This window comes from Muscardinus avellanarius (genome assembly GCF_963383645.1).
Source record: "Muscardinus avellanarius genome assembly, chromosome: 1".
Lineage (NCBI taxonomy): Eukaryota > Metazoa > Chordata > Mammalia > Rodentia > Gliridae > Muscardinus > Muscardinus avellanarius.
In genome coordinates this window covers 83035683-83167768 of record NC_137786.1, presented here as the reverse complement: position 1 = coordinate 83167768, position 132086 = coordinate 83035683, and the positions used below count along the sequence as shown (strand labels likewise).

Here is a 132086-nt window from a genome sequence, read left to right as displayed (position 1 = left end):
TCTACAATGGAGATACTTCATCCTGTTTCTCTTAGACTGTGAGCCTATATTTCACACCTCACTCCAGATACTACAGCATCTTGGGATAAAAATAATATCACACTGGTCATAAGAATGTCATTCTTTGTCTCTGTCTCTCACCTCTTGCATAATTTCACACTCTATATACAATTTCTCTCCTTGCTAAAATACCACAAGGGAATATTTAAGAAATGATCACTGACTAATTTTTGTACCACATGGCATCTACTATTGTACTCTTTCTTCTCTTGTGCTTTTGTGCTGTGTCTGCATTCGCTGTGACTCCTAAGATCAAAAAAATTTATGGTCTCACCTAAGATGGTAATGATACCAGTGGGTCCAGAGGCATGACTGCTCCAGTGCCAGGGACTTAAGACCATGAAAGTAAGAGGCCTGCAGCCCAGCACATGCCTGTAATTTCTGTACTTGGGAGGCTGAGACAGGAGGATCCCAAATTTAAGACTAGTCTCAGGTACTTTGTGATACCTTGTCTCAAAATAACAGTTAAAAATAAATTAAAAGGGTGATGAGGTTTAGTGGTAAGGCCCTTTATGGACTACATAATGGTAATGAGGTTTAGTGTTAGAATGGGTTGAGTACCCAGTATCATGCACAGAAAGAATAGAAGAAAGGAAGGGAGAAAAGGAGGGAAGGAGGGAGGGAAGGAGGGAGGGAGGGAGGGAGGGAGGGAGGGAGGGAGGGAGGGAGGAAGGAAGGAAGGAAGGAAGGAAGGAAGGAAGGAAGGAAGGAAGGAAGAGGGATGGCTTCTGCATCTTCTCAGCTCAGAGTAAGGGCCAGCCTCCTGCTTCTTGGGCTTTCTGGACCCTTTTCTGCTCGTGTAGTACTACCAGAGCTGTTCTCTTATACTCAGTCTGCAAAACTGGACTGACTTGAGCTCTGACTGCCTTAGAAGAAATCCAGGGAAATAGCACCTCTGTTTTTGTTTTGTTTTGTTGGGCATTTTTTGATTGTTTTTATTTTGCAGGCAGTACCCTAGGGATTGAACCCAGGGACATTCTACCTCTGAGTCATATCCCTAGTCTGGCCTTGAACCTGTAAGCCTCCTGTCTCAGCTTCTCAAGTCCTGAGATTACATGTGTGTGAGAGTATACCCAGCAGCTATTCTGTTTTGTACACAACTTTTTGAAGTCTTTCTCTCAGATAGAGGCATGCATCCACAAGGGCTAAATGCCTCTCTCTTCACCACTGATCTGCTAAATACATACATATATATATATATATATATATATATATATATATATATATATATTTTTTTTTTTTTCATTTATTTTGCAGATCTGCCAACTTTAGATCGAAGCTCTGTACCTAACCTGTCTTTTCTATTTAAAAAGACCCATTTAGATGGGCGTGGTGGCGCACAGTTGTCATCCCCCTGCTTGGGAGGCTGAGATAGGAGGATCGCGCAGGTTCAAAGCCAGCCTCAGCTACTTAGTGAGGAACTCAGCAATTTAGTGAGACCCTGTTTCCAAATAAAATATAAAAAATAGGTCTGAGAGTGTAGCCTGGAGGTATAAGGCCTCTGGGTTCTATCCCCAGTACCACACACACACACACACACACACCCCATTTACCCTCCTGTGTCTCCAGATTGAGACAGTCCTGGGACAAGCTGGGTGGAGGCTCATGGCAGGATACATACATTGAGCTTGGTCGTCCAGCTCCTCACAAGAAAAGTCGGAGCTTCTTTTGTGCCTTTTTTCTACTCAGTTACACTGGACAAATGGCTAATAAATCATTATTTTTAAACGGAAGCTGGTGGTATAAGGATATATAGTGTTTATATACTAAAAGGGAAAAAGTGACTCTTAAGAATACTAAGCCTTTAATTCTACCACTACAGTGAAGCTGGCTCTGCAAGCCTAGCCCAGAGCCTTCTAGCAGGATGTGGTCGGCCCTCCATAAATATGTGAAGAGTGGGAAGCCAGTAGAAAGCCCTTCTTTGAAACAAATAAACCTTACCTGTGGAGGGTGCAGGCCCCAGGGCATCATAGAAAGCCAGGATCTCAAAGGAATGGCTGTGAAGACTTTCAGTGCACAGAAAATTGAATCTTAAAGATAATGATGTTCTCTTCCCCATTAGGATCCTTTACAAAGTAACAAGACACAGTATGAGACCTACTAGGACTAGAGGAGAGAAAGCCTGCCCCTCCCTCCGGCCTATTGATAGTGCCAGGGATGTTCATTTCTAAGGACCGTGGCAGCCACTGTTGCCTGGAGAGAGAAGACACTGGTCTCAGAGAAGTCACACGGCTTGGTCCCCAGATTCATTTAGGCCTCTGCTCCAAGATTGTCCTTCCCTAGACACTCCTTATAACAAGAGGTCCCTCCCTGCTCTTCCTCTCTTACCTTTTTTCATGTTCTTCAAAGGAATTACTTCCCACTTAGCATCATTTTATTTAATGTTTTTATCTTTCACAACATAGTGTTAGGGCCACAAGAGCAGAAACTGTGTGTGTGTGTGTGTGTGTGTGTGTGTGTGTGTGTGTGTGTGTGTGTTGGTACTGAGGATTGAACTCAGGAGCATTCTGCCTCCACACTATACTCTTAGCCTTTTATTATTATTTATTTTATTTTATTTTATTTTTTGCGGGTATGGGGATGGAACCCAGGGGCATTCAACTTCCAAGCTACACCCCCTGCCCCATTTTTTTTATTCTTTATTTTGAAACAGGGTCTCACTGAGTTGCAGAGGGCCTCACTAAGTAGCTGAGGCTGTCCGCGAACCTCAATCCCCCGGTCTCAGCCTCCCGAATGCTGGGATTACAAGTGTGTGCCACCACACCCGGCTATTGTATTTTATTTTTTATTATTATTTATTTTATTTTATTTTATTTTTGGTGGTACTGGGGATGGAACCCAGAGGCTTTCTACCTCCGGGCTATACTCCCAGGCCTATTTTATATATTTTTTTGGAAACAGGGTCTCACTAAGTTGCTGAGAGCCTCACTAAGTAGCTGAGGCTGACTTTGAGCCTGCGCAATCCTCCTGTCTCAGCCTCCCAAGCGCGGGGATTACAAGCACGCGCCACCAAGCCCAGCTTGTATTTTATTTTTAAACTGGGTCTTGCTATGCTCTGAGAGTCTCACTAGGTTGCTGAAACTGGTATCGAACATGTGATTCTCCTACTGTCTCAGCCTCCCATATACTGGGTTTACAAGCATATACCACCATGCCTATCTACATTCTTTTAATATCAAGACTCTGAAGTTCTAATTGGACCCGTGTACCACAAAAAGAATACCCTAAATCATTATTAAGTCCTCTTGTGGAACTTTCCTTGTGAGCATATCTTTTTCTCTCGGGAGAAATTACAGAAATTGAGTCAAAATATAGCAACAGCTCCACATTCCTGACAAAATTCAGAGACAGATCTTGCCATGTCCAACATAATAACGATACGTTTAGGAGGTATGGCCCTGGGCCTGAATATGGCGCATAATTGACTGGGAATACAGGTCAGTTAGGATGGGGCAAGGCTAACAAGAATGTCAGTGCCATTGTAGGGTAACTCACATAAACCTCACTGGCCAGTGAGACTTTTGCTGCCATTTTAAGTGGGTACATGATGTGAATCCTTGCAGTGTTTGGTCACAGGCCTTCAGGTGATGTTGTCTGCCACTTTTTATTTCTTGTCAGTCTAGTTAGAAATAATTGTGTGGTCTAGCCGGGCGTGGTGGCGCACACTTGTAATCCCAGCATTCAGGAGGCTGAGACCTGAGGATCGCAGTTCAAAGGACTATGTATCAGAGAAGAGCCTGGAGATTGCTTGACCTGAGACTATAAAGAAACAGAAGTATCCTTGCTTTCAAGAAATGAGAACAAGAAGGAAAACCACCAAATGGACAGAAATCTCAATTCCAACCATACCTGTTAGAGGCATGCTTTACAGAACAGTCTTCTTAGAAGCTCAGAATCTGCTGCCCCGTCATGTTTTTCAATAATAAACACACCGGCGTGTCAAGAGAGGAGCCCAGTATGCCTGGTGTGTAAATGAATTTTCCTACGTTGGGGTGACTGGGCAAGTCTCCTGAGATTTCATTCACAAACACGGCCTAGAAAATGACTGACACAGAACAGTTGCTGTTCCTCCAGGCTAAAATGTGGACTAGTTCCAAAGGAAAAGAAAGGCTTTCTCACACCCACCTTTCAAAATAAAGTAACTGAATAGCTTTAAAAATAACAGCAACAAACAATATATCACCAAAAACCAGGTATCAACTGAAACAATAAACTTCTTCAGTCTCTCAGTGGGTGGGAGTCAAAACCAACTGTCAGATTCACATATCTGCTTCTTTTCCATTTTAATTCAGTTGTCCCTTTGCGCCAGTATTGGTATGGTCTCAGTTGCTCTGGGTAGCAGAAAAAAGCCAGAGAAAGTGACTGCCGTAGATCGATTTCAGTCTAAGGAAACACCAGGGACCATCGCCTCTTCTCCTAACCTCACTGTCTCTCCCTCAGTCTACGCTGAGGCCCCATTGCTCTCTCGCAGAAAGAGGTCCACAAAACAAAGTATGGGATAGAATGTATTCCACCTGAATGAAAAGCATTAGCCCCTTGAAAAATCGCTCTGAGGGAGGGAAAAGGAGCAAGTGTCTAGTGGGACGAAGGGAAGGATGATGGTTACTGGAGAATGCTGCTCCACTTTAAAAGCTTTCCCAATTAGATTATTTAATGAGTTGAAAGCAAAGAAGGAACATAGGTTAGAAAATGCGTTTGCTTGCCTTCAGTCGGGAGCAATTAGAGCAAATTAGCTAAGTTTCTCAAGGCTATTATGTTTCATGGGTTCCACTTCAAAATTCATTCTGGAAATCTAACAGAATAAAAACTTCACGCTAGATTTTGTCCTTGGAGAAAGGTGCCTGAGATAGAGGAAGGTGGGGGGAGTTAGAGAAAGTGCAGGTTTAAGGTTCTTTGAAGTTTGGTGGCCTGGGAGTATAGGAAAAGGACTGAACAATGAGAAACAAAGATTCTGATTCCAAGTAAGGTCCCCGTGGAAAGAGTTCACCCTCGCGTATATTTAATGCGCCTTTAGAGAAAATTAACTGTCTTATCATGATAAATAAGAACAACAATGATCTAATGTACCTCATAGTTTACAGATTTAACAAGGGGGAAACTTGGAAGAAGCTATGAATAAAAATGAAAAACACATTCTTCCATTTCTTCTTTTTCTTTTTCTTAAAGGTGGTCTTTCCCTGGCCAACATGTAATTGTAAGTGAAACTCCATCATTTCCGCCCTGCCTTCCTGACCCCAACCTACTTCATTATGGTCACCACCACGCCAGTCATCTGTCGTCTTTTGCTAACTAGCACAATTTAGTAGGTGTTTGGTATTCCTAAAGGTAGTGTTTTTCATTAAAAAAGACACATTCAAGCTAGTTCTCCATACTCAGTTAAAGCCACGGCTTGGTAATGAATCTATTATTTAAATTAATAAACGGTCCTGGGACATTGTTTTAAAGCATCAATCCTATTTTGGAATTCAAGGGACTCACTGGCTGGCCTGTTTTTCTCAAGAAAAAAATGTGTTGCTCACTTTTCAACATAGTTATTTGCATTTCTTTTTTCTGTGTCCTCAATTCACTTAACTAAAAAAATAGCAAGGGATGTAAAAATGAAATGGTAAAATAAATAACATATTAGGGGATTTTCTTTTCTTTGTCTTTTTGTTGTTGTTGTTGTTTCTGGAACTCAGCAAAATCCAGGTCTGATTAGTTCAACATTTGAGGTAAAGAGACACTGTGTGTAATGTCAGCAAAGCTACATCAGCCAAAGAACCTGGGACATTGCTGAAGGGAAGGTTTGTCAGACAAATGTGTCTCAAAGACACTTCAGTACTTGGAGGCACCTCCCCCTCATCCTGTTTGCATTCCTCAGAGTCAGATTTCAGCTAAGGGGATGGAAATTAAATAAAGGTGCATTGGAGAACACATAATTAATCCTTAAATCATAGGGTCTCAAATTCGTAAAATTGCATCAAAGTTTAGCTAGAAGTCTTAAATAAATGCCTCTGGGGCAATCTCTCCAAGTTTTCTCCTAAAAATTTAGTGTTAGTGTTAGCATACACAAGGAATTATTACTTGATAATGTTCTTTTGTGCCATGCAAAGAGTTTTCCTTAACAGTCTTTCCACCTGTGGAATAAAACAATTCACAGAAACATGTTCGCTCAGACCTTTTCCCGTGTGAAGTTTGCTTCAAGTTCTTTCTCAGGGCATCCAGCCCTTCTCTCAGTTGTCTCTTGCAGTCATTCCCATTGGCAAGCAAATCACTGAACAGCACTATGTCGATCTCAGAGCATCCTCTGGTGTCTGTCCCCTTTATGTAAGAGCCACCCTGTGAAGAAGAAGGATGCCATGTGGGGAAAACCTAAACTAATCTTAAGGCAAGTGTGGATTTCAAGTTGCGACATTGTTAGACTAAACTAGCATTGGAGTCTAGATTTAAAAATGGGCTAGTTATATGTATGTGTGTGTGTGTGTATATATATATATATATATATATATATATATATATATATATATATGAGGATAGGAGAAGGAAAATGTAATAATATTTCATTGAGATCTGAGGCTCCGTAGAAAAGAAAATATTTGCAAAATACAGCAAATATTTTGCCCCAGTGACAGTCAGAGAGCTGAAGATCTGAGAGCTACTTGCCTGTTGCTGCCTCCACAACACCCTACCTCACCTGAGAGCTAGAAGTCAAGGGGCTGCCTCTGATCTGTGGGCTCTGGTGTAAATTCAAGGACTGGAAGTTATTTCCAGAATTGTTGGCTCCCAAGTCTTCCTCCATCTGCTACATCTGGACCCTCTAAAATGAGTGCCTCCTACCCACTGCTTTCTATTGACTCAACACACTTCTGGAACCAAATCTTGCACTTGTACAACTAACTACGCAGAAGGAACCTGAGTTCTGTTCAACATCATGGTGGCAAAGAAATATGGGAGATGTAGTTCTTAGGTTCCTAAACCTGAGAGCTCTTAATATGCTAATGTGTACTGTGATACTGCAGATGGAAACACAGGCTCCAACTCCTAACTAATTAATCATCAAGAGGCCCCTGCTTTCAGTGAGCATCTGGAAGGACAAGAACTAGAACTTTGGCCTCCAGTTTCCAGCTCTGTACCCCACACATTCCCTCTGTAGAAGACTATGTTGTTTCATAGTCAGGATTTTACCATATTAATCCTACTAGAATTTTTTTTGAAGATTTAAAGAAGTTTCTTAGAAAGATAGAAATACAGAAAATAGAAATACAGCCCCATGCCAAAATGGCATGGGGGGGGTGACTCGAAATGAATACACCCATCCTACTAGAATTTAATCATATTTATAAGTAGTATTCAATGTTGAGTTACATTGAGAGATAATTATTAGACAGGCATGGTAGCACACCTCTCTAATCCCAGTACTTGGGAGATTGAGACAGGATTTGATGTTCCAGGACCACTTCAGCAATGTAGTTAAGACCCTCAGCAACCTAGTGAGACACTGTATCAAATAAAAATATAAAAAGGGCAGAGGATATAGTTTGGAAATAGAATGCCTTTGGGTTCAACACACACACACACACACACACACACACACACACACACACACACACAGAATTATTGCTTTAAAAAATGTGGTACTAGAGCTTGAACCCAGGGCATTTTGCCTCCAAGCTCTACCCCAGCCCTTATTTATTTATTTCTTTATTTTAATTTGAAATAGGGTCTCACTAAGTTATTGAGGATCTGGCTAAATTGTTGAGGCTGGCCTCAAACCTGCAATCTTCTTGTCCACCCTCCCAAGTACTGGGATTACAGGCATGTGTCACCTTGCCTGGCTTAATTATTGCTTTTAAAAGCAATATTGCTTTACTTAAGTAAAGTTACGGTTCAAAAATAACTTTATGACTATTGTGTGAACACTTTTAAATGAAAGAATGATAAAATTATCATAACAAAATGCCTCCAAAAATATATCTTAATTTTTCTGTTAGATTAAATATAATACAATGATAACATTAAAAATAACAACAACATTAATACTAAAAGTAATAATAATGGCGGGCTCGAAGTGTAGTTCAGTGGGAGCTTGTGCCAAGCAGGCACAAGGCCCTGAGTTCTAACCTTACCACCAACAATAACAGTAATTAGAGCAGTAAGAGGGAAACCACTCCCTGTGTAGAAGCCATTTCTGCTCAAGGAAATTCTCATTGAGTGACCATGCACACAACCGTTCTGGACACAGGAAACCATCCTTAGGCTGACAGGGAGCATCATTTCAGCACAGTGCCTAATGACTTCCACAGGCAGGTTGCTCCAGCATGAAGCAGGGCTCTGGGGGAAAGGTCACCTCTTGTGTCTCAAGTTCCCTGCAATGCCCCTCTACAAATGTGGTCAAGTGCGAGCCAAGTGCTTGGCCCTGCCAGTGCAAAGGAACTTTTGTCTCTTGGGTAAAAACTGCCAACCTTAATGGGTTCCAGCTGTCGCACGGTTGAGTGGCTGCTCAGCCAGCCTGCGGCCTGCCCTGGCATTTCAAAGGGCTCCTGCCAGCCCTGCATCACCCCATGCAAAGGTGAAGCTGCCTGTGGCTCTGCCCATTTGATGTGCATTACCTCCAGGGGAAAGGCAATGGCTTCCTTCTGACTGTGCGCCTGGCCTGAGAGTGGAGCTCAAGTTACCTGGATCACTCGGGAGGTCGGTATGGGAAAGCAGCCCTGGATCAGCTTGATTAAGGTGTCGATTTCAGCACCACAGGCAGCGCGCAGAGGGCCTAAAGCAGGGTGAATTGTTTCTTCTGCAAATCTCCGTAGCTCTTGGGGACTTTTACATTCCAAAATACCATGAGGTGAAAATCCTGTGGACATTTGGGCTGCACAGAGTATTTGTTATACAGAAATCACGTCAGCATTTGCTGTGCAGAAATAAATGTGTATGTGGACAGGGGAGACAAGGCAAGTGTCTGGTTCTGTGCACAAATGACATTTAGTTCATCATCAGGATTGTCTTGTGAAAACAGGGAGTCGGTCGCTCCTGGCTGGCGGAGCGCTCCTTCAACGGCTCCTGCCGGCCTTAGTTGACATCTTAACCCCACATCTCCCTTAGAGAAAAGGCTGCATTTCTTAGAAAACTGAGACATTCAGATATTTTTATGTTCCAAACAAAAATTTTTGCTCTGGTTTAATAAATCATTTTAAGCTTCTATTTGAAAAACAAGTATGTTAACAAAATTCCATAAGATTATTCTAGGCTTCCAAATTAAGCCACCTAGTCTATGGGTTTCAAACTGTCAGCCCAAATGCCTTATCTATCTATAGAAGTTTACATTTGACCTGCACAGTGCTTTCATAAAGGAACAACTGAGTCAACATCGAGAGAGAGAGAGAGAGAGAGAGAGAGAGAGAGAGAGAGAGAGAGCATTTTATGTATTTATTTACTTTTGTGATGGGACAGAAAGGTATTTGTTTTATTTGAACCCAGAAGTGGGGGCTCTAATTCTGAGCTATACTTCCAGCCCTTTTTATTTTGAAACAGAATCTCACTAAATTACCAAGTCTGGCCTCAAACCTGCAATTCTCTGGTCTCATCCTCCCAAGTACTGGGATCACAGGACTGTGCAATGGGTTTAGCTGAAATTTTTGTTTTGATCAAGAATGTCTGATAAGACTGCCTTGACCTTTCACAGGAAGATAGTTAATTCTTGACTTGATACTGCCTGTCAGATGGGGGTGGCTCTCCAGAAACCAAAATTCTCCCATGTCCTATGATGCCCAGGCCGGAGTGGAGCAGTTTCTGGTATTTGTCCAGGCTATTGGCCTGTTTTTATTTATTTATTTTTTGGTACTATAAATTTACTACTCCTGTCTCAGGGACCTGTTTTGCCTAAACCAAATTCATATAAACATACCAGGGTAAAGGAGTTTGGTACACAGAAGTTGGTAATGAGTGGATGGGAATTAGGTTTAAAAAAGTAGAATTCTAAGCTGGGCATGGTGGTGTACACCTACAATCCCAGTTTTTGGGAGGCTGGGACAGGAGGATCACAAGTTTAAGGAAAGCCTCAGTGACCTAATGAGACTCTGTTTTGAAACAAAAAATAAAAAGGGGTGAAGTTGTAGCTAGGAAGGAGAATGCCCCTGGGTTCAATCCCTAGTATCAAAAAGAAAAAAGAATAGTAGAACTCTTATTAAGTGATTACATGGATAAATCACACCCCAACTCTTTATAACCAAATTTTTGAAATAAAGGTTACAAGGGATAAAATGTACAATATAATATAAGCAGAGGAATCTGGGAAACACTAAACTAAGTGCTTCTTTTTGTACATAATAGTTTTTAAACGTGCTTTCCCCCAAAGGTCTGATTTTAAAATAGCAATGAATAAATGTGATAATGTAATTCATAAAATTATTTTTCCGGATTGGCACAGTGGTGCACACCTGTAATCCCAGTACTTCAGATGTTGAGACAGGAGGATAGCAGGTTCAATAATTTAGCAAGACCCTCAGCAGCTTAGTGAGATCTTGTTTTGTTTCAAAAAAACAAATAAATAAAAATGTCTGGCAGTAGAGCTTGGAGGTAGATTGCCCCTGAGTTCAACCCTCAGTACAAAAAAAAAAAAAAAAAAAAATTCTTCCCAGTTAAGTATATTTATGTCTGTTTATAAGTAGTTACCTTAGGTTAATAATTCCTTTATCAAAAGGATTGTCTGTAAAGGCAAAAACCTCAGGCACTTGGCAAAAATATTTAAGCCAGCAACCTCTCAGTTATGTGGGGTTGCTGCATAGCCCTCCTCAATAAGGCTGCATAATCCCTTCTTTAAGCCAGGCAGTTGACTCCCAACTGAAGCTATTTATGTCAACATTCTGAGAAGTGGCTTAATTTCCATATACATATTATTCAAAAGATAAATTACATATATATATATATATATCTTCCAAAATCTCAGGCAGCCTAACAATTAATAACTAATTATTTACATCAAGCGCACTACTTCCCAGTTTTTACAGGTTTTGGTCTCAGCACTTGGGGTCAGCCTCAATCTTATTTGTTTTCTCTGTCTCTGCCTTCTCTTGGTTTCTTTGATACAGATGCCTCTTCCTCTTATAGCCTATTATGGTTTGGATCTGAAATGTCCCCCATAGGGCATGTGTGAAAGGTTGGTAGCCAGCCTGTGGCACTATTGGGAGGTAGCAGGACTGAGGAGGCGGGGCCTGGTGGGAGAAAGTTGGGTTGTTGGGGGTGTGCCCTGGAAGGGGCTCCTGGGACTCTTCCCTTCTGTGACTTTCACTTCCCAGCTGGCATGAGGTGAACACTGTCCTTTGCAAGAGCTTCTGCCAAGATGTCTTGCCATAGGCCCCAAACAACAAGGCTGAGAGATTATGGCCTAAAACTATAAGCCAAAATAAACGTTTCCTACTTTGTTTTTATATATATGTATTTTTTTTTCAGAACTGGAGGTTGAACAAAGGGGCATTCTACCTCCAAGCTACACCCCCAGCACTATTTTTTATTCTTTATTTTTGAAATGGTCTCACTAAATTGCAGATGGCCTCACTAAGTTGCTGAGGCTGGCTGTGAACCTGTGATCCTCCTGCCTCAGCCTCCAAGTACTGGGATTATAAGGGTGTGCCATCATGCCTGACATTATCTTAGGTATTTTTGTCACAGTGACTAGCACACACAGCCATAGCAGCTATGTTGGCCTACTCTCAGTTCTGAGACAATCGGTCTTAAACACCTGGTGATGGTTAGAATTCTCCTCCATAGCCAGGCGTGGTGACACACGCTTGTAATCCCTGCGCTTGGGAGGCTGAGACAGGAGGATTGAGCAGGTTCAAAGCCAGCTTCGATGGCTTAAGAGACCCTATTTCCAAATAAAATAGAAAATAGGTCTGGGAGTGTAGCCTGGAGGTAGAAGGGTTCCATCCCCAGTACCACCAAAATAAATAAATAAATAAATAAATAAATAAATAAATAAAGAATTCTCCTCCAACCCCAGCTGGTCCTTTTATGAAAACCCAAACGTAACATCTCCTTTTTTGCCCAACAACACATGAAGGCCTGCCTGCCTATATGTTCTCCTTATCTCGTACTGCCCAGTTTGGCTGGGTCATGGTTTAGTGTCTGCATGTTTGTTTCTGCCATGACATCTGCCTCTAAATTCTCCCCAAACCAAATTCATTTGTCTTGTTCAATACTTTTTCTTGGAATTGGGGTTCTACATGCTTCTTCCTCCAGCATTTGAGTTTATGACATGAATAACTGAGTCTCCTGATATGAATAGCCACATGCCTGACTTCTATATGGATTCCTAACCATCTGTCCCATTTCTGACTGAATGCTCCTAGGAAGCTTTTATGTTTCCTTTGAACAATGTATTGGCCTCCCAGCTTCCTCCTAAACATGATCATGGTGGTGAACACCTATAATCCCAGTACTTTGGAGGCTGACGCAGGAGGTCACATGTTCAAGGTCAGCCTCAGCAATTTATGGAAGCCCTTAGTAACTTAGTGAGACCCTTTTTCAAAATTAAAAATTAAAAAAGGTCTTGGGTATATCTTGTGTGTAGATCCTCCCTTCCTCCCTGGGTTCAATCTCCATCCACCTAACACACACTCACACACACACACACACACACACACACACACACACACAGTGTGGTTCTTCAGGATTTTCTTCCACCTTCTACTCCAAGTCTCAAGCTATATCCTGGTTCCATCCTCTTCTATTCTTTTTGTTTCCTGTTCCTGGAAACAGCCCGTGATGCTTCACACTGAGGGGAAATCAAAATATGGCCTTTATGGTGTAAGAACAACTATGAAAAAAAAATGCTAAGCATTCATTTTACCTCTTTTACTGGCTGTGAAGTGATGTTCTTGTATTTCATGGTTCTCCCGACTAAGGACTGTTCCAAAGCGCCGAGAACACATCCTACAAGTTTTTGATATTTTTGTATCCATGTGCATTATATTCCTTTCTTCTAAATTTTCCCAGTTTAGCTTTTGCATTTCCATGGTTAACCTGTCATGCACAGACTGAGCAAAAATAGGAATTATAAAAGCTATTTAAAAGATTTTCTGATCTTCATTTGGCTTCCAGCTAAACGTTCCCATGAGCACAGGAAATGTGCTTCATCCTCAAACATAGTGAGGCCCAGTAGGTCTTCTAAATTACATAGAAAACTGCTGTAGATCAATAAAGAAATGAACCACAAGAACCACAGTGTGTGTGTGTGTGTGTGTGTGTGTGTGTGTGTGTGTGTGTATTCACAAGAACAAAGTACTGGTCTTTTCTGACACTTATTTTTTATGTGATCTTGGGCAATTTTTCTTTACTTAACTGGGTCTTTGTACCCTCCTGTAAAATAGGGAGGAGGATAGAGAGCAGTACATTAAGCCATCTCTAGGGTCATTTTGCATGTAAAAAATTATAGAGTTATGAGAATCATATCACTAAAGAAAGCACTTTGGGATAGCAATTGCAATCATAGAGCTGAGCTTGGTGGTGCATGCCTAGCTATAATCCCAATACTTGGGAAGCTCAGATAGGAGGATCATAGGTTCAAGGCCAGCTTCAGCAACTTAGTGAAGCCCTCAGCAAGTTAGTGAAATCCTGCTTTAAAATTAAAAATAAAATATGGCCAGGGGTGTAGCTGAAGGTAGAATTCCCCTGGGTTCAATTCCCAGTACCACAAAGCAAACAAACAAAACAAACAAATAATTGCCATAGTAGCATCTGCCTAGACACAACACAGATGTGCAGGCATCCTACTAAGTGTCCTTCACAATATCCCTATGAGATGGGTCCTTTATGGTAGAGAAGAAGACAAGCAGCTTTACCTTTGACACACTGCCACCTGTCCTATAGCCAAGAGTTTTTATTTAATTTTTTATTTTCTTAATAGATCTCCATTAAGAGAATTAAAAACCCATATCAGCAAACAGAAAGTATGAGTGTTTTAGAAAAAGTGGGAAAACATTACCCCACATTTCACCAGCTGTACCTTGCTGTGATCTCGGAGCGCCTCCCTTGGGACCTTTTGGTCACCTTCGTCACAGTGAACTTTTCTAAGATGTTTCAGCCGAATGTGACACTTCAGAGCCCGTGGGCTGACAAAGTTGATCCCACAGCACTCACAGTTATAGGATTTCAGAGCCCACATCCTTTCCAGACAAGGAGTCCCAAATCTAACTCCAGTTAGGTTCTGGTGATGAGAAAATCTATTGCATCAGTCCTGCAAAGAAAATTAACCCACAGTTAATTAAAATAAAGATAATATTTCAGTAACATTTTCTAAGAAAGTGATTCCTTACTAAAATCAACTACAATATCATAAAATATCCATTTATAATGCAGGTATATTCATATTATCAAAACTGGTATAACTCTATAAAAGCAAAATTGTATGTGTCGGCATGCATGTGCATTTTTCTAAAAAGTTTCAAATGCCTTTGAAAAAGCACTGACTTAGATATCACCTCTGCTAAGGAAACTCTCTGAGAACCATTGTTTCTCCACTTCTTACCACCTTGTGAATTCCCATATTTGAGTAAATTATCCTAAGTGATCATTTCTCTGTATCTTCTGAATCAGCCTTTGGAGTTTTTTTTTTTTTTTTTTTTAAGTAAAAAAAAGAAAAAGCAGAAGTCTGTACAAAGAGACACAGTTTTAGAGAGGTGAGCCTAATCTCCAGCTGGCTTCAGCTGAACTGTTTATTTCGTTGTGGTGGTTGCCAAGTAACTTTGCCTGACATTTGTGATTACTTGTTGAAGCTTAGAACTCCTTCCTTGGAGTTAAGAATTATGGGATTTGTAGTTACCGGTTTTATAGCAAGTGATTAGGTCCAACAGATAAGCCGTGAGTAGTAATTTTGTATTTGCTTCTGAAACAAAGTGTTGCAAGTTTCAGTGGCTTAAACACACAAAACCACCATCTTACAATTCTGTGGGTCAGGAGTGTGACATGCATACAACCGGGCTAAGGCAAAGTGTCGTGCTGTGTCTCCTCCTAAAGGCTCTGGGCGAGATCTATTGCCAAGTCCAGTTTCTAGAAGGACTTGCATTCCTTGGCAGGGGCCCTCCTTCCTCCATCTTCAAACCTGGCAAAGGCAAGGAGAGTCCCATTTATGTACATCACATCTTCCCCAGTGCTTCTGTTTTCCCCTTGACTTTCCTTGTCATTAAATTGGGCCAACCAAAAAAGCCAGGGTATTCTCTCTGCCTTAAGATCGGTGGATTAATGATCTTAGTTTCATCCACACACCTAAGTTTCCTTTACCATGTCAGGTAGCAAATTCACAGGTTCCAGGGATTAGGATGTGGACATCTTTGGGGGAACCATTGTTTTGATATGACACAGCAATTCTAAACTTCAATCAGAGATAGAAATGGGGAGGCTTGGGGTGGAGCTCAGTGGCAGAGCATATGTAAAAAGTGGCTTTTCATATGTAAGGCCTTGGGTTTGAGCTCCAGAACCAAAAAGAAAAAGTTAGGATGGAAGGAAGAATGGAAGGAAGGGAAAAAAGATGAAAGAAAAGGCAAAAGGCATGGCTATCCTCACCTCTAATTCCATACATGAAGGAAGTTGAGACAGAAGGATTTGAATTTCAAGTTAAAAGCCAATCTGGGCAGGTTAGCAAGACCTCTGTTTTAAAATAAAAAGGGCTTCTGGGCGTGGTGGCGCACGCTTGTAATCCCCACGCTTGGTAGGCTGAGACAGGAGGATCACACAGGTTCGAAGCCAGCCTCGGCTACTTATTGAGGTTCTCAGCAACTCAGTGAGACCCTGTTTCCAAATAAATAGAAAATAGGTCTGGGAGTATAGCCCAGAAGTAGAAAGCCTCTGGGTTCCACCCCCAGTAACACACACACACACACACACACACACACACACACACACACACATAAAAATAAATATAAAAAATAAAATAAAGAGGTCTGATATAATTGAGTGGTAGAGAGCCTCAGAATTTTAGCCCTAGTCCAGAGAGGTGAGGGGGAAGAGAAAAAGGAAGAGAGGAAGAAAAGGAGAGAGAGGAGGAAGAAGGAGGAGAAATAATAATAACAATAACAATAGTAAATAATAATAGTAATGTAGCTCAGTACTGGGTAGAGCACATATTTAGCATGTGGGAGGCCGTGGGTTCAATCTCAGCACCAAAAAAGAAAAAGAAATAAATCCAAACCGTACCTATACAAAAAAAAAAAAAAAAGCTTTTTGCTACTTACAAACATTTATTTCTCTGCTGAGTTGGTTTTTGAATCTTTAGCTAACAAATTTAGAGCCAGAGGATTCTCTGCCCCCTACAGCATGCACTTTTAACTGAGATGTGGTACAGAGAGAGGTTCAGCTCTGTGTCCTATGACACTAAAGAGAAATGAAATCATCTTAGTGGGGTTTTGAGCATTTAAAAAACAAGTAGAAAAAAAACTAGAGAACATCGAATATAGTGAAGGTAAATAATGATTGAGAAATAATTTGTTACAGCTAAACATATGTATTATACAGTGATTTGAAAGGTTAAATGCCTTTAAAAATTTTTACTTTTTCTTTTTTTGTAACATAAGAGATTGAACCTAGAGGTGCTCCACCACTGAGCTATACCCCCAGCCTCTTATATTTTTATTTTGAGATGGGATCTCACTAAAGTAATTTGTGATCTTCCTGCCTCAGCTGAGATTACAGGCACACAGCACCACACCCAGTACAATTACACTCAATCATTTGTATGCAGATATTTACACTGGTCAACACTTTAAATATTTTTTTTAAATAGTTGATTCAAAATAACTCTAATATCTGGGCTTCTTCAGGGACAGTTTCCATAGATTGCCGCCTCCCATGTATAACTTATCATTTCTTGTTTTTTGCACATTTCAGTTTTCTGGTTGTTGTTGACAATTAGGCATTCCAATACAATAATGTGTCACTCTGAAGCTCTGACCCCCACATACACACACACACATTTAGGTTTGTTTCTGTTGCTTCTATTGCTTGTTGTAGTGGTTTTTCTGAACTAATTCTCTAAAGTCTGTATCTTTGTCTTATGTGGCCATGAAGCCTTTACTTGGTTAGCTTAAAGATCAGAGGTTTCCTTAACCACCTAGAAACTCTGCATCTCCCAGTCTTAGCCACGGGGCTCTCTGTGCTTGTCAGACACACCCTTGGTGCCGCCACATATTGACAGCTGTACCTTGGTCTTTACTTTGTGCCTTTACAGAACCTTGGCACATCACATGTGAGGGTTTGTTGTTTTCTCAGGTCCTTTCTGAGCATTTGCATAACTATGAACCTGCACATGATCTCTAGATTCCAAGGGATACACTGAAGTTTTTTTTTTTAAATAAAGCTATTTGGACATTTCATTTCTTACCTTTTCCTTTGAGTCTTTTTAGTTACTTTACTATTTATTCCATTGTCTCAAGCAGCCATGATATTAAAACATTCAACAAATACTCTCTTCTCTCTGGAGATTTTAACACATAGTGAACTCAAGTTCTAATAAAGAAAGACCTGTTGAGTGGGATCTCCCAAAGAACCACAAGACTGGCCATAAAATAACAGTTCTTTGGAGATGAGTGAGGCCCATTCTGCTCCCTCAAGCTATTACTCCTCCCCTCTCCTTAACCCCTCTCTTGGTACTGGGGATTGGACCCAGGGGCATTTCACCTCTGACCTCTACCTTCAGCTCAATTTTATTTTTTATTTTGAAGCAGGGTCTCACTAAATTGTAAAGGAACTCACTAAGTTCCTGAGGCAAGCAGTGAACCTGCGATTCTCTTGTTTCAGCCTCCTAAATACTGGGATGACAAGTGTGCACCACCAGGCCAGACTCAAGCCATTATTTCTAAAGCTGCTACTGAGATTGGTAGCGGAGGGCGAGTCTTGGGTAAGTTAAAATGCCATAAAGCTCACCGTTTCTTCTGAAATCCCACCATTTTTCTTAACTAAACACTTCCTGAGTTCCTGCAAGCCTTTGGTTAATTTTCAGATATTCAAAAAAGTTGATTCCTCTGGTTTTTGCCAGATCTTTCTTGCCTTTTTATGGAGTGGTGAATTTCAGAGGTCCTTACCCTACCATTTTTACAGACATCACTCTTTAATTACATTTTGAACACCTTCTATAGTAAATCTGGAAGATCGTAATTTTTCTTTGTTCATTTGTTAAGGTCTTTCCTTTTATTATTTTTTATTTTGTGTGGTACTGGGGATGGAACCCAGGAGCATTCTATCTCTGAGCTACATCTCAGCTCTAATTTTTATTCTTTATTTTGAAACAGGGTCTCACTGAGTTGCAAAGGGCCTCACTGAGTAGCTGAGGCTGTCTGCAAATCACAATCCTCCGGTATCAGCCTCCCAAATGCTGGGATTACAAGTGTGTGCCACCACATTCGGCTGAGGTCTTTCCTTTCAAATGGTGCAAGCAGTGCATGCTAACTATAAAAAGTACAACGAAAAAAGTTAAAAAGTTAAAGAAAAAAGTATAAATCCCTTTATTTCTTTGCCTCCTCTATAGGATGCCTCTACGTTCCCTTCATCCTATCACACCTGACACATTATTATATAGATTAGAAGCAGCAAGTTTGGTACCTTGATTCCCCCCCTCCCCCCCGAACTAGGGATGAAACCTAGGGACATTCTACCTCCAAGCTACACCCCTGCCCTATTTTTTATTTTTTATTTTGAAACAGGGTCTCACTGAGTTGCAAGGGACCTCACTAAGTAGCTGAGGCTCTCTGAGAACTGTGATCCTCCTATATCAGCCTCCCAGAGGCTGGGAGTACGAGCATGTGCCACCGCACCCAGCTTTGGTACCTTGCTTTTTTCAAATGGATTCTACTAGTGCTTGCACAGCTAAGTTTTTCCTGGCAGATAGATGAACTAGATTATAACTAACACATTTATGAAAAGATTTCTATTAAACCAAATGGCCAGAAAAGAAGTTCAGTATAAGGCCTACTGAGCAAAATAACATGACCAAAAAAAAAGTTTTTTCTAAGTCAGAAGTGAATTTTACTGCTCACAATTCCAGAAGCAAGGGTAGGCCTGCCATTTAGTTTTTTGTTTCTTAGAATGTGCCCTGGCAGCCAGGCATGGTGGCGCACGCTTGTAATCCCAGCATTCAGGAGGCTGAGACTGGATGATCGCGGTTTTTGGACAGCCTCAGCTACTTAGTGAGGCCCTTTGCAACTCAGTGAGACCCTGTTTCAAAAGTAAAAAAAAAAAAAAAAAAAAAAAGAAAGAAAGGAAGGGCGGGGTGTAGCTCGGAGGTCAAATGCCTCTGGGTTCCATCCCCAGACCCGCAAAAAAAAAAGTATGTACCCTGGCCATGTCAGCAATCCTACTATTGAGTAAAGAAGATCTTTACTTAGGGGTCTGCACTGGTTAAGGAAGGGGCCACATCACATTAAATAATTCTACATGGCTCAGTACTTGGGAGCCTGAGACAGGAAGATCACAGGTTTGAGGCTGCCAAGAGTTAACTTAGCCAAGACCCTGTTTCAAAATTAAAAAAAAAAGCCGGGCATGGTGGCACACACTTGTAATCCTTGCACTTGGGAGGCAGAGACAGGAGGATCATGCAGGTTGGAAGCCAGCCGCTGCTGTTTAAAAAAAAAAAGGTAAAAATAGGTCTGGGAGTGTAGCCCGAAGGTAGAAGGGCTTCCAGGAACCCCAGTACCACACCCCCCCAAAAAAAAAAATTAAAAAAAAATTTTTTTTAAAGGGCTGGGAATGTAGCTCAGAGGTAGAACACCCAAGGCTTTAAATCACCAGCACTCTCCCCCTTCCACACACACTGCATGGCTACAGCTCCTAGACATCTCTTTTAAGTATCTTTTTTTCTCTCCTCATTTTAACTAGCATCTGCATAAGTCTGTCTGTCTGTCTGTCTGTCTGTCTGTCTCTCTCTCTCTCTCTGTCTCTCTCTCTGGTACTGGAGATTGAACTCAGAGACATTTTACCTCCCAACCACACCCAGCCCTCCCCTTTTGTTTATGTTTTAAGCAGGGTATTGCTAGGTTTCTGAGAGTCCTACTAAATTGCTAAGGCTGGCCTAGAACCTGTGATGCTCCTGTCTCAGCCTTCCAACTACTGGGACTACAGGTGTGATAGGTCAAGTCCCTCCCTTCTTCCACGGGACCCCGCAGCATAGACGGAAGGTGGAACCCGGAAAGCCAGAAACGGAAATTTCGGGAGACTCCAGGTGTCCTGAGACTCCAAACATCGCGAGACAGACTCCAGGCGTCGTGAGACTCCAGATGTTGCGAGAGAATCGCATTCCCACACTGTTAACCCCACCTCAAACACCCGCTTTAAATATCGGGGTACTTCTGCTCCCCCGCGACTCTCCTGACCGCATGGCTTGTTGGTCCTTTCCTCCACAGTTGGCTGGCCCGACCGAAGGCGCCAGTTGATTAAAGCAGCTTTTGATAACTAGCTGGTGTTTACCTCCTTTGCGACCCTCCAAATCCATTTCAAAGGTACAAGGTGTGTGCTATCATGTCCAACTTAATTTTTAGTCTTGAAACAAGGTCTCACTAAACTGCTGAGACTGGCTCTGAACCTGCAACCTCCTGTCTTAACCTCCCAAGTACTGGGATTACATGTGTGTTTGTGCCACCATGCCCTGCCCAGACTTTTCTCTAATTGAATTTAGGTATAAGACTCCTTGACTTACAAGTCTATCTTGAAATATCCTTCTTCTAGCCACACAGAGAAACTTGGACAAGAAAGCACTCACACAGCTCAGGTTGACGAGTCAAGCTCATTTATTTCTACTTAAAATTTAGGAAAATCCGCCGGGCATGGTGGCACACATTTGTAATCCCCGCGTGGGAGGTGGAGGCAGGAGGATTGCAGAGGTTTGAAGCCAGCCTCGCTGGCTTAAGAGACCTTTTCCAAATAAAATATAAAATGGGTCTGGGAGATGATGGAGGGGAAATCTCAGCAAAGCTTGAACGGAAGGAGAGGAGAGGAAGAAAGCTGAGGTTGTTCAATGGAGGAGCCACATACGAATATGTGTAATAGCATAAATACAACATGATTAACCTGGACACTCTCTATTGGGGGGAGGATGGAAATGGAGGGGGAAGGGCATGAAGCACAATGTAAATGTACACCACTCTCAATATGTTCCACTTATAAAAAATAAAAATTGAATAAAAAAATAGGTCTGGGAGTGTAGCCCGGAGGATTCAATCCCCAGTACCACCAAAAAAAAAAAAAAAAAAAAAAAAAAAGAAAGAAAGAAAAAGAAAAAAAAATAGGAAAACCTTAATTTATCTGGAGTAAAATTGAAACCTTTTTGCTTGTTGTCATTTGCTTGGGACACCCCTAGGAATGAATAGCTGTGTGGTTACTCAACGTGGATCCAAGGCACTTCTGGTTCCCTGTAAGCTACGCAGGACACTGAACGCAGGCGGGCAGAGGCCCCTCTAGCCTCTCACATTCAACTGCACACTCGCATGAGTGGAGAGAGAATGCTGACTTGAAAACAAGTGTCCAAGAACCTGCCCCTCTCACAGAGGCTGCAGCAATATCAGTCTCACAGCTTGAAACCTCCCGCGGTGCGACACTGCTTCTGTGTCTCATGAACTCATCCGCCCTCAGTCACCTACCACCCACCACGCAGGCAGTGTTTATAAAACTCAGGTGGCCTTCTCCCTGCCAGAGCCAGCTGCTCACATTACAGCCCGGCCTCGTGTATCCACCTAGCACAGCGCTGGGCTCGAGGTGGAGAGGCAGATCACAATGGTTGTAGGGTAAAGGATGCATGGAGAACATTTTACAAGTATGTCCTGGCTCCCCTTTTGACTCATTTGCTTTAGGGCTGCTTTCTCTCACCCCAAGTTAGGATGTACTCAGGTCCTGTAAGCCAATTTTCATGCTAGTCTGGAAAAACAGGAAGAAAAATCTGTTGCCAATCTATAGTGGTAAAGTTTCCTTTCAAGAGAACAATGTGTTTGTTTGAAGTAGTTGATAAGCTGCTTGCAATAAAGGGTGAGACTTTGAGAAGTTTGTCCAAATTATGAAAGGGGAAAAACTGATCTAAATTGTTGGGCCAGCTGGATATGGTGGCACATTTCTGTGATCCCAGTCCTTGGGAGGTTGAGACGGAAGGATAGCAGATCCAAGGCCAGTCTCAGCAACTTAGACTCTCAGCGATGTAGTAAGACCTCATTTCAAAACAAAACAACAAAATAAAAAAGGATGGAGGTGGAATGTCCCTGAAATCAATCCCCAGTACCAAAATTAAAAGTACGTAACAGGAGGATCATGGTTCGCAGACAGCCTCAGTTACCACTTAGGCCCTTTACAACTCAGTAAGACCCTGTTCCAAAATAAAGAATAAAAAATAGGGCTGGGGCGTAGCTCAGAGGAAGAATGCTCCTGGTTTCCATCCCCAGTACTGCAAAAATAAAAAAAAAATTAAAAAACAAGTCTCTTTTCTTCCTTTAGCAAACTTGGACTCAGTACTTAGCACCTCTTCAAGATTCCTTCCCACAAAATTCACTAAAGCCAAAGTATTACTGAGCAGCATGGATATTACCTATGGTAGGAAGTTAAGAGGGGAGTTACCCTGAACCACAGCAAATAGCTTCACTTACTACTTCTCTTCTCCAGAGCCTTTCTTTACTGAGCCATTTCTGGGGGATCTTTTTACCTACACACACCTTGCTGACTCCACTCCTACTCTTGAACATTCTCATGAACTTGAAATTTCTCAGCATCTACATTCAGAGGCACATGGCCAAACATATCAGGAGCTCAACAAAAGCAAAGGCCTATAGTCGCTGGGCCCACAATTTAGTTACTTTTAAATTTTTGTGTGTGTGTGTGTGTGTGTGTGTGTGTGGAACTGGGGTTCCTGGAAACCCTTCTACCTCCAGGTTATGTTCCCAGACGTATTTTTATATTTATTTGGAAACAGGGTCTCTTAAGCCAGCGAGGCTGGCTTCGAACCTACCAGATCCTCCTGTCTCCGCCTCCCAAGTGCGGGGATTACAAGCGCACGCCACCACGCCCGGCTTACTTTTAATTTTGATACTGGGGATTGATTTCAGGGACATTTTGGTTGTTGCAACAGGGAATAAGGGAAGGAAGTGGCTCCTATTGGCACTGAGGTTGTCGTTCAGTATCCTACGGTGCACAGGACAGCCACCCACAGCAAAGAATTATCAGCCCAAAATGTGAGCTTTTAATGTATGAGCTTGAGACACCTTGAGTTATACTGCAGTAAGGGCACTGAGGTATTAGTGAGACAGGAAAGCAAATTAGGAGAGACAATGTGTATAGGGGCTGGCTTCCTGCTTAAGGCTCAGAATCTGAGAAGAAATAACACTATATATATATATATACATATATATATATATTACATATAATATATACATACAATATATTAAGCTGAAGCGTCCACATAATATTTGTATTTAAATACTTTTATTTTCATTTCACAAAAAGAAAGCAACAGTATTTGCAGTTAAACATGCCTTTCAATCAGTGCTGGTCATATGCAAAACAAGTTTATCAGAAATATAAAGAAAAATAAGCCTTTTCCCTTTATAAGTGAAACAACACAATTTGCATATATAATATTATATATACACACAATTTTCAAAATCTTTCACAAAAGACAGATTATTATGATTCAAATTTAGAATTCCACCCACAAGCTTAGGCTGGAGGAATCAAAGATCTCTATAGGTGCTTAAATATAAAAATGTAATAGCTTTACAAGCTTCCAAGTAATTACTTTCCAAAGTATTTGAGAGACTATGTGTCACAGCAACACTGAACACTTGGCTTTAATCAAGACAGCTACAAGCCTAAGCTTTGTCTTAATGAAAATGCTCCAATTATGCTGTAATTCTCATTTTATGTACACATTTGCAAACGAGTGTATTATTGTACTGATGGTTTATATAGTCCAACTTCTGGAGCATTTCATTCAGCTAAGCCATGACCTTTGCTTCCTTTGAAGTATTTCAATTTAAAAACTGTTCAGAAATATCACTAATGACTACCATGACTAACTCCAAAAAGGTGCCTCTTTCTCTTTTATTTATGATCAAAGTTAAGTATGTCATGAATCAACTTTTTTCTACAACAGCAGGTATAAGTAACAGTAATGAATAGGCTAATTTTTCAACACTAGAACCTGAGAGTTTGATGTGTTAAATAATGTCTTTGCACATTTTCTAGGAGTCCTATCATTAAATGTTTCTTAAATAATAATATGGCAAATCTTCACCATGAAATAGCATTACTATAAATGTGAAAACAAAACAAAACAAATAATACTAAGATGCTGGGAGAAAGGGAGAGAAGGAGGTTTACATATGCATTTTCTTTGATGCAGACACATGTGTAGTTATAACATTTACCATGTGGCGGGTGAAGAGGCAATGTAAAATATAAGAATGTTGAATGCAAACATAGAGGCCTGGGCACATGAAATACACACACACAAAGCTAACGAGGCAGCATTGGCTTCAATATTTGAGTGCAACTGAAGATAAAACTTAACAGTGAGGGCACTGAAGACAAAAGGGGGGGAAAAAAAGAGCAGGGATGATCCAGCTCTGGAGAACTGAGGAAAAAGATAAGAGCCACACAAGAGAGTTCTGGGTAGAAAAGGGCCAACTTGCCCAGCTACATATGGGTGTTGAAACTTAAAAAGGGCCTGTCTTCCAAACTTAGATTAAGTTTTGGGCTCATGTTGTCATTCACCAGAGCAATGGCAATAACTCACAAGGGTCATTCTAAGAACTCAAACAATTTCTACCAGGCACACAGATTGTGCCACCGATGGCTATGCAACGCACGTCTGTCAAAGAATCAAAATCCCAGGCCTTGAAGAGAAGCTGCTCTTAAGGGTCTCAGATGAGCCACAGGGAGCACTATTGCTGGCTTACCAATTATTAAAAGATTAATCAGCAATGAAGTTTCCACACACTTACTGAGGCCTATCCTTTGCCTTTCTGGAATTTACAAAAGTGCAGGTCTCTTTTCTCCATCCCATTCCATTTAAATCAACACAAGAAATGCTGGATCTGATTAGCTTGCACAACTCAACCACATCCAAGTGTCCTTTCCCATCTTATTTGCTGCATGCCTGTTACCATTAGTTACACCACCACACTGCTACACCTTCCAGCCAGATGGCAGGGACTCTCAGGCTTTTACTTTGTTAGGCACATTCAGAGCCATGCAAGGGACAGGGTATTAAAGGGAAATAATGGAGGGAAAAGAAGCAAATTATGTATGTGTATATAAATGTTTATATCCTGGAAGGTATATATTCTAGAGAATAAAACAAAATAACCACAAAACATCTGTACTAGTTACTACTAAATGAGGAAATATGTGGGGAAGGATGAAATGCTGTTATGAAGTTCAGTTTTCATTAGGTCCTTTAAACAGCCATGCAAAAGACTAAATACAAAATGAAATAACAAGAAAATGAAAACTATCTATACTTATATTAAGAATATTCTTCTACCAAAAAATGAATCCGTCCAAAACCATTAACTAAGTAGATGACACACAATGATTCTACTTGCTATCGTCTACACAGGCAATATGTGAAGACGAGAGTGGGGGAGCTGTTGTACACTGGTCCTTGACTTTCACGAGGCACCTATATATCCATGCCAAGGACAAGGGACCCAATCGATAACATGAAAATATTTATATACATTTATAAAGCGCATATACCCCGTTCCTTTCCCTAAATACTACCCACCCACTCAAATAGTAATATAACCCCGTTCCTTTCCCTAAATACTACCCACCTTCTCCTAAAAAACAGAACAAAAACCCAATTTATAAAATCATTGCCCTGCAGGCAACAAGGTAAAGGGAGTACAGGAGTATTATCATACATCTGGACCTCTGTGTTTGAATGTGTATCTACAAGTCCCAGCAAAGGACTGGGCACTAAGTGAAGTAACCCAGAGAATATAGCAAATATCTATATACATTAAAAATATATATACATAGATACCCCCCGCCAAGAAAAAGAGACAAAAACCTATTCTACTATTGCCCAGCAGGCAATGAGGGACAGGGAGTGTGGGAGATTTTTCATAGAGTCAATCTCATGTTCATTAAGTACCTAAATGGTCATGTAAAGAATCAAAACAAAGCATCAAAAACACTTACACATTAAAAAAATATATATATATATAGCCTTTTTCTCTAGCAAGCTCACTCCCCATTAAAAAAACCCAAACAAAAAGCAAATAAAAAGATAAGCTCTATAGTACTCATCCATTATTGCCTGTGCATACTGGCAACAGGAAAAGATAAAGACTTGCCACACCTCTGGGCCCATGCCTTTACACACACACACACACACACACACACACACACACACACACACATTCTTTCTCTTTCTCTCTCTCTCTCTCTCTTTTTCTGGAGGTAGAACCCAGAGGCAATCTATCATTCTATCTTTGAACTACACCCCCAGCCCTTTTATTTTTTTAATTATTATTTTTTAAAAGAGTCTCACAAGGCTGCTGAAGCTATCCTTGAATCTATGATTCTCCTGTCTCAGCCTCCCAATACTAGGATTACAGGCTGGTGTCACCACGCCTAGCTTTTTCATTATATTTGATACTTCTAAGTCCAAACCAAAAAGTGCTGGGAGTGAAAAAATGAAAAGCTAGCAAACTTTCATATACATTGAAAAATATAAACCCAGAAATCCCCCACCTGTATCCAAGACAAACAAAGAAACCAACAAATAGGCAGCTAAGCAACTACTCTATTAGCCATTGCCCACACGGGCAATAAGGGAAGGGGAAAGGGGAGATTTTTTCATAGAATGAACCTCGATTTTCATTTGTACCAGGTGTCCACAGAAAGACGTAGGTACAAAATGAAGTAACATAAAAAGGAATAAAAACATTTATATACATATTTAAAATTACATACCCCACATTTTGAGGTGGGGTAGAGAAAATCACAACTATGCTACTGTACACCTATTGCCCACAAAGGCAATAAGGAAAGGGGAAAGAGGAAATTTTCATACATCCGGACCTCCACGTTTCATTAGGTACCTGTACGTCCATGCAAAGGACTTGGTACAAAATGAAATAACACATTAGAGTAACAAAAACTATGTACACTTTAAAAAGTATATATCCTGCCCTTAGTCCCCTCCCACCCTCAAAACCTAAAGAAACCCCAAACTATAAAATTATTGCCACAGAGATAAAAAGGGATAGAAAGAAGAGATCAAAACCGCAGGGTTTACCAGGAACCTGTACATCCAAGTGAAGGCCTGGCTCCCAATGAAATACTATAGCAGAGAAATAAAATCATGCACATTTGCTGAACAAGCACACACCTCAGAACCCACAGACGCTCTAAACTAATTGGCTACTCTACTAGATACTGCCCACACAGGCAGTACATGGGAACAGGAGAAGAGGAGATTTGTCATAGAATGATCCTCAGTTTTCTTCATATTATTTACCCACATAAAGGACAAGGTAAAAAATGAAGTCAAAAAAGCAGCAATAACATTTATATACATTTTTAAAAGTTTACACTCTTACCCTAAAATCACTTTCTTTTCCATACCACAAAAATCTTCAAAAAACTCTAAGTGCTCTAAAAAGGATTGCCCACACAGGCAATAAGGGAAAGGGAAAAGAGGAGATTGTTATACATCTGGAACTCCATGGTTCATTAGGTACTTTCCATTGTGGGCACCCAATGAATTAATACAATATAGTAGTAAGAACATATATGTATATATACATTAAGTACACTTTCTTACACCCATACTACTCCTGCCCCCAAAATCTCATTCCATGACTACCTAGTGGCTATTGCCCAAAGGGCCATAAGGAGTAAAGAGGAGGCAGCTGATATATATCTGGACCTATAGTTTCACTAGGTACTTTTCTATCCACAAGAAGGACATGGTATGAAATGAGTTAGTAGCACAATATGGTAGCAACTATATTTACATACATTGACTTCATACCCCACTCTTTCTCAGACCCCAAAACAAAACAAATTATTCTATTAGCTACTGCCTAGAGAGGCAATAAGGAAAAGGAAAAATAGGAGATTTGTCATACTCTGCCTCAAATTTCATTAACATATATACATCCGTGCAAAGAAATAAGTATAAAATGAAACTGATAAAGTACCATAACGTTTATATACACTTGAAAATACTGCAACCTCAGTCCCTAAACCTAGTTCAAAACAACAGCTACCATGACTCTCTTAGCTTTTATGTAGGTGATAGGAGAGAGGTAAATGGGACAAGGTCATGTTCTGGGGGAAGGATGAAGTGTAAACCAAAATAACACCAAATAGCAGCAAAAGCATCTGCACACACTTTTAAAAGAAGCTACCTCACTCTCTTCCCAACACAACCACTTTCTACCAAAGAATGAGTCCATAGCTACTGCCCACAGTGGGCAATGTGGGAAGGAGAGATTTTAGAAATATATATCCTCTCCATAACTCTCCAAAAAAAAAAAAAAAACAATTATTCTACCAAATATTGCCCATGCAGGCAATATGTGAAAGGAAGAGGAGATTTATCATACTTTCAGACATCTACTTTTGATTTGGTATTTAGTTCTCAAAATAGAAAATGAAGCACAGCCGGGCGTGTTGGCACACGCTTGTAATTCCTGCGCTTGGGAGGCTGTGACAGGAAGATCGCAAAGGTTCGAAGCCAGCCTCAGCTACTTAGTGAGGCTCTCAGCAACTTAGTGAGACCCTGTTTCCAAATAAAATATAAAATAGGTCTGGGAGCATAGCCTGGAGGTAGAAAGCTTCTGGGTTCCACTCCTAGTACCACCAGAAAAAAAGGAAAAAAAAAAAAAAAGAAAAAAGAAAAAAAAAGAGAGAATGTAGCACAAAATTAAAGAATGCAAAACCCAGCCAAAATATATACCTTATTTTTTTTAAAAATGGAGGTGGGGATGGTAAAGCTTTTTAAAAGGAGAGTTTATTCCAACAAAAACAAAAGTAAAGAAGGCAAAGGCAAGAAGAGCTACATCATTCCTATGACCCCAGTCCCCAGCCTGGCTTGTGTTATAAAGTCCAGGGCTAGTTTTGCAGCTGGCCTGGTACCTGTGGCCCTTGTTGACGGCTCACTGAGATGCACTCCCCCTGCCTTGCTGTAGCCCCATGAAATATTCAGTAACCTGACTGCAGATAAGGGTTGCATGGTGCTTTACTTTGAATCCAGTTCAATCACAGGCTACCAGTAATCTGCCAACTCAGCTCTTAATTTTGATTTTTTACTTCTCAATATACAGAAAGAATTCTGTTTGGTACCCAGTAACACCAATGCATCTCAAATTGCTCTTTATACCCAGGACTCTTTATCACAGTGAGTTTGTTCCTACAGTGGCTAAAGTCCTGTAAAATGAAAACAGATATGGCAAAGAAAATTAGAGTTCAGCAAAACCTTTAAGTTTGTGCACACTGGACAAACAACACAATTTCATTTTAAGAAACTTAAAAAAAAAACAAGATGGAGGTGGGCTTAAGCTTATGGTGGAGGCTGCCACTACGTGCAACTTAAATGTATCTACTTTATGTTAACAGAGGAAACTGGACTCCTCCAATTTCTGCTTTCATAACTTTTCAGATCCTCAAAGCATACATTTTCTTTCCACAACTCTAGGTTTACAATACTGTTTTTCCTACTAATCTGGTACGAGGTTTGCCTTTTCTGTTATGTTCAAGTTGACCCTCTCTCTGCACTGAATGAATGCTCATCACTGAGTCCTCAGTGAGGTTGGTTATCTGTGTGCTTATGTGAACAGCACCCAACGAATTCTGTGCTTCAATCTGAGCTCCCCAAAACACACACAAAATAAAATTTTGGGGAAAAAAAATCACAAAACTACTGATATACTTATTATTAGTTCTACCTCTTACTTAACTTTACATTCCTAACTTAGAGTTACTTCTACTAAGAGGTTCATATAAATGGATTAGCATAACATTAAAAAAGTATGGAATCCTGTGGGAAAAAACTGAGGTGAGGCCTTTTTTTTTGGGGGGGGGTAATGTTGAGGATGGAACCCAGGGGCATTCTGGCCTTCTACCTCTGAGCCATTCTTTTTTTTCTACCCCCAGTCCATTCTTTTTTATTCTTTATTTTGAAACAGGGTCTCACTAAGTTGCAGAGTGCCTCAACAAGTAGCTGAGACTGTCTAAGAACTCAGACCCTCCTGTTTCTGCCTCCCAAATACTGGCTTTACAAGCGTGTACCACCACGCCTGGCTTAGGTGAGGCCTTTTGAAACTACAAATAACTGAGGTGAAGAAAGGGTGTAAATAAAATCACAAATATTATGGATCCAGTATTATGGAAATGAATGGCCTTTAAGCATACAGACAGCAATGGATCATGAGTTACATCTTTTTAGCCATGTTTTGATAAGGTTTTACTTATAACAACACCCCACACAATACACACACACACACACACACACACACACACACACACTCACACAAAAGATTATTTAATACAAGATTTGCCATATTCAGAGTTAACATGTATTTTAGGAGCAACTTCAGGATGGGCAGGCAAAACTTAAAAATCTTATTGATTTTGAGAAGTAGCAAATTTAAACTTTGTATCAAAATGGAATTTAGCAATACACTATGATAAAAATCAGCAACTAAAAGATAACCCTCAAAAATGTTGCGTTTTTCCCTACTCTGAAAGTACAAAAACACACTAACTTTCCATATCAACTACATAGTCATTCAGTTACCAAAGCACAAGGGGAACAAAGACCTAAAATTATCTCCGTTTCAATCTCTATGACTTACAGGATATAATATTTTATACTCAAAACCAGAGAGATAAATGTTTAGAAAAGACTAAACAGGGCCAGACACACTAGGATTCAAGCAGGCTAATTATTAGCTTGCCAGTCTTTTAAATTTTGTTATATAAAAATATTTTCATAAAATAAAATATAATTTTGTACACAAGCTCACATATTCTAGCTTTATATCTGCTGAGTAAAAAAAGTGATCTTTCTCATTGTATAACTATGGAGTATTTTAAGTGCTCATAAAAGAGTAACTCCCCTTTTTATGTACATAGATGCTGTTTTCAAACAAAATATAAAGTTCTTAAGTTATCAGGAAGAACACTTCTCTCCTAAGAATCAAAGAAACACAACAATCTAGGTATAAGTCTGCATAGCTCAAAAGTTCAAGTACAGTATTTCTCCTTTAGGAGCAAAAATGCCATACAATTTTCGATATCTTCCCTCATCCATCCATCTATCTATCTATCTATCTATCTATCTATCTTTCTTTCTTTTTTTCTCTTTCTTTCTTCCATTTGTTTCTTTTTTAAATTTTTTTACCTTTGGCCACTCCATTGAATATTTGGCCACAGTAAAAGAAAAACTATAATTTTTTTTTCAAACAAAGAAAAGTACTATTTTTATAGTGGAAACAATACAAAGCCCACCATATTAAACATGAATTCAACTTACTCCTATGCCACATTCTCTTTGTTCCTTTAAGGTACTATGGTGAACTTCAAATGAAAATTTTTAATTTTTCAAAGGCCCTATTTCAAAATTTGCTTCTAATATGCCACCATACCATATAAAATAAAAAATTCACACATGGGTGTGATCCAGAGAGAAAGTGCCTATGATTCATGAAGTTCAAAGGAAACTAAAGCAGATTTCATTCTTAGTGATAAATGTCATGATAAAAACACCAGTGTTAACAGAATGCTTGCCACAAATACAGAAATACTTATCTATCCAGGGCGGAAACAATGATGGTACACAGGTTTGGGGATACTGACAGTCATGAATAAGATAATTATAATTAAAGCTAACTTGGTTTGAAATATTTTCCTATGGTAACACTATAACAGTGAAAAAGAAAGTGATAAATGTTTGGACAATCTAACCTTTTGGCCTAGTATTATAAGCTGTTCAATACAACAAAAAACTTAAAAATTTTGTAGCACCTGGCTATCCTGCAGGAAAAAAAATGTAATAGTTATGTTATTTAAACTTTTTTCCCCCCAGAAAATAAAAGATTACTCAAAACCCCACATTAAAGTAGATCTGCACTCCTGAGATCAGGTCCCTGCAGTTGTAGGCTCCACTGTCCTGGTCAGCATGCTTCTGAGGCTCACAGTGTACCACCCCATGAGCATCTATTAACAAATGGCCTACAAAGTTGGTGGCTCTTATGGCAGACTTGTACTTGTTTCACTGTATCAGTAACTTTCTGGATACTGAGAAACAGAACAGAATTCCAAATCTGATCCCCCCCCCCCATTTGTGTATCTTCAAAGTAAAAAAAAAAAAAAAAAATCATTATTTTTGTAGATGGTTGGCATACAGAAGGTATATAATTTTGTAATAAATAACTATATACTGCCTAGACATTTCAGAAAAGCAGATTAAAAAACACAGTTGGGCCCTGAGCTGACTAGAACTCCTAACAGTGCAAACAACCCGGCAGCAGTCTTGGCTTCCTGTGGCTTTGGCAGAAGCAGCAGAACCCAAGTTCACAAGCTGTCTGAATGGGTGAGGAAAGAGGACCAGTTGTGCATGCTACAGCCACCACGTCAGAGTTTTCAGGTTCTTCTCCATCCACTGGATATTCAGTTGAATGATTTCCAAAGCTTCCTGGACACAACGAAGCTGAAAGGTTGTCTCGGACTGATTTTCAAAGAATGCTTGGACCTGTAAGTTCCACATACAAGCATTTTAAAAGAAAGAAAGGACAGTAAATATCAAGTAACTATGATCAGTATTTAAGTAAGTATGGCTCTGCTGTTAACTTGAAGGCAGCAGAGAGAGGTACTTTAACATCCACGATATCTACATGGAGTTCTCTATCAGGTATGGTGACATCTGAAGTGACTTTAAAAATGAAGTTTCCAAGCCGGGCGTGGTGGCGCACGCTTGTAATCCCCGCGCTTGGGAGGCTGAGACAGGAGGATCACACAGGTTCGAAGCCAGCCTCAGCTACTTAGTGAGGCTCTCAGCAACTTAGTGAGACCCTGTTTCCAAATAAAATATAAAATGGGTCTGGGAGTATACCTCGGAGGTAGAAAGCCTCTGGGTTCCACCCCCAGTACTGCCAAAAAAAAAAAAAAAAAAAAAAATGAAGTTTCCGGAGCCGGGTGTGGTGGCACATGCTTGTAATCCCAGCATTTGGGAGGCTGAGACCTGGAGTATCGCGGTTCGCGGACAGCCTCAGCTACTTAGTGAGGTCCTCTGCAACTCAGTGAGACCCGGTTTCAAAATAAATAATAAAAATAGGGCAGGGGGTGTAGCTCAGAGGTAGAATGCCCCTGGGTTCCATCCCCAGACCGCCCCCCCACAAAAAAATGAAGTTTCCGTTATGTCACAAGGACACATTTTCCTAACTTAAAATAGAAAACAATTTTTTTTAAGAAATAATGAGCACAGTGTAAAGCTATGCTTGGTGCTATAAAGTCACTGTTTGAATGGATTATCTCAAAACAATTTTATTACCAATGAGATTATTTGTATTAGGGAGAACAGGAAATAGTGAAAGGGATGTTCCCTCTTGTATCTAACTCTCTAGAGGTAATCTCAATACAGAATCATTAACACTAATGTGGGAAGACAAGGAAAAGAGACAGGAATTACCATGGAGGCCCCCATCCCACTTAACCTGAGCAGCCTGAAGGAAGGTTACAGTCTCCCTACCAGCATTTACAACCAACCTCAAACAGATGAGTTTTTGTTGAAAACAGGTGAGTTGATCCAGCAACAATACTTTGGATGGTGTAGGACCCCAGATGGAACCTGGAGAAACACAAATAGGAAAGAGAAAAAAATGAGGCAACTGCTAAGACAAACTACTTCTAAGTGCAAACAAAGGAAATGTTCAGGTGCCAAAGGCAGACTGAAGCCCTCCTCAGAACTTTCTGGGAACTGCAGCTCAGGAAGTCTGATGGCCTGTGGGAAGGAAAAGCAGGCAGAAAGGGGAGGGGTTTGAGATGTACTAGGTACTGCTGTACGTCCTTGATACAATAATGCTATGAAGTAGGCTTCAGGAATTTATTACCTATCTCCATTTTACAGTTGAAGAAACTTGAGGTTATGTGAGTGCCACACAGTTTAGGGCTAAAAAATTTTAATGCAAATTTTAATGCATTTGATCTTCTCCAAGATCACATATACCCAGCAGTGTCATTCTTTCTTTAAAAGAAAGGCAGAAAGAAACCTCCATGTGCTACTTAGCTAAGAATGAGCTCTTTCAATGTCCTGGCAATGTAGAGGCAATCTCAACTTGCCTAACTCAACAGCTATTCTGAATGTCTGTGACCATGGTGGTCTAGGTGACCTGGTGTCAGGAATGGCAGACCTTGATTAGTACCTAAATGGAGCACCACTGTTAAGTAGATTATCTTTGTGAATGTAAAATTTTCTGGGTTTTTAAGATGTACAAGAAGCATTTTTCTTCTCATAACAAATCATAACTCTTGTCCATCAACAGAGCACTGGGAACTTTTTCCAAATGCAGAGCCTGGGAAAATTAAGTCATTCTCTGAGAAACTTACTTCTGTACAAGCTTGTTCCAGTTTTCTTTGACAAAATCCCATGCCAGTAAGTGTCCAGGAAAATGTCGGCCCACTGTTCTAATGATGAATGATAGCTTTTGTGTTCGGATGATGTCTCCATCAAGGCTAGTTTTCATTAACCTGAAGGGCAAAAGAGATTTAGCCTTCAAATGATCATTCACGAGGAACTGATGCCTGATCTTAAATTAGTACTTGTTTCTATAGCATTCAAGGAAAATTATATTGGGTTAGTTCATGAAAACTTGTCTTTTTTTTAAAATAAGGAAGAAATTAGTAAGATAGTATTTAGATATAGTTACAAAATAAGTGTGTGTGTGTGTGTGTGTGTGTGTGTTGGTGGTGGTGGTGGTAGGACTGGAGGGGGCTAATTCTAGCATGGAGCTATACCCCAGCCCTTTTTTCTTTTTCACTGTGAAACAAGTCTTGCAAGGTTGCTGAGAGCCTTGCTTAATTGCTGAGGCTGGTCTCAACCTATGATCCTCCCACTTCAGGCCAAAATGATAGCTTTTATATACTAAGGACATTAAAAAACAAATTCTGGTAGAATTTATTATAATTCTGGAGATTGGTTTCGGTTTTTAAGAACCTTATTTGAGCAAGCAGATATATATTATTCTTAAAGATTGGGCTGTTTGAATATTTAACAGTGAAGAAACATGTTGGAATATACTCTAGTTAGTAGTTAGCATTTATTGATACTACATACTAGGTACTGCTGTAAGTCCTGGATACAACAATGCTATGAAGTAGGCTTCAGACATTTATTACCTATCTCCATTTTATAGTTGAAGAAACTTGAGGTTATGTGAGTGCCACACAGTTTAGGGCTAAAAAAAAAAAAAGCCTGGCATTTTAACATAAGCTGTTCTTATATATTATGCTACAGTATCCACTGGTATTGAAGAAAACACACATCCCAAAAAGAATGTGTTAGCATTTTCTAGGGAGATAAACTCAAATGCCCAAGATGTGATAGATTAAATAAATTACAATGGTCATACTTTGGAATATTATGCAGACATAAATACAAATGAAGTAGATTTTATGAAGTGACTTGTCAATCTCAACAACTGATCACTCACTAAAGACAATGTTATAAAACACCAATATAGGATAATTCTATGTCTTAGTGTATAAATATATGTATATATTATATATACAGGCTGAGTGGCCTTTATAAAAATGCTTGGGATAAGACTGTTCCTGAGAATTTTTTGGATGAGGAATGCTGGACTTGTAGACTAGAACTGCTACTGTTAACGGAGAAGGGGAAATGATACTTAATCTAAAGATCACAAGAGACACCTTCACATTTAACTCCATCTTCTTAGGTATTGTTTGAATACCTTACAATGGGAGCTTATTCATGTATTACATACATATAAACTTTATCTATCTGTGTAGGTCAGAAGCTGGCCACTATTTTAAAGAAAATGCTTAATTACAGTGAATTGATGAGGAAGTGTGTTTGGACAGGTGCTGCGGTCACCTCTGTGATACCATTAGGGTTTATGTAAGCAAGAGTACACAAGCAGTGAGACCAGGTGCCTCCCCTTGCCCTTCTCCGCCTGACTTCCAACTTCCCTGGCCAGTTTTCAGAGCTCCCCTGCCTGCCGCTTCCTGCTTCTCCTGGCAGGAAGTCTCCTCACACACCAAACTCCCATCTCCAAGCCTTCAGGAGTTGGACATTAAAAAAAAGTCCAGGTATGACAAATCAATTTACATGAAGGTGGAACCTGCAACTTTTACACATTATCTTTTTCTGAAGTGTCTGCATTTCCAAGATGATGGCTTGACAGAGCAATGCCTTGGCCCAAAAGAACACAAGGGGAAGGATTCTTTTCAGTGGGAATAGGAGCAGGCTGATTCTGACATCATTCAGTCTCTTTGAGCATGGCATATTCTGCCCATCTGTCCAGGTTCAGCCCCCAGGATGAAGCCTGGCTCATGCAGGCTCCTCATCACATGGTTCAAGTCAGGTCTAGCTTAGGACTAAAAGGATAAAAAGGAGCTCTCAAAGAATAATCTCGCATTCTAGAGGCAAAGAGCTTTTATCTTGTGGTTTCTTTATAGGACATCCCCTGGGTGGCTTCATACCAGTAAAGTCTCTGTACGTCATCTGAGCTGGCAAGAGCTTCAAGTATTTTGTTCTTCTCTGCTTCAGAGTCTAAGGAGACGTACTTTCTTAAGAGGAACAACCAGCCTTTCTCTGTTTTTGCTCCAACTTTGAACACAGTGGTCATTACATCGGTAGGAAGACTATAAGAGAGATGGTTAAACATGAGAATAACAAGAAAACATTCCAAAAACAAAAGATAAGCAGCTGACTGGTGGTGGTATTTTGGTAGTCAGGGTAGGCAATAAATTGTTACAAAGTATTAATAAGACAATCTAGAGTCAAGATAAAGGCTTATTCAGTGATTGCTACCTTACTATGGGTAGGACTCTGAAGAACATCAGTTCCCACTTCAATCAATTCAATAATGGTTCACTGAGCACTCACAATCAACCAGGTGGGAAATGGAAAGAGGATGCAGGGGAGGAAAAGAGGAATGAGAATCAGTTCCTGCCCCTTGGAGACTCACAGGCCATTACAAAGAATAAAGCAGTAAATACACACATTATAACGCAGTGTGGTAGGTTCCATGGTATAAATATAACAAAAAATATGTGGGGTGGGTGTGAGGAGGGGTGAAGTCTACTTCTTTTACTAAGATCTTAGAGATGATGGTGCATGCCTGTAATTTCATTGCTTGAAAGGCTGACACAGGAGGAGGAGGAGGAGGATCAGAGTTCAAGGACAGCCTCAGCAACTTAGTGAGGAATTGTTTCAAAATAAAAAATAAGCCAGGCATGCTTGTAATCCTAGCATTTAGAAGACTGAGACAGGAAGATCATGGTTCACAGATAGCCTCAGTTACTTAGTGAGGCCCTTTGCAACTCAGTGAGATCCTGTTAAAAAAATATTAAGAATAAAAATAGGGCTAGGAGTGTAGCTTGGAGGTAGAATGCCTCTGGGTTCTATCCCTAGCACTGCAAAAAATAAATAAACAAACAAACAAATAAATAATCCCTAGCACTGCAAAAAATAAATAAACAAACAAACAAACAAATAAATAAGAGCTGGGGGTATAGCTCAGAGGTAGAATGTGCCTGGTTTCAATCTTCAGTAGTACCACCCTCTCCCCGCCAAAAAATTTCAGAACTGATAAAGACTGAAAGGTTATCCTCTATCCCAACTTTCCATCTGATAAAATTATCTCTCCATAATGCTCAGTACAGAACTTAGAGACAATCTATCATCACCAAAAATAGTGCTTGCCTAATATATGTCAGGCCCTGCTTTTAATCCTCACCACTGCAAAAAAAAAAAAAAAGTTTAAAAAATCAGAAAATAACATGTGTTGGCAAAAACATGAAAAAATTAGAATGCTTATGTACTTTTTTTTCCTTTTGTGATACTGGGTGTCAACTCAGGGGCATTCTATCTTTGAGTCATATTCCCAACCCTTTTATTTTCTAGTTTGAAACAAGATCTCATCAAGTTCCTAAGGGCCTCACTAGGTTGCTGTGGCTGATATCAAATCCGCAATCCTCCTGTCTCAGCCTCCCAAATTCTGGGATTATAAGTATGTGCCACCACGCCCAGATGCTTATGTATTTTTGGTGTGGATAGTAAATTGTATAGCCACTATGGGAATAAGATTGCAATTCTTCAAAAGTTAAAGACAGAATTTCCATAAAGAAGAACAAAATTATGTCATTTACCGGAAAATGGATAGAAGTGAGAACATTATGTTAAGTGAGATTAGTCAGTCACAAAAAGTAAGAAATCAGATGCTCTCCCTAATATGTGGAAGCTAGGGAGAAAATGAGTCATAGGAGGAACTCTATACAAAGAAGAAAAAACTATAGATGAGCAAATAAGGCACCCTAATTAAGGGAGATGGGAGGGGAGAAGAGGGAAATTCCCTAATGTACATGATGTACATTTACAAACATATCAATGTCAATTACTAAGCCAACCATGAGGAGGAGGAAGGGAGAGGGAATGGGGAGGAAATTGAGGAAAGAGTTAAATAAGTGATGTGTGCATGTATGCCTACACCATCTTGTACTCCATTAAGATGTATGACTAAAATGCACCAATAAAAAATAAAAAAAAAAATTCTCCCTCCAAAAAAATGCAGATTTCAAAAGCAAGCAAAAAAAAAAAAAAAAAAAAAAAGAAAGAAAAAAGAATAAAAGAATTGCCTATGATACAGCAATACCACTTTTAGATAAATATCCAAAAGAACAAAAAGTAGGTTCTCCAAGAGATATTTGTACACGTGTCCATGGAAGTATTATTCACAATGGCCAAAATGTAGAAGTAATTCAAAACAAAAGAAAAATGGTGTGTGTATATGTATCATCCCTATATTAAATTACAAAAATATTAATATCATATATTAACATATAGGAATATTCTTCAGCTGTAAAAAGGCAATCCCTGATACATGCTATCATGAGCACGAAACTTAAAGACATTATACTAAATGAAATAAGTCAGTCACAAAAAGATACTGTATGATTTCACTTATATTTAGCATCGTCAAACTCATAGAAACAGAAAGTAGAATACTGGTCGCCAAGGGTTGTGAGAAGGAAGAAGTGGAGAGTTATTTAATGTGCAGAGTTTCAGTTTTGCAAAAGGAACAAAACTCTGGAGATTGGTACACTACTGTGTGAATATACTTACTACTACTAAACAGGACACAGTGATTAAGATGATAAACTTTCTGTTCTCTATATTTGACCACAAATTTTAAAATCATCTTGTTTGAGAACAAAGACACACAGAGTTCATCTACATTGATATTTAGTTTCACAACATTTATGACCCAGAATAAAAAGATCCTGGTATGATGTGAGGTAAGGAAGAGGAAGGGAATCTGACTATGCAGACAGAGCCTTCACCTCTGAGTGCCATTGGATGCCACCCAGTCGTCAAAGAGCTGCATGGCCTCAGCACTGCAGTTCTCCAGGCCGTGAGTGCACGCAAACTCAAGCAAGACCGAACGGAGCTCTCGTGCAGATGGGGTGCCCTCGTCAGTCCAATTTTGTTGTTGGATTTGGTTCTGGAGCAATTTAAATACTCTGATCTAGAGAGACAAAATAGATTATGATGGAGCAATAATTAGGACAATCAGAAAATTCAGAACAATTACATCTTTTTCCCCCAACATTTACCCAATGAGGGAAATAAGGGGCACAGATATTACTAATGAAATATCAAACTGACATATTAAGCCCATGCACAGCTGAGATGAAACTATTCAAGGATAAAGCCTATACACGAGGTTGCAGTAACCATAGGAGCACTTACAGTGACATAACTCAGAAGAAAGTAATAACTGCACAGTAGGGAACTTTTATTCTGCTTTTTTTCTGCCAAGAAGTATCACTATGACTACTTCTGGAAGGAAGCTGTAACTTCCTGACCTAATGCTCTGGATTTCAAAAGTCCATGAAGCAGAGAGAGAAAAACACATTTCTTCACCGACGACTAATGTTTACATTTTTCTGAATCCAATATTAGAGGTATATTTAACATAGCAACCAGTTTGATACTCTAGAAAATTAATATAACCAAATTAGCAAGAAAATAAAGCCTGTTGAGAAGAATGGTGATAGTCTATAGTTTCCCAACTTTACAAAAAATTTCAAACCTACAGAAAATATGTACAACATATTACATATTGGCAGTTCTGACTAGCTTTAAATTTCTTTTATTCTTCAATCATTTGGGACAGTTTACAACAAGTTTACTATTATTCTCCCTCCAAAAAAATGCAGATTTAAAAAGAAAGCAAAAAAAAAAAAAAAAAAGAAAGAAAGAAAAAAGAATTGCCTATGATACAGCAATACCACTTTTAGATAAATATCCAAAAGAACAAAAAGTAGGTTCTCCAAGAGATATTTGTACAACAAGGCTGGAGGTGGAGCTCAATAGTAGTGTTTGCTTAGCATACAGGAGACCCTTGGTTTGATACTGAGAACATTAAATAAACAACAATTTTTAAAAAGAATAGTACAATAAATATCCATATGCTATTTATCTAAATTTGTCAGTTTTTTAAAACACTCATTTGCTTTTTTTCTGTATGTGTATACTACACATTCACATTTGTTTTTTCAGCTGAACTATATGAGAACAGGTTACAGATATCATGATATTTCATTTATAAATACTATATAGCATGCAACTCCCCAAGACAAGAACATCCTCATACATAACCAAAATACCTTATCACACTTAAGAAAGTTGACAACTGTTCAATAATATCATCTACTTGGGATGTCACTGTTAAATGTACATTTATTATATTCAGAAACCAAGAAACATGTTTTTTCATCTATCTACAATAAAAACATATAAGCTGTTAAACAGTGCATGGAAGTATTTGCATGCTGCAAATTTTTATGCATGGGGTAGAGTGAAGACACAGAATTTAAAAGTCAGAATATGAAATATGCACTTATGAAACCCACTAGAATTAAAATTTGTAATAAAAATGATTATGGATCTTTTTTTATTTTAGAATATCCATCTATCTATTTATCCATCTATCTAGAATATCAAAATGAAAGAAATTTACAGGTGTTCCCTATCCCTTAGATCTCAGGTAGGGGGATTTCTTCCCACAGGTATATATTAACCATCACCACTATTACGATGCCTCATCTCAAGTAATCAAGTACACAGAAATTTAGTTTGAGTTCTTCACAAAACATTGTTTTCTTTTTGAGTACCACTGCCAATACCTAAAATGATTATTTGGAGAGTCTTAAACTGATGAGACCATTTTCTCAGCAGACCTGCTCTGAATAGTAAGTCTGTGATGGTATGTCAATTTGCTTTTGTTTGCTTCAAAAGCAATGAATTAGAGAACAGAGCCCTTGTAGAATGTGTGAGTGATAAAGCTGGGATGCTCCTGCGAGGGCACCAAGTGGAAGATACTTGGCATGCTGACTGATAATGCAAGGACAGAAAAACAGGCAGGAGATCGCCTGAGACACACCTGACTGCCCTGTACGCAATGCCTCCCACAGGCCTGACCTTTGCACCATACTCTGACGGTAAACTGTCCCAAATGATTGAAGAATAAAAGAAATTTAAAGCTAGTCAGAACTGCCAAATAGGAACAAAGAAAGAATGTAAGGAAAATGTTACATGCTTGAGATCCTATGTAAAAAAACTCAGCAGAGATGCTGAGCAATGCTCACTGACAGCCAGAGGGAAAATGGCACTTTATCTACTAGATGCAAAGAAAACCTGGTGCATGATGATGTGAAGACTAGTCCTGAGCTGTTGTACTACGGGAATCACAGGTGCAAATGTGCTGGTCAGTCTGTCTCCACCAAATCATTAAGAGAAATTCTTTGTGTGTATGTGATACAGGGGCTTGAACCTAGGGGCTCTGTATCTCTGGGCTATGCCCCAGACTCTTTTACTTTATACTTTGAAACAGGGTCTTGCTAGGTTGCTGAGAGTCTGAATAAATCACCGAGGCTGTTCTTGAACTTGTGATTATCCTGCCTCAGTTTCTCAAATACTAGGATTAAAGGCATGTGCCATGGTACCCAGCTAAGAGGAATTCTTAAAAGAGTTGATTTAGCTGGGCCTGGTGGCACATGCTTGTAATCCCAGAATTTGGGAGGCAGAGACCAGAGGATCGTGATTTGCAGACAGCCTCAGCTACTTAGCAAGGCCATTTGCAAGTCAGTGAAACTCTTTTTCAAAAAATATAAAGACTAGGAGTAGCACGCCAGACCCCTGGAGAAACTGGGCCCAGTAAGACGCTGGATTCTGGGCGGGGGTCGCGCGCGGCGCACAAAAGCCAGGGCCTGGGTCGCGGGACCCTGGGCCCCGGGCCGAACTGCGCGTAGCACACCAGACCCCTGGAGAAACCAGGCCCAGTAAGACGCTGGGTTCTGGGCGGGGGTCGCGGGCTGGGCACGCCAGATGGGGCCCGGGTCGCGGGACTCTGGGCCCCAGCCAAACTGGGCGTAGCACGCCAGACCCCTGGAGAAACCGGACCCAGTAAGACGCTGGGTTCTGGGCGGGGGTCGCGGGCTGGGCACGCCAGATGGGGCCCGGGTCGCGGGACTCTGGGCCCCAGGCCGAACTGCGAGTAGCACGCCAGACCCCTGGAGAAACCAGGCCCAGTAAGACGCTGGGTTCTGGGCGGGGGTCGCGGGCTGGGCACGCCAGATGGGGCCCGGGTCGCGGGACTCTGGGCCCCAGGCCGAACTGCGAGTAGCACGCCAGACCCCTGGAGAAACCGGGCCCAGAACAGAAACAGATAAAGAAAAATATCTATCGGAGAGGAGGTAAGAAAGCCATTATGGATGCCAGGACACTGGAGATGCAGACAAAACTTATCTAAATGCACTGGAACTTATGGAAAAATTCGCCGTGAAAGAGGACTGCTATTTCTCTATATTGTTAAGAATCTCAGACATCACATATAAGGAGAGAGTTTAGCTGAGACCAAGGAGAAATGCGGTGTTGAAAGAGTTCTCCGCGCCGGGCGTGGTGGCGCACGCTTGTAATCCCCGCGCTTGGGAGGCAGAGACAGGAGGATCGCGCAGGTTCGAAACCAGCCGCGCGCGCTGGTTTAGGAGACCCTGTTTCCAAAATGAAAATGTAAAAAATAGGTCTGGGAGTGTAGCCCGGAGGTAGAAGGGCTTCCAGGAACCCCAGTACCACCAAAAAAAAAAAAAAAAAAAAAAAAAAAAAAAAGAAAGAGTTCTCCGCGATGGTGGTGGAGATTTGTATTCAGGAGAAGCAGAAACCGGATCTTACCAACTTTATTTTTTTGGAGAAATTACACCAAATGTCGAATGCTACCATCACGCATGCTTAGGAACACTGGACAACATTCAGAGTGGAAAAAGAGCCTGGGAAGGATTTGAAACGGTGGAGGCAGTGGCAATGCCAGTGGCCAATATTCGGGGGAGGCAGAGATCTGATACATTACAACTGGAACCTTTGAAATAATAACCACAGAGACAGTGATCGGAACCTGCTGAGGGGTTAGGCGGGCGCCGGGGCCAGTGGCCGACATCGGAGCTTGCTGTGAGGCAAGGCCACTACTGAGGCCTCCGTGGCCGGGATTGGAACCTACAGAGGGGTTAGACCGATGCTGGGGCCAGCGAGGCCGGCATTGGAGCGTGCCATGATGCAAGGCTTGTGCTAGGGCCTCCGAGGTCGGGTCCGGAACTTGCTGAGGGGTTAGGCCGGTGCTGGGGTCAGCGAGGCCGGCATCGGAGCCTGCCGTGAGGCAAGGCCAGTGTTGGGGCCCCCGAGGACGGGACCGGAGCCTGCTGAGGGGTTAGGCCGGTGCTGGGGCCAGCGAGGCTGGCATCAGAGCCTGCCATGAGGCAAGTCTGGTACTTGGGCCTCCGAGGCCAGGATAAGAGCCTGCCGAGGGGTTAGGCCGGTGCTGGGGCCGGTGAGGCCGGCATCGGAGCCTGCCTTGAGGCATGACCAGTGCTGGGGCCTCCGAGGCCGGGATCGGAGCCTGCCGAGGGCTTAAGCCGGTGCTGGGGCCAGTGAGGCCGGCATCGGAGCCTGCCTTGAGGCAAGGCCGGTACTGGGGCCTCCGACGCCAGGATAAGAGCCTGTCGAGGGGTTAGGCCGGTGCTGGGGCCAGCGAGGCCGGCATCAGAGCCTGCGGTGAGGCATTACCAGTGCTGGGGCCTCCAAGGCCGAGACTGGAGCCTGCCGAGGGGTTAGGCTGGTGCTGGGGCCAGTGAGGCCGGCATCGGAGCCTGCCTTGAGGCAAGGCCGGTACTGGGGCCTCGAGGCCAGGATAAGAGCCTGCCGAGGGGTTAGGCCGGTGCTGGGGCCAGCGAGGCCGGCATCGGAGCCTGCCTTGAGGCAAGGCCGGTACTGGGGCCTCCGAGGCCAGGATAAGAGCCTGCCGAGGGGTTAGGCCGGTGCTGGGGCCAGCGAGGCCGGCATCGGAGCCTGCCGTGAGGCAAGGCCGGTACTGGGGCCTCCGAGGCCAGGATAAGAGCCTGCCGAGGGGTTAGGCCGGTGCTGGGGCCAGCGAGGCCGGCATCGGAGCCTGCGGTGAGGCAAGGCCGGTACTGGGGCCTCCGAGGCCAGGATAAGAGCCTGCCGAGGGGTTAGGCCGGTGCTGGGGCCAGCAAGGCCGGCATCGGAGCCTGCCTTGAGGCATGACCAGTGCTGGGGCCTCCGAGGCCGGGATCTGAGCCTTCCGAGGGGTTAGGCCGGTGCTGGGGCCAGTGAGGCCGGCATCGGAGCCTGCCTTGAGGCAAGGCCGGTACTGGGGCCTCCGAGGCCAGGATAAGAGCCTGCCGAGGGGTTAGGCCGGTGCTGGGGCCAGTGAGGCCGGCATCGGAGCCTGCCTTGAGGCAAGGCCGGTACTGGGGCCTCCGAGGCCGGGATCGGAGCCTGCCGAGGGGTTAGGCTGGTGCTGGGGCCAGCGAGGCCGGCATCGGAGCCTGCCGTGAGGCATTACCAGTGTTGGGGCAGTGAGGCCGGCATCGGATCCTGCCTTGAGGCAAGGCCGGTACCGGGGCCTCCAAATCCGTTATCGGAGCCTGCCAAGGGGTTAGGCCGGTGCTGGGGCCAGCGAGGCCGGCATCGGAGCCTGCCTTGAGGCAAGGCCGGTACTGGGGCCTCTGAGGCCAGGATAAGAGCCTGCCGAGGGGTTAGGCCGGTGCTGGGGCCAGCGAGGCCGGCATCGGAGCCTGCCTTGAGGCATGACCAGTGCTGGGGCCTCCGAGGCCAGGATCAGAGCCTGCCGAGGGGTTAGGCTGGTGCTGGGGCCAACGAGGCCGGCATTGGAGCCTGCCATGAGGCTAGGCTGGTTTCTGGCCTCCGAGGCCGGGATTGGAATCCTGCCAAGGGGTTAGACCAGTGCAGGGGCCAATGGCCAGCATCGGAGCCTGGCGTGAGGCAAGTTCACTCCTGCGGCCTCCAAGGCTGGGACCAAAGCCAGCTTAGGGGTTAGACCGGTTCAGGGGCCAGCGAGACCAGAACTGGGGCCTCCCATGAGGCAAGGCCGCTGCTTGAGCCAGTGAGGTCTGGATCAGTCCACTGAGTAGCCAGGCCACTAATGGGACCATCAAGAGTGGGATTGGTACTTGCAACGCAGCATGCACAGAGAAATATCACAGAAAATATAAATCAGACGCTTCTCTTAATCAGCAATAACTAGGAGGAAAAGGGCAACAGGAAGAGGTTGAGCTATAGAAAGGGCCCTATAGTGAAGCAACTAATGTGACCAATCAGAGGGTATGTAATACTGGAGGATGGAGCCTCTTTAAAACGCAGGAAGTGCATAAACAAATGTATCAAAGTAAATCACCAAAGAAGTGTGGGATGGAGGGAGGGGGAGGGAATGGGATGGGGGCTGGAGGAGGGCTAATTGGATGATGTGTGCTTGTATATCTTCTCAAGTCTTGTACTCCAATGTGATTGATATATGACTACAATGCACCAATTTAAAAAATAAATAAATTAAAAAATATATAAAGACTAAAAAATAGGACTGGGGGTGTAGCTCAGAGGTAGAATGCACCTGGGTCCCATCCCTAGTACTGCAAAAAAAAAAAAAAAAGGAGTTGATTTAAATATATTTCAATTATAACATAATATTTTATTAATGATTTATACAAATGTTTTATTAATCATTAATAAAATAATGATTCTATTTTTAGAAAATTTCCATTATAAAATGATTATATAAATAATTGAAGTTATATTTTAATATTAGTTAATATGAATAAAGCATGGCAAATAAAAATGAAACCTTTTAGAAATTAAGTGAAACCTGTTTTTCTATGAATTTGAAATACATTTTTTAAAATTTAAGCTTATTAAGAAATAGAATCCAACCCTATGACTTCACAAGGTAAAAATGACAAGGATGTAGAGAGAATAAATTAATAGGCTCTATAAGCTACAAACACTGGATATGCAATAAAATCCGACAACAATAACGAAATATGACTTTAAAAATAAAACAGGCACCAAGAAAAAATTAAAAAAAATAAAACAGACAGGAAAAGATGTGGGCACTTATATTATGTATTATATTTTGATTTACTGCTTTAATTTTACTGATACACCCAGGGAGTTCTTTCCTAGGTCAAATGAGTTTCTTAAAAGTGAAATGTCAGTTTTTATTGCAGAAGGTTTATCCCACCAATGCCTCATATGTAAGAGAATGACAGATTTGTAAGTGATAAAACAAGAATATGGCTAGGAGCAGACATTATCATCAGATGTGAACAATTTAACATGATTTAAATGTGCCTCCAGATCCACCCACTACAACACCATAGCATACATCACAGGAGGCAGCCTACATAACAGAACCACCAAGAGATGTGCATGATGCTCTGGCTACGATGACATAAAAGTTAATTAGACACCAATCTGAAACACTAATACATTTGAACGTTTGATCCAAGGACTCAGAAATGGCGACCATCCCAATTCCGAAGATCAGAGTGTCAGGTTTCATAGTTTGAAAATTCTGATGCTATCAGAAAGCCCAAAGATTAGAAAAGCATTTTAAAGAGGCAAATTTTCCTGACTGATGAACTGAGAGGCAATTTGGCTTTTAGTCAACATATGAAGACCTAGAGCAGCAAAAGGATCCCTGATCATAGAAAACACACACTGATACTCTCTTTCCATCCATCCCCTGGACCTACTTAAAGTATGTTCCTAATAAACACATACCTGCCCCAAACTACAAGTTATACTGGATGAAGATGCAGTTTGAAGAAGAAATAGAAAACTATTCCAGAGGTCGAATTCTGAACTGAGTTTAACATCTAAGTTCTCAGCTTGAGATTAGTATAAAGTTTTGAGACTAAGCCCAAAACAAAGTCAATGGTGAGGTAGAGGAAGAATGGCTTCTGCCATCATGAAGCCTGACTAGCTGGACAGCTTCGGAGCAGGAGACATTAAAATGAGGTCACACTGGGTTATAGTGGGCTCTAATGGCTGGTGTTCTCTGAACAATATAGAAATTTGGGGCACATAAACACAGGGAGAAGGCCAGGCTGATATAAGCAATAGCAAAATAAAAGTTTTCAGAAGTAAACATAAGAGTATTTTGATGGAGAAAAAGATTTCTTAAAGTAAGCTACATTAAGAAATTAGAATTTAAGCCCCATGTGGTGGCTCACACATATATTCTCAATATTTGGGAGGCTGTGACAGGAGGATTGCAGGTTCACTGCCAGCCTCAGCTACTTAGTGAGGCCCTCTGTGATATCCTGTTTCAAAAATAAAAAGAATTAGCCAAGCATGGTGGCACACGCTTGTAATCCCAGCATTTGGGAGGCTGAGACAGAAGGATCGCAGTTTGCAGACAGCCTCAGCTACTTAGGCCCTTTGCAACTCAGTGAGGTCCTGTTTTTAAATAAAGAATAAAAATAGGGCTGGGGGTGTAGCTTGGAGATAGAATTCCCCTGGGTTCCATCCCCAGTACCATAAAAAATAAATAAAATTTTAAAAATTAAGAACTTATATTGAGTAAGGGTTGAGTTATGTGTGCATGTATGCCTCTGCCATCTTGTAGTCCATTAAGATGTGTGACTACATTGCACCAATAAAAAATTTAAAAAGAACATATTAATCAAAACATTGTTAAGAAAGTGAAAGAAGATATTTGCAAACATACATGATTAACATAAGATTTCCCATGTGGAACATATAAAGAATTTTAAAAAATCAGACAAAGACATATACTTTAATAGAAAAATAAGCAAAAGACTAGGGCAACTGAAAATAAAACAAAAAATAAACATAAAAGGAAAGTCATCTTCACTAGTCAGCAGAGAAATGTAAATTAAAGCCAAAATTGTATCATTTCTACACACCCTACAAATGGCTGAAAGGGAAAAGAATTTATTATAAATAGTAACCATGGCAAGAATATAGGGCATGTAGAATTTGCATACACTGCTGATGGAACTGTAACTGGTACAACAATGAAAGGTTCTTGACAGTACAGTATAAACTATGCATATATTATGACTCAGTAATTTCATTTCTAGACATCTATCCCATAAAAATGACATAGATATTCACCAAAGACACATCCAAGAATACTCATAGTAGTCCTATTTGGGACCGCTCCAAACTGCAAACAGCCCAAATGTCCATCAACTACTGACCAACTGGCTAACCAATGGCCAATCTTGTCACAAAACTATAAGAGAAAAATCTATGTTGGCTCCCAAGTTTGCCTCAAAGAGCAAGTTATCTGCATACTCCTGGAATGTACAAAAAACTGAAAAATGTGGTTACTAATATTTTGAATGTAAGAGAAATCTTGTAAATTGATGACTTCACTTTTTAGAAAACAACTAGATGTGAAAATTTCATTTTAAATCTTAAATGTATGCTCTACAAGCTTTTCAGCTGTTTTAATGTAAAATATATTTTTAAAAGGAGCAATAGTAGCAAGAAGTAAGTTTTAATTTTTCCAATGAAAAGGCATCCTGAAGAAATGACACTTCTGGAACACAAATTAAGTTAAAATATAGCAACATAAAACAAAGAGTAGGCTCTGGAGTAAAACCATCTGAGCATAGATTTCAGCTCTATAATTTGCTTAGGTTAGGGACTAGGGAAGTTATTCAGTTTCCTCATTAATATAGTGGGGGAAGGAATGTCTATTTTGGCAATGTGTGAAAATTAAACAAGGTAATCTATATTAATCACCGAGCATGGTGTGCAGAATATACTAAGCACTGAGATGCATTTATTTCAGGTGTGCTTTGTTCATTCTTTCATTCATTCGATATTTACTAAGTGTCACTATGGATTCCAGGCACTAATTTTTATTAGGCATACTAGTTAAAAACCTTGAAATAAAAAGTGATGAAAACATTATATACTAGAAGAGTATACAGAAGTCATCTTAATTAAGCATCTCAACTCATGGGTAGGGATGGGGTACCTCCTTTGGGATTAGATCAGAAACTTGTAGAAAAGGGTGCTTTTCAAGCTCCATATGGCCCATCTGCCTTGGTCCCCTTCCCTCACTGGGAATCTTACATTTAAACAGAGAAGTCACCACAGAAGATGCTCACTAGGACAATACTGGAGGCAGAGAGGTTAAATTTAAAAATTATTTAATCCAGCCGGGCGTGGTGGCGCACGCTTGTAATCCCTGTGCTTGGGAGGCAGAGACAGGAAGATTGTGCAGGTTTGAAGCCAGCCGTGCTGGCTTAAGAGATCCTGTTCCAAAAATAAGTATAAAATAGGTCTGGGAGTGTAGCCTGGAGGTAGAAGGGGTTCCAAGAACCCCAATGCCACCACCAAAATAATAATAATCCAACCCCTTCCTTTTACCTACGAGGATAACAAAACCCCCCAAATCTAAAGAGGATTAAAATGGACCCAATTTTGACAGCAGTGTCAAAAGTCTGTATTTTGATTTTCAAAAAAATCTACCTCATATTAAGCCTTTATCAACTTCTCAAGGTAAGCAATGACATTCTGATTCAAAGCAAAAACTTCAGCATAAGATGGGAAGGAAGGTGGAACTTAACATGCTGCTTTTTCAGCTCACTGCTGGCTGAAGGAACTGTGAACAGCAACATCAAAGGGAGGCAGCAGGAGGATGGGCAGAAAGGCCGACTCACCACCAGTCTGGAGGCCAGATGCATGTGTCCCAGCTTCTCAAGAAGGTTATAGATGAGGCTCGTCTGGAACAGGGCTTCAGTGATGGGTGCAGTGTAAGTCTCATTCTTAAGATAATCGATCAAGTCAAAGGCCCTCTGAAGAGGTACCTTGCCTAGGCTAAAGGGTAGAAGAACAGGAAAAGTAAATACGCTGACACACACACAGGAACTCTGTGTGCTAGAGAGAAACATCATGGCTAGATGCTGAGTCTGGAAGAACAGTGATTTAAGTGGAGAGGGGCATTCTGTGCAGTCAAGACTCAATATTATTACCTTTACATTCAGTGGCCCAAGGTTAATGATACTTTTTAAGAGAAAGATATAACAGCCCATTTTTATTCCAGAAGACATTTACAAATTGCTTCTGACTCAGTAAAAGTATCACATCTTGGGTGAGAAAAGATAAACGGTACTCATTTTTATTTATTAACTGGTCTCTAATATTTATCAGAGGAGGAAAATGCATAGAAGGAAACTGAATCAGACAAAAACAGTTGCTGCTGAATGAGAATTTGTTTGTTAAACTTATTAAGGCAAGGTCCATTATGAGTTTATAGTGAGTACATTTTAAAGTTAATCATGTTATAGAAATAACAGCAGTGATGGCCAAGATGATACAAAAGGATGCTTCATAAAAATTGAAGCATATGAGGCTGACAGCAGTCAGATGGAACCCTGAGCATTCCTCATGCTTCTAGGCTTCTTCTTTTGTTGTTGTCTTCAATCTAAACCAGTAATATGTTCTGAGGATATCTTTACAGGAGACAACTGCCATTCTTGGCTTTGGGATCCTGATGCCTGAGCTAGTTGGGGAGGCAAGCTGTAGAGAGATAAGGAGACTCCAGCCATCAGAGATGACCATCAAATCAATGGGCAGGCACTAGGCTTTACATATAAACTAACCACTGCTTAAAAAGAACTCTTGCCAAGAAACAGTGTGAAGCCTGAACTCCTACAGCAATTATTCAGCAAAATATGTATTCTGTTTATTGGTATCTAATCTTGAACTATAATATGTTATTTAACTGTTCAATATGTTTGTGGAAGATGTTTCTAAATAGATTATAAAATCCCTAAAAAGCCAAGAACAAGTCTTATATTTTCCCACTCTTCTAAAAAAATTTACCTAATAGTCATACATTTTAATGGGGTACAAGATGGTAGAGGCATACATGCACACATCACTCATTTAGCCCTTTCCCAATTACTTGCCCCTCCCTCCTCTTGTTTGGCTTACTGATCAATATGTTTATGAATGTACATCATGTACATAAGGAAATTTCCCTCTTCCCTCCTCCCATCCCCTTAGTTAGGTCACCTTATTTACTCAGATATGGTTTATCCTTCATCTACAGTTCTTTCTATGACCCCTTTTCTCCCTAGTTTCTGTATATCAGAGGAGAGCATCTGATTTCTTACTTTTTGAGACTAATCTCACTTAGCATAATGTTCTCCAGTTCCATCCATTTCCTCACCAATGATGTAATTTTGCTCTTCTTTATGGCCTAATAGTCAAGACAAACTAGCTTTCTTAAACATTTTTTCTGAATGCTTTTGATTTCAGTAATACTTGTCAACAATAACACCCCCCAAACCAAGCATACTCTACCCTGCAAGTTCAAAGATGTTGTTGATGAGGCTGGCACGGTCTTTGTCACTCAGGACGTAAGGATTTACTTTCAGTTGGGTGATCAAAGCTGTCCAGTCATCATCTGAGTAGTGTACAATGTAGTAACCAGTCATGTTTGTGTTGACTTTGATCCACTGTACCTGTTCTGTGAGATTGATGATATCTAAGAGAAAGCGGGGGTGGGGGAATGAGAGTGAGAGAAAAGACAATAGGACAAGAAAACAAACTTAACAGATGTTTTGTTTCAAAGTTTATGTGGTTTGTTTATTTATTTATTTATTTATTTATTTATTTATTTATTTATTTATTTATTTATTGCGGGTCTGGGGCTGGAACCCAGAGGCATTTGACCTAGAGGCATTTGACCTCCGAGCTATACCCCCTGCCCAAATTTTTATTCTTTATTTTGAAACAGGGTCTCACTGAGTTGCAAAGGGCCTCACTAAGTAGCTGAGGCTGTCCGCGAACCGTGATCTTCTGGTCTCAGCCTCCCTAATGTTGGGATTACAAGCGTGCACCAGCATGCCCAGCCAGCATATTGTTATATTTAATAATTTTTCTAAGAAACTATCTGCCTGCCTTTGGTGCAATTACTTTCATGTTAACCAACGTTGCCACTCATTCATTTAAGAAGTATATATTTACTGGGTACTGTTAACTCCAAGAGAGGCATGGAAAGCAAAGGTTAGATACATACATTTCGCCTTTTATGGTTACTCCTTTTAAAGTAACTGATAAGCACATTGTGATATAAGTACCATCAATGGGAAAAGAAGACATATCCATCAATGGAAGCATACAGATCAAAAGCTTCACCCCACGAGGAAGTCAGGAGAGGTTTCTTGGAGAAAATTACATCTCAGTTGTCATTCTTCTAAGTGACTTTAGAATTTGAAGGTGTTAGTCAGGTAGGAAAGGTTTAATAGGAGCCGTAAATGCTTGAAGCCCAGAGCTTTAGAAAGTGTACATGGGCCCAGCCACTGAAGTGTCTGGGAGAGAAAGGAGAGAGAGAGAAAGAGAGAAGGTGTGTGTGAAGTGAAGCCTCCAGGAAAAACAAAGTGAGAACTATGTAAAATGAGTTCCCTTTCACTTTGTCATTTGTTAAGTTAGCACAGGAAGAACAAACAAAGCCATGGAGAAAAGCCTCACAATTCACAACTAGCAAAATAAGCATTATGGAAGGCTTAATGTTCCATTAGGCACAAATAAGAAATAATTGAGTTAAAAACAACAGAAACGCAGCCGGGTGTGGTGGTGCATGTTTGTAATCCCAGCATTCGGGAGGCTGAGACCAAAGGATCGTGGTTCGTGGAGAGCCTCAGCAACTCTGTGAGCCCCCTGCAGCTTTGTAATACCCCATTTCAAGCTGTGCGTGGTGGCACACGCTTATAATCCCTGCGTTTAGGAGGCTGAGACAGGAGGATCGGACAGTTTTGAAGCCAGCCTCAGGTACTTAGTGAGACTCTCAGCAACTTAGTGAGACCCTGTTTCCAAATAAATTATAAAATAGGTCTGGGAGTATAGCCCAGAGGTAGAAAACCCTTGGTAGAAAACCCCTGGGTTCCATCCCCAGTACTACCACCAAAAAACAAACAAACAAACAAAAAAACCCAAAAAAAACCTTGTTTCAAAAAATAAAAAGACTAGCCAGGCATGGTGGCGCACGCTTGTAATCCCTGCGCTTGGGAGGTGGAGACAGGAGGATTGCACAGGTTTGAAGCCAGCCATGCTGGCTTAAGAGACCCTTTTTTCCACATAAAAAAAGTATTAAAAAATAGGTCTGGGAGTGTAGCCCATGGGAGTGTAGCCCAGGGGCAGAAGGGCTTCCAGGAACCCCAGTACCACAATAAATAAATAAATAAATAAATAAGTAAGTAAGTAAGTAAATAAATAAATAAATAAATACTAAAAAAAAATAAATAGGGCTGGGGGTATAGCTTGGAGGTACAATGCCCCTGGGTTCCATCCCCAGTACTGCAAACAACAACAAAACAATAGAAACGCACGCACGCCTGCCCTCTCTACCCCATCTTTTTTGGAACTGGAGACTGAACCCAGGGACATTCTACCCCTGAGTTGCACAGCATCTCACTAAAGTTGCTAAGGATGGCCTTGAAACTGCGATTCTCCTGTTTCAACCTCCCCAGTACTGGGATTACAGGAATGTCCTAGCATGCCCAGCTTTGTTAGAAATTTCTAAGAAAAAATTTCAACTAATATACAAATATAATGAGAGGCTGCTAAAAGATATACATTTTTTAAAATTATTAATCAGTAAATGTCCTTTAAAGCTGGCAACAAGGATGTAGATTCAACCTAATGGATGTTTCTAAGAATCTTGAGGCTTACGATTTATTATAACATAAGACTCGTGGGCTACTTTGTTCACTGCTATTTTCAAACCCTAGAACAGTGTAGCTAGCAGGCACCCAAAAAACACTGTCGAATGAGTAGATGAACAAATAGTATGTCACGGCAAGCAGTTTCATGCCACATTTTTGTGATGTAAATTTTCCCCTATTTTAAAGTAATCAATACTTTAACATTCTGGGTGTTTCTTGTCAAACTTCTTCGTATACAGGTTTTAACTGATACAATATTTCATACAGTGGATTTACATGCACTTATCTTTTTTTTTTATTCATTTAAAAACTCTACATTAGTGCCGGGTGTGGCAGTGCACACTTGTAATTCCAGTACGTGGGAGGCTGAGACAGAAGGATCACAGTTTTGCAGCTAGCCTCAGCTACTTAGTGAGGCCCTCTGCAACTTCATGAGGCTCTGTTTCAAAGTAAAGAATAAAAAATAGGGTTGGGGGTGTATCTCAGAGGTAGAATGCCCCTGGGTTCAATCCCAGTACTGCAAAAATAAACAAATAAATAATTATTAAAAAGTAGAAACTCTATACTAACTTCTGTTGTATTGCTAATACAGCAACAGATGGGAAAGACCTGCTAGATTAAATAGGTTTATTCCTTTTTCCAGTGTAGAATGCAGTTCTAAGAAATATTCATACTGGCAAGAGTAGCAAGTTAGAGCCATTTTAACAAGCCTATGACTAATGAAATTAACTTTATCATGAGCTAATCCAAAAATTATCAACACTCTCTAAGACCTTGGGAAGAAGGGGTACAGAGCTCTAAATCCACAAGCCTACAAAAAGATGCATGGAATGGTAGCTGTTCTACTAGACAGATGCAAGAAATTACGAAATATTGAGTATCTTGGCTGATAAGCAGCCTGCCATGTTGTAAACCTCACCATGTCCAGATGGCAGTGAGGAGGAGCCCAGCTGGGAGTGTATCTGAAATTACTACTGTCATCGAGTTGACAGAACATAAGCAGTGCAGCCAACAGCACAGAGAGGAGCTATCATTTAAAGAATCAACACATTGGTCTTGTTCAGGTCTTTTGAATGATCTAGAAGGAAGGATCTTAAAACCACAGGTATCAAAAATAATAGCTTTGTACACGAGGGAGGTAACTACATCCTGCAGCTCAAATGTTGAAGAGGCTGCCCTCATATGCTTTTAATTTCTCATAATCACTAACAGATTAACAGTTCAATTTTCACAGTCCATTGAGTAGCAAATAAAAAAAAGAGTGAGCAACTCCAATCTTAAATGGCAGGAACCCAGATGAAGTAATCTAATTGTGATTTTAAAAAGCCATTTGTCAATGAACTACTAAAATCAACTACTGTTTTACAAAGAAACATTAAAGCACTGAAACAAAAAATATGCTTTTACTACAAAGTTACAAAATTTTATATCCACTGTGCTCCAGAGGGCTGGCATGATACTTGCAGTTCTGCTTCACCTCCCCCTGGTTAAAAAGATGTTCCCTTCTCTAATATGCTTTCCTTTCTTCTGTATAAGGAAAAAGGCAAGAGCAGACAATGGACAAAACAAATATCTTAATTATATCCCATTTATTCTTTCTTCCCAATGGCCCTTACCTCCAATAACATATCTTAGTTTTACAAAAATATTTCTGGTACAGTGATATGCTTTCAGAAACATGAATGTTTCCAGTTAGATTTAAAATAAGTATCCCCTATAGTTAAAGAACTCAGGTTTGAGTAAGATGTGGATAAGAGAGAGAAGGAAGAGGGAGGGAGGAAGAAACTAGAGAGGGAAGCCTTGTTTTAGTGTACTCTCAACATGTAGCCTTGAAAAATGGCTCCTTTAAGCTTTTCTTATGGACAACAAATAACTGTTCAAGATCCATGAATGTGAGAAAAAGTGACAAAGTTGTTGACCCAATAATAACTCCTATATGTAACTGAATTAATGGACTTATACAGAAATCTTGGAATTAGAATATAAAAAAGCTATAGATTTAACAAATCATTACAATACACTGTAGTAAAGTCATATGACACACAGTAAGCCTGAAAACAGAACAAAAATGCCATTAAAGTAAAAATAATTCTCATTTTAGTATTAGGAACCAAAAATATTCAACTGTTCTCAGCATCAGTCATTTTTTTTAAAAGCAGAACATTTCCATGTAGACTCTCAGAACCAGAACTGGCAGAAATTCTAACAGCAGCAGGAGCAGCAGCAGCAGGAGCAGTGAAATATACAGGGCACGGGAGAAGTAAGACACGGCTTTCACCACACATTGAGGCAAGTGCTAGCTCTAAACTAGACCAACTACATCATATGGCATTTTGTACATTCCGTCTTGCTAAGACACACTCTCTCTCTCCCTCTCCCTCTCTCTCTCTTTGGTGGTACTGTGGATGGAACCCAGGGACATTCTACCTCCGGGCTATCCACTCCCAGACCCCTAAATACCTATCTACCTATCTATCTTTTTTTTGGGGGGGGGTGGTACTGGGGATGGAACCTTTCTACCTCTGGGCTACACTCCCAGACCCCCAGACCTATTTTATATTTTATTTGGAAAAAGGGTCTCTTAAGCCAGTGAGGCTGGCTTCTAACCTGCGCGATCCTCTTGTCTCTGCCTCCCAAGTGTGGAGATTACAAGCATGTTCCACCATGCCTGGCTATATTTATATTTTTATTTGGAAACTGGGTCTCACTAAACTGCTGAGAGCCTCACTAAGTAGCTGAAGCTGTCTTTGAACCTGTGTGATCCTCCTGTCTCAGCCTCCCAAGCGCAGGGATTACAAGCGTGCGCCACCACGCCCGGCTGTAGGTTCCTTTTGAATGTTCCACCACATTTGGCTGTGCTGCTGAATAAGAGACAAGTTTTTTTTTTTTTTTTTGTTTGTTTGTTTTTTACACTCCGTTACCTCTGGAGTCAGAGTGTATCCTTTCAAGGCCTGCTAAAAATGAAGTTTTATTTCACCAGACAGGACAGCATTTCCTCGCACATCCAGCTGTGCTGTATTAATCAAATAGGATGACACCACCAACAGTTCCTAGGGTTTTAAATAACAAGGCTGTTGTCACTGAAACACTCACTCCATTTCAGTCTGTGGTAAAACTGCAATAGAACTGGCACATTCCTGTATGTCAGGTGGTGTTATCAACTGCTACCACACAACAGAAGTGCAATGTACTTATAGGTATCGGATTACAAATGGTAAAGCAGTCAGTGTTTTTTTGTTTGTTTGTTTGTTTTTGTTTTTTTGTGGTCCTGGGGATAGAACCCAGGGGCCTCTACCTCTGGGATACACTCCTGACCTATCTTGGGTTTTATTTTGAAACAGGGTCTCACTAAGTTGCTGAGAGCCTCACTAAGTAGCTGAGGCAGGCTTTGAACTTGTGCGATCCTCCTGTCTCAGGATCCCAAGTACTGGGATTACATGCGTGCACCACCACACCCAGCTAACATAATCAGTTTTGAGAAGCATTCCTAATAAAAAATTCATGTAATGAAAAATACTTTAAGATTTATTGGGGATTTTGGGGGGAGGCTACTGAGGATGGAATCCAGGGGCATTCTACCTCCACACTACACCCTAACCCTATTTTTTATTCTTTATTTCGAAACAGGGTTTCACTGAGTTGCAAAGGGCCTCATTAAACATTAGCTGAGGCTGTGTGCAAACTACGATCCTCCTATCTCAGCTTCCCAAATGCTGGGATTACAAGTGTGTGCCACCAAGTCCAGCTTGAGGATGGTTTTTAATAAGACAAATGGTGAATCGAGTGTCTAACTAAGGGAAGGCTAAGTCAATTTCTGTACTACATATTTGTTAAAAAGGCAAGATATAGAAATCAAATGTACATGATTTCAACTATGTAAAAATTTATTTTAAAATAAAGAAATAACCACAACAGTAGTTATGATAGGATAAGATTTTTCTTAATTCCCCAGACTTTATGCTTGTAATCCCCGTGCTTGTGAGGTGGAGACAGGAGGATCGCACAGGTTTGAAGCCAGACGTGCTGGCTTAAGAGACCCTGTTTCCAAATAAAAATATATTTAAGCCGGGCGTAGTGGCGCAACGCTTGTAATCCCTGTGCTTGGGAGGCAGAGACAGGAGGATTGCACAGGTTCGAAGCCAGCCATGCGCACTGGCTTAGGAGACCCTGTTTCCAAATAAAAATGTAAAAATAGGTCTGGGAGTATAGCCCGGAAGTAGAAGGGCTTCCAGGAACCCCAGTACCACTATATATATATATATATATATATATATATATATATATATATATATATATATATATTATATGGGTCTGGGAGTGTAGCCCAGAGGTAGAAGGATTTCCAGGAACCCCAGTACTACCAAAAAAAAAAAATTTCTTTTTTTAACCTTTTATGGGTACATAGTACTTACACCTCATATTGAGGTATAGAGTGATAGGAATATACAGGCTACAACACTTGGTGTATTTCCTCTGGATCCACACCCTCTACCCCACCTTCCCCATAAATGTCATTGAGAGTGGCGCTGGTAATTTCATATGTCTACAGCATTGTTTAAATTGTTACCTTCTTTACACCTCTATCCCACTCCTCCCTCCCTTATACCCTCTCTATTGCTCCAAGAAGGTCTCTGATCCTCTATCTGAGGTCTCTTTTGTTTCCCAGTTTCAACCTAGCTTCCACATATGAGACAAAACATACCACTATTCACTGACACTGGCTAATCTCACTTAGCATATATTCTCAAATTCTTTTTTCCCGCAAATGATATAATCCTCCTCCTCCTCTTTCTCCTCTTCCTTCTTCACTGAGGATTGAACCCAGGGGCATTCTACCTCTGAGCTATACCCCCAGCCCATCTTTTTCTTCTTTATTTTGAAACAGGGTGTCCTTAAGTTGCAGAGGGCCTCACTAAGTAGCAGAGGTTGGTCTCAAACCTGCAATCCTGTTTTGGTCTCCCAAGTACTGGGATTATAAGCATGCACCACAACGCCTGGCAATTTTGTTCTTTTATATACCTGAGTAAAATTTCATTGTGTATATATACCACAATTTGTGATCCATTCATCTGTTGATAGACACATTGGCTGGTGTCATAAATTGGATATTGTGAATTATGCTATTATAAACAGGGGCATGCATGTACCACTGAAATCTTTTCACTTCAATTCCACTGAAAAGATGCCCAGAAAAGGTATCGCTGGGTCATATGGTGGTTCCATTCCCAATCTTCTGAGAAACCTGCACACTGATTTCCATAGTGGCTAGCCTAGCTTGCAGCCCTACCAACATTGTGTAAGAGTCCCTGTTTTCCCACATCCTCACCAGCATTTATTATTGTTTGTATTCTTGATGATTGTCATTCTAACTGGAGTTTCATGGAATCTCAGTATGATTTCCATTTACAACTCCCTAACCTGCTGATGATGTTGAACATTTTTTCATTTATTTATTGGCCATTTGTATTTCTCTTCTGAGAAATGTCTATTCAGTTCAATTGCCTACTTTTTTATTGGGTTGTTTGTTTTTTTGGGTTTTTAAGTTCTTTGTATATTCTTGATATTAGTCCTCTAGTAATAATAGTTAACATCTACATAGTACATAACACATACCAGGCATTAGTTAAGGTGCTTCACATAACTGAACTCATGTAATCCTTACTACAACCCTATAAAGTTAAGCATAATTACTATCTCGATTCCATAGTTGAGAGAATGTGGATCAGAGAGGTTACAAAGGTCACCTAAAACCATACAAGTAATCAATGGTACAGCTGAGAAGTGTTCAAGGCAGTCTGGCTCCAAAGTCAGTTCCCTTACTAATAAGCCACACTTATGTCTCAAACGGGCTTGAATATAAATCTAAATCCAAACAAGAACTTTCCCCTTTTTCATAATTTTTCTTTTTTTTTTCGTGGCACTGGAAGTTGAACCCAAGGACAGTCTATCTCCAGACAACAGTCGATCCCTGGACCTATTTTATTTTTATTTTGAAGGTTTCGCTAGATTGATGAGACTCTCACTACTTGCTGAGCTTGTCCTCGAACCTGCAATCCTCCAGTCTCAACCTCCCTGATTACAGGCTACCATGTGCCACCATGCTTAGCCCCTCTTTTAAAATTTAAAGTATCATTAATAATTTCTAAAGACTTATGTATATATAATTTTTAGGATACATAGAGCAGCTTATCATAGTGGTATTTAACAGATGGTCAGAAACTACACTTCAACTGCTTTTTATAGATTGCTTGTGGGTCAGTATATACAGTTTGAATAACTTTTATCTGAAATGGTTGGGATAAAAAGTATTTTCAATTTGGGTATTTTTCTTTTTCTCGATTATAAATTATTTTCCTAGATTTTGACTGGTTGAGCATTCCTATTCCAGAAATCGAAAACTGGAAATACTCCAAGATCTGGAATTTTCTTTTTTGCTAAGGGTTTAGCAATTTTGTTTATCTTTTGAAAGAACCACTTCTTTTGATATATATATATATATACATGAATATGTATCAAATATATATGTCATATATATATTTGGTGCACTAAAGTCTCACATCATAATGTGAATCATGTTGACAATGGCATATATTCACACAGTTCTTGGTTAGGTTTATTCCTTTGTATTTTTTTTTTTTTTTTTGTGGGAGATCCTGAGTGGAAGTATTTTCTGGGTTTTTCAGTGGATTTATGGTCGTCATATAGGAAAGTTTCTGATTTTTTAAGATTGATTTTATATCCAGACACTTTGCTGAATTTGTTGATCAGTTCTATAACCTTTTGGTTGAGTTTGTTGGGTCTTCTCAGTATCATGTCATCTACAAATAGTAATAATTTGAGTTATTCTTTTCCTATCTGTACTCCTTTGATCTCCTTTGCTTGCCTTTATTGCTGTGGCTAAAGTCTCAAGTACTATACTGAAAAGTAGGGATAATGAACAATCTTGTCTTGTTCCTGTTTTTAGGAGGAAGTCTCACAGTTTTTCCCCATTTTAGTGTGAAGTTGGCTGTGGGCCTATTGCATATTGCCTTTATGATGTTAAGGTATGTTCCTTCTATTCCAATTCTCTGCAGTGTTTTTAGTTTAATGGGTGTTAGATTTTGTCAAATGCTTTTTCATCATCTGTTGAAATGATCATGTCATTTTTGTCTTTGGTTCTGTTTATGTCATAAATTACATGGACTGATTTTCATAAATTACCACTGACAGTGTAGAAATCCAGATTAATTATCAGAAACTACTTTGAAAAACTATATTCCAACAATATTGAAAATCTGTAAGAAATGGACAACTTTCTAGATAAATTCAACCTTCTAAACTAAGTAAATATAGAAAATTTAAGCCAACCAATAGCAATCAAAGAGACTGAACCAGCAGTAAAGAGCCTACCATCAAAGAAAAGCCAGGAGCAGATAGTCTCCCAAGTGGATTTTATAGAACCTTTATAGAAGAGTTAATTCCAATACTCCTCCAACTGTTTCATATAATAGAAAGAAACAGGACTCTCCCAAATATATTCTATGAAGCCAACATCACATTAATACCAAAACAAAATAAAGACAGCTCAAGGAAAGAAAACTTACAGGCCTATATTGTTGATAAGCTTAAGACGCAAAATTGCTAAACAAAATACTAGCAACATACATTCAAAATCACATCAAGAAAATCATATGCCATGACCAAGTAGGGTTCACCCCAAGGATGCAAGTCAGATTTTAAAAATTATGTTGTTTGCAATTTTTTACCATTAAGGTATTAATTATAGTCTAACCTGATTTCTTGTCCAGTAATGATACTGACTGATATTTTGAATAATTTCTTCCATCAGTGACATAGGATATTGGAATATGCCACAGGTAGCTGTAAAAAAGAAGACATTGGAAGATTATCATTTTAACATTTTAGTTAGTTTCACATGATTTCTTGGTTTGGGGCAGGAAGATGAAAATTTTCAAGCTATTCCCAGAAAGAGACAACTGTGTTAGGTTTCAAAAGAGACAGCACAGGAGAAAAATGCCTATGTACCTTGCATCCGAAGGCTGAATTTCAGGTTTCTTATTTAAAAAGAATCTCTCTTGCTGTAAAAGAACTTTTGTTCCTTTTCTCTGGACGGTCACTAAAGGAAATCCTTTTTGCAGGGTCCAGGTTTTCATCATTTTCTTTACATCTAGTGTTTTGTTTGTGACCTGTGAAAATAAATGAATTTTCCTTAACAATAAAACTACTTTTTACAGTTTGTCTGCTCTTCTCTTTGCCTAGCATATTCTAGGATGACTACATTTAATTTTAATATAAAAAAGAAGCATTAACTTTGAGTTTAGTTTACATTTCTATACGGGTAAATGAGCAACTGTAAAAGGTAAAGTCGCCTAAGAAAGAACTGAATGATAATGGAGGTGTGAGAGGCACCATCTTGAAAAGCAGCTCCTGAGAGCACCCAAGAACTCATTCAGATGAAAATCCCTAAATCTCCTAAAATGAAAATCCCAAGAAGGTATAAGTGCTCTTTTAGGTCATGGTACTAATATTTAGAAGATACAACTAATGAAATGTATGCTAGAAGGAGAAGCACTCAATCCTGTGAATCAGCTGAGTTCAGTTTCTCTCTATTCTCCTTCCCTCTGCTTCCTAAGTGCTAGTCTTTCAAAGGCCTATGCCTGTGGGAGTGCCAGGGAGCAGCAGAGAGTTGGCTCTCATGAGTGCCTTTAGAGAATAGAAAACTTTTATTGATTCTCAGAGAACACATGAACTTATCTGCAAAATTTAGAATCAAGTGTCAGACATTCACAAATCTTTTCAGGCCTACTGCCCCTCAGACATCTGGTATCAATGATTAAGAAGCAATTTATGAACTGTCTCTTTAAAGTGAGAAAGTTAAACTTATAATTCAAATTATTTTTCCTAGATTACCATCTATTTGAATTGCAAGACACTAAGTCATCATGTAGCCAAATTCATAATATTAGGCTACTATGCAGGCTTTACCTCAGTCAACACGTGCCTATTTATATAAAGCACAAAAGATGGAGTGGTTCTTTCCCAAATTCATTATGATGTTAACCTTACACTTCTCATGAGTCTGACCTATTGTTTCTGAACCAGACGCTAGAAAGAAAAGCAGGGCCCTTTGGGGTGTCTGAAGAAATAGTGAAATGAAGAGGCCAGTGCACAATTTGATGTAGATGCTGAAACACCTGAGATAACCTTAAGGATTATGTTGCGATGGGACAACACCAGGAGGTAAAGCAGCAGCCAGTGAGGAAGGCAGAAATACATCCTAAATGCCCAGAGATGAGACAATGTATACAAATAACATGGCTTTCAATTTAAATGCCACTATATGATTATAGAAAAAAACACCCAATGATTTGAAAACATGTGTTAGTTAATAAGAACTGACCCCTCTTCTCAAAGAGAACTCAGAGAGTAGGGAAGGTATATCTTTTGGGTAAAAAGTTAGTAGCTCAGAAACACTATGATTCACAAAAGACAAGGAACAGAAAAAGAGTATATGAGAAAGAACAAAGCAGGGGTTCTCAACATAGCATCCATAAAACTTTGAAACTGTGTGCAATATTTTGCACATATGTGGTTTTTCTGGGGAACATGGCCAGAACTTTCATCAAATTTCAAATACATCTGTGATCTTTCAGAGCATGAAGAACCATCGATCTAGGTCAGAGTATAGAACTCAAATGCTTGTCAGGGTTGTACAGTCAACATACATGCATAAGGAAGGCTGGTCTCGGGACCACTTTGAAGCACTACTTCAACCTAATTACACTGTTTGTTAGAATATTTTTAGGCATAACAAAATCCAAAGAGCAAAATGACCCCAGGGCAGCAGTCAGCCTGTGACAGTCAGCCTGTGATATTTCATTTACTATAGAGAAATCTGGACTCGAAAGACAAGGGCTTCACAGGGGACAGAGTGGGTGGTGGAAAAACTAGAAAAAGAACAGAATTGGGAACAGATTTCTTAAAAAAAATTTAAATATCAAAACATAGTATCTACTAATAGACAATTTTCCTTTCCTTAACAAAACAGAAATGGAGATTAGTACAAAGTAATACTTGCAACCCAAGGTCACATATATTTTCTTCAACAAAGAACAGTACTCTCATTTCTTGACCTTAAGTACAGTACTGTATTTACTAATATTTACATACCAATCTCCATCCCCCTCTCTGAAATAACTAATCTTGGTACCATAAACTTACTTATATATATGATAAAATATTACACAGAAAAGCTGCCATAGCAAGAAGACAACACTTAAATACATTATCCAAGTCACTTACCTCATTAAAACTATCCCATAGATCATCACTTTGAATGGATGCATAGCTATGATTATGCAGGTAAAGAATAATAGCATGTTGAAATACATCTTCACTCAGGAAAGTTTTCAGCATCAACAAGAGAGATGCTCCCTATTTCCAAACGAGAAAAAATAGTGAGGAATAAGGAAGAAAATAATATGTTATAGAAATGAGAATCTAAAATCAAAATAGAATAATTCTAAACATGTACTTTGTATGCGTATTTATGTTCAATTCACAACTGCCAAACTACGTACTTTGATATATACAATCTAGTTATAGTACTGTTTGTCTTATCTAGCTATATGTGAACTATGTTTAAATTGTCTTAAAATTATTTTAAGTGACCTGATAAAGAATGAATGGAATTAGATTCTCATGTGCACTAATTCTTCCCATCTGTGTGGTTTATTAAGGGTAAACTGTTTCAGTGTTAATGTTGAAACACTCAGTATTCATAAATACATTTTAATAGAAAAACATGCTCAATTTTCCACAGCATCCCCACCCTAACCCAAAGCTTGAAGTGCCAGATGCATTTGTGAGTACTGATGTCTCAGACCTGGGGAGAGAGGAGACCTCTCCAGTCTCTCTGCTCGATGCTGCTTTACTTCCTGGTTTTAGCATGCCATCCCACTGAAGTAACCAGAAACTCCCTTCTTCCTATAATCACTTTAAATATATATTTAATTCCTCTGGACTGCATGATAGTTGAGGGAAAAGTTGAAAACCTCAACTAAGTAAATAAAACAGTGCCCACACTTCAATGCCCGATAGTAGGCACTAATGTAGTTTTCCACTACTGATAAAAATGTAGCAATGGTAAGTCCTCAAGATTATCAGTAAAAAGCCAGGTGTGGTGGTGCATGCTTATAATCCCAGTGGTTGGGAGGCTGAAACAAGAGGATCACACAGGTTCAAAGCCAGCCTCGGCTACTCAGTGAGGCTCTCAGCAACATACTGAGACCCTGTTTCCAAATAAAATATAAAACAGGTCTGGGAGTGTACCCCGGAGGTAGAATGCCCCTGTGTTCCATCCCTGGTACAAAAAAAAAAAAAAAGATTATCAGTAAATATAAATACCCTACACTCTATAGCTATTATGAAGTACTCATCTTGTTCCCAACAGCCCCTTTGTGATAAAACTCCTGCAAGTGTTGCTTGCATCTGCTATCTCCAGCTGCTTTCTTTCCATTTTCTTTGGAGCCATCTGCTAACCACTGGCAGAGCTCTTATCAGGGTCACAGGGACACTTCCTGGTGTCAACTGATCTCAGTCTCATGCTCACCTAACCTGCTGTTAGCACAGGATGTACCTGGTAGGAAGTCTTCTATGCACTTGGCCTTGAATGTCAGTCATGATTCTCCCCTTTCACTGGTATCTTTCTCAGTCTCTCTTGCTGGATCCTTCTCATCTTTCCAATGTGAAAATTCTGGAATACCATGGCATTTGCTCTTTGGACCTCTTTTACTTTCTAGATACCAACTACAGGGATTTAATAAATAACTCCCTGATTTCCCCCACTAAATTCTGGAATCTCATCCAATGCCTGCTAGGGAGGTATCTTCACTTGAATGTCTAATATATATCTCACACTCAAAAACTGAACTTTTTTCTTTCTTGTCCCAATGCTACTCTTCCAACAGTCTTCTCTATTTCAGAAAATCACACCTCCATTTTTCCACTTATTTGGATAAAAATTTTAAACTTATTTTTGATTCTTCTCTTACATTCTATATCTAGTCCATCAGCAAATTTTACCAGTTCAACTTTTACAAAATATTCCAAGTCTAAACACATCTCCTTGCTTTCATTACTACTACCCTAGTCGTCCATCTATTACTGCAACTTCCAAACTAGTACTGTGATTCCATGTGCTCCTGAAGGCTAGAATGATCTTTTAAAAGTTAAAATATATAAGGATACTTCCCTGATCAAATAGTTTTTTATCCCACTTAGAATAAAATCAATGTCCTTACCATGGCCTATTAGACCCTAAGATGATCTGATCTCTTATATGTAATTCTGATTTCATCTAACTACTCCCTTCCGCTTACTTGGCTCCTTGCTGGTACCTGAACATGCAAGCAATCTCTCATCTCAAACTGTGTGGGAGTCCCTAAGACCAACTCCAGGTTTGATGTTTCACCAGGACTCAAAACTCAGCTGACAAAACTCAGCATGGCTATGATTTATTATAGTAAAAGGATATAAAGAAAAATCAAGTAAGGGGAAAAATCACATGGGGTAATTGTCAGAGGAAACCAGGCTCACGCTTCCAGAGTCTTCCCAGTGGAATCACACAGGATGCATTTATTTCCTCCATAAGTTGTGATAACATGTGTGAAATGTTTTCTATCAGGGAGGTTCATTAGAGACTCAGCACCTATAGTTTTTGGTGGGGGCTGGCCGTGGAAATACCCTCTGCCTGACAGATACCAAAATTATAGACTCCCCAAAGAAAGCTTATGTTCAGCATAAATTACACTGTTGGAACAACTTGGGCACATTGAGCCACTCTTATCAGAGAATTGTAGAAACTCGCCTCTAATCCAGATTTCCAGGTACCAGCCAAAGGCCAGCCTTGCAAGTAAGCTTTCCAAAGGACAGTAGTCTCAGACCTGTGGCATTAAACCTTTTTCTGCACACAAATTCTATAAACTGGTTATTTTCTATTCCTGATTTGCTCTGCCTGGAACATTCTTCCCCTCAAAGTTGCCTGCTTGATCCTTGAATGAAATACAACACCACCTCACACGTGATCTTCCCCAGCCTCATTACATGAAGCAGTGTCTCCTTTCTCACCCTCATTTCCTTTACCCTGCTTTATTTCATCTAACACAGTGCCTATTAATTCATTTATCTGTAGTGTCTTTCTGTCTTTGAACCCTGAAATGGAAGCTCCACAGAAGAATTGTGGTCCAGTTTTTCCATGATAAGCCCTTAGCACTACAACAGCAGCCGGTACTCGCAAGACTTGCTACATGAATGAATCCTCACATGACATCCTGCATCCACAATGCTTGATGACTAGGAGAACAAACAGATGTCTTTCAGACACGTTTCCTTTGTCATTTTCATTTAAAGGAAGCACTTTACAGATTCTTTTTGGCATAGTTGAATTGCTAACACCATGACTCTTGTGCACTGGGCCACTTTGAAGTAATATAAGGGTTACTTGAATATAAGCTCCATGATAATGTATAGGTTGATCGGATAACTGAGATGCTACCAAGTGTATACAGCGTGAATACCCTGGACAAATACAGGATTCACACCAGGGCAGGACAGAGTGAGATGTTACCATTTACTCAGAATGGTGTGCAATTTAAAATTGATGAATTATTTCTGGAATTTTCTCTTTAATATTTTCAGATATAGTTAACTGCATGTAACAGAATAATTGGAAAGTGGAAGTACAGAAAGGCGCTCACTGTATATTTAACATAGTTGATTAAACTCCTGTTCCTTGTTTAGAATGCTATAATTCTCCCTGCCCATCAGGTTTGACCCTGGGAAACATTTCTGCCTTCGACCTGTCTTACCCTGTCACATGGTCTTTTAAGTACTTACTCCCACACGTGCATTCTTTTTGCACCCACTATTTTCATCCTGCTCTTACTACCACTCCTTATTTCAAACTTTTACCATTATATCCTAAACTTCAGCAGAAATTTCCTGACTTTAGAGCTCTCCCACTTAAATCCACTTTATAACCTGAAACCAATTTAATTTTTCTAAATAGTAACTTTAATCAAGTCATTCCTCTGTTCGGAAATCTTTTAAAGCTTTCCACTGCTTACAGAAAAAACATCCGGATTCCTTATGGCATTCAGGACCTTCCGCAAAGGCTGCCATACCTTTCTCATCTTTCCCCTGCTCCACATGTGGCTTCCACCACAGTCAGAAATGTTCTCTAAATAAACAATTCTTGCCCGCCAGGATTCCTGACTTTTTCTTTGCAGACTCATCATTCTATTCTTGCTCTACCCTATTCCCATTCCTCTTGGTCTATACTGCTATTATTTAGCTTGTTGCAATTTCCATTTTTCTCCAAAAAGTCTCCCTTCAACATCCCAGGCAGAAATTCTGTACTACTTTAGCACTTATTTACTTCTCTTACTGCTCCACAAGTACCCACCACCTTCACTTTGAACTTTTTGGTTATATGAACTGTATATCACTATTTTATATACATTTCCATATAATATAGACATTTATCAACCAATTACTTTGATAGCCTCTGTTCTCTAAGACAATCCTAACAGAGGTTCTAATTTTTTAATTTTATTCAGCTCCCAGAACACCTCCAAGTTTGTGTTTTTGATCCTGTACTCTCTTACCTTTTTTGGTGTGGTACTGGTGATTGAGCTCAGGAATATTCTACCTCCAAGCCACACCCCCCAAAACCTATTTTATTTTTATTTGAAAACAGGGCCTCAGGGTCTTACTAAGTTTCTGAGGCTAGCTTTGAACCTGCAATCCTCCAATCTCAGTCTCCCAAGTATTGGAATTATAGGGATGTACCACCCCATCCAGCTAATCTTTAATTCTTAAAATCTCTTTTGCTTACTTGTTTTGGTAATTCTAAATTAATTTAGAACATACCTCAATTCTGAGTAAAACGGCCATGGACTAACTTAGGGAGATCCCTGCACATACCCTACCTATAGATTTTTAGAGTAAACCAACATTAAAAGATATATAGCTATTATGTCTTGGTAACTACCTAGAATACTAGTCACAGAATTTTTAAAAAGAGACACAGAAAGAAACACTCACAAAAAGTTAATACCAAAACTTAAATAGATTTGAATGTTTAAAATATAAACATTTTAAGGTTCATTGGGATACCTGAAAATAATACTCAGTCTTTAGAATAACAAGTTATGAAGTTGGCTGACATATTAAATTAATATGGTTATTTACAGGTACTATTTGGGTATAGCTATACCTTAAAATAGGAAAGAGAATCAAACATTTCTTCAATTTGTTCTGAAGACTGAACAGATGATGATATCGAATGAGATGAATTCAAGGAATCTTTTTTCATGGTTTTAAATCGAGCATCTAAGAAATCTTCATACTAACAAAAAATGAAATAGATTAGGATATCATGAACAGAATCAAATGCAAAGGCAGGTATAGAAATTATTAATATGAATTATATGAATTATTATATAAAGTCATCCTATTATTATTATTATTATTATTTTTTACTGTTATTTGCGGTACTGGGGGTGGAACTCAAGGGTATTCTACCTTCAAGCTACACCCCCAGACCTATTTTTTATTCTTTATTTTTGAAACAGGGTCTCACTGAGTTGCAGAGGGCCTCACTAGGTAGCTGAAGCTGGCCACGAACCGCAATCCTCCTGTCTCAGCCTCCCAAATGCTGGGATTACAGCGTGTGCCGTGAAAATTAATGAGCTTCACTAAACTTCAGAATATAAACTTCTGTAAATACAGGAAGAATGTCACCTTCATGTATATTCCTTAAATACAGTTCAAACACTGCATTTTTAAGGTTAAGGACTTTACTGTATTTTTAAGTTTTTAAATACAGTTATAAGCCAGGGGCTGTAGCACATGACTATAATCCCAGTACTTGAGAGGCTGAGATAGGAGTACTGCAGGTTTGAGGCCAGTCTCAGCAACTCAGCAAGAACCTCAGAAACTTAGCAAGACCTTGTTTAAAATAAAGAGTAAAATAAATGTGGGGTAAGTTCAGAAGTAGAATGTCCCTGGGTTCAATCCCTAGTACCAAAAACAAACAAACAGAACACACACACACACACACACACACACACACACACACACACACACAACTTATATCTTAACCACATGAAAATCAGCATCTTCTAAACAAGAGCAGAAAGATGAATTAAGAACCTATTAATAAAGTAAACAAATGCCATGGTGTATATCCAAGGCAAATGTTCTAAAATGACTATATTTTTAAAATAAAAAAGAACAAAAACTTGGTCTTTAAGCTGACTTTTCATATTTAGTTCAGGTTTTCTGTTAAGACAATATACTTTTTTTAAACTAAAGTCTATTTTAAATAAAATATAACTCTTACACAGAAAGAACTGTGAAAGCTCAGCAAATGAGCTCTACTATAATATATATTGGAGGTTTTTAAACATCTGGGCACCACCAAGTGGTGAAAACTGTGAATCTCATTGCTTAGTCAAATAGGGCACACAGATTTAGGAGACCTTGCTTGGTACTCTAGCTAAAAATTAATTCCTCATATTATTTGAAATTTTTAAACAAGCCCTATATAAAAAAATTTCAAATTGAAATCTCTAAGAATATGTCTGCTTTAAAACAGTCTTGAATCATATCTCCAGGAAATATTTAAAAAGTCACTGAATTTCATGGTTGAGAAGGATTTATATCTTCCCACCATAGCCTGACTTAGTTTCACAAAATCTGTCACATCACGGCCTAGTGTGCCCAAATATCCCCAAGTATAGGAAATATCTCCAAAGAGTCTAATCACACAATGACAATATTATCATGGAATAATATTGGAATGATATTCCAAGTCTTTGCAGAAAGACACAAAATATGGTTAGTACTTTAAAAGGGAAAATTATTTGCATTAACTTATACATTACTGTTATAAGATTACACACACACAGTGATAGCAAAGAGCAATGCTACACAATCTCTAAATTTTTTCACTTTATACACAAGATAAAAAAATTTTTGTTGTGCAAAAAACCCTTTTCATTCTTATTTAAATTTTTTCAAGCAGAAGGGCCACATCTATTAAAACAAAATATAACAAAGTAATTTAAAATATTCATCATAATGATATAACTATATAATCTTAATTTTAGCTTTTAATGAAACATATCAATAAGTGAAAGCATAATATTCAATGTCAAATTTCAAAAGGTACAGCTATCAGTAATGAGGCAAGTTTTACTATAACTTTCTAGAAGCATTTTAATAAATGGTAAATATGACTTGATTATTTTTCCTCCCAGTATTCCCAAGGAGGACAAAGAAATACTGTACTTACACTGGAGAGCTCTTTAAACACTTTTTCCAGAGAGAAATATTCCATGAAAGTGGCAAAACCTTCATTTAGCCACAAATCATTCCACCACCGCATTGTTACCAGATTGCCAAACCACTGCAAAAAAAACAAACTATTAACCAAATGATAATTACTTTCTCAGAAATTTCCTAGTAATTGGCTAAATTGTTGGATTAATTACCCATAACCAGATTAAAACATATTTAAAATATTCTGGCATTATAGTTAAACTATATCCAAATTAATTAAAGATTTACAAAAGTAGTATAAATTTATTTTAAAAGTAAAACAAAAGCTATCTTATAAAAGTGAGATTTCCTACATAAATAAAATTGTTTGACTTTCTAATATCAAGTTAGTAAAATTATTATCTGTTATATCTACAACCACTCGTAATAACTAAAAGTTTCTACATGATTTTCCTATAGTCAGAGTTGATGTTTCTCTCCATTTGACCAAGCTGAAGGCAGTGTTTGCATGAATCAAACCAGCATTCAAATAACATTCCTTAAGAAAGTTGCCATACATATAAACAAAATCAGAAAGATCTTTAAGTGTTTTCTTCTTCTATGAGGTAGTTAGAAAAAGTAATGGAATATTTTCCTTTAAAAATGCATGTCGCTGGGCGTGGTGGCGCACTTGGGAGGCGGAGACAGGAGGATGACGCAGGTTTGAAGCCAGTCATGCTGGCTTAAGAGACCCTGCTTCCAAAAAAAAAAAAAAAAAAAAGTATGAAATAGATCTGTGAGAGTGTAGCCCGGAGGTAGAAGGATTTCCAGGAACCCCAGTACCACCACCACCAAAAAAAAAAAAAAAAAAAAAAAAAAAAAAAGCATGTCAAAAATCCTTGAAATAGAAAGTGATCACAGGGTATGCAATTTTGTTAATGTGGCCTAGGGCTTATTTGAAATTACCAGCAAAAGATGGTATCAGTAGATACCAAAGCAAACACTAATTATAACAGCATATTTTCCCAAGGTATTATTCACCTATTTCCCAGGAAGATGATTTTTAAGGTCTAAAGACTAACATAAAAATATTCCCTCAAAGGAGAGAAAATAATCTTGAGAATAACTCTGTAAGGCTTAGTGCTACCACTGATTACTTTTGTGGCTTTGAGCAAGTCATTTATTTGCAAGAAATATTTTTCTGTTAATATGTCTGTATATTTCTGTTTTGTTTTGTTTGGTACTAGAGATTGAACCCAGGGGCATTCTATCTCTGAGTTATACCCCACACTTATTCCGGGGTGGCCCCATGTAGTCTTCACTGGCCAGCTTGCCAAAACTTCACAAGGGCTATGGGGTTGTGTACAAGGTAGAGAGTAAAATGACAAAAGCACTTTTCTTCTTTCTTCATATACAGCCACTTCAATATCCCAAATTACACTCAACACTGTAGTACCTCACATGTGGGGCACAACAGAAATGAGGTGTTGGCGAAGGGGGATATTATGCAACTGTATAATTTTCTTTTTTTCCCCTCCATGTCTTACGGAGAATACCCTTGCTCTTTACCCAGGACCTCCTCCTCCCACATTACTGTAGAATCTAGTACTAGCAGGAGATGAAAAATTAAAGCTAGTCCTGAAAACCAGGGTTCAAGAGTTTTCAGAAGAGAGTACAACTTAGGGAACTTCCTTAAAAAGTTATACTGAGAAGGGGTATTTGTCAGAGGTCACAAGCAGCTGTGAAATATAAGGAGGGAATATAATCTTGAGGAGACAGTAACTCTGTAAAGCCTAGTGCTACCATTGATTAGCTGTGTGGTTTTGAGCAAGTAATTTTTTTTAGCCAAGTCTCAGTTTCCATACCTGAGGGATGACCACCAATACAGAGAAGTTATGAGGGACAATAATAGATGTGAAAATATTTTAAACAGTCCTACATAAATGGCTACTAGCATTTCCATCTGGAAATTAAATTTGTGTTTAAAATAAGCAACTTTTTATTATTAAAGAAGGCAATGCTTAAAAAAAGAGCTGAATGGGTAGTAACACGTAAATGTACTCTGAGATTCTAGGACATGAAGCAGAACATGTATGCGATGTAATAGCGCTGGTTGTCAATACCTGATGGGCCAGCTCATGAGCGATGATTTTAGTAACCAGTTTTCTATCTGCCACGGAAGAAGTAGTGTTGTCATACAGAAGCGTCTCTTCTCGGAAGGTGAGCAAACCCCAATTTTCCATTGCTCCTGCTTCAAAGTCAGGAATAGCCACCAAATCTGGACATAATGGGAAAGAAGTGATCAAATTTTCCTTAAAGGAGCTCAGTCATTAAATCAAAATGTTACCCATTGGTTAACTCCAGTGAAGGAAGTTCTTTTTATACTCCTTAAAAGACAAAATTGTCCTTATCATAGCTGTGCATGCTCCTCATCTCACCTCAGCTAAGAAAAGAACCCATCCCATCCCTTTAAGGGTTCCACTGTCCCTCAGCAAAGCGTAACTCCTTCACAATGAATCAACTTCCTAGAGCAAGGAGATCAAAGTTCAGGGCCAATCCACACTGAACTCTCCAGGACCAGCTCCACATTTTACAGTACTGAAATCTTCTTGTTCTCATTGTGCAGTTATTATTTGAATCAGAAATTTCTTGGAAGTTACAGTTAGCTAAACTTCGGACTAAGCCCTAAACTAATTCCCACTTACAAAACACCTTTAATTTCTAAGTTTTTATTTATTGGTGCACTGTAATCATATATCATATTCAGAGTCATAGAGACATACATGCACACAGCACTCTATAAGCCTCTCCCCAGCTCCCAGCCTACTCCCTCTCCCTCTCCATGCACAATACTGAGATTTGCACTGATGATTTTGTGTATGTTCATCATGTCCACTGAAGTGTTTTCTTCATAGGATCTCCAGCACACCAGGCCCCCTAATTCCACTAGGATTTCTTCTCTTTTTGTATCCCAATTTCTTCCTAGCTTCCAAATAGGGAAAACATTTGACTTCTTTTTTTTTCTTTCTTTGTAACTGACTATTTGCACTTAATATTCTCTAGTTCCAAGTTCAGATACATTCATGGAATGTAAATAATTTAATGATTACATTTTTAAAGCATTAATAATGTTTCCTGTTCTCTTAAAACAATGTAGCAAAAACCTCTTTCTAAAAAAATTTGCAAATCTGGGTTGTGATTGTAAAAAAGATCAGAGGCACTATTTGATGCTTACCCAATTTCTTAAGAGGGTATTGAATTTCAAAGTAGTTTTGATAAAACTGAAGAAGCTTCACTGTTGTTTTCAAGGCATGATGAACTTGGCCAATCTTTCCTGGTACGGCATATATAGAAACCTAAAGGGAAACATGATGTATGATGTAAAGACAGGTGCAATTAAAATGCCATGATGTTCAGGTGAGCACTGTCAGAACCAGCACATCTGACAAATGCAGTTACATGAGATCTTTCAGGACAGAAACTCTTTTTGTTTTGTTTTGTTTTTGTTTTGGTGGTACTGGGGTTCCTGGAAGCCCTTCTACCTCTGGGCTACACTCCCAGACCTATTTTATATTTTTGAAACAGGGTCTCTTATGCCAGCGCGGCTAGTGAACCTGCGCGATCCTCCTGTCTCCGCCTCCCAAGCGCGGGGATTACAAGCGTGCGCCACCACGCCTGGCAAGACAGAAACTCTTGCTTATAATTCCTGTAGTTCCTACAGAGTTTAGCAATTTCCTTCTATTCAAACTGTGTTAAAAAAATCGTATTGATTCATTTTTTATATATTATAACATACCAAATAAACTAGGTTAGGTCATCCTACACTAAGCATGTGCCTGTTTAATTTTATTATAGTGTTTTTCTTCCATTATCTGTAGTTACCCTTTCTTACTTATAAACTATGAAGAGTGTGAATTATCTGAAGGACAAAACTGAAGTTTTATGTTTTCAGCACCTACCACAGTGCCTGGCATCTAGCAAGCCCTAAATCCAAAGTCACATCTTCCAAGGGAATTAGTTTCATATGAGGCAGAAAGTACACATTTATTGAAAATGTACTGCAGAAAAATTAATCCAAAAGCTACATCCCCTTTTTCAATAGTACGGTCAGCTAGTTTTATTTCTGGTGCTGGGACAGCCCACTCATTTATTCATTTCTTCAGTTGCTGCTTGACTTCATAAATGGACCATGTCATGTAACAAATAATTATACAATGAAACATACTGTGATGGTGGCAGTAACTAAAACCAACTAAGGGGATAGCAGATTTGTCTCTCAGGCACATGCTGAGGGGGAAAGCACACAGAATCACCTGCATTATTTAAGTAGTTACTCTTTCTCTTTTGGGCTAATGCCTAAGCTAAATACCATGATGTGACTATAAATGAAACTGAAATCTAACCCAAGGATACATTCACACCCATTTCTGGAATACAATGATTAAGGGGGAAAAAATAGTAGTCTGGTATTTTCCTTTCTACTTCTTTTCCTCAAAAGGATATGCAGAGTTCTTGCTAAAGATTATTCATCTGGTCATTAAATTATTATCAGGCTTATTCTCCCCTCCCCTAAAAAAAACCAACCCAATAATATGGTAAATTTAGTAATAGTATATTTTCTGAAAAACACTGGCCTTCCTAGAGAGGTCACTGAACATACAAAAATCCTAAATTCCTAAAACAAACCAAGATAATTAAGTCTATTCAGAATAACTGGTTAGGAAAGACTATGGGAGAAAAATACAGATTGTGTACAATATACCATTCTGGTAGAATAAATGTTTTTGGTGGAAGTCAAATAAAGTCATGTTCCTACCCCAAATGTGAATAAACTAAAATAAAAACCATAAGGATTATACTGTTGGAGTTTTACTGATATGTTGAATGGTTAAATGATAATTTGACCATGATTATATTTTGATTCTACCAATTTGTCCTGTCAATGATAACAAAACCAGGCAAAGGCAAATAATAAAAATATCTCAAGACTAACAGATAGAGAAGTAAGTATATTTCACAACTGGCCTAAAAATTTCTAGGCAATTCTGGCATTTCTAAATGCAGGGAGAAATTTTAAAAATGAAGAATGAACAGGCTGAAGAAATAAATGCTCGTCTGTTAAGCCTCTGACATCAAAGCAGTCTTAATACTGATTAGGTCACACCTAATCGTCTATAATCTGCTCCCACATATTTAGTTGTTAGTTAACATTCACTTTAGTAAGTAAAGCCCCACTAGCTTATTCCTGAATCCTGTTAAATCCACCTGCTGTCATATATTAAAAAATAGAAGCCCGCCTAGATATTACAATATTTTAGTATAACAAAAATCCTTTGTATACTCCAAGTTTTGAACTTTTGGCTATCATAACTATAGAAGTTATTTATGTTATTTTGTATAAGAAAACCAGCATATTGTGGTAGACACTAAAATTCTGAATAACACTGGCTGTGCATCTTACGTCAGTCACTTAATCTCTCTGAGATACTGTTTACTCACAGCAATATGGGTCTAATGCCTCCCCCTGAATTCATTTGTAAAATGAACAAATGTTTGTAAATGAGTTCCCAGGACAGCTGCCACATGATTCCATGCATGCTACATTCTTCCCCATTTTTAATAAAAATGGAAAAAATTAATAAAACTGTTTTTTACTTGTATAATGTCAATTTTTCAAGACAGTTACTACTAGATAGCACTAAAAATAGAGATTATATTTACAGACACGCAAAGGATTTCTTAACGTACTTACATATAATTAAAAAGAAAGTGTGCCCTTTCCACCTATATATGTGTATGTATATAAAATATGTATGTGTATGTGTGTGTACATGCACGTGAATCCACGCCTGCTTAGTATTAGAGTGGTAGAAGCGTGGTTTAGAGGATTAGAATGCAGTCTGCCTGAGGGCACAGAGTACGTAAAGTATGTAGGAGAGATTTTAACTGAGGGAGACTCCAGGGTCCATATTTAACCATGTTATTTTCTAATCCAAGTAGATAAAAAGCAAAAATAAATAAATGTCACCTGAAAGCCTCTCTCAACCTTTCTCTCCACATCCACCACCAACACACATGCAAATGAGGTATATATGGCAGTGGTGAATAATTCAGCTTGGCTATATGGGAAAATTCATATTGTAGCAATTGGAAAAGAGAGGCAGGGATAAATGGAAGGAGGAAAGGAGTGATGGAAAAAAAGTTTAAATAAGAGCCTATTCTCCTGTATTGTTGTTATATAAAAATATTAGCTTTATTGGGTCTCTACTAAGAAATTAAAGCATGAAATCCAATCAAATAATCATTTACAAGTAGGTATTAATGACAAAGAAAAACAAAGACATCTTATTAGAACAAATAAGACCCTTAAATAAAATAATCTTACTCATTCTCTATGAATAAACTCAATCAGGAATCAGAATTTGCCTATGTCTGTATGTTTATACATCAGGGCTTGAACCAGGGACCTTGCACATGCTAAAAACTTGTTCTAACACTGACCAACACCTCAGTCCCCAAGATTTGTTTTCTTAAAAATATTAAAGAAGGATTCATCTAATTTTTACAACCTCCTCAACATAGTAGCCACTAGCCACATGAACATTACTATAACACTTGCTGTGTGGCTTATAAAACTGAGGAAGTAAATTTTAAACTTTATTTTAAACTTTAATTTAAATCTAAAAAGTTATATAAGACTAATATATTGTACAGCACAGTTGAAGAAATAAACTGTTTTATTTATATATTGCATATAGGTTTTTTTTTTTTTTTCCCCTTTTGGTGGTGGTACTGAGGTTCCTAGAAACCCTTCTACCTCTGGGCTACACTCCCAGACCTACCTATTTTATACTTTTTAATTTGGAAACAGGGTCTCTTATGCCAGCGTGGTTGGCTTTGAATATGTGTGATCCTCCTGTCTCCACCTCCCAAGTGTGGGGGATTACAAGCGTGCGCCACCATGCCTGGCTGCATATAGTTTTAGTATACATATCTGCCTCACTAGAATTTTTTCTTTCTTCCTTTCTTTTTTTTTTTTGAGGTTCTGGGATTGAACCCAGATTCATGAATTCTAGGCAAATACTCAACCACACTACATCCCCATCCCTAGAATTCTCTTATAAAAGTAAAAGTAAAAAGAATATTGAAAGTTTTTACTTTCAGGTATTAAACTAATAATAGTAAATAACAGTAAGAAAGCATTTTTGGTATAAATGTCAGGTTGTGATCTTTAAGCTTGCTTTTTTTCATAAGGCTACCAACAAGAATCATTGAATCCCTCTTTATCTCCTCTGAAATGGACTTTGCAACATTTGCCACATCAACATACCAGGGTTCCATTTACATCCTGACTCAGGTTCTTCATTTCCCCCACAATGAAAGCAACCAGGTACGTGCTCATCTTCACACTCTCAGAAAATTCATCCAGAACAAGTCCTTCTTCCATAGCCATGGATGACTTCTACAGGTAAAGAGAAAAGGTGACAGTTCTATATCTGCAGAAATAAATGACAATGAACAAATATACCAAGAAACTAAAAATCCATTTAGGAAATAAATAGCAACAATGTTGGCATATTTTAACATCTCAGCATGAGTTTCTGGCCCTTAGTCTGTTTGTTCTACCATCTTTCATCATGAGGATATACTGAGAATACTAGAATTCCTTGAGTTTTTAGCCCTGAGGTAGCTTTAAATAAATGTAAGCTACAGACATGTAAGTAACACTGGTTGTTTATTTCCTTTAAAGTTCCACCCAAACCCTAGTCCTTCCCTAGGACCTAGGAAGGCTCTACTATATCCACCAAAGGAGGAGCTACAGATGGAGTAGCTCTAGATGGTTTAAAAGGGCTTCATAGAATGCCTTGCTGAGGACCCCCAAGAAGGCTTAGCAGGATCAAAACTGAGAAGACCCTGGGAAGTCTGCAGCAGCTACAAGATGAAGAAACACATGCAATTGCATGCATGGTTTCCCACCATGAACTGTCTTGGGACACTAGGCAAGTTGGAAACCACCTCTTTTAGAAAAACTTTAAAATGAGGAGTACGGTGAGAAGTGGAGAGCTGATGGAGTGTGGCCTCAGTTAAGCACAGATCCTTCTGTCTGCTGATCCCCCTGCCCCCACCGGGGTAGCCAGGGCCTGCTGAGTATGGCTGCTCCTCCTTTCTAGTCATAAGAATTCCTGGAAGGCTCAGACCACGCTGCATACACCTCCTCAAGAGTTGGAGGTAACAAAAAGATCCCCTAGTTTCTCCTGAGTCCAAACACTACTCTGCTGCCCCCCCCCATAGTTAACACTCAAGGAAGAGGCACCTGTTCTTGTTTTCAACCTCCAAATTACAATTTCATTTTTTCATTTACTAGTAAGACATCAAGAACAACCAAGGTTCAACACCATCAAATAAAAGTTTAGAGTAGTACTTCACTATGTCACAAAAAATACCACTCTGCTCATTTTAGTTCCCGGTATTAATGTTAGCACAGCTTGAATACACAGAACACATTTCATATTTCCTACCCATACATTTCAAGCCCAATAGGACTTTTTCTTTCTTCAAGTGCTCCTCAAGCTTACTTCCCAATTGATTCCAACCAATACTTATTTCAAATTGTATTTAAGTATATGAAGGAATAATGTTAATGGATATAATTCTAGTAATTCTCATAGATAACCCAGCAAAGAGGAATTCAAGTGTTTTTAGAGGAAGAGACCCACTAAAAAATTTTACACGTAAGGAACAGAACAGTACCTTAGGCATATTTGACAAAGCAGTGTATTGCTCATCCCTTATGATCTTGATGATAAATGTGGCCTTAAATGCTGGTTCATCAAAACAAGGAAAAGCAGATCTTGCTGCCAGTGGTTCAAACTGGGTTGCTGCAAAGTACCTAAAACAAATGCAAAGTCAATGCAATAGTTATTGAGTGCCTATTATTTAAGGCACCCTGACAAGTACCAGGGATATTAAAATAAATATGGTACAATCCGAGACATTAAAAGACCCACAACTAATTGAAAGAAGCAGAGGTGTATGCAATGGATAGAAACTCATGTCAGGTTGTCCTAACAGTGAAAACAAAGCTGGAGGAACAAAGGATAGAAAACATATGCTGGCTAGTGACTGAAGACACTATAAGGAAACTGGGATAACGTCTGAAGAAAGTCTTTAAACATCTGAAATATTTGAGAAAGCAGAGAGAAGAGAGAACACTGTAAAAAAAGTGTGAGCAGCACAAGGAAAGAGAGCAAGCAATGCACGTCCGGGGACCGGGGGGCAGCAGGTGAACGTGGCTGGCAATGAAGCCACAAAGGCTGCAGTTGGCCTCAAACAAGCGTCTGATGGAAGGTCAGTAAGAAGGTTGTCATTCACAGCTGCTGAGCATCTGTACAGATTCTGGCTTCACAGCCCTAAACCTCATGGTCACAACCTGCACTTGTATCAAGACTGAGAAATCTTAGCATCCTTTACCCTCTTCCGAGATAAGTCAGACATTTCCTCCTCTAATACAACAACAACAGTTAAAAGATAAAACATATATAAAGTCTTCAATTATAAGTTAGGAAAAAACTATAAAAGGAAAGGAGAGAAATACAGTTTTAATTAAGTAGAGGAATAAAGCAAATCTCTACTTGGGAGATTATCTGACCATGGCCATACAATAATCAGGACAAGTGTAGCCGTAGCTCTGTTGTGCAGATTTCTGATACCAGACAAGATGGCCTATTTACAACCATCATGTGGCAGCTTTTCTTGTTCAGGGTTTAGTTTCCAGTATTCAAAGGTAAGTAGAAAAGAAGAAGTATGAAAACTGAAGTCTGAAGATCCAAACTATCTAATTTCATGGCCATGTGGATTTGGGCAAATCAGTGACCTATGTCACAATTTCTTTTTTTTTTTAATTACATTATGATTGAGATAGCATCCCCTGCCAAACAGCCAAAGTTTTTGTTAAAATCAAGTAAGTCTATTCATAATAAAAACAACTTATATACCATAAAATGTCCCTAAATTGATGTGTATTATAAGTGCTAAATAGGCATAACTCTTCCACACTTAAAATTATTGTACATTTTTTCCTGGTAAGGATACCCAAATAAGCCACAAAAAGAGGTAGCAATCAACATATTTTAAACATATTATGTTTCTAACATTCTATTTCTTTACCCTGCCCCAAACATTCTTACATACTTAATAGAAGGGCCACAGGGACCAGAGGATAAAATGTGATGGTATCCCTATCAGTCAGTCAAGAGAGCCTACTTATAGATAAAAATTAGATCACAACATTCTAAGTCTAATAAACCCTTAAATTATTGTTTGGAGATATAATAACTATCTTATTCAAAAGTCTTTTTGAGAAGACTGCTTCTCAATAATACTTATAATCTGTCCTAGCTAGGCTGAAAATCTGAAAGCTGATTCTTCCAGTGATGATGATATTTGCTTTCAGAAAGTTATGGTTTCAGTACTTTCTCATGTAGTGCTCAAAACAATTACAGGTGAGATGGGGTCAGGCACAAGGATTTTCAGCTGTGGGGATACCAATGTACACAGGAAAAGGGGTGCAATTAGGGAAGCAAGGATATCACAGTGGCTGAGCATGTACCCTCTGTAGTTAAAATGACCTTGGGGTTGAGTCCCCTCTTTCCTAGCCATAAGGTGTCAGATGAGTTCACTGACTGTGCCTCTCTTCTGCTGTACAATAGATATATTACTTACTACTTCTTAGTGATAAAAACTAAGGATAAAAAGGAAAGCATAAAATGATTGAAAACAAAAAATGTTGGAACAGTTCCCAGTACTATAGTTCCCTGTAAATACTGGCTACGATTATTATCAGATCTTAGGAAAGTGCATATGTAGTTCAATATAGCAGGTGAGGGTCGTGAGAAAAAACTAGGGCGGGATAATGAAAAGTCTGGAACTAAACCATGTTAGAAATGAGGAAAGATTGTAACCCAACACGGTCATCTATACTTATAGAAAGAAGTATAAAAGTAAGTATAGAAAAATAGATATAGACTTAAGTCAACAGTAGTGCTGAAATGATGATAGTAAGGGGAAGCTGCAGGAAGATATAGATCACGAGATCTATAAGGATGCTTCCAGAGTTCAAGAAGACTAGAGGACAAAGAAACAAAACACACTCCTATCCTACATTTGTCCACTAGTTCTTTTTCTTTTTTCTTTGTTTTTGTATGGGGGTTGAGCCTCTCAGCCACACTATAATTTTATTTTGAAATGGACCTAAGTCACTGAGGCTGACCTGGTCCTCCTGCCTCAGCCTTCCAAGTACTGGGATTACAGGTGTGAGCCACCACACCTGGCTTACAAGTTTTTTTAAGTATCAATTTGGTACCTAGATTCAAGCCTATCACCAGCAACTCTTAGGCATAATTGCAAAGTTACTCACTGCCTGCTCCCAGGTCACACAGGTAGTTTCCTTCCCATAAGCAGTGACTTCACAAGGTGTCTGACATTTACATATATTCTAATTTTCTAACCAAAAACAATATAACCCTTAATCAGTTTAAATATTTATTCGAATTATATCTCAGAAGGGGGAAAAGTATAACAAAGAAAAATATAAAAGTGAAAGAAAGACAAAGTAACTTGTCTAGAATTACAGTTTTCAGCTGGGCATGGTAGCACAGGCTTACTACTTGGGAGGCTGAGACAGGAAGATTCCAGGCTCAAAGATAGGCTCAGCAACACAGTGAAACTCTCACCAAGCTAGTGATACCATTTCAAAATAAAAATAAAATAGGGCTGGGATGTAACTCAGAGGTAGAGTTACATCCCAGTTACATCCCACAAAAATAATAATAATTATTATTATTACAGCTTCAGACATCTTAAGAGGCATATTTTTTTTTTTTTTTTTTTTTTTTTGGTGATACTGGGGTTCCTGGAAACTCTTCTACCTCCGGGCTACACTACCAGACACCTATTTTTTTTTTTAATATATTTTTATTTGGAAACAGGGTTTCTTAAGCCAGCGAGGCTGGTTTCGAACCTGCGTGATCCTCCTGTCTCCGCCTCTCAAGTGTGAGGATTACAAGCGTGCACCACCATGCCCGGCTATAATTTTTTTTTAACTTTTATCTTCTACCAAGGTATTATGTGGTGGTCATCATTTTCCTCTAACAGGTAGGTTATTGAATTTATATTCTGTTCATAATAGTAGTTTCTCAGGCCAATTTAATACTTTAAAATACTATTTTAAATTTCCTGAATTTAAGGAACCATGTCCCATTTTTCTAGCATGCTTCACAACTCAACTCAGCCTATGCCAAGGGTCAACAAACAGCTATACCCCCAAATCACCTTTCTCTGCTACATAATATTTGTTTTTCCATCATATAGTAACAGGTCCAAAGATCTGGCAATAATATAATTGGATTACATGGCTAGGGGTGTTTACACAATAAGGTCTTAAAGGTGTGTTTGCACAATAAGTCATTATTTTTATGTATATTCTATTCTTAGGGATGATGAAGATTACAGAAAGGGGACTAAGGTCACAAAGTCCCAAAGTACCATTACAATTTCTGTTCATTATCAGCCATAATGAAATGTAGAGCAGCATGCTGTTTCTTTTGAAAGTATTACATAAAAGGAAAAAATAAAAATTACCTATTTAAAAAGAGATATAAATTTTACTTTGTCTTTTTTCCCATTTAAGAAGGATCAAAAGCTTCTATAAGTTTGATTTAAAATATTCATTTCACCGGGCATGGTGGCGCATGCTGGTAATCCCAGCATTCAGGAGGCTGAGACCCAAGGATTGTGATCGCGGACAGCCTCAGCTACTTAGTGAGGCCCTCTGCAACCCAGTGAGAACTGGTTTCAAAATAAATAATAAAAAATAGGGCAGGGGGTGTAGCTCGGAGGTCGAATGCCCCTGGGTTCCATCCCCACACCCACCAAAAAAAAAAAAAAATTTCATTTCTAACTATTTCTCAAAAGTACATCAACATGTATTAGCCAAATTGTCAATATCAGTAGTTCACACACTGGTTTACAATATGAGAAAATACTCCAACTGCATAAAGCAGATACAAGAAACTTTGGGCACAAAAGGAAATTGACATTATCACTGTTTACATATAACTTACATGCAGTGTGCACTGCATCTTTTTAGAAATCCCAGCTATAAATACTAAGATTAATGTATAAAATGTATCATACAAATGAAGATAGTATACCTTTATGTTTTGTCTACCTCTTCTTCTTTTTTTAGACGAATTTTCTCCTAAACTCTTTTGAAGGTTTCATCAGAAATATAATAGTCAGGATTGAATGATTTTTAAAGTAAATCAGTAAAGATTAAGGATATTAAAATTATACCTGTAAATATGCCGTGCTCAGGCCTTTCTTGTGTTCCTCACTAAGCACCTCCTAAGAGTTCAGCACATTAAGGAAATAGGTCTTAAAGAATAGTCTATATTCCTTTTTACGCTGCTTTCCAGATTTCATAAAGTGACAGAAAATTAGAATCATTTTATAAAATATAAAAAGCTCAAGGTAGCCAGGCGTGGTAGCACATGCTTGTAATCCCCGCACTTGGGAGGCTGAGACAGGAGGATCACACGGGTTCAAAGCCAGCCTCAGCTACTCAGTGAGGCTTTCAGCAACTTAATGAGACCCTGTTTCCAAATGAAATATAAAAAAGGTCTGGGAGGATAGCCCGGAGGTAGAAAGCCTCTGGGTTCCACCCTCAGCACCACCAAAAAAAAAAAAAAAAAAAAAAAAAATAATAATAATAATAATAATATAAAATAAAGCTCAAGGTAACTTAAGGTTTTATGATAGAGAATATAAGTAATATAATCTTTATCCGCTCCCCACACCACCATGATGTGTGCTCTAAGTTTTGGCTAAGAGAAAGTTATTGTCTGTGGTATGGGCAAAGGGATCCATATTGCAAAATCACAACAGAGCATATAGCTTTGGAGAGACTTCTATTGAGAGGGCTACGTACTTTTTCTCATGGTTTTCATCTGTGTATGTGATGCCATAAAAGCCATAGTAGGAACTAGATATATTTGCCGAATATTCAATCTTCAAGGTGTAATTCTGCCCTGCCAGAAGGGCTTCAGGGGCAACAATGGCAATTTGCTCATGATACGGATATTCCAGGATTTCAACTTGTTTTTCTTGGCTTGAAACTGCTGACATAAAAGTTGCTCTTGAAATATTATGACCTGTACTATGAAGAATGATATTCCACGTGGGCTGAAGAGCCTGCACTGAAATTGTCACCGAGCCCCTGAAGGTCATTGAGGTTAGGTTTGGGTGTAGCTTGAGTTCATAGCGCTGTGGCAAGATGGCAGTGGGAAGCCTGACTTGTGCCCAGGGAAACAACCTCCCATTAGTAGCAACTGGCTGAATGAGTCCAATCGACTGGTTTTTTTTATGGCAGCCCTCTTTGGTAAAGGTACATCTAGGCAGTAGGTAAATCACCATGATCACAGAAACTGCGACCACAATGACAAAAGCACAGACCACCAAGGTCCTTGCAGAAGGTACCGCACAAGCCCCATCTGGGTTCTGCCTGTAGCCTGTTGCACTGTTTCGAAGGCCTGAGCTTCTGTTCATGAAGGACATGCCCAGCAGCTTTGCAGATGACTCATAATCCTCTTCGTCCTCATCCATCTCGTGTTCACCAAGACCTCGCACCAGCAGTCGAGAACCCCGGGGCTCATATTCCACCTCATCAGGCTCTAGAGGATGTAAACAAGGCTCTTTGGCTAAATCTACCACATCTGGTTCTTCCTCAAACATGCTGTTTTCAATCATATTCCTGGGGAGCTGAAGTCGATCTAAAAAGTCAAAACATAAGGACAAGGCACAGTTACGAGAAAAAGCTCATAGAATGATGTTTCCTAGAAAGACCAAATTTAATCAAAGGCTTTTTTTTTTCTTTCTTTTTTTTTTTTTTTTGGTGGTACTGGGGTTCATTGGAAGCCCCTCTAACTCCGGGCTACACTCCCAGACCTATTTTATATTTTTTTATTTGGAAACAGGGTCTCTTAAGCCAACGAGGCTGGCTCAGAACCAGCGCGATCCTCCTGTCTCCGCCTCCCAAGCGCAGGGGTTGGGGGGTTTACAAGCGTGGGCCACCACGCCCAGCTCAAAGGCTTTTTTAATCATTATGACTTATTTCCATCTCTAAGCTACTGAATTAAATGTTTATGACATTCTTGAGTCATGCATGAAAAAAAACAAGCATAAATACCACAGTCATGAAATGAAAAAGCTAAATAAATAAGCTAATATAAAAAAGACAGCAGAGATTACAGACTAATTTCCTTAATACATTCCTACCCAACAACCTGGGCCCCTGTCCTGGGATTTAGGGGGCTGCTTGGCTTGCCTCTGGCTGTGTCTTTCCCCACAGAGTGAGGAGTCACAAAGATCAAAGGGACATGACCGCCTACAGTCTCTACCCCTCTTCTAGGTTCTGAGCACTAGGATCCCAGAATTCCTGCCCACAAAGCCTCACACTCACCTCCAGGGTCTTGGTGGGGCTCTTTCCTGAGTCCTGATTTCCCTAGGAGTGCTAGAATCTGGTTTGCCTATTTCTAAGATCAAATTCTGGCAAACCAAAAAAAAAATGAGTTACTGCCCTATTCTACCCCTGGGAGAGAGGTGTTACTGTCTCATAGCAAACTGTAAGCAGCAAACAATGTAGAAAATATCCAGAAGCAAGAATTCTAAAAATGACAAAAATCTCCCCCAAATCATATAAAACTACAATTCCATCTGTTTTCCATCTGTTTTTCACATTTTCATATCATTCAGAAGCACAAAATACTCTCATCTGTAACAACTGCACTACACAATCTGAATTGTATTGATCTTGGGGTAGGGAAGAAGAGCTTTTACAAACTCCAAAGAACCACCCCTCCAGTTTACTAAGAATCGTCAAGAAGGTGGTCTCAAAAAGTAGAGAGTAAATAATCCCACATTGCACATCAATGAATTTTAGGATTAAACCACTCAATGTTTTTTATCTAAAAATCATCAAATTTCATCAAATCAAACCATCCCAGCCCTTCCCTCTTCTACCTCGGGGCTACACTCCCAGACACCTATTTTTTATATTTTTATTTGGAAACAGGGTCTCTTAAGCCAGTGAGGCTGGCTTCGAACCCGCGCGATCCTCCTGTCTCCGTGTCCCAGGTGCCGGGATTACAAGCGTGTGCCACCACGCCTGGTGCTTCATTTCACTTTTCTATGCTACAAAATGTCTGTAACATATTAAAAGTAAAAACAAAACAAGGAGCTGTGACTTCCGGGCAGGTAACTTGAGAAGCAATAGGTTAGACTGTCACTTTAGTTGGCAATGCAGGCCAAGAGAAGTTCTCAGCCGTAGTATAACAGTGGAGGTGACCGTGGGAGTGCGGAAGAATTAATACTTCCTTGGGCTGGTGGGCTAGTGTGTGGGGGAGATAGAGGGATGTGGATGCCAATGCCTATACCATTCTGTCTTGTATAACTGCGAAGAAGGAAATCCAGTCACTGAGACTGAGAACAAGGTTTCTTTCTCTTTGAGGAAAAGGAGTGAGAATGGAATTCTCCGTTGTCATTCGGTCTGTGACATATCTGATATATATTTGTCAAACAGCCAGATAAAAATGTTTGATTAGTGGTGTATTAGGATTCAAGGCCTGATTCTGAATGCAGGTTCAAATCCTGGTTTTTCTGCTGGCTGCTTGATCCCAAACAGGTAACCTCTCATCATCATTTTCTTCACTTATAAATGTGGACAACATTACTCTTTTGTAGGATTGTCCTAAGGATGTTATGTGGGTCTGGAGCTCAAAGTGGGGATTTTCAAATCACCTGAGTATGTATAACTCAACCGTGCAGAGATAGGTGAGCCTGCTGAGAAGAGACAAGGGTCAAGGAGCATATACCTGCAAGAGGGGCAGAGGGAAAGGGCACAAAAGTAGAATAGTAAAACAACAACAACAACAAACAAACAAACACTAGAGGTAGAAATTTCAGAAGAGGAGCATCCCACAAGCCAAAGAAAGCCTTTCATGAAGAGGGAAGTGTCAGCATTCAGTGTCTTAGAAAGGCATGTTTGGCAACCAGGGACCCGGTGATTTTGTGAGGTACTGTCAAGACAGTAATGGGAGTGGAAGCCTGATTCCAGTTTCCAAAGAACAAATGGAAAGTGAGTGAGGGGCAGTGAGAGTTGCAGACTGTTCTTTCAAGGTATATAGTTGTTTATTAAGGAAAAAACATCTGGTCAGGCTAAAGGAAAATATGGTATAGAGAAAAGTTAAATCCTTTGGGGTTTTGTCTATGTGTAAGACAGAAACAAGGCTGACAGGAGAATCCGGGTTTATGGACAGCCTCAGCTACTTAGTGAGGCCCTTTGCAACTCAGTGAGACCCTGTTTCAAAATAAAGAATAAAAAGATATGGCCGGAAGGTGGAGGGCTGAAAGAGTGTAAATGTTAGTGTACCATCTCATTGGGATGGGGAGAGATTACAACCCCAACAGAGGGATTCACCTGGACTGAAGCTTGGCAGTCTCCTCTGAGCCTGGAGGACAGGCAGAGCCATGTCAGCCTGCATTTATGTTCTCTGTGAGAAGCAAGGCCACCTGCCCAGAGCCACTGGGAACTGTGAGGAAGGCAAGGTGGCCTGAGGGGCAGAATAAAGGCTTAAATGTTCAGAAGGCCCAGTGGAATTCATCAGACCACAAGAGAGAGAAAAAGGGAGAGGGAAAAAGTGTGTGTGTGTGTGTGTGTGCGCGCACGCAGGTGCGCGTGTAACCTACAGGAAACACATGGCCATTCCAGGTCACACATGTAAGAGGATGTGGTGAGAAGCCAAGTCAAGCACAAGCGCATAGAGGGTGCTCACAAGTACGTAGTAACTGAGAGGTACAATAAAGAAAACAAGACAAAAAGTGAAGCTGTGGTAAATGACACTGGAAGCCATCTGAATCAAAAGGAGACAGTTTCTACAGACTACAGTCCCCTTAAACAGCTGTCACATTTTCCGAAAAAATTAAACAGGATGATTTTTTTTTTTTTTTTTTTTTTTTTTGGTGGTACTGGGGTTCCTGGAAGCCCTTCTACCTTTGGGCTACACTCCCAGACCTATTTTTACATTTTTATTTGGAAACAGGGTCTCCTAAGCCAGCGCACGCGGCTGGCTTCGAACCTGCGCGATCCTCCTGTCTCTGCCTCCCAAGCGCGGGGATTACAAGCGTGCGCCACCATGCCTGGCAAAAATAGGATGAATTTTTAAGTTAACAAGCCAAACAACTTTAGAAACACTAGGCCAGCGGGGCGTGGTGGCGCACGCTTGTAATCCCTGCACTTGGGAGGCTGAGACAGGAGGATCACACAGCTTCGAAGCCAGTCTCAGCTACTTAGTGAGATTCTCACAGCAACTTAGTGAGACCCTGTTTCCAAATAAAATATAAAATAGGTCTGGGAGTATAGCCCAAAGGTAGAAAGCCTCTGGGTTCCACCTCTAGTACCACCAAAATAAATAAATAAATAAATAAATAAATAAATAAATAAATAAATACACTAGGCCTGATCTAAGTAAGTGTTCTTGGGCAGATACAGGCTTGCTATATTCAAATGAGGCTCTAACAACACAGCATTACTCTTCTTCTGAGGCCCCTATGACATACGTATATAAAACTAAAAGCTCCAAATGCAAGGCTGCATTTATACCTTCCAGATCATTTCAAATGGAAACTTCATTAAATTTACAAAGTGATGGCTAGCTATCAAATAAAGTAGCTATTTCCCTAATGAGAATCCTACCCCATCAAATATATATTTTTATTATAAAAACGTTTAGGCTTAAGAAATAAATGAAAGACCATAATTTAGAACAATAACAAAAGTGCCTTTGTTAGTATCATCACACAAAACATCCAACTTCCCAAACCCACACTGGAAGAAAACCTTTTCCCATTAGTTATTGTGCACATGTTAAGTATGTCATTATCTCCACAGAATCTGAAGAGCAGTCACTGACAGATGTGCATAAGTAGTCCTTTCCCCAGCACACCTTGTTTGTTTATAGCTCAATGTACAAACACTGCCATAAGACACAAACACAGAGAGTCCTGTGTACATTACTACTTACCCTCATACACAGAGCTATCCCAGGGGTGTTCTACCTCTGATCTAGACCCCCAGCCCTATTTTTTGTTTTGAAACAAGGTCTTGCTAAGTTGCTGAGGCTGGCCTCAAACCTGTAATCTTCTTGCCTCAGCCTCCTAAGTACTGGGATTGCAGGTATATGCCCACATCCAGTGTCCACCTCTAATTTTCTAAATGAGATGGACAAGATTATAACCCTGGGCCCAAGATACAAGTAAGGTCTTTCTTCCAGCTGCCCTGCTTCTAACCCAATTTCTCTCCTTTGTTAAAATAAATGTGACTGGGAGTGAGAGGCAGGAAGACCACAGAGAAATGATTCATTCCATGAGTACCATAGGCACACTTTATTTTATTCTAACCCTAAGAGATCAACGTTTATTTTTCCAAGCACTGGTACACACCCATAGTCCCAGCTACTCAGAGGCTGAATGAGGACCATTTCAACCTACAAATTCGAAGGCAGCCTGGACAGCAGAGCAAAATTCCATCTTAAAAAAAGAAAAAGGAAAAAAAGATGTACCTTTCCCTTTTAAGCTACTACTAAAGTTCACATCAGAACACTAAAATTTCTGTGGAAGGCTTCCACTTCCAATATGACAAGAATATTTGACACCAGACTATTTCTTCTCTCACAAACAACTATTAAACTGGACAAAATAGCAGGGTATGGTAGTGTACACCTATAATCCCAATACTTGGGAGGCTGAGGCAGGAGAATCATAGATTTGAGGATACTCTAGGTAATTTAGTGAGACCCTCCGGAACTTAGCAAGACCCTGTTTCAAAATAAAAAATAATAAATAGGGCTGGGAGTATAGGTAAGAGGTAGAATGCCTATAGGTTCAATCTCTAGTACTCCTCCAATAAAATAAAATAAAAAATGTAAAAAATGGTACGACGAAACAAAATGTGACCTCTGAAAGAAGGGAAAGGTGAGCCTACAGCACTCTGACTCTCTGCTGTGAGTCAATCTCCCATCTATAGTAGACCAAGCAGAGCAGAGGTCAGGGCAACCAAGAGAAGAGAGCTGCACACAGTGACCAGGGAGGTCTGTATGGGTTTCTTCTCCACCAAATGCAGGACTTAACTACACAAAGCATACAAGCGAGTGGCTGCTATAAGGTTAAGATGGAACAGATATACTAGAAATGATCACAGCAGTGTAGAGAAATACTGGGAGTCCAATCCAGCAAGAGTAAAGAGAACTCAGTAACACCTGGGGCATCACCTTGAAACACTAGAAAGGCCTCAGTCTAGGGGCATTAGTCACACCCTAGAATAAAGCCTAATATACAACCATTTTTACAATCCTAATACCACACCCTAATGAAATTCACAGCAGAAAAGAAATCTGAGGGTGATTCCTTAAGCTAGAGAGCCCTGAGAATTACTAGGGCTAGGGCTTTCTCCAGAACTGATCTAACTAAGCTTGCACAGGTGATTAGATAATAATTAAGCTACCTACAAAAACAGAAACTAACACTATGGAGAAATCAAGCAAAGAACAACATCTCCACATTATGCCATCTGTACCATACACTATATCATTGAAAATTATTAGGCATTCTAAGAAACAAGAAAATGTGACCCAAAAGAAAAAGTGTCACTAAAAATTAACTTTAAGGTGGCTCAGATACTGCATTAGAAAAATCTTTAGAGCAATTAACCCATATATGGCCTAAATATTTTGTTTTAGAGAAATATTTTGTTTTTTTAAAGAGGAGTATATATAAGCAGATAAGACTCTCAGAAGGGAAATAAAGACTATAAAAAACAAAAATGAAAATAATAACTAAAGTGAAAAAAATCACTGAGTATACCAGGCTGGAGAAAGCAGAAAAAGAGACTATGAATTTGACAGATCACTGGAAATGATCAAATTAAGAAACAAAAAGACAAAAGATTAATAAAAGACTAGGAGACATAGTGACAATATCTGAATAAAACTTAAAGTTTTTTAATTTAATGAAAAATACCATTTACCTGATCCGAAATATTCTTTTAAACTCCAAAAAAATAAATACAAAGAAAATTATATCTAGGCACATTATGGTCAAACTGTTTAAAACTGAAGTCAAAGAGAAAGTCTTTGAAGGTGCTGGGAAAGAGTATGTTGCATAGAAGGAAAAAAAAAACAAAGAACACTAACTGCTCATCACAGTGGAGAGAAAGCATAACAGAACAACATTTTTAAGGGGTGCAAGAAAAAATACTGTCAATTCAGCATTCCATAGACAGGGAAAATATCCTTCAGAAACAAAGGGAAAATAAAGAGTCTCAGAAAAAGTAAAGCTGACAATTCTTCTGAGGCAGTTCTACACTATAGAAATTATACAGAAGATTTCAGGATGAACAGAAATCATAATAAACAGAAACCCAGATCATCAGGAAGGAAAGAATACCAGAAAAGATACATAAATATAAAAAACAAAGTATTTTCTTAAACATCTTATAATTTTCTTACAAGACTATCTTTTAAAACAATATGCATGAAGCCAAAAATAGTATTGTGAACATTTTATAATACATATGAAAATAAAAGACATGAAAACAAGAATACAAAGAAGGGAAACCATGATTAAGGTGAATTATATAAATTAAACTGTATTTATGAATTGAGAAGAGGAAATGAGACATGTCAAGAAGTGGTAGAAAGGAAAAGAGAAGGACTGGTGTAAAGTGTGACATTGTACAATTTCAACTACACATAGACTTCAATAAGTTAAGCATACATATTACTAGCCCTACAGCAAACACTGGAAAAGCAATTTTTAAAATGGACTATTAATAATTCAATAGATAGGATAAACAAAATACTAAAAAGTACTCAATTGAATCAAAAGGAAGCCATGTAGGAGAAAAAAACAAAAGGGGCAAATGAAAACAATGGCAAAATGGTAGACTTGAATCCAGCCATATAAATAAATAAATATCTATTTACATAAATTGTAAATAGATTAAGCATTCCACCTCAGTGGCAGAGGTTGTCACACTGGAGGGGAAAAATAAGAATCAGCTACCTATAGTCCATAAGCGATGCATTTTAAGTTTATAAAGACACAAATAGGTTAACAAAGAAGTTTTATGATGATAATAGCAATCTAAAATGTGTACCTGCCTAATGATAAAGTTTCAAAATTCATAAAAAAAGGAAAATAAAATCCAAGAGAGTAAAAGAACCATCCACAACCACAGCTAGAGAACTTATCACCTGTCTCAAGTAGATTGGTGATACGGGGAGAAACAAATATCGTAGAAGACATAATATAATACTATTAACTTGATCTAATTGCCAACTACAAAACTTTAAAGTAAGCAACTACAAAATACATATGGAACATTCATCAAGATGAAAAAAATTATATAAATCTCAATAAACTTCAAAGGACCAAATTATTATTATAATATTATCATCATTATTATTAGTGGTGGGGCTTCATGCCTGCTAAGCCTGTGCTCTTACTAACACTGAGGTACGCCCCTAACTCTTAAAATAGACTTCTGGAGACTTTGTTCTCCAACCAAAATGGAAACAGAAAGAAGAAGAAAAAAAAAAAAGCAAATTAGGTAAATAAGCTCTAGATATTTGGGGAAAAGGAGAAACTTATAAATTGTCCATGGATCAAAGAAACCATAAGAAATTTAGAAAATATTTAATAAATTATGACATATCAGAAACTGAGAGATATTTTACTATTGTAAGTGCCTATATAGGGAAAAAAAAGAAGTTTAAAATTAAAAGATATATTGTCGGGCATGGTGGCGCATGCTTGTAATCCCAGCACTTGGGAGGCTGAGACAGGAGGATCGCACAGCTTCGAAGCCAGCCTCAGCTACTTAGTGAGGTTCTCAGCAACTTAGTGAGATTCTGTTTCCAAAAAAATATTTAAAAAATAGGTCTGGGAGTATAGACTGGAGGTAGAAAGCCTCTGGGTTTCACCCCCAGTACTACCAAAAAAAAATTATTTTTAACACTAAAAAGTTAGAAAATGGCAAATTACTCCTAAGTAGAAAATATAAGAAAGTACAGAGCAGAAATCGATAAAATAGAAAACAAGTAACAGAAAATTAGAGCAAAAATCACTGCTCTAAGTCAAGAAAGCAGGACTTTACCTCTAAATCATATTCTCTAAGAAACTGTCCTAAAAATCCACATATATCAAGTCCTGGTGAATCTCCAAGACCAATTTTTCATTTCTTCTCTGAAGCTGAGTTAGGTTAATAAAGGAATAAATCTGAACTGGGTCACAGGCTAGAGCCAGAGATCCTTCACAAGCATGTCTTACATCTGTCCCTCTTTCAAAAATATCTAGTAAAAACAATTAAAAAAATTACTTAGCCAGTGATAATGCTATGTATATCCAAATTAGGAAGATACATATTACCCCCCTCCAATATTTGGAGTTTTGTACTTTTTTCTCTTAAAAAGGGAAACCTCTTTTAGGTATCTATCTAAAATTTTAACTGTGTGCTTCTAAATAGGAAAAAAAGGGAGCCTAATTTTTAAGCATCTGTTTAAAGTTTTAATTACAACTCTGATGCTAATTTTACAGAAATACAACCATCCTACAATAGCTTAGGTCAGAGATACGTGAAATGAACTCTACAGCTAGAACTTTGTTCTGAATTTCAGAGACCCGATGGTCAAACCTTTATATAAACTTGGCTCTCAGCCATGCTGCCATCAATCTATAAAGCTCACAAAACCTCGCATGGCACCTGCTCTGTTTCTGACCAGTAGGTGAGACCAAACACGTAAGGCTGCAGATGTCTCAGCTTCTCATCAGCATGCACGGCTCCTGTAGCCACTTCAGTTTTACACCCTTTTCCCAGCCTCTTCACTCTTCTCAGCCCAAAGGCCTCTTTTTTTCTCCTTTAATTGATTACATTGGTCTAACGTGATTTTCAAATCCCTAGTTGCTTTCAGTTTTTTAAAAATTACTCCAAATATTATAGGAACAAATATCATACTGGCCATTTCTCCTCTTCTCTCTAAAACAGTATACCATGAAAATAAGATGCATAACTGCTTTTTGAGGAAAAATAAATTAGATGTCTACTAAAAAAACTGTTTAAGTAGCCCCTAAAAAAATAAACAAGTGAGACTTCCACAGGTATCACTACAATCTACTGTTTTCCACATGGTAGCTTCTTGGACAATCAAAGAAAAACCACTAGATTAACAGTAAACTTTATATTATCTAGTCATTATTCTAAAGTAATCCTGCCAACTTGGAAAATTATCAAGTACAGGCTTGCTTCTTGCTAACCACTGCAATAAGAGTTTTGTTTATAATTAGACTGTGGTGTTAATTACACTGGCCACCCTGCCAACTTCTACAGAGGTTACAGGGAGAGATCAAAACAGTCATTCCAGAATTATGAGTCACCTCACTTTCTGGACATTATACACCACTAGCAGCCCCTCAAACCCTGAAAATAGAAACTGGACAGACTATTTGCCTATACAGCCATTTACATATAGGAAAAAATACTGAGTTTCAAATCTTATATGTAAAATAGAAACTGGACAGACTATTTGCCTATACAGCCATTTACATATAGGAAAAAATACTGAGTTTCAAATCTTATATGTACCATACTTACTTTTCTAGAATAATAAAATGGGTGCATTTTAATTCTGATAACTATTTGCTTATTAAAGAATTACAGTTTGAAGAAGGTTTAAAAAAAATCTCAAAGCCTAGCTTACTCCAAAGAGAAGAGGATTTCTACAAATGTAAACTGCAATTACAAATTTTGCTTTCCCCATGGACAATTCCTCCTCTGGGGGAAGCTTTTATCTCACTAGCCTTGGTATTCCTGGTGGCTAGCAGAGAAGAAGCCTGCAATCAATGTTGAAATAAAAGCACCAATATCCAACATATAAAAACAAAATATTACTTAATGACACCACATCTGTGAAAAGAGTGAACCAAAGTTTACTCATGTTTGAAATAAGAATTCATACAGCAGCTACAAGACTAACAAGTTTCTTCTGAGTCTTACATCAGCAAGGCCTAGAAACACTTCAAGGTTATGGACTCAGAGGCACTGCATTTCATTTCTATTGGACATTAGTTCTTGAGACCACTCAGTACATCTCCTCTAAGCTAGTCTATAATTTATGTCAATTATGGCTTATGAGATACTAAATAGAGAGAAACCTAGGGATTCTGATGATGGCTTCAACATCTAGTATATGTTGCGACCTCAAGTTTTTTTCTGAAGTAAAACAGGGAAACTACCTTGTCTAGATTATTACAGGCATCAAATAAGGTAAGTGGGTCGCAAGGCTTTGCCAACTATGAAGTACTACATTAGTACTGAGTTTATTGCTATCATTAAATAATTAGAGTAGAAGCTGCAAAATCACAAGCAAATGTTCACATCTTTTACTTTTCAGCCAAGCATTAGTACGTCTCTTCAAGAGCTGGTAACATATTTTCCCTTTTCCTATCTTTACTATAAAAGATGATATTTAAATATCATTTGAAGCACATACTGGTAGATAAATTTATAAAAAATGAAGAATCCAGAAATTTTATTTTTGCATTGGTCTCATAAATACCAAAGAGATAGACTATGGTCCCTTGATGTGGGGTAGCCACAGCAGCAGGACTTCCATCACTGTGGAGCCCTAGATATTACCTGCTTCACAGAGATTTTAATATACAGGTTGTATTTTTTAAGTTGTCTGACTTCCAAGGCATTTGTCAAATGGCTGCCTTGATATAAAGATGCTATATATCCCAAAGAATTAAATTTATCTAAAGTCATATTCAAGCTGGGCATGGCGGTGCATGCTTGTAATCCCAGCATTTGGGAGGCTGAGAAAGGAGGATGCTGTTGGCAGACAGCATTAGCTACTTAGTGAGCCCCTTTGCAACTCAGTGAGACTCTGTTTCAAAGTAAAGAATAAAAAAACAGAGCTGAGGGTGTAGCTCAGAGGTAGTATGCCCATGGGTTCCATCCACAGAACTGAGAAAGAAAAATAAAAAGGAAAAAAGAAAGAAAGAAAGAAAGAAAGAGAGAGAGAGAGAGAGAGAGAGAGAGAGAGGATTGATTGGCCTCAATTGCATTTATTTGTTTTTATTATGCATGCATTTATTGATTTATTGATTTTACTTTGCAGTACTGGGGATGGAATCCAGAAGCATTCCACCTCTAAGTGACACCCCCAGCCCTATTTTTTATTCTTTATTTTGAAAGGGTCTCACTGTGTTGCCATAAGTAGCTGAGGCTGGTGGTGAACCTCCTGTCTCAGCCTCCCAAGTACTGAGATTACAAGCATGCACCACTATGTCCTGCTCTCATTCTTTATTTTGAAACAAGGTTACACTAAATATCAGAAGGCCTCACTAAGTAGCTGAGGCTGGCCAAGAGCCTGTGAGCCTCCTATCCCAGCCTCCCAAGTACTGAGATTATAAACATGGGCCACCATACCAGGCTTCAATTGCATTTATACAATGAAACTCAGACATCTGAAAAGTTAAAATTGGTAAGAAAAAAATTAAAATTTATATAATACTTGACTTTTCAGATTGAAATAATCCAAAGGGCAACATTACATAGATAGTAATAGTTCACAAACTAAAACACTGACTCAATAAACTTTCCATCATTTTCTAATTCTAGACTGCATTAGCATTTACTTGAGCCTATACTCAGCTGCTATTTTTTGTGCAGTTTTAAATTTCTATGGGCAAAAATCAACATTTCAGTGCTAGGGAGAAGCAAAGAATATGAAATACTAGCTGGTTTAATTTTGCAGTTTAAAGTACCTTGTCTTAAGCAACTATGAAAGGGAACATTTGAGATAAAAAGGGGAAATTCTACTAAAGATTGCCAATTACCAAGGAGAGTATCAAACAGAAACAAAACTGTAGCACATAAAGAATCCTGCTGTTGAAATGCTTCAAAGATACAGAATTTAATGTAGAAGACGAAGAAGGGAGCAAATAAACACCTGCAGTATATGAACTTTAACTAGAAAACAAAAGTAAAAAAATGAAGAAGTCACTGTCCTTCAGAAAAGGAAACTACTTTAACAAACAAGGTAGAAGTTCTTCTAACCCTTAATCACTTCACAAACCTCCAAATCAATGAATGTCCTTCACCCCTGTAAGACACTTTCTGATACCTGAGTTATACATCTGAAAGTCCCTACAAAGGTGAATTCCCAAAGCAATATTGCTGCCAAATTAGGTATAAGAAAAACATAGAGATATAAAGGAAGGATGGAGGAGAACGTCTATGATTTCTTTGCCCATTCTTCAAAAATTTTAATCTACTAAAACCAAAAAAAATTACAGATATATCATGGGCAGCATATACCATATTCTAGAAGAAAGTTGAACTCTGGTCAGTAGACACACAGGCAAAATCAAAGCTTTGGTCAACCAGAAAGTATTAGCAGTGCCATTTGCACATGAAATGCTAAAGGATACATTTTTCTTCATGGTTTTCATTTTTAACTAGCTTTCAGGAATTTCTCTTTAACACAATCTCAAATATAACTTAGCTCTGCAGTTATGTTCACTGATGAGTTAAAACCAAAGAATTCTCAAAACCCTGTCTCATGAATACATATGAAAGTCTAAAATATGTTCCTTGACCAACTAAATCCACGAGAGAAACAAATCCTAAGAGTAACTGCATAGATATATGTATGAGCATGCTGACTGCAGTACTGTTTAACACAGCAAAAAGTGAGAAACAACTTGGAACCACAATGGCAGGAGATCACATGGCCAGACAAGGGTCCTATCACCTCCCACTTCACCACGCTGGGCCCAACTTTCTAACATGTGAACTCTTGGAGCACAAACCACATTCAAACCACAGCACAATTTAATTCTTTTTTTTTTTTTAATTTCTTACAGTCCAAGGGGAGTATGAGGCACTCTCCCACTAGGCTACATCCCTCTCTCTCATCCCCCCCCCCCACTATGTGGTACTGGGGGTGGAACCCAGTGGCTTTTCTACCTCTGAGCTACACTCCCAGACCTATTTTATACTTTATTTGGAAACAGGGGCTCACTAAGTTGCTGAGAGCCTAAGGAGCTGAAGCTGGCTTCAAACATGTGCGATCCTCCTGTCTCAGGCTCCCAAGTACACATGCCACTACACCTGGCATATATTTTATTTTTGACAAGGTTTTGCTAAGTTGCTGAGGCTGGCCTCAAACTTTTGATCCTCCTGCCTCAGTCTCCTCAGTAGCTGGGATTACAGGTGTGGCACCCAGCAATCTCAAGTTTTATCAACAGGGATAAGTATGTCCCTACCAAATAAAATATTATACAGTCATAAAAGTTGTTTCTACTTTAAGTACAGAAAAGTATCTAAATGTAAAGGGAGAAAAGCTGATCAGAATTTTAAACAAATAAGTATTCAACCAGTGAAATACAAATTTAAAAATGTTAACACTAAGAGGTAGAGTTACATGTATATTGGGTATTTTTATTATCTATGATATATATATATATATATATATATATATATATATATATATCTTGAAATGAACCTCTTTCCATGCATAAATAAGTTATAATTTAATCTGCAAAAATCTGAAGTTAATAAATTAATGAAAAATTAATGTATTATGGGCCTGGACAGTGAAATCAGGAAACCTGGGTACTAGGATAGAATTTGCTATTATTTCCCCATGGGACTGCCTATATATGAATTGGAGTCACCATCTTCACTCACTGGATCTGTACTGGTCATGTAACTTGCTTTAATCAACAGATGTAGAAAGGACACTGCAGAATTCCCAATCCTAGGCCTCACGGCCTTTACTACTCCTTGTCTTGACAGTAGCCTCCTTGTACATGCAGAACCACATGGAAAGATAAGTCCAGCCAACAGCCAGCACCAACTACCAGCCATCCAGCTCCAAGTGTAGCTGCCAGCCAGTGGCTACTCTAAGAGTGAGCCCAAGTAGGTTCAGTGGAAGAAACTCTCAAATGAGCCCAATCTAAACCATTATCCTAAGAATTGTAAGCGAATAGAATGGTTGTTATTTTAAGCCAATAAGTTCTGTGATGTGCCATGCAGCACCAGATGATTTCTGTATTCCTTACCCATACAGTATTGCTAGTGATATTTAGTGAACTTTCACCTCAATATACATCGATATTGAGGTGTTAGATAGTATACTGGAACCTCATGTGTTCTACCACTGAGCTCCACCTCCAGCCCTGAACTATCCTTATAGTCCAATTTATCCCTAAGACAAAATTGATATTATGCTATGTGTACTAGTTCTACAGTTCAGTGTTATCTTTGAAATGGGAACATATGCAGGGCCTCACAGTTACTTCTGTCTTCAACTCAGAAACATAAGAGAACAGAACGCTTGCTACTAAAACACTTTGCATTCCTTATACAAAAACTTCTCTGTGCAGCTGTAGACTTTTTTCCTAAGCCCAAAGGCTTTGATATATGTGACTTAATAAGTTTCTGAGTCTCTCATTAATATACTCTCATCAATAGATGCCTGGGATCCTAGCATGGGACAGGTTAGATACTGAAAAAAGTAAAACCGAGACCATTAACACCACCACCACCTAATACCAGCACGAATAATGAGGACAACACACAGCGAGGGCTGAGAGAGCTGAGAGCCTTAACATATATCAACACTGGGCCCAACAACAAGAGCACTGGAGTCTTTAAAACAACCCTGAAACCAGAGGCTTTGCCACTTCCTGTCCAACCCTGAGCACATTTCTTTTTTTCTTTTTTATAGTGATGGGGATCAAACCTAGGGCTTTGTGTTCCTGCATGCTAGGCAAGCACTCTACCACTAAGCAACACCCCCAGTATACTGAGCAAGTTATTGCATCTTTCTAAGTATAGTTTCCTAATTTGCGGACTGGAAATAACAACAATACCTATCTCATTGAGTTATTACAATTAAAGCACTTAGATCACAGTCTAGTACACAATAAGTCCTCAATAATTATTAGCTTATTCTGTATTATTATATGTCATTTCATTTAATTCTTACATTTTACAGATGGAGAAGTGAGACCTGGAGAGGTTAAAGAACTTATTATCAAGTAACACAGCCAAGTTCAAAATCCACATATTTTTAATGCCTCAGACCATGTGACATAGCTTTGGGATTTAAAATGGCCCAGGAGTGTCAAATGATGTCCCTAGTGTCAGAGAAATATTTAATATTTACACAGTTTCAGCCCCAGAGTGGGCTCTGCTAAAGAGCTAGAGGCTTAAGATAATTCTACCCATATTAGAGATAAACACAAAGCACAGGACCACAACGTGCCAGACACTGACACTTTGGTTTCAACAACTCGGTTAGCCAGGCACTTAGTAGGAAAGAAAAAAATATGTTGATTGAGGTCCAGTAAATTTACTATCTTAACTCTCCATCATTAGCAGTAAGTTAGAATTGCCCCTTCACTCATTAAGATATGAAATTATCCAAAGGCAACAGTGTCCACTGTACTGAAACCTTATTATTTTGCTGTTAGAAAATTTAAATTTTTAAAGAAAAGTTATTACTATAGAAAACTAAAACTTTTTTTAGGGAAACCCTATTATATCTTATATATAAAACAATTGCCATTTATTCAAAGACATCTAGCTGGTTAGTAAAAATAAAATGAATCAAACAGATTTCCTTTTTGAATTTTTAAATTTTAACTTCTTCACAGGAGATGGAAGTGAAACAATTAGACAAGTTAACAGAACTGTTCTTCTAAGTTTAGTTCTACCTAAATTGAGCTTGGTGATTCTGAAAACAATCACTTTCCCAGACTCACAGGAAACGGTTAAGCAACCTCAAAGAAGCCATTTGTTTTTGCACAGCAAACATTTTAAGTGAATTATTTTCAAATAATAGGGTTATCTTAAAACTATACAAGCACTCACCAAATGAAGAAAGTCTACATGACACCATGAGCTATTGCTGCAGAGTAGTATTATTTTCTCTTTAAAAAGAGCAATTGAAACTCATTTTTAAATGAATTTTTACATTTCATAAAAAATTAATTTCCAAGACTTTAAAATACCAAATCAGAAAAACAAAAATCACTGCAGAGAACAGACAAACTGATGGTTCCCTACTGAGCTCAGACGAAAGACTGGACATGATCATGGAAAAAAATGTACGTTTACAGAAATTTCTCATGTTCTACTATAGTTGATTCATTTTTAGAAAAATATGCTGTTTCTACTTTCCTGTAGTATTGATTCCTGGTACAGTAAAATGAGATACTTGGAATGAGAGACTATAATTTGTAATATAAAATTTTCTGCCTAAGTAATATAACTCTACTTACTAATATTTTTTTCAGCACTGGAGACTGAATGCAGGAATGCTCCCCACAGAGCTCTATCTTGAAACAGAGTCTCACTAAGTTGCAGAGGCTGGCCTAAGACTTGAGATCCTGTCTCAGCCTCTCAGTTGCTGTGACTAAGGCCTGGACCACAGCACCCAGCTTTACTTATTAATTTTTAACTAGTTTTTTATTGCAACTATTTACGACATGTTTTATTATCTTCCTGTTTCTTACAAACATGAGCCTGAAAATACAGTTATCTCGGGAGTGAGGGGGGGGGGGATCAATGACTATACTGTCACTTGCTAAGACACAGAGACCAATGTCCTGGGAAAAGGACATTTACATAGGTAATGAGGATCCACAACCCACACCCTAGAACTTGGCTAATCTGCCTAAAATGCATGTTTTTTCCCTCTAAGTTTTAGTTTATTCAATTCATTGAATCAGACTTCATTTCAGTTGTTTATTTTTCAAGGGATCTGTAAGTTCAACTGAAGCCCAATTTTGATTATGATTTACACTATCAGACAGTAAACATTTTTTACTTAAAAACTATTTACTTGTTAAAGCCAATATGTAATCTGTGAATCAGCATAAGTTTAAAAATAGGCTATATGAAGATGTGTTGAATATACATACAATTTATTACTATCCTTAATATTAGAACCATGTATAAGACTTATAATTTGAAATACACAAATTTTTTGATCTTCTAGGTTCAGAAAATCTCCAACCTTATTAAGATATAAAAAATTAGATACAGTGTTATGACTTTAGCTAAACCAGATTTAAAAAAAAAAAAACTGGAACAAAATCACGTCATTCACAAGAAGAAGGAAAGACATGGGGAACATTATGTTAAGTGAGATTAGCCAAGTATTGAAAGAGAAGGGACATATGCTTTCTCTAATATGTTCAAACTAGGGAGCATTGGGGATACCAGAGGGACTCCAGATAATGGAGGGGAAACCTCAGCAAAGCTAGAATGGAAGGGTAGCAGAAGAAGAAGGCTGAGGTTGATTAATGGAGGAGCTACATTCAAATATGTGTAAAAGTATGAATGGTCAACCTGGACACTCATTGCTGGGAGGGGGGGAATGGGGAAGTGGGGGGCACCAAGCACTGTCTGAATATATGCCATTTCAATATGATCCACATAAAAATAAAAATAAAAACCTAAAACCATATTAAAACAATCACATATCTACTAAAATCTTCAAGTTAGCAGAGCCCTTGTCTAGCAGACAATATTCCTGGGTTTAGTTCCCAGCACCACACACAATCCCTTGTATACACATACACACACACCTCATCTAAGTAAGCTATACATGCTATCAAAAGTTAAAGACTTCAGGAAACTTAAATTAGGTAAATGTATTTATATGATAAGGCATAGACCAAGGATCAAATTCTGGTGTATCATAAGCCATGAAAAAATAATCCCAACCACATCTCTTCCTCAATTCTACCCACAGAACACCTCAACAAAGAGATAGTTATATTAACTATAAGTTAATTATAAAGATAAAATCAATCTTATAGAAAGTATTCTGGGACCAATATATTCACAATGGTCCTTAAAACTGGAAAAAGAAGCAGAAGAGGAGAGGATTAATGTTAAAAGGACTTGACTTGCCTTTGCCAGCTTTGAAAGTGAAAGAGGGCTAGAAGCTACTGAATATGGCTGGCCCCTCAAAGGTGGAAAAATAAAGGAAATGGACCCTACCCAGACCCTATAGACAGGAACACAAACCCGGGAAACCTCTTGATTTTAGCCTGAGTCTGACCTGCAAAACTATAATAAATTTGGGTTGATTGCTAAAATTTGTGTTCATTTGTTATAGTGGCAATGGAAAACTAATAAGCATGGACAAGATTCATGAATAGACAACTCCCCTTCAGCACTTTGGGGGAGTTAGGAGTTACCCAAAGTCCTCTGTGGCATTTCCAGCTCTGCTTAATATAGCTATTAGGTAACTCAACTAACTTACGAAACAGATGAAGAAAGCCATTCTGAGAAGAGCAGCTGAGATCTCTGGGAAAACTCAAGACAGGCAAGCTAGTATGATGGCTGCTGAGTTGGGTGTCAGACAAGTCTAGTGAAATACTGGGAGGAACTGTGAAAGTCTAGACAAATGTTGCACTCAGATTATTGCACAGGTGTCCACGTTTTCACTTCACTTTGTGAGTGAGCGATTGTGGAGTCCCAACTTGGTGAAGCAGCGCACATTGGGGTGAGTGCCTGTTTTCACTTTGTTCTTTTCTTTCTTCATTTTGCCAGAACACGGTGTAGTCACAGAGTAGTATGGCAGTGCCATTTAGGTAAAACTCCACTGAGTTTCACATTTCTAGTCAGAGAAGTCACAAAAGTAGCCCCTGCAACCTCCCAGTAAGGGACACCAGAAAGGAGAGAATCGAGGATGAAGATCTCCTAAATCTGTCTATAAACCCACAAAGTAACAATTACAGCTTACCACTCAGCTTGTACTTACATACATCTGTGTACATGCATAACAGACCGAAAATAATATAGCAAAGTATGTTCCTTTCTATTGCTGCTGTAACAAAATGCCATAGACCTAAAGACTTAACACAAGTTTATAATTTTACAGTTCTGGAGGTGAGAAGTTCAAAACAAGTCTCACTAGGCTGAAATCAAGGTGTCAACAATGAGATGTCCCTTCTTGAGGCTCAAGGGCAGAATATGTTTCTTGTTTATTCAGCTTCTAGGCAGTGTTTACATTCCTTGGCATGCACTGCCTTCCATCTTCAAAGCCAGCAATGGCCTGTTCAGTCTTTCTCACACTACATATTTCTCGTGCTGACTTTTGGGGTTTTTTCTTCCACTTTCAAAAACCTATATAACTACATTAGGCCTACGTGGATAATCCTGGATAGTCTCTTATTTTAAGGTTAGCTGATTATCAACCACAATCCTAACTGCAACTTTAATTCTCCTTTACAAGTAACCTAAAAAATTTCCAGACATCTGTGGGGAGTCATTATTCTGCCTACTATACAAAGGCTATGAGAACTAAATTGAGATTGGAACTGCTGCCTCAGAAGGCAAAACAACTCAAGGTCTGAACCTGAGCAGCTGGAACATCTGCTAAAGCAAAAATACCAGCATTCTTCAAAGAACTAACACAAGAGCCAAGGTCTACACAACATGACATTCACAGTGTCCAGGATATCATCCCAAACTACTTCATGTACACAAGACCAAAAAACTATTAATAACTCTCAGTGGAAAAGACAAAATAGATAAAAGGACTTTCAAGCCATTTAAAGATTTTATTGTAACTGTGCTCTGAAATAGTAAAGAACATATTCCAAAAAAAAATAAGACTCTCAGCAGAGAAATAAAAACTTTAAACTAAAATTAGAAAAAAAATCACTAAATAGGCTTCAGGAATAGGATGCTGGTGATGAAAAAAAAGAGAAAGTTTAAAGTTCATCCTAAAATTTAAAGATCACTAAGAAAAGAAAGATTGAGGGAAAAAATGAGCAGTACCTCAGGGACCTCTAGACAATATCAAAAGGACTAAAATATATTGGAATTCCAGAATGACAGAAGAAAAATATTAGGGAAAAAATATTATCTAAAGAAATAATGGCCCTAAGCACTTAAAATACATACATGTGAAAGATATAATTGTACTGATTCAAGAAGCTCAATGAAATTAAAGAAGAATAAACTCAAAGATAACCATTCTGGGACAGAAATAATCATTCCAGGCCAAAAAATAAAAACATGAAACCAACTAGAAAAAGCACAATACATTACATATAGGGTAACAAAAATTCAAATTACCATGGATTTCTTAATAAAAGCTAGAGACTAGAAAACAATGAAGCACTATCTTTAGTGTTTTATGTAGAGAACTGTTACATATGCATATATGAATGTTATATATACATAACGTGATATATATATATATATATATATATATATATACATACATACATACATTCTGTGTAAACATGTATCTAGAATTGAAGATTTCTTACCATTCCATAAGACAAAAAAATCCAATTTAAAGGAAGGGAAAAGAATCTATATATTTCACAAAAGATAAATTAATGGACAACAAAAAAGAAAAAAGGTCAGAAAAAGATAATAGTCATGAGGGAAATGCAAGTTAAAACTACACTAAAATACCAGCATACATCCATTGGTTTAGCTAATGTTAAAAGATTAACCATATCAAATTATTAAGTACTCTCATATACTGCTATTGGAAATGTGAAGCATACTACTAGCTTAAAAATTTAGCAGTTTCTTAAAAAGTTAAAACGTAAAGTCACAAGACCTACCAAACCCCTAGGTATTTAACTCAAAAGGAAAACAAAGACAACAACAAAACAAATATCCACACAACGACTTGACTAGGGTATGCACAACAGCCTTATTTATAACTTAAATGTCTATCAAGAGGTATGAACAGATAAATTTTGGTATATTTATACATTATAGCACTATTCAGTGATTTTTTTAATGGAATTTTTATCCTGTGAGTAGAAGTAAGGAAAAAAAAAGGAGTATGGAATGATTCCATCCATACAAAATCTATATAATTACATTTATATGCAATTCTAGGAGATGCAAACTTATAACAGAAAGCAGATCAGTAGTTACTAAAGAATGGAATAGAGGGAGAAGTACGATTCAGTTTTTTTCATTTTGCCTTAACTTTGTCTAGAAAATATAATACTAAGAGTCAGATATATGTAACTGTTCAGCACACTGATTTAATTATTCAAAGGCTACTTTAAGAGATGTATTCATTTAGAACAATTACTATATATTCACATGCTACATTCCAAGTCTTTGTTCCACAATTACTTTCAGTCCACTCACATCAAAAGGAGCCAAAGTCTTCTGGATAAAAGTATGTATGATATTTACTGTAAACAGCAGCAGAGTGAAGGGCTAATTCTCCATAATATTAATAGGTAGTTCAAGGAATTTTGAATGGATGGGTAAATGTATCATCTACTTTTCTAGATCCCCAGTTCAGTCAGGGGAACCTCTATGCACATTCTAGGATGAACATGTTTACATCTGATCATTTTACCATATGAATTATTCTGGGGGGGGAAGAAAGACAGTTTAGACTATCATTTAAAACGAGAATTTTACAGCTTCAATACTCTCTTTTATCACATAACACTAATGTCTACAGACAGCCTAAAGCCACTGACAAAACTGCTATTGCCAGGCTAATACAGAATATGCACCAACAACAGTTTTATTCATTCTTTGATGCATCTAGTAGTCAAGGCTTACCAGGTATTTTGAATTATCTGGTGAGCATTCCTTAATCTCTGGTGAGCATTCCTTAATCTCAAGGATAAAATCAAACATAAAGTGACAAATACTAACTAGAAACAGGTACAGCTTTCAGAATCAGAAGTAGCTTGCATTATGCCACACAAGTATTTTTACTTTGCTAACACATCTGGTGGATAAAGTAAATCACAAAATAGTTCACACAACTAAGACATAGACCTAGTGTGCTCTTTGAAATTATTTCGTTGAAAAAATACCAAAATACAATTAGGCAAAAGAAAACTTTCAGACCAACAGCTAAAACACATGAAAATCCCAGAAATAAAAGAACCACACATTTCCATATATGGAGTCACATATTATGTTCCATATAAAGGAAACCAATGCATCGAGTGAAGGTCCCTCTCTGTCTCATTTTATTTTATGGCATAAACTGGATCTTAAATGGCCTCATATCTGTGTGTGAGAGACATGGGACAGGAAATGTAGAGGTATTAGTTGATGGAAAGAATTAGTACCACTTGCTAATAAGAAAGTCTGAGGTGTTAATTAAACTCTTCCATTAAATTTGCTCTAAGAAAAGGACAAGATAAAAGATCTTCAACCATTTTGTGATGAGACCTGTCTCTGTGTTTATACCTTACCAACATATCACAGTAACAAAATGCCAATCAAAAACATGAGGGTCTAGCCCCCCAGGTAGAGAACACCTAGATGAAAATCAGTGTGTGGCTTAATAAAAGAACCCTCCCTTTCTGATCGCCAGCCAAAGTTATGGTATAGCAAGCTCCCTATAGATTATCTGTTCCAGGTTTACTTAAGTCCCACAGGCTGGTCCTATTAGACCTGTTTAGTCCCAGAGGCAAAGTTTAGAAAAGGTCAATCCAAGTCATCTTTGGTCCCAAAGAATTCAGAATAAAAGAAGGTTGATTCTAGTTCTCTTAAAGAGCTAGATCATTCTATGGCAGAGCAGGTATGGGAGAAAAGGATTTGTACCATCTAGACTCCTGGGCCCTCATATCCAAACAAGTATTTTAAAATTTTGTTTTTGAACTTAGCCATATAGTCTTTAATTCATTAACAGACTTATCTTAATTTTTAGACTTACCTAAGACTACTAAAGGGCTAAGAAGTTAAATGATATATCTCTACCTGTGAACTAGAGGTATGGGGATGCTTATGAAAAATCCTTTACGAATAAACAGAAACAGGAATTAAGATATATATATGTATTATAATTATATATATAATTATAATACATATATATTTTATATATATATATATATAGTTTTTGGGGGGTGGGGGTGGTACTGAGGATAGAACCCAGGGGCATTCTAGCTCCAAACTACACCCCCAGCACTATTTTTATTCCTTGTTTTGAAACAGGGTCTCACTGACTTGCAAAGGGCCCCACCTAGCTCTGGTTGTCCTTGAACTGATCTAAGGTTCTCAACCTCCCAAATGCTGGAATTACAATTGAGAGCTGCCATACCCAGCTAAGGAATTAAAAGATTTTTTAGAGATAATTAGTTTTTTTTAAAAAGTCTATGTCCACCCAGTTTAAGAAACATCCAAAGTTGAAATAAATGACTCTGGAATTCTCAAATAAACACGAGATCTGAAAATGTACTTGTCAATATGTCTAGTCAGAGCATTTCTGCTTGGTAACATTAATCTATCCCAAGAAACTTGCTACTCAGTTTCTACAAGCAGTGGACTCTTATTCTTCTCCATGTTACGGTTTTGAAGCTACGGTTTGAGAATGTTATGTTATGGTTTGGGAGAAACTGTCCCTGGGGACCCCTGTTAGGGTCCCAGACACAATTTCCCTCAAACCACAACAAAACCCAAAAACAGAAAAAAAAAAAAAACTGTGGGTTCTTATCTTGAGCTAAGGATAAATACACATTAGCCCGGACTCTTGCTGAAGATTTAAAGAAGTTTATTAAAAAGAGAGAAATACAGAAGATAGTTACAGCCCCATGCCATTCAAGAATAATTCTGATGTAGTTTATGTCTCTGTAAGGTTCCTCCCCCGCCAAGGTGTCTCCTTTCAGGAAGGTCAATCCCCTACCAGCCTAGCTAGATTATTATATAGATCTGTCTTTAGAAAGAGGATGTCCTAGCCTGGCGTGGGTGGCACACGCTTGTAATCCCCGGTTGGGAGGCTGAGACAGGAGGATCCTCAGGTTCAAAGCCAGCCTCAGCTGGCTTAAGAGACCCTGATTTCAAATAAAATATAAAATAGGTCTGGGAGTGTAGCCCCGAGGTAGAAGGCCCCTGGGTTCCATCACCAGTACCAACAACCAAAAAAAAGAGGAAGTCCTAGCTCCCCTCTCCTATGGACTTGCTAATTACTTTTAGCTAAGTCAATCTAACTTTCAATAGCTGTTTGCTTCTTGACCAAAACCAAGACCAAGTCTTTCACAGATTTGCCCCTCACCCAATTTTTGAAATATCTTAATAATTAGAGCTTTCTCAAATCTTCCTAGGTCATTCCAAATACTGGTACACTCCAGTTCCTGAAAACGTAGGTCCAAGGTTTAGAATAATCGCTCTCAAGATGGGTAAGGATACCCGTGAGAAGCCCTGATACCCAATCTCAGGGGGTCTTCAAGGTCAAAACTATTTCTTAATAATATATTATTTTATATTTTCATTCCTTTCTCAAATCATGAGCATATAGTAGAGTTTTCCCAGGGTTATAGTTTATGGGACAGCACAACAGACCAAATGCAGAATCAAGTCCGAAATCCAGTTTCTTCTATTAAGATAGATATTATGAAAATTTGTAACAAAGTAAAACAATGCTTCTCACTAATATTTTTATTCTCAGCAGTAATTTTTAAGACAGCAATTATCTAAAGATATAACTTACATATATAAAAGCTCCAAAGATCCAAAATGCTTTATTTATTTATTTATTTATTTATTTATTTATTTATGTACTATGGATGGAACCGGGGAACATTCTACCTCTGAGCTATACTCTCAGCTCTATTTTTATTCTTCATTTTGAAACAGGGTCTCACTAAGTTGTGGAGGGCCTCACTACATAGCTGAGGCTGGCTGCAAACCTGTGATCCTTTTTTCTCAGCCTCCCAGGCACTGAGATTACAAGCCTGTGCCATCAAGCTGGCCTGGCCTCCACAGTACTTTTTTTTTTTTTTTTTTTTTTGGTGGTGGTGGTACTGGGGATGGAACCCAGGGGCCTTCTACCTTGGGGCTACACTCCCAGACTTATTTTATATTTTATTTGGAAACAGAGTCTCTTAAGCCAGCTGAGGCTGGCTTTGAACCTGAGCGATCCTCCTGTCTCAGCCTCCAAAGTGTAGGGATTACAAGCATACGCCACCACACCCAGCTCCACAGTACTTTTTAAGTATAAGAGGGTCTTGAGACCAACTGATTAAGTGGCAGAATTCTGCCTCCAAAGATAAAGAAAAAACTCCTAAACTCTAAACTCTCCAGACAACTTTTTTCTTTCCTTTCCTTTCCTTTCCTTTTCTCCAGTACTGGGAGTGGAACCCAGAGGCATTGTACCTCCAAGCTACATACACCCCCAGCCCTACTTTTTATTCTTTATTTTGAAAGAAGGTCTTACTAAATTGCAGAGGGCCTCACTAAGTAGCTGAGACTGTCTTGGAGCCGCAATCCTCCTGTCTCAGCCTCCCAAATGCTGGGATTACAAATGTGTGCCACCATGCCTGGAGTCTCCAGACAGCATGATTTGCACATTCTAGTCTCAATATGTTTGAAAATACATATAAAGCAAATACACACAAAAAAAATTATGATCTGGACCACTCTATGGCATGCAGGACTGAAATGAGACAAGGGGTTTTGAATTATCTGGACACCTATGTCCTAAAGAACCACATATCCTTCTCTGAGCATCTCCAGGTGGAAATGTACATCCCTATAACTTACTCCTATGAAGAAATAAAACCACCTTTACACTGAGGTTTACAGAAAAAAACTGATCAAAGTGAAGGCTCTTATTAGGGATTAAATCCCCTCAAAGTTCATGTGTTGAAGCTTGACCCCCCCACACACACACCATGGACTATATGTGTAGCATATAAAGCCTTTGAAGTGGTAAGGACAAATGAAGTCAGAAGAGCAGTGCCCTCATCTACTAGGATGTGAATTCTTCTAAGAAGAGGAAGAAACACCAAAGCTCACTCTTTTCACACATGCAGAGGAAGGGCCATGTGAGGACACAGCAGAAGGAAACTGTGGGAAAGTGACAGACAGCTTTCCACAAAAGCTAACCATGTTGGCACCAGATCCTGGACAACTAGTGCCAGTGTCTACCGTATATGTCTCTTTATTATGGCACCCAAAGTAGACCAATATTCTGCCTATACTATGCTCCTATATGATTAACCCATAACTATAGTAAGGATGAGAGAAAGGTATGAAAAAAAAATCCCAAGGGAGAAGGGACTAGTGAATCAGTGTCCTCATAGTACCACACACCATAACTTGTTATATGGCCACTACGGTATTGTGTAGGGCTTTTTCTTCTCAAAATGTCATTTTATTTTTATCCTTAGATTAACATCAAGAAAGAAACGTCCATACTCTTTTTCTTCCTGCTTAGAGTCAGGTCTAAAATTCATGCTTTCATACATTAGCTCACACTGCAACTAACTCACTACACTAGTTAGTCTGCTGTCCTTAATAGAAAACCCTGCCTTTTAGTAGCCGTGCACAGTGGACAGTCATGACATAGCATCACCTCCTTTACTTTTTAATAAGGCCACATGAAAGGCTGTGTGTGACCATTCATGCCTCTTACCAACTCTGTAGGCTATCAGAAAATTCCTTTTAAAAGCTAAGTCTAATTGGGTTGGGAGTTACTTTTGTGGCTCTCTAATGAAGGAGAAAGTGCCGAATACAGTAGGCCTCACAACACTATAGGAAGAAAAACTGATTTAACTGCACACTTAGGTCTCAAATGCATAGCAGCTCTCCAGCTATGAAATAAGCACAGAAGAATAAAGATGGAAAAAGGAAAACACTGGGCTGTTCTTTTATTTTGATTTTTAAAATCTTCAAAATAACAGGCTCCCTCCCCCTGCATTATCTTTTCCCTCAAACACTGAAAACCTGTCTTATTACCACTGTCTTCTCTGTGGAAAGCATATGGTCTGAATATAGGAAGTGCTCAATAAATACATTTCACTGGGAAGAAAAGGTGAACAAACACTGGTAAGAATGTTTCAAGAAGTAATATGGAAGTACTCTATTTGCTTTAAAGTTTATAGAAAAAGGCAAAAAATTAAATGTTCCTTTAAAAAAAAGAACAACAAAAAACATCCAAATTAAAAGAATACAAACAAAACAGAAGTGTTATTTGTTTGGGAGTTGTTCAAAGTAACATTAATCTTGGAGGGCACTTATTGAGCATTAGATATGTGTAGAACACTGTTCGATGAAAACTACCAAAATAAGAGAATTGTGTTTTTATCTGCTGTGTTTAATTAATGGTTCTTGGATGAACATGAATGAACAATCTTTATAGGGAACCCAAAATGTAGTTCTATTTAGAAAAAACAGTCCTAAACAAGCAGTACCTCTGCTTTTGTAATATACCACTTAGCTACTTTGAGATTCCCTAGGCAGAAATGTGGATACAAACTTATTTCTGTGGGAAAATAAAATCTCTTTACCCTGAAGTTTCCCAAGAACAACCCTGACCTGAGGCAAGGAATATGTGTCTATCTTGTTTCCATGCAATCTACCCCTCTAGCCGCCAGATATGTAAAAAGGCTTATTCCTTATATCCTTTATTTGGCCAAAATCATTAGCTTTTGTGTTTTATAAGTTTAAAATATTATCTTTGTGAGGAAAAAAATAGACCCGTAGATTCATGGCAGGGTGGAAATAGGGAGATAAATTGCCACAATTCATAACAAGATTCTCAGCCAAAACCTGCTGCCAGCTTACATTCATTCAGCAAAAAATAATGAGATGCTGCAGTCACTAGGAGAAATGCAAATTCATTAGTAAAACTAGCTTCTTATTGTGCTTCCTGTGAGAAAAAAAAACAGATACGAACTTAAATACACATCATCTTACAAACTGTTTTCACTCCTGATGCCTGTGAAAAATAGCCTTGTTCCCAATTAATGAAGTCTTTATTTTATGTATTTTTTATATCTTCATGTGAACACTATCTCTTTTGGTCTATTTTAACTCCACTAACAGATAAACTATATTTAATAGTCTAAGATTAAAAAAGTTCTACTTCTATGAATAATGAAGTGCTGCACATTACATTTGCCTGAAGGAACCAGAAAAACCTATCTATGCCAGAATTAAACCAGATATGGGAATGAAAGGTTCCTCTACTCTTAGGCAATGCTTCCTTTAAAATGTTGCAAATTCATGATTGTTAATAAATACAAAATTGAAAGAGCCCTCCCTACACTGGCCAGGAGACTTCTGTCAAGAATTAAGATACAAGAAATATCATTTGTTTCCAAATTTTCAAAATCTCACTATGGCTGGAATAAACCCATACTACAATGTATCTTAGACTACTGCCAATATTATAAAATGTTATGAGTTTTATGTATCTTTTTGTTTTTTTAACTAAGGATATGAAAACATCCAGTAATGTCCTTAGGTAAAAATCAGAGTCTGGGAGTGAAAAGCCAGGATATGAATGCAGCAGCCTGAACCCCTTTTCACCATTATCTTATGCTATACAACAATCTTAAAAAATAAGGCAAATTCATGGGTGATCTCCAAAATAAAAAAATACAGAACTAAATGTATCGGAAGGAAGTGTGGGATGGGACCTATAATTCTCAATCTGGCAGTTTCCAAAGAGAGTTACTCACTTGTCCATTCTCATCTTTTAAAATTAGTTCTACCAGAATGTAAGCTCCTCAAGGGACAGGACCAGGTGGCATTCCTACTTGTACAACTCAGTACACCTTGGACTAAGAGGCACAGTAGTCAAAGACAGAGGTGAACGCTGAGAGCATCTCACTGCTCTACCTTTATCTTTGTCATCATGACTATAATCAAAATTCGCATAAAGATATGCCACTTTATTCATTTAAGAAATAGCCAATATATTCTTAAAGAAAAATCAAATTACTTTAGCTCCCATTTTCAATTTTCTTTTCCTTTTCCTGGGCAAAATTATTTATATTGTTTATATCGAATTTGTCCCCCAATCAAATTAACAATCTTTATCTTGTAATTTTCAAATCTTAGAACATCGGTCCAACAGTCCTTAATAATTCTGAAGCTACCTCTAAAGATTTAGTTCTAAGAAGCAACTGAAATGTCAATGATACCAAAATATTTATGCTCATCAATTTCTCAAGCAATTCTGCATATCTGCATATGCAAAGACTTTTGTATGATCTAAAGGTAAAAAAAACTTATTTTAATTCTATCAGCTGGAACTCCTTATTTGAAATGGAAAATGGCACTAGGCATAGTGAATATTTGTGAGTTCATTAAAAGAAAATTACTATCACTGAATGGGACCTGCAAAGAAAATTTCTTTGATACATACAGAAAGCTTGTGTTAGAAAATATCTCAGTTGTGAATAAATTTGCTGGTCAGTTGTTGCTTTAAAAGGAATGTATTTCTTATTTCCACTGAGTAGCACCTATGCTCATAGTAATCTATGCTCAGCCTGAGCTGTGTTCTTTTATTTATTTTTTTTTTTTTTTGCGGGTCCGGGGATGGAACCCAGGGGCATTTGACCTCCAAGTTACATCCCCTGCCCTATTGTTATTCATTATTTTGAAACAAGGTCTCACTAAGTTATGGAGGGCCTCACTAAGTAGCTGAGGCTGTCCACGAACCAGGATCCTCCGGTTTCAGCCTCCCAAATGCTGGGATTACAAGCATGCGCCACCATGCCCGGCTGAGCTGTGTTCTTAATTTGCCACCCAATCCAGATAACTGAAAAGCCTATCTAAGTGGCTCCAATGGTAGGGAAGATGCACCTAGCATCCAGTTCAAACAGCAGAGAAACTACTAGTATAAGGGTGTCTTCACTCAAACCCCTGCACCCAATCCTGGGAACACTAGTGGCTCCCACCAGTCATCAAGGATCACTGCAGACTCCCTTACTTAACCATGGAGGGAGGCTCTTTTGGCAGTTGAAACCCAGCAGGTATCACACTATGTATGTCTTCATACACTACCGTACCAACTTAAAAAAAGATCTTATATAGCCGGGCACAGTGGCACACGCTTGTAATCCCCGCACTTGGGAGGCTGAGACAGGAGGATTGCACAGGTTTGAAGCCAGCCTTGGCTACTTAGTGAGGCTCTCAGTAACTTAGTGAGACCCTGTTTCCAAATAAAATATAAAAGTAGATCTGGGAGTATAGCCCAGAGGTAGAAAAGCCCCTGGGTTTCCACCTCCAGTACCACAAAAAAAAAGAATCTTATATGAACTTTGCTCCTCCCAACCACTCCCATTCATCTCTAAATTTTTCCTTTAAAGACAACTTTGAAATGATGTCATGCTATTTCAGTGATGAATATTCTGACAATTATTTTTAAATCTTACAAATTTAATACAGCTAGGTACTTGGGAGGTCGAGACAGGAGGATCACAGGTTTAAGTTGCTAGCTGCAGCAACTTAAATCTTACAAAGCAATAATTTCAACTGTGAGAAATACTATGGCCCAAAGTCTCCTCCTCCATCAGAAATCTCCTGTATGACACCAAATGACACTTGAAGCAGTTGTCTGGAAACTACTACCCTGAGCCTTGGCCATCATTTGCTGCAAGAGGAAGGCAGCACACCCAACCTACAGAGGTACCTGTTTCTCACCACACTCCCCATCCTCCTGGTTCCTCAGTGGAAGAAACATCAGGGATCCTTCTTTAACTCCCTTAACCCCACAGCATGGCTTGGTCTTCCCCAGTAGCCCTGAGCTGGAGAAGACTGTCCCCTCCTTCTCTCTAACCCCACCTGTCCAGTGTAGAGAAATCCAGATAATCATAATCGACTCAAGTTTTGTTTCAGTGATTACATTCTTGAAATAAGTGAAATGCCAAAGACTTTCATGAAGCAATACATACAAGAAGGAAAATAACTTCAAAGGGTCTCCTACAGTTAAACTCCATTTTCCACTGGTTTTTTTTTTTTTTTTTTTTTTTGAAACTCCCTTAGAAGCTTGAATTTTGAATTTTATTTGGCAAATGACCTGGTTTCCTCTTAGTTTAGATGTTAAGATTAGATTTTAAAAATTGTTTCATTGTTCAACCACAAACACCAGTAGAAAAGCGAAACAAAACCAGGCAATAAGAACATTAAGTGACTGTTCCCAGGGCAAGAAAAGGTGGATGATCTATAGGCATCTTTGTATTATTTTCCCCCCTTGGAATAAAATCTAAAACATTTAGGAAAGTGAAAAGTCCTAACTTAAAAGCAACTATGAATTTTCTAACTATGACAGAGAGAAATCAGTGTGATTAAATTCCTAGCATATCTCTTCCTTCCAGGGCATATAAATACCAGTCTTAACTCATTCACCTCTGCACTCCTCATGTCTTTTTGTACAGCCAGACCCATCTAACTCCCATTTCCCTCTCTCTTTCAACTTCATACAATGTCCTTGCTCCCCAACCAAGGCTCATTTCTGAGCCAAAGACTTGTAAGACTCAAGGCAGGAAGAACCATTTTGAAAATCTTCCCAGTAGCTTCCTCCTTTACCTTCAAATCTCCACATTCTTTTCCTCTTCATCACTGAGACTCCTCTTAAAACCCAATTTTCCCTAAAGATCTTTGCAGGATTCAAAGTATCATAGATGCTCCTAGGACAATCACAAATGGATTAGGGCATCAGATCCAATTATAAAGTACTTCTATGTACCTTTCCATGAACTCAGGAACTGTTAATGTTATTGCCCAGAAGCACCAGGGCAATGCCTACCTTGCCCCACAAAGGCCACCACAAGGAGGAGGAGCTAGACCACCATAAAGGGCTCTGAAAGTCCACTGACAATCCTGGTTTCCTGTGAACACTTGGAAAAGGTACGTATCTGAAATTCAAGTTTAAAAAAATGTTTTTCTATTTGCTCCAGTGGTATTACTGAAAGGCTGAGTACTATTAAATCAACTCCAATCTCCCACAGTTCTCAAGACTTGAATAACTGACAGAATATGGCTACACTGTGCCACGGGCCTCATCTAGCTCCATCATAAATTCTGAGCTGACAGTGGCTAAATTCTTCCATATCACAATTTCCTAATGTTTTCACAGAAAAGGTCACATTCTTCCCTAATAGGAAAATTACACAGAATCAGCAAAAATGTGAACTTGGTGGTAGATGTTCTATGATCTGGTTATACAGAATATTTCTTTCAAAATTAGGATATTAGCCAGGCATGGTGGTGCACACTTGTAATCCCAGCACTTGGGAGGCTGAGACAGGAGGATCGCACAGGTTCGAAGCCAGCCTCAGCTACTTAGTGAGACCCTGTTTCCAAATAAAGTATAAAACTAGGTCTGAGAGGATAGCCTGGAGGTAGACTAGCCCCTGGGTTCCACCTCCAATACCCGCCACACACAAACACACATTAGTATATTGTCCTAGACAATGTTGCACTGTTTCTGTATTTCTACATTTTACACTAGCACGTAAACTAGACTTTTCCAACTCATTTCTCTAATATAGGTTATCATTATCTGATGACAGATTTATGGAGATTCTTGGTAACTATGCCTAACAGAAGATCTACTTGTAAGTGAGCATTCAAAAGATAGTGTCTTCCGGGCGTGGTGGTGGCGCACACTTGTAATCCCCACACTTGGGAGGCGGAGGTAGGAGGATCTCGCTAGTTCCAAGCCAGCCAAACTGGCTTAAGAGACCCTGTTTCAAAAAAAAAAAAAAAAAATAGTGTCTGCCTGAGCAAGAACTCACTCCCTGCATATTTTCTGTTAAAAATAATTTCTTTATAAACACTTTTTCTGTATCTATATTTTTTGGACTGAGTTCTCAAAGATCACCTACAGAAAAATGATAATCACTGGCTAAAACCATTTCTAAAATATGCTGTTTAATTTTTTATCCTGTTTAAAGCCATTCTTGAAAATATAAGTGATAGCAAAGAATTTTTCTAGTTTCTACCACTATTTTCTAGTTAAAAACTGGGTTGGTTTCTAGATATAACTCAGTCTGAGACTGCTAATGATGAAAACTCTCAATTTCTATATACTCCTGTCTCCCCCAACTCAGATAAACTTAAGACAAAAGAATAAAAATAGAATTTAATTTATATTCCCCATATAAATATATATATATACAGAGAAACTATAAACTTCTATTTCATATGGGTTTCCTCTCAATGCAATATCATATATGTGTATCTATGTATGAATATGTATATATGTACATATAAACACATACATGTGTGTATATATATACACATACACACACACACACACACACACACACATATATATATATATATATAGAGAGAGAGAGAGAGAGAGCGAGCGAGCGCGCGCGCGCCTGCGCAGGCAGACGGGCTGGCTCACACATGCAAACAAAACGTGGTTAAGGTTACATTTTTGAGAGATAACGCTAAAAAGTTGTTTTGGAAGACATGCTTACCTAAAGAATGGCTTCATAAGAAAAAAGATGAAATCACAATTTTATATTGCCTTACAACTCACAGATATCTATTGTGTTGCAAAAATTTCTCATTTTGGAAACTGAAAAATACTTTCAACTGGATACCAATCTGAAAAGAAAAACAAATTTCTAAAACAGAAAAGTTCTCCTTGTTTGATTATGTGTACCAGGCTGCAGTAATACATTAAAAAAAAAAAAAAAAAAAAAACCTAACAAACTATGCTTTCAGTTCTGGGCTTAGAAATACCAATGTTTTCCCTCTAGATTTACTACATATCACATGACAAACTAGAAAGTAGAGACAAAATACCTACTGTATATAGCAGGAAGTTCATTCAACAACCTTTTTAAAAGCCCTTCTAGTGAACATTTCTAGTATCCTCAAAATGAAGTCACAAATTTCTAGGCCCAACCACAGACCTTCTCAATCAAATTCTGAAGCTGAGGCCTGGCTCTGGCCTTTCTTGAATTTAAGTTATTCTAAAATATCCCAACCCTCCATGTAAATGAGGATAAACAAAACTAGATAGAATATCAGTCACTTGCCTTAATCTAGTAGTGCCTCTATCAAAATAACCTGGGTAGCTGCCATCAATTTTTGTTGTTATTGTTCTAAATATATAAACCATTACTTTCTAAAACTTTTACCTACATTTGTCTAACAGAGCACAATAGTTATTGTGAAACCAATTCTGAGTACTAATCCAACACATCTCTCTCCCCATTAAAAAAAAAAAAAAAAGTGACCAGAGATCCAAAGCCAAGCCAGATGTCCAGTCTTCAGCCTAATAGTCAGCAGTCCCTCCCAAGGGCAAGGCCAAAAATATCTCCTGAGCTGAACAGGAATTCCTGGCACTAATGTCCATCCTTATAAGCCTTTTCTGGAGACATATATTTTAAATAGGTTGCAGCAATATGTTACCTGGATGGGTTAACAGGTTAACAAAATAAAGAGAGCAGAGCCCATGAAAATGGGTCGTGCCAGCAACAAATTTTGATCAAAAATGGGGCAACTACAGAAAGCCCAACTGGAATTGATGAGTACTGAAAGCCACAATGACACAACAGAAATTAAATTCACTTCCCTTAGAAATTTATAGGTCAGAGGGTGAAATCATAGATAAGATTTTAACTGAAAGATATGTGGTCCTGAGTTATCAAAGCTATTGTTGTTAAGCTCTCACATCTCTCTATATACACAGGGACACAGGAGAAAGTGGGAAAGACTTATTAAGAGAGGATAAGCTGGGTGTGGTGGTGCATGCTTGTAATCCCAGAATTTGGGAGGCAGAGACAGGAAGATCACAGGTACAAGGCCAGTCTCAGCAACTTAGTGAGCCCCCAAAACACACACACACACACACACACACACACACACACACACACACACACACGGAGTCTGTTTCAAAAATAAAAAAATAAAATAGGGCTGAGTGTGTAGGTCATAGGCAGAATGCCCCTGAGTTTAATTCCCAGTACATGTGGGAGAGAAAGAGAGAAATTGAATGCGCAATAAAAGCCAGTATCAAGCTTGATAAATTCTGCAATCATAAATTCTAAAATAATAAAGTGCTCTGCAAAAAACCACAGACCTATGGGAGATATGTATTTTTATGCTCAAAAGGCCTAAGTACAAAGATAAACATACTTTCCACTATACCATGTTATGTTTGAAGATGCTAGAAAATTCTACAGCAAACCTTCAAAAGTTTTAAACAGCTAGTACATCTTAAACCTGAAAAGCACCTCAAATTGCCAGTATCTAGTTTCTTGTTGATTTTACATGCTGTAGTTTCTATTTTCCTTATTAAAAGCCACCAGATCAGACCCAAGGAGTGATTACTACATAAACGAACGCACTGCCAATTTATCTCCAGCACTGACTTTGAAAATGGGGAATAGATAGGAAAGGAATAGCAATCCAGTTCCCTACATGGAATTTGAAGTGTTGATTCTTTTCTTCTTTCTTTTTTTTCTCTCTCTTGGATTTTTCCATTGTGATAATGTAATAATTTTCAAATATTTACTTCTAGAGTAGAATATTCTATTATTTTATAATGAGAGAAAAGACTCTAATTTTGAGACTTGAGAACGTACTCTAATTCTGTAGGTGAAGGTTCAGCAAATCAACTAGCACAGTAATCCTGACCAAAAATGGGTGACTCAGCCTGTGACTTTTTTTTTAATTAGGTGAAATTTCAAATTTAAAATCCTACAAAGATAGGAGCTTCAAGTGTTCTGTCTCATATAAAAAGTAAATCTTAAAATATTGATTTGCAAGGACTTAACGGACCTGTAGTAAGTATTTTTACACTGAAGTATTGTTTGGTATGTACGGTTCTTTTCAGCTCAAATCTTCCTTAATTCTCTAAGTAACTTTATCAGACTATTCTTAGAGCCTTAATGATTACAAACAGCACCTGAATAAAAATTTCAGAATTAAAGTTGCCTTCATTAAGCCTAATTAAACAGTACAGACAGAAAGATGGCAGTAAAATAAAGAATTGTGAATTAGAGGCGAGGAGACTATAATGAGTAGTTCACAGTCCCAGGAATGAAGGAAAGCATACAACAAAGTCTGGCTGGGATTTAGGATAGAGTGGGCGCTGTCTCTATCTTCTGGGTGGTAATTAGTCCACCCAACCAGCAACACACTTTGTCTCCTATTAATATGATACTCTACCTGAAGTAGCCAACCACCCGCAAGTAAACACATGTCAACTAGAGAGCGAACCCTTGATTTAATATGAAGCGCCCCTTATTTGCAGCCTTCCTACTTTCTGTCTTAAAAGGGCATCCTTATGCTCAAGGGCTGCAAAATGATAAGACATCTCACCCCTGGGTCGTTTATTCGACACTTGTGGCCCAAACAAAAGCCATCTTTCAAACGAGTGTGGCATTTAGTGGCTCCATTTGGTAAAAGGCTGTTTTCAGGGTGCTGGCCTGGCCTCTCGCCTCTGGTCACACTGTGGTATCACCGTGACGGACCCAGGATATTCCCTAAGTCTTCGATCGGGCGCCGGCGAGCGGAGCCGCACCGCCCTGCGGCGTGCGGGCGGCGGCGGCGGGGCCGAGGAGTCTTTGCGGTAAGTTTCCCCTCCTTCCCCTAAATCAGAGCCAGGCCCCGCACCCCAGCCCGCCCATTAAAGTCGTGCGGGCCACTCGCTGAAGGACAGGCGCCGCGACCGGCCGCCGTCCCGCCGGGTCTGGGGCCGCGCTCACCCGGGCGGGGAGCGCGGCCGAGCCCGACGCCAACTTTCCCGCGGCTCCCTCCCGTGCGCGCGCGGCGCAAACTTGGCGTCCGCTCACCTGGCGGCGCGGCGGGCCGGGGTCGGGCGGCGCTGACCTTCACGCGGGCCCCCCGCCTCCGCCGCCCCGGCCCCCCGCGCGGCCGCGCGTGTCACCCCCAGAGCCCGGCGCGCGCGCCCGCTGCCCACTCACCGTTGGTGAAGGGCTCCATCTTCCCGCCGCCGCTCCCGGCTGCCGCGGCGCCCCGGCTTCCTACTCCGAGAGCTGAAGCGGCCCGGCCGACTGAGCATGCCCAGCGCGGCCTCGCCCGCGGCCCGGGAGGTCCGGAGGGCGGCGCCGCTCCGCCGTTCCGGGTTTTCGGGACGACTGCGGAAGAGCGCGGGGGGCGGAGCCTCGGCGGGGCTCGGGGCGGGGCCTTGTTGAGGGCGTGGCCACGTCGGCCCCGCCCCCGGCCCGGGCGGCCGCCGCTCACTCCTCGGGCCCGAGCCGCCGCCCCCTGCGCGCCAGCGGGTCCCCGGCGCCGGGATCCGGGCTCCGCGCCCGAGAAGCACAGCCCCTGCCCGCCGGGGCGGACATCCCAAGCCGGACAGTCACGGGCGCGGAAGACACGCGAAGGTGGCCAGGGCCCCGCCGCGCTTGAGAGGGCCTGGGGCGCGCTCGGCGGCCGCAGCAGCGGAGGCCGCGGCTGAAGGTCGCTGTCCGGGCCGCGACGCCTCGGCCTCCCGGCGGCGGCTGGCTCCGGCGGCTCCGGGACGCCGGGGCGCGGCGCCGAGGCTCTCCCGCAGGATGGCGCCCGGCGGTGGCGGGCGGGCACCGGGGCCTCCCCTCTCCCCGCGGCTCCGGGCGCGGCCTCCCGAGGCCGGCGGATCGCAAAACCCGGCCCCGGATCGGGCGCCGTAGACGGCCGGATCTCAGCTGCCGCCGGCCGCTCCTAGGCCGGAGAATGCCCCGGGGCTGCCCGGCGGCCCGGCCTCCAGCGCCGAGTCCCCGGGGCTTCCGGAGGCGCGTTGGCGCCGTCCCTGCCAGCCTCCGAGACCGAGCCGCCTGGGGGCCGCCGCGCCCCGGGGAAGCTCGTCCCGACCCGACTCCTCATCCGCGTCTGGGAGAGCGCGGCGCCGCCTCGCGCCCGGCGAGGCCCCCGCCCGCCCGCGCCGCCCCCTCCCCTCCGCGCTCGCCCCCGCGCCCGCCGGCTGTCACTCGCCCCTCCGGAGCTGTCAACAGCAGGGTGTCGGGAGCAAACAAGCCTCTGTGAGCACAAACAGCCTGGGCAAACAGAGACAGCAGGACATTGTTGACCAACACACTGGAACTAGACATTCAAAGAAGTAAAATCGAAGTGCAGTATTGTTTTGTTTGGGGAGGAGACTTTGGTGCTAGGGATTGAACCCAGGAGCTTTTTACCTCTGAGCTACACTAGCTCTGTTGTGTGTGTGTGTGTGTGTGTGTGTGTGTGTGTGTGTGTGTGTGTGCGCGCGCGCGCGCTTAGACAGGGTCTCCCTAAATTTCTGAGGCTGGCCGTGAACCTGCAACCCTCCTGCCTCAGCCTCCCAAGTACTAGGGTTAGAGGTGTGCACTACCACACCTAGGCTCAGTATTGTATTCTTAAATGTCAACTGTATTACATTCTCTACTTTCCACTCCAGCTTTAAAACTTTTCACTGAGCGCTAATTATAATTAGAGTAATGTGAAACTCCCTACCTGATTCTGGAACCTCATTAATATGTGTTTACCATAGGCTGGCTACAGATGCTTTCATGCTGTTCCTAGAATATCCCAAATTCCATCCAGTGTCCTTAACTATTCCTTTCACATACTCCTATCACATATCCTTCTGATTGTTGTACCTGCTGATTCCTCCCTCAAAGAATTCCGAGCACATATCTAAAATAGTCTACTCCATAAAGACTAGGCCCATTTTATTTTCTTCACAGCACTATCACTGTCTAAGAAAAAAATTTTAGTCTTTTAATTTGTATCAATTTCCCCCCAATAATGCAGCTTTTCTAGAGCTGTGTCCTGATGCCTGGATAAATATGCAATGAATGGTTTTTGAATAAGTGGGTAAAATGGTACCTAGATTCCCAATTCATTGGTGATGTTATAAAAATAAAAAAAACCTCCAATAGATGGTGGTTTCTGTAGTGACATCTCTAATTGTGTTTGTATTCAATGTGGGGCAGATAATCAGAGCCCTTAGACTGGCCCCTGTAAGAGTATATCAGAATCAAAAATAGAAAGTGAACCACAGAGGCTAGTGTATTAATGTTTACATATTTCATCATATAAGCAAAGCTGGACTTTGTTAAAAATGACCCCTCAGATTGCATTGCTTAGATAAAACTTCCCTATATTTTAGGTCATGTCATGTTCTTTTGGAGCTATTTTTACAACCCAAGCACTTAGAGATATTTAAAACTCCATAGCTCATTAAATCACCTCATCTCACCCCTAAGCTACAGTCTATCATGCTTTCAAGTGTGAAACACGTTGTCTTGCGTTTTGTTTTAAATATTTCGATTCTGCAGAGTTGTAAATGTGTTTCATTAGAAAAAAATAGGTCTATCAAGATATATTTCTGAGATCTGACAAAAAGGAGAACAGTTTCTTTACTAACCTCTTTCACACCCCTCCCTTTCTTCATCTAGGACCATTTAAGGACTTAAGGTCTTGTGTCAAGAGTAAACAAAACCAGTATATTTCAGAATCCTATCCACCTTGGAAAGAACAACAGTGAAGTTTGTTTTGTTTTCCTTTGTCGAATACTATTTTATAAGTTTAACTTCATAATAACTTTGTGAGGGAAAAGGATTACACAGGTTCACTACTTAAACCCATTATGTTTCTTTCACGCCTTCATATTCTCCCACACAAAACTTCCTCTTTAGTTTGGTGTAACACTTTAAAAATAAAGTTCCTATTCATTATCAGAAGAAAGAGTATGAGAGTATCTACTATGCTCATGTACCATTTTCAGAATGATTGTATAACATTTCACATTTGAATGATAATATATAACAAAGAGCATGAAATGAAAAATATGAGCAACACTGAATATTTGTTTATAAAGAACCAGCAATGGAGCCAGGCACAGTGTTCCAGACCTGTAATCACAGTAATTTGGAGGCTGAGACAGGTTCAAAGCCAGCATACCATAACTTAGTGAGACTGTTTCAGAATTAAAAAGGGCTGGTGGTATGGTTCACAAGTACAATTCCCCTGGCGGTATGGTTCAGAAGTACAATTCCCCTGGGTTCAGTGCCCAGTAAAGCGCGCGCGCGCGTACACACACACACACACACACACACACACACACACCAACAATCCAACAATGAGAATACAAATTAATACAGCCTTTGTGGAGAACAACATGAAGGTTCCTCAAAACACTAAAATGCATGGATCTAAGATCCAGCTGTCCTTTTCCTGGGTATATATTTAAAGGAAATTATATATATATTATAGATACATATTTCTCAAAGAGATACCTGCACACACATATTTATTGTTGCACTATTCATATCAGCTAAGATCAACCTAAATACCCATCAACAGATGAATGACTAAAGATGGTCTATAACCACAATAGAACATTTTTTCAGCCATGAAAATAATGATATCCTATTATTTCCATCAAAATGGATAGAATTAGAAGACATTACATTAAAATAATATAAGTTTAAATATTGTTATAAATGATCGTGTTAAGTGAAATAAGTCAGACACAGAAAAACAAATACTGCATGTTCTCTGTCAAATATGGCTGCTTTAAAAGGCTAATCTGAATGTATAGTGGTGGTTACTAGGGGATTTAGAGACAGGTGGGATGATGAGTATCAAGAGTCATTAGGTAGAATAAATAAGTTCTAGTGTTCTACAGGCAGTGGGATGACTATGGTTCACAATAAGTTATGTTTTAGGAGTAACTAGAAGGAGGGAAGAACTCAAAGGCTTTAACACAAGGTAAGGTAAGGAAACAATCCCAGTCTTATCAGTACAGAGTAGATATGCATGCTGCAATGTCATACTATACCTCAAATATATGTAATTATGTGATAATCAAAAAATTTATGGACAAAAATGCCAACTACCTTGATTTATCGTTATTCATTATGCACTTTGCATCAAATCATCACACTATACCCATATATATACAATTAATATTTAATTTTCAAACCCTGACATTTTAAATTCTCAACTGAAATAAAAATTATTATATTTCCTTTTTCTTTATGGGTCTGGGGATGGAACCCAGGGACATTGGACCTCTGAGGTACATCCCCTGGCCTGTTTTTTATTCTTTATTTTGAAACAGGGTCTCACTAAGATGCGGAGAGCCTCACTAAGTAGCTGAGGCTGTCTGTGAATCACGATCCTTTGGTCTCAGCCTCCCAAATGCTGGGATTACAACTGTGCATCACCACACCCGGTTTATATTTCCATTTAAATTAATAAAAAATTATATTTAAAACTGCAAAATTTTCAAAAATATCTTTTAAGAAACTAATAATCTGGATAAATAATAAATCTAGTAATTTTAAAAATCAAAATAATAATAGTTGGATCTGGGTGTAGTGTCACACACTTGTAATCCCAGTACTTGGAAGGCTGAGACAGGAAGATTACAGGTTTGAGGCTAGCATCAGCAATTTAGTAAGGCCCTGTTCCAAATTTTAAAAGCATGTATGGTTGGGGATGTATGTTAGAAGTAAAATGCCCTTAAGTTATTATCAGTCTCCAAGACTAATAATAAAAATCATGCACTTGGTCTGCCATAGTCGGCTAATCTAAATCTCATATTCTAAGACGCGGGAGCTGCTGTCTTGAAAGGACAGGTGGCTCACAGTCTAAACCAGTGCTCTGGACTTTGCTGTTGCCTCCCTAGACCCACAGGGAATGAGGGCCAATGACAATAGTCCATAAAAGAGATGAGTTAGGGAGAAACACAGCTAACTTCTGGCTACTAAAAGGTTAGCTCATTAACTATTTTATTGAGCATCCATATTAAATTTGGATTTAGTACTGTTAAGTAGTCTTTCTAATGATTCTGAAGTAAGCAGTAAGCAGGACATGAATTCGTTGCACACATTTTAAAGTGTTATTTGTTCAGCACTTTTAGATAAATGAAAGAAGCTGTTAGATGCCAACATGAGAATGACCATGGTAAGTTTTCCAGCTACTCCAAGGACTGAAAAGTCCGTATCTCATTACCCCTGTAACTCATTTGTGGCACATACACTCTGAATTAGTGATGTTTGACGTTATATCACAATAAGGAATGTTTAGAACACAAAAGAAAACAATAATATCTGGCAAAGTTCTTGTACAGTTCAAGATAATTCCGGATAATTTTTTGCTAATGCAAAAATATCCAGCCAAATAAAGAAAAAGTGTGTGGCTAGGAATGGAGAGTTATAAACTAGTTTAGAAGTTTAGACTACAAAAACCAAGTCTCTGAGCCAAACTAATTTATACAATAAGGAAATTTATCATTCTGTGTAACAATCCCGGAGAGAAGACACCCCTCAGTTACAGCTCTCCAACCTCATGAGGAACCCAACTCCTCCTTCTCTCTGTCCTTAACACTCTGTGTGAGCCATTTTAAAAACAAAAAACAAAAACAACTGCCATGTGGTCACAACAGTGACTGCAATAGGGGAGAAAGAAGGAAGTTTCTCTTTCCTGTCTCTTTCCTGAGAACAAGAAAACTTTTCTCAAAAAAATCCCTTGTTAAAATTCTACTTAGGTCTGTCTTATCTGCCATAATTGTATTTTGTACATTCCTAAACCATCACAGAGAATGAAAAGGTGACCATGATTGGTTTCCTAGACAAACTACCCGTGGAGGGCTGAGTTTAGAGTCATCCCCTCATTTTGTATGAGGGAAGAGAGAAGGTACTGAAATTCACTAAAGGTCATATACACTGACTTTTTTTTTTTTTTTTTTTTTTTTGGTGGTACTGGGGATGGAACCCTTCTACCTCCAGGGTACACTCCCAGACCTATTTTTTATATTTTATTTGGAAACAGGGTCTCTTAAGCCAGCGAGGCTGGCTTCAAACCTGCGCGATCCTCCTGTCTCCGCCTCCCAAGCACAGGGATTACAAGCGTGCTCCACCACACCCGGCTACACTGACGTATTTTAATACTATTCTGATAACTTTTTGTGTGTGTGGTACTGGGGATTGAACCCAGAGGCATTATATCTCTAATTTACACCCCCAACCCTCTTTCTATTTTGAAACAGGGTCTCACTAGGTTGAATTTACACCCCCAGCCCTATTTCTATTTTGAAACAGTGTCTCACTAGGTTGATGAAAGTCTCATTACTTGCTAAGACTGTGATTCTCCTGTCTCAGTGATTCTCCTGTCTCAGCTTCCTAAGTATCGATATCACAGGAATGTGTCACAATGCCCGGCTGATAATTTTTTAAAAGCTCTATGACAGCCGGGCGTGGTGGCACACGCTTGTAATCCCCACACTTGGGAGGTGGAGACAGGAGGATCGCGCAGGTTCGAAGCCAGCCGCGCTGACTTAAGAGACCCTGTTTCCAAATTGAAAAGTATAAAAATGGGTCTGGGAGTGTAGCCCAGAGGTAAAAAGGTTTCCAGGAACCCCAGTACCATCACCAAAAAAAAAAAAAAAAAAAAAAAAAACCTTGAGTTTTAATCTGATGTAACTACTAAAATTGAAAAGTAAAGCCGGGCATGGTGGCACACGCTTGTAATCCCCACGCTTGGGAGGCTGAAACAGGAGGATGGCGCAGGTTCAAAGCCAGCCTCAGCTACTTAGTGAGAACCTGTGTCCAAATAAAATATAAAAAATAGGGCTGGGAGTATTGCCTGGAGGTAGAAAGCCTCTGGGTTCTACCCCCAGCACCACAAAAATAAAATAAAATAAAAATAAAATAAAATTGAAAAGTAAATCTAACTTTTGCATTAGGCATCTGTTTTAGTTTGCTAGGGTTATTGCAAAAACTACTGCTATTTGAGTGACTTAACATAAATTTGTGGTCTCATAATTCTGAAGGATAGAAGTCCAAGACCAAGCTGTCAGCAGGGCCATTGCTCCCTCTGAAGACACTTAAAGAAAAGCAAGGTTCTGTTTCAGATCTCTCACCTAGGTTCTGGTAGTTTCTTGCCATTTTTCATGTATGCACACTGGTGTCTAAATTTCCATTTCTTACATTAGTACTATTAAATGAGAGACACACCGTGTAAGTTTCAATAAGATCTTAAATAATTCATCTGAAATGACCCTATATCCAAATAAGTTCCCATTCTGAGATACTGAGAATTATAAATTTAACATATAAATTTGGGAGGACACTATTCACATCACTACCACACCCTTGTAACAGAAATAAGGTTGAAGGTAAGTATCAGAATAGAATTAACTTCAAAGGATAGCATCAAGCCAGGCGTGGTGTCTCAGGCTTGTAATCCCTGTACTTGAGAGGGTGAGACAGGACTCGGCAACATAGTAAGGCTCGCAGAAACCTGAGGTCCTCTTCTATAAAAATCAGGAGATAGAAAAGACATTTTTGCAGATGATCTCTAGCTGAAATTTTTGATTGACTTGGCATTTATTTATTTATTTATTTATTATTAGTTCCTTTCAGTTCTGGGTATTGAACCTAGGGGTGTTCTACATACCTCCAACCCTGATTTAGTTTTGATTTTGAGATAGAATCTCACTAAGTTGCTGAGAGGCTTGCTAAGTTGCTGCAGCTGGCCTTGAACCTCTGCTCTTCCTGTCTCAGCCTCCCAAGCACTGGAATGACAGGTGTGTGCCACTGCATGTGGTTTAACTTGTTCTTTCTAAGATGTTTCTACTCCGGAGCATTCCGATTTCGTTTTCCTCTTCCTGTATTTCTTATGGCTAGGTTGAAAGAGAGCCTAGCGTTCATGCCTATCCTTCAGCGTTTTGTTTGACTTGCACGTGAGCAGGTCCTGTAATCTTTAAATAAAAAATTGCATTTGATATTGTTCTTGGCCGACTCTCAGCCCACTGTAGTGCTTCTGTCCTCCCTCTGACTGAAGGTTGCCAGCACAGGCTGCCAGTCACTGAGCAATATGTATGGAAGGGCCCATGGTGTGCCAAGCACCGAGAAGAACAGAAGCAAACAGGAACTAAAGCCTTGCTCTCAGCATGCTTAGGATCGACTGGGCCAAACAGGACAAGCATGCATAATATGTGACATGGACAAGCACAGGCGTGCAGTGCAGGGCTAGCCCAAGGAAGATGGCTGAGTAGCTCATCTCTGTGCTCTCTGAGGTTTCATTTTCTAGTTTCTTCTTCACTGCCAGGTGCTGCTTTACGGTAACAAATACTTAACACAGGATATCTTTGTACACATATGCCACACTTGAGTAAGTGACAGGCACTGCCCTCCAGACCGCCCCCTACTAACTGTACTTCCAGGGCCCTTGCCTGCATTCTGGACCCCACTCTTCCTTCTCCGGCTTAGGGTCCCCTACCTCTCCTCAGAGCCCTTTTCTCAGCTAGCTGTGAAGAAATAAGTATCATATCTTTTAAAGCCACAATTAAAATTTGACTCATGGTTTATAATTCAGTATTCTGCCTTTTGATTCGCCCAAGCAAATGCATCAATAATGGTGAAATCATAAGAGAAAGGTGATTGGTTAAGGGGAGCCCTATTATGATGAATCTTCCTCTTTTAGACTGGCTTTTTAAGATTTGGGTTTGCAATGGCTAACATGGCTAGCGTTATTTCTTTCTAGATCCCCAGTAGGCAAATTTTAAAATGAAAATGACTGG

General features: G+C 39.3%; 1 protein-coding gene across 1 annotated transcript; it reads right to left on the bottom strand.

Annotated features, from left to right (window-relative positions):
* Positions 1-32632: 32632 nt before the first annotated feature.
* Positions 32633-123642, bottom strand: LNPEP (leucyl and cystinyl aminopeptidase; the record flags this gene model as incomplete). The annotated part of the gene is made up of 18 exons (XM_080711933.1): positions 123499-123642; positions 85652-86492; positions 80416-80554; positions 78995-79126; positions 74900-75020; positions 73788-73942; positions 71699-71812; positions 69617-69748; positions 64642-64773; positions 62365-62525; positions 62111-62199; positions 51977-52160; positions 50329-50485; positions 39598-39782; positions 36736-36897; positions 34618-34758; positions 33778-33859; positions 32633-32764 (listed from the first exon to the last, which is right to left on the bottom strand). The coding sequence occupies exons 1-18, from the start codon at positions 123515-123517 to the stop codon at positions 32633-32635; spliced, it is 3078 nt and encodes a 1025-aa protein (XP_080568059.1). The 5' UTR covers positions 123518-123642.
* Between the last annotated feature and the right edge of the window lie 8444 nt (positions 123643-132086).